At 33.8% G+C, this 144,179-nt stretch overlaps 2 protein-coding genes, 2 long non-coding RNA genes and 1 pseudogene across 13 annotated transcripts; 2 read left to right on the top strand and 3 right to left on the bottom strand.

Annotated features, from left to right (window-relative positions):
* Nucleotides 1-10,750: 10,750 nt before the first annotated feature.
* Nucleotides 10,751-13,641, top strand: LOC128233760 (uncharacterized). Its single transcript, XR_008260771.1, has 4 exons — nt 10,751-10,962; nt 11,405-11,611; nt 12,399-12,532; nt 12,885-13,641. It is a non-coding gene; the product is annotated as an uncharacterized LOC128233760 (long non-coding RNA).
* Nucleotides 13,642-14,966: 1,325 nt separating this feature from the next.
* LOC128233763 (uncharacterized) lies at nt 14,967-17,136 on the bottom strand. Its single transcript, XR_008260774.1, has 3 exons — nt 17,016-17,136; nt 15,892-16,001; nt 14,967-15,013 (listed from the first exon to the last, which is right to left on the bottom strand). It is a non-coding gene; the product is annotated as an uncharacterized LOC128233763 (long non-coding RNA).
* A 12,393-nt stretch (nt 17,137-29,529) lies between these two features.
* LOC128233757 (uncharacterized) lies at nt 29,530-35,243 on the bottom strand (annotated as a pseudogene).
* Nucleotides 35,244-42,519: 7,276 nt separating this feature from the next.
* Nucleotides 42,520-142,351, bottom strand: LOC128233755 (uncharacterized). 8 transcript variants are annotated; one of them, XM_052947592.1, is made up of 15 exons: nt 141,737-142,348; nt 94,488-94,533; nt 82,550-82,873; nt 81,695-81,810; nt 79,716-79,956; nt 78,551-78,640; nt 74,972-75,060; nt 68,514-68,576; nt 67,259-67,328; nt 62,675-62,760; nt 48,220-48,298; nt 47,824-47,891; nt 46,649-46,744; nt 44,680-44,752; nt 42,520-43,028 (listed from the first exon to the last, which is right to left on the bottom strand). In XM_052947592.1, exons 1-15 carry the CDS (start codon nt 141,770-141,772, stop codon nt 42,916-42,918), a joined length of 1,590 nt encoding a protein of 529 aa, XP_052803552.1. In that variant the 5' UTR covers nt 141,773-142,348; the 3' UTR covers nt 42,520-42,915. The 8 variants fall into 8 exon arrangements, with proteins under 8 accessions (XP_052803552.1, XP_052803553.1, XP_052803554.1 ...); XM_052947593.1 differs by having other exon boundaries at nt 47,824-47,885; XM_052947594.1 differs by having other exon boundaries at nt 47,824-47,879.
* On the top strand, nt 96,862-131,633 carry LOC128233749 (uncharacterized). 3 transcript variants are annotated; one of them, XM_052947574.1, is made up of 29 exons: nt 96,862-97,181; nt 97,327-97,466; nt 102,287-102,592; nt 109,263-109,604; nt 110,748-111,032; nt 111,166-111,465; nt 111,901-112,191; nt 112,284-112,580; nt 114,614-114,898; nt 117,205-117,480; nt 117,930-118,241; nt 119,483-119,653; nt 120,331-120,364; nt 120,505-120,724; nt 120,885-120,972; nt 121,142-121,218; nt 122,416-122,452; nt 122,601-122,698; nt 122,965-123,081; nt 123,333-123,487; nt 123,744-123,879; nt 124,005-124,136; nt 124,356-124,482; nt 126,600-126,661; nt 127,128-127,256; nt 127,462-127,587; nt 127,678-127,811; nt 127,958-128,093; nt 129,074-131,633. In XM_052947574.1, exons 2-29 carry the CDS (start codon nt 97,418-97,420, stop codon nt 129,188-129,190), a joined length of 4,839 nt encoding a protein of 1,612 aa, XP_052803534.1. In that variant the 5' UTR covers nt 96,862-97,181; nt 97,327-97,417; the 3' UTR covers nt 129,191-131,633. The 3 variants fall into 3 exon arrangements, with proteins under 3 accessions (XP_052803534.1, XP_052803535.1, XP_052803536.1); XM_052947575.1 differs by having other exon boundaries at nt 96,862-97,466; XM_052947576.1 differs by lacking the exons at nt 96,862-97,181; nt 97,327-97,466 and adding an exon at nt 101,649-101,753.
* Nucleotides 142,352-144,179: the final 1,828 nt, after the last annotated feature.

Here is a 144,179-nt window from a genome sequence, read left to right as displayed (position 1 = left end):
TCTACATGATTACTGTAAAGAGTTCTGTATTTGATCGAAAATTATATTTCACTACTCCACGATGGAGTATAAAGCAAATGTGACGTAACAGCCACAGAACTCTCTAAGTGTTCACTTAAACTGTTGGAAGTCTTTAAGTTATTAAACAACAACCGTTCGAATGTCAGTTCTTTATTGATCCACGTTCTTTCTAAGTATAATAATAAGTTCTAAATACAGCATGACATTTAAGGTAATCCCGCATCCTAACTGCCGTCCATTAAGGACCCAAGGTCGCTTTCCTTGCCTTGCCTAAACCCTCTGTCTCTAACTATATTTCCAACATGCTTTCATATATACTCCTAGCTCTTGGCAGGCGTGCCTATCAACCACCCATTTAATTTCTGGTTACAAACAAAGAACGTCTTTTTACAGTCATGAACTGTCAAGCTAATTGGACTAATAGCCAGCGGCTATCACGATCTGTCGACAGCTAGGTCTAGGCAATTTACATACAAATCTATCTTTGATAATTATGATGAAATATTTGTTTTTCGTTCCAAATAAACTTTGAAGTCTACTTTTGATTTTTTGTTATTACTTTAAAGTGTTTTATACGTAACTCCGTTACGTGACACAAAGTTGTTTTGTCATTTAAACTTTTATTGCTACTGATTTGTTAATTAAATATATATTATATATAATATTGAAAAAAATATTAACTAAAATCCCGAGATCGGTGGGTAGGTGGTGTGCAATTAAATCCATTCCCCAAACTGCAAGTGGTTGATCAAGGCCCTGACCAACTAACAGTACAGAACATATACGTGAACTATGTGTGCACTAGGGTATACGATGCAGTTTAAAACGCTCAGTCTCGAGCGATGCTCAATAATTAACTTTAGATTGATCAAGGTCGTAAGGAAGCACTTGCAAAACAGCTTCGTCCTTCCACATGTCGCTTATTTCCAAATATGGTAGTATGTAAATAAAGCCATTGTTTCGACCCTCGTGACTGTCAGATATAGTGTATTGAGTAATTATCGGGTTAACGAGGAATGTACAGTGATGAACATTGTAAATGTACATACATGCTAACTTGCTGGTATTGTCATTTTTATATATGATTGAACATTGTTGAATATGATCAAAAGTCATCAAATCCTTATATCTGGTATATCATTTAAAGTAATCTTGGGCGGAAAAGTGTGTATGGCTCGAACCCACAATCGCCGGATCACTAGCACGGCGCTCTAACTGACTGAGCTAACAAGGTGGCAGTTTTTTCAACGCAAACTTTACTCCTACACCGTTAATCATTTAGGCTAATGACAGAGGCACTCCTTGCGTTTACCGCTGCCACATTTAAAGTAAATTTGGAAGGAAAAGAGCGCCTAGAGGTGAGATCGAGCCCACGACTGCCAGATCACTAGTATAACACTCTAGCCAGCTAACTATCAAATAGTCTGATCCTGTTCGGAGTGTAACTGCTACCCAGGCAACAGTTGACAACTGTCATACCCGCCATGAGAAAAACGGAGAGCCAATCAGTCTATGAACAAAGATCACTTTTTGGATATAATTGTTATATCAATCAGTCATGTAAAATGTGTATATGAATGGACCAGAGAAGCACATGTTAGACAAATTCAATCATTTCAATTGTGCCATGTATTTTGATGTTAAAAATTAAGCTGATTTAACAAATGGAAAGTCCTTTTTTTGCTTAGAAAATAAAACAAAATAAACTTGATATGTCTTTAGACAGTATTGAAGGCTACTAGGTAAACTTCACTTGATATAATGCATACAATTCATAAGGAAATAATGGCTGCTTATCATTTGACCGAAATGACTATTTCTGCTTTGTATCAATACCTCACATTCGTGAAAAGTGTCTGAGTCTTAAAAAATTGAATATACTCTAAAAGTATCTATTGCTTTTAGCCTTAAATTGGTCTTAAGCATGTTTGTCTCTGTTTTTGCATAAATGTAACTTTATAACGCACAAGACCACAGTTACCTCCCACTCATTGACCAAGATCAAACTATTACTTCAGTAAAAGAGCAATTGTCCTGTTTCAATACCTTTTTAAAGTTGACGGAGAAAAAAGGAACATAGACTGTTAATTCAAGAGACTTTACATACTGACAGTGTATTGCAAAGGTTACCATTTACAAGTGTTAATATTGGAACAGATCATAGCTGAGGGAAATCTGTTAATTGGCTGATTTCTTGTGATTAAACTTTGTCTTGGATTTTTCTTCAGCTGTCAGTTCATTGTGGTTAAATTGGGACTGTATTAAATTTGAAACCGGACTAGTGTTTGTATGAAACGTATAATAAAACTTGCCCTTTGTTTTAAATTTTAACCTGTCTTACAATTCGTGTCTAAATTACACTTCTATCAACGCACGCTTATTCTGATTCTGTATCACACAAAAACTGCATAAGTCGAGTGTTTTTATTAAATTATATTAAAAGTGACCTTAATATATTTTTTCATTATTCGTATATATCAAGACATAGAAGATATGCTTGCCAATATTAAGTTGAGATAAAAAAAGAAGGTAAAACAACAAATGAATTGGAATAAAACCTACAATAAGACCACTGCAGACGAATGCCAACATTCGTCAATGTTTTGTATTAAAGTAGAATGTATGTGCGTATTGTCAGTTACTCGATATAAACTAAAGCCTATTACATTTATGTTTCTTTGTCTCCAATTGTTGATTGCTATGATATCGTTTGGAAACATGTAAACACTTTTTGACAAATTTTGTATCAAATGGGATATTGCGTGTTCTTAAACCAGTTCAAATCACCATGAACTTTTGCTTCGTTGAACAGTCCAATTGAAACTAAACATCTGTTCAAATTGTTGTTTTTGTAGTTGTATGATTCGCATTGATGGTCTGTTAGGCCTTAGCATCGAGCCTTTTAATGTTTTGTTTTCTTTAAATGTCTTGCTATTTGATTTGTATTAGTAGTTTTAAATGTGTTATAAACAGTATAAATCATAATGTTTAATATTTTAAACCAACAATGGACTATAAACAAGCGTTCACGCAGACGGTATAATATTCAAATCGTTTAAGGATATCTGATAATTTGGATTCATCCGTTGGAAGGAAATCATAATTGGTTGAAAATATATTTAACAATAACTTTTGCTGAAATACCAGTGTACGAATTTGCGCATTCGCAACTCTTTCTGCGGTTGCAGTGCCAACTGTAGGTCTAACCTTGCAAATTGGGTAGTGCAAGTGTGTATTAGTTCCCAAATAAAACTAATCTGCATATTTCTCACAAATTTATTTTCAAATCAAATTTCATTAGTCGGTCAATTGATATGTGCAATACATAATCATCTTCGATTAGTTGGATACACTATGGTGATCTACCCAGCAAACACATTTCAGCCGATTGTTTTAATTTACAAGTTTTGAAATAACCGATCGATTAAAAAATACATATACCATTAGCTTGCCTCAGTTTACCACAGCCATTACACAACATTAATAAAACTAGCACCCATGTTGCGTTGTGAGACAGATACATACATCAACACTGCTTTGGCAAGATGACATTATGTTGAATAAAACACAGTTACATTGAAACATGGTTTATTTGTTATGTATTCTTTTTAGTAAATTTCATGGGTGTTTTATATTCCGGAGGCTTGCTGTATACTCAAACCATTTCCAAACAAAGCCTTAATGTTCTAATTGCGTTGTTATTTTACCTTTTAACGACACTTCCACCTAATTTATTTTAACGTATCCAAGCCTCTGAAATTAAGTTAATGTCTCAAAATAGAACGAAGTAGATATAAAATATCGTATTTTTGAAATGAACTCAATTACTATCCGAGATGTTCAGTAATATGAATCAAGACCTTTTAGCATGTTTAAATATATTCACGTTCTATGCTAGCAAATCATATATATTTTTTAACCATGTTCTGTTAGCTAACATGATGGCATATTAATTTCTAATACATACATTTTCTGATATTCTGTTTTAGTAAAACTTACTATTTTAATAGAAGACCGCTTAACTTCACTTTCCTCTGAAAGATCTCAGTTATCTAAATGCAGTATAGATTGATTCTGTATTTATTGAAACTAAATCTATTTTCATAAAGCGACGTTTGTCGACCAATATGCCCACTCAGCGCAACTTTGCATTATTAATTGATCAAACAGTTTTAAGAACGTGAATACACACCTTTCGCCCGTAATTAGAATGTTGTATGTAATCTTAACCTTTAATCTCCTGACCTAAAAAGCAATCTTCTTGTTAAAGGAAAGGAAACCCTACTTTTAAAATGCCATCGTTATTGGTCAATAGGATTTCTATTAATTGTGTATACAAAGTTTGGATATGTTGACTGTGATTTTGACTTTTGACCGACTAAATTAAACAACGATATGTGTCATAAAGTTATCAACCTTGTAAATTATTTGTCAGTCAGCCACTCTTTCTGTACTTTTAGAGGAAATAACATTGGCTTATATTACTTCTTACTGTATAAATTGTTCAAGGAGTGTGTTCGTTCTTAAAGGTGTTTCCGATACTTCTTTATTTACTTATTAAAGAAATTGCGTTGGGTTCCTTTTCTAAGTCTATTGGATAGTTTTCGCAAGTCTTCAAAATCATCCTTTTTCACAAAAAGTGTTCGTTTGGCATATTGTCCCTTTTCTTTATAATATTCCATTCCATTTTTGCAGGTACGTAGGAAGTTTGACAGATTTCTTCACTTAATAAGATTTTTTTAGAACTTCCCAAGACTACGGTTGCTGCCCTGTTGATTACAATCATGTTTTATTATTTATTTTCACAAATTACACATATTATTCATTTTGATGCATGTAAAGAAGACCAACAGTTGAAAGAAAAGTGTACTGATATTCAAGTTTATTTAAAACAAATAAATTAACTGAATTGCAAAACGCATCAAGTTTTTTTGCATGTATTGAATCTTTTAATATTGTTTTGTTTTGTATATTACACCTGATATTTTCGATCTTATTGTTGACTTATCTGAAATAAATGTGAAACTAACAAAAATAACTTTGTGTTGTACAATATTTTAGAGGATTTTAAGGGCGTTTGTTTGTTCAGTCATCTTTATTTGTTTATTCTTATTTCAACACCTGTCAACTTATATTCTATTTACATTTTTTAAAAGAAATATTGTATTTGTACATTGGAATGTTTACCTTTATTTTTTTTACACTTAAACTATTTCAAATAACTTCGCTATAAATAAGAACACTTCAGTGAGGCTTTTGTTTGATAGATACACAGTCTTGTATACTTTAATTGGTGTTATTTAAAATAGTTTAAGTACCGGGTTTAGTAAGTGCAGCACTAGAGTAGACTTAGTTCACGTTACATTATACTTGACTGGGTTTTGTTTTACTTTGACACTTATAAACTTCATAGTTTTAAGGTGTCACCATTGCTTAGCATTACTTTGCACATTTGTTAAATCTCTGATTATGATAATGTTCTGACATGATTATGAAGTTAATAGTGATTAGTGACTTGTGATTGTGTAATGATATTGAACATTTTATACATATACGAGTGATATTGAATAGTGACTTGGACTCTTGACACTCTTCTTCAAAATCAATACATACACATGTTTAACAAACATCAATTTTGACTGTTAAAACTACAACTACTTAAAAAATAATGCATTAACGGAAAATACGAGTTACTGATAAAAAGTTTTCAACCCCGTATTTAACAGTAGAAAAAGGCAAAACTATTAAATGATTGGTGAAAAGATTAACTGTGATCTGCTTTAGTCTCATAAGGTGGAAATATCGTGTTTTATGCACATTTCTTTCAAATTAAACTCAGTATCCTTCATTAGAACCATTGTTTTCAACATTTATTCATCCTGTTTGGACAATTAGTTTAATCGTATTTTTTTTGGTAAATAAAACACCCACGTGGTATACATATTTTCGACAAACAATATTATTGTGCAATTGGGTTGGGCCACAAGTTATGACAACATAACTCATAAAGAGAGAGAGAGAGAGAGAGAGAGAGAGAGAGAAAGAGAGAGAGAGAGAGAGAGAGAGAGAGAGAGAGAGAGAGAGGGAGAAAGATAGGAAGAGAAATGGTATCTGAAACGAATCCGTTGTCGCCAAGTCCACTTGTGCAAATCCTTCAAGTGTAGACAGGCATCCTATTGAACTTCAGTTGTCTTAAATCTTTTAGATACAACCATATATGTATTAAGTTCGTCACTTAAGTTACTGTAGCCGTGTAGTAATTAATAGGCATTCAGAGGGTGATATTGCCTAGTCTGAAGGAATGACTGACGCCTTTGTGTAGTAAAACGACTACATTTAGGAAGAAAGTGTTCAGCATCTTCGATTTCAATACCACAAACACAGTTAGGAGACGTTGCAATATGATTATTGTAAGGATCGGAATTTAAGTTGCTGCAATTATTACGCATTCGAGCATGATGGACTGAAGCGGATCTTTCGCCTTAGATATAAAATGTAGGGACTTTGGGAACAGTATACATAGATTTCATTTTACATTTAAACGCGGGTAATGATACTGCATTTTTAATGGAATTGTCAAGATCGTTCCACATCCTCAATGCGGATAGAAGTACAGACTGTGTATAAATTTGAGTTCTTTTAAGTAATGTTTGAAAGTTTTCAGAGTTTCATAAATAGTATGTGTTGTTACTAAAAGCTTGCACACTTGCAGGAAATATTTGTTTGAGATAAGGTGGTAACATGTTGTGTTTGTATTTATATACTAATGCCAGCTTTTGAATTGCTCTTCTATCCGTAAGGGACACCCTGCCAATTTCTTTTAGTAGATTGTTTATTGATACGGATCGTGTAAGACCGGTAACTACGCGAGCAGCCTCATATTGAAATTTGTCTAGTGTATCTTTTTCATCCCATAGAAGTGATCCGTATTCTAGATACGGACGAAGTATATGTGGTTAAGTGTTTTTTTCTGTTTAGTTTGAATTTCATCATTTTCATTGTTCCAGGAATTGTTGACGCTGTTGTGATGATATAAGTGATATGTTGGTGCTAAGACCCATCGTTACTGAGTGTTAAGCCGAGATGCTTGTGGTGATCAACAAACTGAACAACGGTGTTATCGAAAAGAAGTTTTGGACTATTTCTTTGACAATATTTCAGAAACATAGCTTCTGTTTTAGCGGGATTAAAGTTAACCAACTATTGTTTAGACCAAACTAAGATTGAATTTAGATCGTGGTTTATTGTGTCTTCTATCATATTTATGTCACGGGGGGCAACAGTTAAAGAACTGTCGTCTGCGAAAAGACGAGTTATGCTTAGTAGAGAATCTGCTTGGGTATTTACATAGATAAGAAAGAGTAGAGGCCCTAACACGGATCCTTGAGGGACACCACCTCCTAATACTCTTGATTCTGAAAAGGATGATGTTTCGACGACCTTTTGTATTCGGCCTTTTAAGTAATCAGTTTACTAATCCAATAAATTTCCATTTATACTGTATTGCTTTAGTTTGAAAATGAGATCTTTTTGCCACACTCTGTCAAAGGCCTTGGATATGTCGCAAAATACAATACATGTGGATTCTTTGTCATCAAACGCTTTACAAATTTGGTTATAAATGTCAACTAGCTGATGTTGTGTTGAATGACCTGGTAAAAAGCCAAATTGCTTTTAAAATATAATGGCATTACCATTAAGATGGTTATAAATATTTCTAAACATAATTCTTTCCATGACTTTACCAAACAGCTTATTAAGGAGATTGGTCTATAGTTAGAAGGTTCGTCCGGTGCACCGTTTTTAAAAAAGTGGCATTACATTAGCAGTTTTCCAATACTCGGGATATTTTCTTTCTATCAAAGACTTGTTAAATAATAAACACAGGGGAAGGCATAGCGTTTTTGAAGTAGCTTTCATCATTTTTGGACTAATTCCGTCTGGGCCTATAGCTTTGTTAACATTAGGCATTCTGTTCTGTAATTACGATAATCATGATAGTGATTTATAAGTCAACAAGGGGAGAGTAACATTTGAATCGTCAACGTTAGATATTGACACAAAGAAATCATTAAGCGAATTTGCCTTTTCTTCATTAGTAGTAGCAACATTACCATTCGTTGTTTTCAAAGGAGGAATGACATCAGTTTGTTGCGAGTTATTTTTAACTAAATGTTTTACAGTTTTCCAATACTGCTTAGGATCTCTTGTGCTTAAGTCATTTAAAGATGTTTCAAGGCTACAGTAAAACGTTTGGTTAGCATATTTTTCATATTATTAACTTTGTTCCTTAAGTGCTAATACGTAAGCCAATCAGATTGTATACCCGAATGTATTTCCTTTTGTTTATGTCTATCACGTTGGCGACTTGTACGCCGAATATATGTGTTGTACCATGGTTTATCGTTTCGAATGGTATACATTTTGTACAAAGTTTGATAAGTTTATGTGAAAAAATTAAACACGAGTTTTCAATATTCTCGTTGTTAATAAATGACCAATCCGTTGTTCTGATTATTTCATTCAATTTATCGACATCCGATCTATTATACCTCCATATTTTCCGCTTGTAAGGCAATGAGTTTGGAACTGTGATTTTAGTAAATATGTAAGAGCCACAATGGTCACTTACGTCTGAATTTGTTTGATAGACACCTGAACCAAGAAGTGATATATTGTTTGTAATGCCGATTGGATCGATTAATGTTTGAATACGTGCGTTGATTCTGGTCGGTTCTTAAATGCAGTTTGTCATGTTATTTAACGATAAAACATCTCGAAATTTGTGATTGTTTATGATTAATTAATCTTCATTAATGTCTCCAACTATGATCATTTTATCTTTATATTCTAATGCCTTTTCTAAACAGACATGTCCCAGAAATCTATTGTATAATGAGGTGGCCTATAGATAGTGCAAAGTAAATAGAAAGTGCGGTGCAACATAAACTAGGAAGCCAATTGAATGGTTGGTAAAGTCTTTTCTTAACATATAGGTATGACCTTCTATTTTTAAAAAGTCGTCTGAGATATTATTATCTAACTTTATCTCTGTAAAGCATAAAACATCGTGATCTAAGAAATTGTCCTTAATATATTCTAATTTCTAATGCCTCTAATATTTTGGTGTAAAATGGAAAGACACCAATCTTTCTCTTTTTGTGGACCAGGATTAGTCACCCGAACGAACAAGTAGTATACGACATGTTAATAAATACATCAGATCGAGTGGTGTGAATAAATCCGTTAGTAATACTGATCTATTGTGAGGGTGTGAATTCAATGAACTGTGATATTGATCAATGATCAGTATTATTGCGAGTTTCAAAAGTACATTTCTTCCATGGGCCAATTCGAACTTGACCATGTAGGACATTTTATGTAACAGTATCAAAGAAAATGCAAGGTCAATGCATTGTGGAATTGGATTAAATGAAATAGTAAATTTGAAAGACTTCTGCTGCCTACAGCTTTTATACAACCCCACTGCTGCCCGCCACGCCATTAGCTCATTATCTATTAGGCAACACAATAATCATCAGAAGTGTGACGAACTGTAATGGGGTACACATGTAAAGTGGACCAAGCGACAATCAGATTAAAAACATAAAAAGAAAGAAGTAAGATATGACAATGAAAAAGGAGTGTACACATAAGTTATACATTTCAATAAGAGCTATCAAGAATATAAAAAAAAAATGAAACACAAGGCAAGAAACTACATGATTAACACGATAAACAGACAAAAAGGTTGTGGGTTTAAACTGTGTAATACAATAATTCAGTGGCATAAAACAAATATGAAAAAGTATTATGTTTATACATATTATAGAAATTTGGTTATACAATAGAGAAATTTGATCTTATGGCAAAAGCGCGCGTGCTGTATGCCGAGTGAAAATACTGTCGGGTGGAGTTGAGGCTTAACATATCGATTAGATTAACGCTTAACAATAATTGTTTTCTTCAAAAGTATTTGCATGTAAATGCATCAAACCAAATTACTGCAAAGTAAAGCGTGTGACGCCCAGAATAACTTCAAATTCAGTAATTTAAAAATATCGACACAAGAAGGTTGGCAAAACAGTGCCCGTTAATACCTATTGTAATCGCACCCCGACAGTATTATAGCTAGATGATATTACGAGCTTTACGTGGAAGTTAAATATAATTTGACAGATTCGACTCGTTATAAGGTATACATATATTTAAGAAAAAAACATGTATTAAAAAGCACAAAACTGTTTTAACTGTTAAAGAAGTTGGATATATTGCAGTGGATATTATAAGGAATTACTTGGTGACCGAAAAAAATGTTATTTATTTCATTTTGTAAAAAAAAAAACTAAAACGAATGTGAAAAAGTGATGAGAGTAATTTAGATCTGCATATCCATTTAGAAATTCAAATGATTTTCAGATCGGATTATATATCGCAAGGTTAATAAAAATGCACACAGGCGCTGGATTATCTCATGTTCAGGTAAGAGTTTAACTTAAATGTACGGTTTATATTAGGTTTACAAGAAAATGTGAGTCCAAACATATAGTTGCAGAAAAAAATGCCCGAAATATAAACATCTGGGCCCCGTTTTACTAACAGTTCGTAAGTTGTGCGTAAGTTTTTACGTACATTTTCAACTTACGTAAATAATACGAATTGCGTACGTGCGTTTTACTAAAATTTCGTAAGTGTAAATATTTGCATAGGAATAAATAATGCGTAACTCTCCGATTGGAGGTAGAAATCTCTCTTGGCGCGCACCTGTCAAAAAGATAAACAATGGCGACGCCGCAAAAGTTTAAAAGGAAAGAGAATTGGTCCAGAGCAGAGCATGAAATGCTGAGGTATTCATTCCTTGATGAAAGCCATGCCATTGAAAGCAAGTCCAACCATTACTCATGTCGATGAAGAAAAATCGTGGAAGAGGAATGAAAAGAGGTGGGGTATTTTTTTTAAATATTGTTTTGGAACTTTGACTATGACGGATGACGACAATCAGCTACTATGTTACAGTTTTATACTGATTTTTTTATATAAGTATAGTTGTTTTATTCAAATATTGTAACGATTTGTTTCACAAAGGTATCCATATATGTTAATTTGTAAGTTACACATGTATTTGTATAGCTAAAGTCACTTCAGCGAACACGTTATATATTACATTTTTGGACGTGTGTTGTAAACATCAAACAAATAAATATCAACATTAAAGTTATGGAAGCCAGAACTAGTATTTTAAGTGTCAGCCGTCGGGCACACACTCTTTCTTTCACAATTTATTGTTAGTATGTTTTGATCATAGCACCCGCCCGTCCCTGATATCCTCTAGTCTAAGAAGCTTTAGTAATAAAATTTAAAGAAAAAAATATTTGACTTTCAGACTGAATGCCCAGGGTGTCTGCATTAGAACTCTTGATGAGTTTAATAAGAAATTAACCAACATCAAGATGGACGTGAAGAGGAGGCGTCAGATGGCAGCGCTGACAGGTGGTGTGACTCCGTATCTGTTCTGATACATAGAAGGGCCACTTCTGGCCTATATATCTACGGGGTGACTCCTCCAAAGTTCAATGAGCAGGAGGAGAAGGTAAATTATTACTTATTTGCAACTTATCTTTCATCTTTAATTATTTCAGGAATCTTACAATTATAGTTAAAATCACGTTAAAGTTATTGTTTTGTTAATACATATTTAAAGCTGCGCTCTCACAGATTGAGCGTTTTGACAACTTTTCTATTTTATTGTCTTGAAACGAGCCAATTTTTGCGAAAATCCTTATAAACCAGTTATATAAGACAGCTGACAAAATATTAGATCTCAGATTTTAATAAATAAGTTCCAAAATTGATGTTTTATGCATTTTTCATTAACTGTTACTAACGGTCTAAGCCATAAAATATTAATTTTCGGAAAAATGAAAATCTACGATCTGATTTTTTTGTCAGCAATCTTCTATCATTGGTTTACATATATCTATGCAAAACATTGCCCTTTCCAAGACAAAAAATAAAAAAAAGTTGCAAAAATGGTAAATCTGTGATAGTGCAGCTTTAAAATTCCATTACAAGATGCTTTTTTGGAAATTTGGTAAAATTGTTTTACAGATGATTCAGCTGATTGGTGATTAAGCCATAGTTTTTTTTTCTGGGGTTGACACCTTTACTTAAAATAGTAAGATTTCTTACCTGCCTCAAATGAATATCATGGATGTATCGGTCAATATTTTTTTAATAAAGGTGTTATTAAATTTGAATAAAAATGAGCATATAATGATGTTATTCTAAAAGAATTGGTGATTCTCAGGTCATTTATATGTATATTTTTTATTTTAAATAACACTTATGTATTTATATGTGAATATATTTTACTGCAGAAACAAGTCCATCATCTTTGGTGCTGCACCATACTGCCAAAACAGCTACATGTTCATCGTTTGCAGTTATGTCAATTTACCTCCAACATAGTGTTTCCTGCAATGTCCCAGGGGGCTGCCATGATTCCAAAAAGGTAGAACACAAAATATGACTAAGTAAACATACAAACTTGAGACAGACTGTGTTATGGCAGTGTCTTCATGCCAAAAGAGTCATGCAATGGATACAAAAGGTTAAACAGTTACTATCAAAACCCCAAAACTGTGAAAAATATATATTAAAATGAATCTTTAAGCCACACCAAAGTGGTCACTGGAGCAAGTACTCAGATTTTTGTACATGCTATTAAGATATTTATGCATAAAATTATAGGTCAGACAGTACCTTTCTGTCTAAATATTTTTACATTTGAAATTCTTTTTTTAAAGACTAAGTAAGACTTTGAAAAAAGTACTTATATAAATGGGTGTATTTTTATATTTCAGTACAACACCAACTGCAGCAAAAGTGACAAGAGTTTCCAAGATTCCATCTACAAGCAACTTGAAAAGACTTCTTAAATGCCAGAGTGAGCTCTATGAGCAAATATTACATCAACAAAAACTGACAATTGACTGTCTCCTTTATTACAATTTATTTCATGAATGATAACTTAAATAAAATGTGACTCAGCAACTGTTTTAAATCAACAAACATTCTAACATAAACCTTTGAAGTCTTATAGTAGAATCATATACCTGGAAGTCTTTGATTATTTTATCTACTTAAAAAACTCACAATCCACTTAAATATTGCTGACACTTGAAGCTTTGCATATTTTATTCACTATTGCATTTAATAAATCTTTATTTACCTGTCAACCTATTCATATTCAAGTAATCTAATATTTAAATACATATGGAAAAGCACTTTCATTTAAAGTGACATCTATCAAACATTGTAATCACAAAAAAGGGGCTCATAATCATACATTTTATGATATGGTATTTTTTTACCAATAGCTGAATGTGTAAATTGGTTATTGTTTAGAGAGATAATATGTCAATTTATTTGTTTTGTAAATGTGTTTTTAAATTGTTATTTATACTGTCAACACTATTTTAACATATTTATGATTGTCAGCCTTCATGTACTGTTTTGTTCATTGTTATAATCATCTTCTCCATAAGTAATGTCAGTGATTATCAAAATGATACCGCATCAAATTCATGTATAATCATTTTTAAAGGGACTTGTTCATGTTTTATATGGTTAGACATTTATTTTTTTATTTCCTATGAAATGTGAACAAAATGCTTGTAGCAATGATAAAACACTACAAAAGTTTAAATAAGCTCAGAAAATATGGCATAAAATGCTTTATTTTGCCAAAGTCAGGCTATTTAAAATTAAATCATTTTAGGCTTAGATTTACTATTAAAATGTTGTTCATATGATTATAGCAGTTGCTTTTTGGTCTTTCTTCATAAAAGTTGGTAAAATAATTCAATTTCAACAATTTGAAAATAAATAATCTATTAACAGTCCCTTTCTGATAATGATTGCTACTATTGTGTTGTTGTTTTTCAAGTTAAACTTGAAGTAAAATGTCAATTTTAAATTCACACAAATAAAGTTTTCACTTATTTCACAGATAGATATGTTTTACCTTTGTCTTTTCACTTTGTTGAAATAATAATAATGATACATCTATGGAATTCAAATATTAGCACAAACACTTCATGTTATTGAGATATTGAGATGCACACTTTCTATTTTGTATTGAATAATTAATAAAATCCCTAGAATGACATTTTATTCCTCTTGATTGCTTTTACTTCAATACATACTGCAAAAATGGTGCCACCAACAATGCAAAAAAAACTAAGTGCAATAACTACCCTTGACAGTATTATGAGTTTTTGTTGTTTACCATTATACAGAGGAACATGACCTGCCTACAAACTATGAGATCTTGGATTCAATCCAAAACTACTTTTGTGAATTTCCACATCAACACTCAGTAATGTTGATTTGGGAAACAAGACAGTTTATAAAACAAACATATACCCTATGTCCATAAGTATTTTACTGTATATAAACATATCAAATTAATACATTCACAAGTGGGCAAGAAATCAGAACAAAAATCACATTACATAAATACTGTAAGAGAAACATCATTCAACAGATTACAAAATCAAAGTATTTTTTAAGTTAACAATGTTTAAAAAATAACCTCAAATGTCTATTCATTACAATTTAAATGGTTGAAATTGTTCAAAATAACTATAAAAGAAAAAATAACAGTTTTTAATAACCAAAAGTTCATTAAAAATGGAATGGTAAGCATTTTGACACTTGTGAAGACAAAAATAACAATAAATGTTTAAATAACAATAAATGTTTTGGATGACTAACTAACACATCCAGGGTATTTATATTGAAATCTGGCAATGAGGGCTGCTCTTGCCCTCTGGTCATTGGGGTCAACTAGCCACAAGTGTGGTGGTGCATTTCCTGGTGCAACTTGAATCTGTCCATCAAACTGCACCCCTCCATCAATGTACAATAATGTTGTGCAGCAAACTTCTCTGGGGTGATCTGCAAAAATCCTCCTGTTTTATGAAGGCATCTGATTAAAAATAAATGATTTTGTTTAAATATAGAAAAAATGTTCATTGGAAAATAACATATAACAGATGAAGTGCCTTATGGCTTTCTATAATATGCTTCCAGGTGAGAAGACTTTTATCAAAGAAATATATTTTTATAGGATATTTTACTATTTGGATGTTTATAACACAATTCCACTACATTACATAAGAATTAAAACTATTGGTACAAAATTTCAAGTGAGCAGTAAAATTATAATATTCAACAGACTTGCTAACTAGCTTTCCATTATGATTAATTTACATTGAACAGGAATGGTTTATAAAAAAACCTGTTGAACATAGAAATAGCCTGCTTGACTATTCCACAAGTTTTAATGTAATTCATTGAAAGACTGTATGTCAACTTTTAACTGAAAAAGGTGATTTAATTCATTTCATGAATAAGAATGTTCCTAATTGTCTAAATTGGCTTTGCTTTTATAGGTATAAAATCTATTTAGTAAGCCTGTCATAAAGTTGAATACATTACTGAAAAAAGACACTGGAATGTGCACATTAACATTGTCATTGTTGCTCACAAAACAGTATCCACAACTTCAAAGTGGAACCCATCCAGGCTATTTATATTAACTTAAATTATTATTTTCTATGAAATATTTATGATTAACAATTACACTGCCCATGCTTAGAGCCTATTTTTTCTTGATGAGAAAGAACATAATTAGTAGGAAAATGTATATGAATTTTCAAGATCCAATATCACATATTGGAGTTAATTATATATATTTCAAATGTATGTTAAAAAAAAGTTTGATACATCTTTAAAATTTCATTTTCATGCAACACCAAATAAATTATTGAAATCATTAAATGATCAGCATGAAGTTTTACTTACTTGCCAAACAGATAGTATCATACACATACAGAGCTTCTGGAGACGCCATAAACAAGTCCACCCTCACTTTAGAATTCCCCTTTCGCCAACAACTGCGGTGTTATGAGGAGCTTCCGGTACAACAAAGAACAAAACAATTTAATATAATATAACACTTCTTTTTGAAACATACATATATAAAATGAAGGTAATATGTGGGTACCGGTAACATGTATATATCAAAATTTTGAACTAGACATACAGCACTGAAAAAACAACAAGTTTTATGCTTATCGATAGCTTACCCGATAACCACATTAAATTTTAGCCAAATGACATCATACTGAGAACTAAACTAAATGACATCGTTGCGTTTCCTTCCCGGCATTAAATGTGTGTATTAATGTATCATTGTATGCATTTTTAAAATAAAACGGTAGATTTTGAAATGAAAGGAGAATATGAGGTTGATTACAGAAGAGTTTGGAAGTAATCAAGGCAACAATGATTGTGTTGCAACAAAGTTTTTGGAAGAAAAGCGCAACAATAAGCGAAAACCCTACCTGAGTGACTCTATTTGTATCAATTACCGGTAAAATGATGTTTACCTAGATGTGCCATTGCGGCAAGAGCCAAGACTACAATATTTCCAGTACACAGCACATTTCAGTTTGTAGATTATAAGTTGCAAATAAATGAATGTCATGCAATATCACATATTGGGATTAAATGACACCCAAAAGAAATAAAGCACAAACACTATTACAAACAACTTTTTTTAAATCTCAGACACTCGTTTCCTTCATCCGGATAGAGAGAATATTCGGATAAAATGTTAAATTTCACATTACAGTACGTTGATAAAAACAATCCACAGTCTTTCAAAACACGTTTAAACCATGATTTAATAGCTACGATGTGCTCCTCCGATGCCTTTGTTTTCAAATCAGTTGGAAAAGCAAGTTATGTGAAAGTTTGTAAAACAACAGTTTCAAGCGTTGACACATCCAAGGTGAAGGTCAGATCTGAGAAAGGGAGGCTATCATGAAAGAACTTAATGCTATAGAAACGAGCTATAGAAATGAGCTATTGAAACGCTTACTGTACCATCAGATTTTATCTCATCAAATATAAACATTTTTTACCTTTGTCATCACTGGAGTGGCATGAATTCGCATGGTTTTTGGTTTAATGTCGTCTTCAATGAGGTCGTGCAAATCATTTATTGGCTGCCTGGATAATCTGTACTTTAGTTTTACCTCACTATCGTTCAAATTATTAACAAATCTACTCTATCGCGAAAATTACGGGGTTGTCGACGTCGGGGATCTCATCCGTCGGCCATATTTACGCTTTTCATATCAAACTTACGGATGCTTTTTTTTAACGTAGTTTTACGCAAAAACTTACGTGCATACGTACGTACGAACTATTTAGTAAAACGCAGTTACGCTAAAAAATTGTGCGTACGCAAAAACTTACGGAAATATTGGAGTTACGCTTACGTAAGTCCGTTAGTAAAACGGGGCCCAGACAGCTATCTTGATCATGGTGTTGGTATTAGTTTGCAGAGACTATTCCATCTCTCACGGACTGGATTGCCTCCATTTCACGAATATGTACTTTAAGCTGGTCGTTGCGGATGGACATGAGACCCCAAACTTTACCACCAATAACCCAAGTGTTAATGAGTTTGTTCTCCCATTTAAGTTGGCGGGCCTTGTATGATAGATGCTCGCGGAGTTTTGTAAGTGATTCCTGGATGAATATTCAGGCACTATTAAAGCTCCATTTTGGACTATTAAAACAATAGTATTAATTGTGGTTAATCTTATTTGGGAGTAAGAGTGCATCTTTAAACAGTGATGGACATTTTATAGTAATTTAGAGATTGAAATGTGATTTAGTGAATTTTATTTTTTATCTTTTTTAGTGAAATTGACACTTTTTTACTTTAGAGTAATTTTGTATTGAGGTCAAGATAAGTGTTGAAGTTGAAGATGATGATAAGAAATTACTGCAATTGTTTAAAGAGTTAAATGTGCCTCCTATCTAGAACAAAGAAGACGGCATTAGTTTCATGAAGCAATATGGGGAAACAGAGATGCATGACGAACACGATGTTGTTGAAGATAAGGTCCCAGTCATAATCAAATGCCAAATCCATGCTTCTAGAATTTAAATATTTCATGGTGACTCAGACAAAGGGTAAGTTTCGTACGATACCTGGGCGTATGAGGTGCAGTACCTTGGAAAATAATATTTGTATGGAAAAGAAATCCATTTACAGGTCATTCGGAAGCCTTGTAGTGGGGAAGCAGCTGATATTTGGAGAAGAATAGGTCCAGATACAACATTAAATTATATACTAGAGAAATTTGATAGTGCTTACGAAGATGTAGAGACCCCAGAGACAATCAAGAGTAAATGCATTCACATGTAAACAATTTTCAGAGGAAAAGGTCACCCGGTATTGCAACAGTCTGGAAAATATATTTGTGCTAAAGCTGTTTCACACAACCGGGATGATGTCATTCGTAAAGTATTTTATAAAGGTTTGAGTTGCCAGTTAAAACATCTTTCTGCTTTCAAATATGAAACCGTGACTGATTATGACCGGAATATGAAGGAAGTAAGGAAAGTAAAAGCAGAACGGTTAGAAAAAACTCAATCAGAAACACGAGTGAAGAAGACAAAGTTAAAGGTGGCAAGCAAGAGGGATGAAAAGAAAACTGAAAACTCTTATAATTCAACTGATGTAGCAGCTATTTTGCAAAACGTAAATGCCAGTCTTGATAACCATGAAAGGATTGTTAAAAATATAGAACAGACGGCGCGCATGCAACAAGAAATAATACAGCAAGATAACAAACACAGCTGCACAACAGACATGGTAGCCGAACCACCTCGATCACAGCCAGCATATGACCACATCAGCCACAACAAGGGTATGGTGAACCCCCTAAGCCACAGATGTATTTACAAGGTGCTTCATTCCAGCAACAGTCATACACTGGAAATGAACAACAGTATGGTATCCAAAACACCCTGTTTTCACCTAGAGGTTTTAGATAGAGGGAACTCAGGGGACCATTAGGTAGAAGTTTCACAGCACGCGGTAGAAGACCATTCAGAGGTCACGGTCGAGAACACATGAGCTATAAGCCTACAAGTCATATCGCAATAAACACATTTAGACCAAATGCGCAATGTTACAATTGCTTTCAACAAGGACAATTTATAGTAAACTGTCCTTTAAACAAGTAAGTGCTACTGTTAAGTGTCAAAATATGAGCACCTCTGCAAACGTTGACCCAAAACTTGTAGGGGAGACAAATGAAGCTACTTGTACACTAGAAGGCATTAAAGTTAGGGCACTCTGTGACACTGGATCATGTGTTTCAACCTGTGCTGAACATGTTTTATAAAGATAATTTTCCTTCAATTGAGCTTTTGTCATTGCATAAGTTAATTGAAATTGAATGTGCAGATGGACGTTGCCATACTTTGGTTTTATTAATGTATATATATCGACACCTGGAATCCCAAAGTCTGAAATTCAGTAATACTTTTTATTAGTTGTTTCCACTTCAAAATTTAATAAAAAAAAAACGCTAGTGCTATTAGGCACAAACGTGTTGCAAGAATTAATGAAAGTTTGCCAAGAACACTTTGGTCCGCAATTTCCATAAAAAGCAGGACTACATTCACCATGGTTTCTCGCGTTTAGATGCATGTCAGTTCGAGAAAGGGAGCTTAAACGAAATCACAAACAGGATATCAACCTTGCGAAATACTTTCCTTGTTCTACGAACAATATATCAAATTATCAGACAACCAGTGCACTTGTTACTGAAACCGAAGATAGTGCTGTGCCAAGTTACATTGAAATTACACCTGTAGTTCAGGTAACAGGTAATACTATCAAGATTGCGCGTAGAGATGTAATCGCAGAACTTCAGCCAGTTGTTGTTGATACTGGTGAACCTACAAATGAGACGAATGAGGAAAACAATTTCAGTGTGTTTAAACTCATTCACATTGGAAATAATCTTCAGAACAGGAAACAAAATTAAAAGAACTTTTAAACAACATGAAAATGTATTTTCCAAACATGAAAATGACTTTGGCAATTATAATAAAACTACACACAGGATTGATTTGATTGACTCCACACAATTTAACCAAACACATAGAAGAATTCCACCAGCAATGATCGAAGAAGTCAGAAAAAATCCTGAACAATTATTAAGTGGAGGTATCATCAGGAAATCAAAATTACCTTGGACATCAAACGCTGTACTTGATTTGAAAAAGACTTGAAAACTTTGCATGTGCGTCGACTATAGAATGCTGAACAACAAGACTATAAAAGACGCTTATGCTCTACCATAGGTGGATGAAATATTCGACTGTTTGCCTGATTCAAAGTATTTTTCAAATATTGATATGAAAAGTTGCTATCATCAAAGTCCAGTTGAAGAACTATATAAAGAAAGAACAGCATTTACCGTTGGCCCTTAAGGATTTCTTAATTCAATTGTATGCCGCTTGGTTTAACCAATTCACATGCGAGCTATCAGCTAATAATAGTATTATCTAAGAAGAACACTTGGGAAATTTAAACATAATTTTGACCCGATTAACAGAATGTGGATTAAAGTTATCGGCAGAAAAGTGTTTCTCCATGCAAAAAAATGTAAATTTCTTAGGACACGTTGTGGGAGAAGATGGTATTGAAACAGATCCAGTGAAAAAAGAAAAGATAAAGAACTATCCACCACCTTCAAATGCAGATGAACTAAGAAATATTTTGGCCTTAGAAAGGTCCGAATATGAAGTATGAATGGAAATGGAGAAGATACATCAAGAGCTATTTGAACAGTTAAAGAGTATCTTGACCAGTCCACCATTTTTGGCTTATCCTAATTTCACAATATCATTTGAGGTACTTACTGATGCCAGTGCCCAAGTACTTGGTGCTATTTTATATCAAGAGCAGGACGGAAAGAAGAGAGTGATTGCGCTTACGCCAGTAGGAGTCGAACAAAGAATGAAGGATTACAGCGCATTTCGTCTAGAATTTCTATCATTAAAGTGGGCTATAACTGAACTTTTTGATTACTTGAATGGAAACATATTTATTGTATATACAGATAATAACCCACTCACCTACATTTTGAAAACAGCTAAACTTGAATCTATCGGCCAGCGTTGGGTTACTGCTCTCAGTGATTATGATTTTGATATAGTTTATCGACATCAGTATAACACAGCAACTGTGGAAAAAGTGGATAATGATTCCGTTAAAGCAATATGCCATTCTTTGAATGTATCACATTTGATAAATGTGCTGCCAGCTGCTTCAGTAAACATAAATAAATGTCCGATGACATTATCTCCATGTACAGATGTCAAAATCCCGGTTTCCTTATGATCTCAGATCGACAAATCGATTGCTGATACTCACCAAGAAACTTTCAGCGGTTCAATATCGATCCACCCTTCGCAAACCCCGACAACACTATGTATGACTCTTTGTTATTTCGATGTGGAGCGGCAGAAGATATCGCGGAAATCTTCCGTTGTCAGCAAATGCTGAGGGACTTTCCATCAGATATGTTTATAAATCAACTGCTAATAGAGTACTTTTGACCGAGAAAATGACGTGGAAAGACTAGACTAGAAATGACGATCAAGTTAATGTAAAGCTGGCGTGGGACATCAAACAAAAATTATCAAAAGGGCAGACTTTGTCGAGTGATTGACATGGAATCGAATGTAAAAAAATGACATACTAACATATTGCTGTCGAAATCAAGGATCAATTCAATACGTTCAAGAGTCTTTGATTAGTTTGTCATTTTAATGTGAGCATTTAGAATCATGTGTGAAACATAGCGGCTTGATATCAAAGACGTGCCCTCTTGACCCAGAGACTGATCCTACCATCATCCCCGCACTTGTCCATCTCATGTGGAAGGATACTGTCTCTGTCTCGGAAAGGGCCGCCTTATATCACTCGCCCGCCCCACCTCACCCAACAATGTTTCCCCATCTCGCCCTAGAAAAGACACCAAACAGCAACATAATCGCATCCCAACCATAATACCCGCGATAAGCCTGTTTCAAAATGGCAAAAGCATTGGAATTCTCGCCTGTACGAGATACCCCTTCGGTTTGCTACACAAAATATGAACCTCTATTATGCTCATGTAGAGCACCGCTTTCAAAATATATCTTATCTAGATCCACTTGACAAAACTCATGACAATTTTAGTCAATAATTTAACGCTTTTACGTCGGAGGATTAAGGCCCAATTTTACCGAAAACAAAATTGGTTTCGTAAGGTTACAATATTCCGAAATAAAAAAGGCGAACACCACTATGGTTCGAGTTAACGTCGAGGACGACGGAAATGCCAATGTATTGATAGGGAATCTATATTTTTGGTCCCGCGGCATATCCTGCCGTCCATAGATGTCTAATGGTAGCTTTAGAAACCGTAAAGCAGACCATACTTTAATTTAAAAGACAAATCATCAAAAACGGACATGCATCCAATCAGACAGTTCAGGTTTGATCCTGGGCATAGTAATTATGGTGGTCAACCGGTTACGATAATGTCGAGGACTACATGTATAATTCGTTTACCGTTCTCGACTCCGAAGTTGACTAGGTCAACACGCTCATGAATAATCATGCTTGGTCATTTATAGAGCGTTGAATTTAGCCACATAGAATGCCAATGGAATCATGTCAAGCGCAAGATATTTAAGCTACTTTCTGGAAACGAATATCATTCAGGTGCGTGGCCTTTCAAAACACTGGCTATACAGAGCCAATTTGTCATTTCTCGTTTCTATAAATAACAAGTTTATGAGCTATGCATTTTCCGATCCCGACCTAGATATTTCGTCCCGAAGGAAGGTGGGAAAAGGCGGTCTTGCTTTTCTCTGGAAAAAAGACATAAACCACATAATATCGCATTCGGAAAGGACTATTGGTATACTAATTATGTCAGCCCCAGATGCATATATTTTTGGCATACAGGTCTATGTACCATGTAAAAACCATTCCATATCTGTGTATAATGACAATTTTGAAGAGTTAGAAAATATTTCATGTAAATATTATTATAAGGGAACACTGATTATTTTAGGAGACTTTAACACTGAACTCCGTTCAGAAAGATGTATAAACACAATATTGGGATCAAAGGGAGCTAAACTGTTAGGTATAGCAAACCGACATAATCTTTAAATGTAGCAATGCATCTTTTAATACTAACAGAGAAACGCTTATTGACCATACTTTTGTATAAAAAATGGCACTTGATTGCTTTACATATTGTGAAATTTGAGAGGATCATGCAACAAATGTTTCTACCAATAGGCCAATAATTTGTAATCTTAGCATTCCAAGTAATTAGTGCTCTCTTCCTACTTAACTAGGGGATGTTATCAACTGGCACAACGTCAAACCAAACAATATAGATAATTAAAGTAAGTTTCTAGAAAATATCGAGGTCCTGCGTCTTGCACTAGAACTACCCGTCATTTCCACATCAGATATTGACAATCTTTATTTGGGTATATTTTTTATACCTAGAGTAAAATTTAAACCGCACATAAAACCATGTTGGGATGTAAGTCTTAAAACACTTTACAAAAAGATATAAGTTGGACAGCCCTGCGACGTCACTTCCTGAAGCTACAAACATTACAAACAGTTATAAAGCAATATTTCGTCGAGCTCATTGTCATGAATATATATGCAAAAAGCTACAGAAACATGCTCAGTAGCAAATGGTTTAAATATAAACCCGGTTTAGTGGCAATGGGTAAATGCCAAAGACATAAAACACAAAATCACAAACAAGAAACATAGAACAGCACAAAACTCTACAAACATATATATAAATAATTGGTATGTTTATCAAGAATTGTTAGGTACCGCCGTGGAGCGGTCAGTAAAATGTAAATTGACTGGGGGTTTAAACCAGTTTATGTGCACAAACCTCACTCTTATCCCAACAATGCTTAATAAAGATAAAACGCAAAAGGTAAATCTTATCAAAGTATGCATTAACTTGAGGAATCTTATCAATAAAACAAATACTAATAATAAACGAAAAGGTAAACCCCAAGTACTTCAATGATTAAAGATCCCAACTCTATCTGCAGACGGAGGGAAACAATTCAGAGCACCTAATGCATGAAGTTTATTTATAGAAAAGGAAGAAAACTGGTTTGATAGTGCCGCTAATCTTTATCACAATAAATTCTGGGAAAAAAAACAAGCACAAAACAAAAAAGAACTTTACACCCGGCTCTGAACTTTATATTGATGGCAATAAAGTCTCAGACCCCGAACGTATTAACCATGGCAGGAAACATATTTCTCAAAGTTATACCCAGTGAACGAAGACATTTCTTTTGACACCGAATAAAAAACGTATGTTGAAAGGGAACTAAATGACTTAACAAATAATACACGTCAAAAGTACATACAGTTTCCAAGAATATCTATCGCTGTTGTAACCATATCGATAGATATTCTTGGAAACTGTATGTACTTTTGGCGCCCTTCTTCATCTCTGTTGTATTGTGCGAGAATTGTATCATAAGATTTAACAATTTTGTTATGCGTTTAATCAAATGATTTCCGCCGTGGATGTAGTTTTCATAAAACAAATTGTCCACAAGCTTTTCTTTTTTGGGCTAAATTGTACTACGACGTGTTGGCCTCATTTATGTTACGTGAATGTATTTGCTATGCCGAATAAAATAACTCAAAACTATTTCTTGACGCCAAACAGGCCTTTGATCATACTTGGCTATCTTTGCTTCTTCTGAAGTTACAGAACCGGGGTTGATGTGTCTCTATTTCAAATCTTTGAAAATAGTTTTTCAGTTATGTCAAAACCAACGGATTTTCGTCTGAATTCTTCCCGATATTACAAGTCACTCGCCAAGGCCAATGCTGTAGTCCGCAAATTATATCCTCTTTGTTAATTATTTACTACATAATATTGACGCCTGCATCAGCAGCTTTAAGATACATAACACGGACTACACATGCCCTACATCAGCTGACGACATGGTCATTATTTCTAATATAAAAAGGGGTGTCGACGATCTTTTAGATGTCTGTTTTCACCATGCCGGAAAAGAAAGATATTACTATAACCAATCAAAATGTGAAGTTTTAGTATTTAATGCTCAGGGATTTATACTGGATATATGTAGTATCTAGGTAAATACGATCTCACATCATACATCAGAATTTTCTATTTCTCTCGTGTTTTCAAACAAATTCGTTTGAAAAGAATTTGCAATTCAGCCATTGATGAACATTTTACAAAATCGTGGAAAAGTAGAGTACACGATGACGAAAGCCTCATACTTTTTCCCTTTCTCACTCCAATTATGAATTTTGTTTGATATGGCGTTTTCTCAAAACCTAAGTTTATAAAAAAAATAATGTTACTAAATGTTCGGTTTAGTGTGCAAATTATTTGTAAGGAAATACAATATTACATGCTATCATTGTGATGAAGTAACAAATTAAATTGTTCTGCATAAGGCGTTCTTTTGTCCATATTTATAAAATGAACGATGCCGGCTATGGTCCAAACTTATAAACCTCTTAGGTGAAGAACAATTTAGACGCTTGATTTTATTAAATCTGAACCATCAACTTGTTGAGATGTTACGAGTATTAACCGATCTCGACATCATTGATGAATGTCGAATCCATTGCTTTATTGTTGTGTCAAATTTTGCAAGAAATATAATTTAACAATAAATGCCATTGTACCCACAACACAATGGTGAACAGACTTTAATTCAAACAAACGATAAGCGTCAGTTCCTGTCAAATGACAGAGCCAATGTATTGTTTGCGTATATTGTAAATAACCTTATGCTTTATATGTGTCCATAACCTGTGTGTTTGTGTTTTTATGTGTTTTTCTATGTTTATATTGTAATGAATATATTTGTGAATGTGTATAAGCTACACTTCTCTTCACATTTGGAGGATAAACAGAATAAACTAAACTAAACTAAACTACTTCCGTTTCCCGTTTTACTTACTTCAAACAGCAGTTTGCTTGGGTGATATATTTGAATCCAATGTATCTATTTAAATAATTTGGAACATATAAGGTTTGTTGCTTTCAAATGAAAGATGGATGATTCAGTGAATCGTATACATTTGCTTTGTTGGATGTCATTCGTTTTTTTTAGTTATTTCATTTTGTTCTGATAGGTCGGTTTACTCAATTTTTGTCTTTCGATTTCTATTTACTAATTTTTGGCTGTCAAATGTGTACTATGTTGCTTGGACATTTTTATAATCATGCCTGGTTATTTACACAGAACACACCGCTGTTGACTACCCCTAACAAGGAAGACGAGGGTGAAGGAACGTATGTTGAATACAGCTCATGCAATGAAAGTATTTATTGGAAATTCATTTTTTTTATAAAGAACAGAATATTTATTATATAAAATTGTAAATGGAACCACATGTTTCAAGGATTTTATTATTTTACCTAAAATGATGTGTTATTTTGTATATATGTATTTGTACCATACCGGCAAGGTTATATAAATAAATATAAAGTAACGATTAACTTCAACCATAACTTATTGATTTTAAATCTCTTTCTTTTATATTTTCCAATCTTTATACTTATTACTTGTTTAAGAACTTGTTGATTCATGACGAACATGAAAATCGCAGTAAATGCTTTTGTAGTTCAGTATTGTTGCACTACAAATGAACCTCAGGTCCTTCACTTTACATATAAAAAACACTGTTCTAATAAATTGGAATACTATATTTTAATGACGTCCATCAAGAAGCCTTTAAAGAAATCAAGTGGACCATACCCCATTTCAAAAGACGTTGACTGTGGGAATGCGGTATACCACAGGAGCACAGATTAAGTGATAGCAATACTATTATCTCGTCAAAGGTATGTGGTGAGACCAAATTCAGCAAGTCTTAAGTTGGAAGTTCTCTACCATCAACATACATTATTTGGAAGACTTAGGATAATAGGACAGTCCACATTCTCAAATAACTTAAGTCCCGGTAACAGTTGAGTGGGCTTGAATTGCAAAGGCTCCTCGGGCAAGCTGTTCACCTCCAAACGCTGTCACTGTGATGTGGTGTCAAGAATTACTAGTTCTGCGCGTTACGTAGTATAGCGCAGAATTGTTGTCCTTACTTTTTTGCGCGCAAATACTAGTGCGCGGTTTAATCGGATGTAAAAGTCAGGTATCTGAACGGTCAACATTTCAGGCAATCAGGTTCGAATCAAGTGTTGTTGTTTTACAATAACTTTATTATTTGATATGATTTTGTAAGAGAAGCGTTCAGATATAATGCTATGTTGTCTTTAAGTATGACACAAGTATATTCGCATAGTGTATATGGTATGTTAGGTATATTATATGGCGAGTCTAAAGATATAGTGGGAACGGTTTTCCAGAGTATTTTTCACTCTATTGTTGGGGCGAAGTTTATCTCTGATTTTTAATCTGACCCATGATATTTTTATATAGTTTGTAGTTTAACAGACTGCTACAACTGAAAGCAAATATTTCGTAGAAAACGATTCGAGTAGATGTTGTTATATCGATGTTGTTTGTTCTATACTAGTGAACTGCTTATGCTTTTCAAGCATTTAATTGCATGTCCTGCCCCGGCATAGGTGATTGCTATTTGTAATAGAAGTGTTCAGATGACGATTTACTGTCCCTCTTATCCCCCTGTGAACATAATTGACCCTAATAAAAAAAATTGACAGTTGTTGTGAGCGATGCAAACTGTCAACAAAGGGCCATAATTTGCAAATAGCACTGGTGTCAATTAGCGAAGTTTTGACAGCGGTACATCCCCTACACAATTGTATTGTTTACCAATTAGAGAGTTTTCACGCGAATAAGTACCGACCGTTACGAGCAATGATTCCTGAATGGGCGTATATTTTGCAATAATTATCACAATAGACTAGTTCACGGTAAGTGCCTGGTGAAGCCGAGATCTCGATCGCGCGGACGCTTATTGCACTAAATAACGTTCGCGAGAGGTCATTATGTGGAGGATAGTCTCGCTGAGTAAACATACACACTGAAAGCCGTAGAACTGACAGCAAATCAAAAAGCCGATTGACGCAATGGAGTGTTTATTTACGAAGGGTTGGTTTAACAAACGTGAACATGAGTGGGCGAAAAGTTTGACGGATGTGCCCGACCTAGACAGTGAGAAATTAAAACATTATTTAATCGAAAGCAGGGACAAATTTTTTGACAAGGACAGTATCCGTGCCTACAAGTCGTTGAAAACTTACAAATATTTTGAGGAGGGATTCTTCCAAAAGTTGCTTCTTGCCAAGTTTTAGACGGTGAAAAGGAACTATATTTGATTAGTTAACGTGTGCTGGCTTCGTACCAGGGGAAGTCGTATCAGACGTATGTTGCGCTGGGCAGACTGACCACCATTCCAGTTGAGGGAGCCTGTGAATGTGTTGCTGGGTAATACCAAATTTCGTTTGTGTGTTAAATGTCAATTATATGTATATTGTTTACAAATTATTATTTTTTTCATGAATGAAAGAAATTATAAACTTAGCTATTATATATCAGGATGAACCTTGTCTAAAATAATGGAGTTTCAAAACATGATAATTCTTATCCCTTACCACATTGTTAAGAAAAAGTAAAAAAACAATATAACCACGTTTCAATTATTCAGACTATATGAACCACACATTTCACCAGGCACATCACCAGTTTTTTTTTCCTGTTTATAAATTTGTCATAGCTTGGTAATTCTAGATTATTTATTTGAAATCAGAATGAATATTATTGATTGAAAATCATTCTGTTTCAGATTGGGTGAAGCATGCAGCCATATTGCCGCGGTGCAATTTGCAGTTGAGGATTTTGTTGCGAATGGCCTAAACAAGGTGTTTTGCACAGATAAGATCTGCAAATGGAACGCTCCATCCAGGCAAAATGTTGAGACGACCAGTATTTTAAACATCAGAATTGTAAAGTAGGTGTAAATACATGTTGATAAGGGAGACATGTCCTGAGGCTGTTACCGTAACTTGAATAATAGAATATATGGCCTAAAACAGGACATCCCTCGCTCATCTGACCAAGACAAAAATGCATTACTTTAGCAGCCATCTCTAATGCAAGATAGCATTAGTGATTTTTCATACATTTTATATAATGATGATATAATGATATCAATTTAATGATTGAATGTGATTTATTTAGAAGCAGCCTTTTGCACTTATTTCCAAAAACTTATAAGATTTATTTTAAACTAAGAAAAATTGACTAGAAATGTTTTCAGTTCTTAGTTGTTCTCCTGAAATAAACACAGCGCTCTCCCATGTAACTATTAAATTTGTGAACCTGTACTTATGTCTTTGTATATCTTCTTTTTAGTAATTAAATGCACTGGTTGTCACTTAACCATTCATTTGGCTAATAGAGTTATTAAAGTTTTTCAATGAATACTTAGAAAAAGGGATTACACTGATCGTAGGCGGAATGAGATTGGTGTCAATATATTATCATGTTGCAATAAAGTTGAAATAAAGTAATAGAATAACATTTACAAACATTTATTAGCATAGTTCAGTATACAGTAACAATGAAATATCAAGTCAATAATCTTTTAACAATCAACATGTCAATACATTTGGGTAAACACAACATGTCAAAATATTTGTTTAACTTTACCATGGCAATACCTTTGGTTAAACTCAACATGTCAACACATTTTGTTAATCTCAACATGTCAATACCTTTGGTTTAACTCAACATGTCAATACATTTGGTTAACATTAACATGTCAATACATTCCGTTAAACTCAACATGTCAATACATTTTTTTAATGTCAACATGACAATAATTTGGTTAAACTCAAAATGTCAATACATCTGTTTAAAGTCAACATGGTAATACATTGGATAAGTTAACATGACAATACATAGGTAACAATCACCATATCAATACTTTCTTAAAAATAACGCTCAAAACATGTCAAAACATGTAGCATTCACCATGTCAATACCTTGGTAATAATCACCATATCAATACACTAGTAAATGTCAACATGCCAAAACATTGGTTACAGTCAATGTCAATACATTGAGTCAACACGTCATTACATTAGTTAAAGTGAATATGTATATACATTTGTAACAATCACAACATAATGGTGAAAGAGCTCTTTACAACAGGTTTGTTTGTTTACAGCATTCCCCTTACAAAGTAAAACGTTTACTTCTCAATCGTAATGGCGTTCAATTACCAACATTCAAATTTTGATAATGGGGGATTGAAAATTAGTTAGATAACTGCAAGTTTTGAAGACATCTTCAGCTACCATATGGAGACTTGCTGGGATTGTTCCATTCAATATATTGAAAGTCTTATAGTGTTGAATGGCACGCTCCACATGTATTCTAACCTCGGCTATCCTTCTGTTTTTTTTTTCAACTTGTTGAGGTGTCAGTTGATGATTTCCATTTTTAAACGGTGGAATATTCAGGTCTGCTCCATGTTTACTTAGCTCAGAACTGATTTCAAATCCTCTGTCTGCCATAATGCAGTCACCTCACTGAATATGGTGAAGTAAGCCACAGTGCTTAACAATGAATTTGTCAGATGCACTTCCACCAGACAGGGGAGACATATGCCACTGTTCCATCTGGTGTAATACCAACAAGAATTTTGTGGGTATTTCGATATTTATAATTCAACCAGGTCTGTCTTTGAGCTTTCAGTGCAGTTTGCTTTTGCACATATATCTCGGTGCAGTCTACAATAAGTCTTGTATTCGGGAATTTACTGAAGGACTCAGGCAATTTTTGTTTGACTTGATCCGCACTTGGGTATGGAAAAAGTGCCTCAAGTTCCAGACGAAGAAACCGCACCCAGGTATTGAACACTGGAGACATGTAACCAACTGAAACACTAAACCTCTCTGCTATATCCTTGATTGCTAAGTCCTAGTCTTAACCTCACTAATGTCGCAAATAACTGGTCTACTAAAGACATTTTTTGTTCACCCTTTCTTTTTCCTGTCTTTGTTTTTTCCCTTTCCAGTACACTAATCTTTGCGCTTTTGGTTTAACATACTCGAACAAGGCATGGAAAGTTTCATTATTTGGTAAACCAGTGTAGAACTGAACTTTCTTGGATGACAAAAGAATATTTTTTTGCACTGAACAACTTTTTTTTATCTTCATAACACTCATTTTGTAAGGTTCATACATTTTCTTTCAGTGTGTTTATCATCTTTTGTTGATTTTATTGATTGTCAAATTATGTCCAACTTCAGTTTCAAAAGAGTCAATTTGAACACACTTATGACTTGGTCTGCTTTCTTGCATTTGTGTGGAGTTGTCTTGAACTGGAATTGCAGTAAACAAACAACAACTGAGTTCGTCTTTGTTTGTTTGTATGGATACTGACTGCATCGGAGGATCTGAAGACACAATTGGAAAACCGGCTTTAGCCTAAAAGTGGTCCTCCTGATGAATTGGGAACTGCAAATACAGAAATGATGGGAGTAAAAAAGAAAATTCAAAGTCAGCACATTCACATCAACATTCACAGATTTGTGGATAATATGTAACATATAAAATTTACTAATGACTGCCACAAACAGAACACCGATGGTTAATACTTTTAAGCCATTAGCTACCTATCATATGTGCCTTGCAATATGAGTTATATGAATAATTAGAAAATATTGAAGTTTTTTCAGGAAAGAATCATAACTTAAATGATTAATGGCTGTCGACCTCAATGTTAGACACCAAATGTTTTTGACTGCAAATTCAATATCTAGAAGTTCTGTTTCAAGCTCTCAAATACTTTTTAGTTGTGGCGCTTAACTATACCTGAGATATTAACGGATGAAATATCAGGAAATTTTGGTTCAGACTACAACATGTTTTCTGTCTTGATCTGCACTTTATGCTGAACATCGTTTATGTCCACCTCGTTGATCACAAGCTTCCTTCGCGCGCTGTATCGAATAGGCTTTGCTTTTATACCAGTTTCCACAGCTTCACGGTATACTCGAGCCTTCGTGCTTGTTGCAGTCAACCTTCAATTATAAAATATACATATAGTTCAACTATTTGTTTAGTACATCATTATCTTAGAAATCAATGTTTTCAGGGTTCCACATTTTTCTGCAAGTAAAATTCCAGACTTTTTCAAGTTTTTTTGGCAAATTCCAGACTTTCTCTCAACCTTTTTCACAGTTATTACAACGAAACATTTCAGTGAACTATTGTTAACATTTTCACATGCTAAAAATAATCTTATTTGTCATTTTTAACATTTATTAAACAACTTGTTAAATAACATCAAATGTCATTTTCAAAGGGTTTTATTCTCAAAAACAAAACCTTTCACTTTCTGAACAACATGATTAACCTTTAGCACGTGAATACTGTTGGCCTCTGTGAACAGTGTAGACACGGAGCAGCTGGCATAATCAGGGTCTAGGCTATTTGTATTTGCTACTTGGAAACTTTAAGGCTTAACTACTATCTGTGCATAGAACAGTGTGGACCCTGATCAGCCAGCATGGTTTGTGCAGGTTGATCTCCGTATACAATACCAATTTTCGTAATTGGTGGATAAATGCATGCTTAAGGTAAATATAATCAAATATCACATTATAAAAAGTTTTACTCTCTGAACAAAAACTTACTTTCTGAATATTTTTTAAAGCTGCACTCTCATAGATATACTAGTTTAACAACTTGTTTCATTTTTTGTCTTAGATAGATAAACTTTTGACGTAAATATCAGCAAACCAACGATAAAAGATTGCCAACAAAAGATCTGATTTTCATATTTCTGTTCGAAAATTTATGTTTTATGGTTTATTAACGGTTAAAGAAATATGCATAAAACACCAATTGTTGATCTTAAATATAAATATCTGTGATCTATCTTTTTGCCAGCAGTCTTAAATAATTGGTTTTCATGGATTTTTGCCAAAATTGGCTCGTTCCAAGACAAAAGTAAAAATGTTGTCAAATTGTTCAATCTGTGAGAGGGAAGTTTTAAGCATTAATTGAACAACTTTAACTCATAACATCCAGTGTCATTTTAAAAGAGTTTAACTATCTTTAAAATATCTACTTGCATCAGTGAGCATGCAAAATAGCTATATTTGAACATCAATTTTCATCATTCCATGTTCTTCGCTTCAACCATGGGTGAAAGTGCAAAATAGGTGACTTTTTGCACAAGTTTAAAACTATTATGATGTCTACTGGCCAAAGAACTGTGGTCTTCTCAATGTCTATAAATACGAGCAAGGTCAGTCTAAAGGCATCATTCATAGATTCACACTTGAATAGCAAATATTTGTCAGGCTGTGTAGCACTTCGCATACTAGTGAGATCACTAGCATTCATGTATGTTATTGACAGCGTATCTCAAGTTTATTTTAACTAGGGCCAATTTCACGTATTAAAATATTTTTTTTCGATGAATGCAGAGATCGCTAATATCCACGATCATTAGCATACTGTAGATTAAAAAGATCGTTGTGTATAGTACCCACGATTTTTACTGACAGCGTATATACTGGTAAAGCGAGTCCCGACAAACTGCGGCAAATTTTTCGTTTAAAATAGCTTTTAAATGCAGACGGCAGTGCCGACACAGCTATAAACGCTTGCATGTGGTAACGGAATCTTCTTAGTCTCGATCATTCAGCCGCTCTGATCATAGTCAATTTAATACAGAACAGTGTCAGATGCAAGCGTCTAGATTATCGAGACTACTTACTTTTACTAGTTTCGTACCCAAGACGGTTCGAACTTTAGTACTTTTCCCGGCTTTTCTAGATTTTAACCTATAATCGCAAAATTCAAGGCATTTTCACGACCGGGAACAGACTTTTCTATATTCCCGACTTTTTCCCGTTTTCCCGGTAGCGTGGGAATCCTGTGTTTTATGTTCTACCCGAATGACTTTAGATTCCAGTTCTTACCGATTCCAGATATGTACTGTCTATTATAGGTAATAAGAAGGTGGCAGGAATAGAGGTTTAGCACACAAAAACTAAAAAATGGTATAGTGTATGAATATCTCTTTTATCATGAACATTAATGTGTGAAATTGGTTACCTAGGTTGGGATGGCTGACCAGGTGTTGTAATAGTGGCAGGAAGTTTCTGAGTAGGTATGTAGTCGACAATGTGTAGATTATCGCTTTTAACACCATTTACAAAATGTGCTCCCCATACTCTTGTATAAAGAGTCAATATGAACTTGTTTTTGCCATGACACTGGCGACCAGTAGCTTTGATCCACGATTTTCGCCGACCTTCAGGCTTTTTTGGAATTCTGTGGTAAGGCATCTTTGCGACAGATCTTCTATTGCTGCATCCTACTACACAACAAACGTCTCTTCCACCCATAATGAAAAAACAAACAAACAGAGTCTTCACATTCAGAACAAATTAATCAGTGTCATTTTTTTTGGCGTTGTTTACTACTCCCCAAATAAGGAAATCACATCAGGGAATCTTTTTAACCGATACTAGCGATAGGCGAGTTAAAAATAAACACTGCTACGATTGGTTTTATGTGGAAAATCCCAGAGCGTGACGTAAACCATGCGATCGTTTATTAACCACGATCTTTTTGTACATTAAGTTATCACGTTTTTTTTCTAAACAGGTATCGGCCAAATTAATAAGTTTCCGATAATCAATATTATCGAGCATGGAGTAGCCCGCACTTATCAGATTTTAACCCAGAATGCATTGCAATGGAAAAGTGACCCGCGCATGCGCATTGAATCAATGAACTGGTTTATTGATTGGTGGATATCTTAATTCAGGAACTATGCGTATAAATGAGGTAAACAAGAATATTTTTGTATAGAAAACTGTAAGTTTTAATATTTTTTCGTAGAGTAAACAACGAAACAAATTAATAAATAAGTTTCGTTCATTGTTATTCTGAATGTTGTTCATTATTGAGTGCAGTCTCATTTATTTAGACGCTCGAATAAGATCCGAGTTTTCCTTTCATTGAAATTGCAGTACATATTTATGTATAGAAATGAAATGAAGAGGACAAATTAAAAGCATGAAACATTTTTTTTTTTCTTTTTACAGATTTTTCTGTTAAGGTATATAATCACAGTCTTATTGAAATATGAAAATAGCCAATATTACGACCAACGCACAAAGTATATTTCGGGAAAACAAGTTCGTGTATACGTGTATCGTTATACACGTATACCCGAACTTGTTTTCCCCGAAAACAAATTCAAGTTATTCGAGTACTCGATCGGAATATTGTCCGAGTACTTAAGTACCAATTGAGCTACTCGTTGCCATCCCATATATTAAATATATATATATATATATATATATATATATATATATATATATATATATATATATATAAACATATATATATAATATATATATATATATATATATATATATATATATATATATATATATATATATATATATATATATATATAAACATATATATATAATATATATATAATATACCAAATTATCCATTTCAGATTACTTAGAGCCTTTAATTGAAACTTTTTTTTATTTTTACAACAAATGTGAAGGAAGTTATAATAACTTACACATAGTCACACTTGTCGGCACGATGTTGCTCATGAGTGTGGTCTTGTGTTGTGTGGGAAACCAGAGGACCCGGAGAAAGCACTCTTGTCCCGCTTGGGGACCACCAACAAAACTCACTTGCGCCCAGGCCGGTAATCAAATCCATGTCGCCAAGGTACCTTTATCCCTTTCAAACAGCATAAAGTTCATATGTACATAACTTCTTTTAGTTTTGCATAAACTTTATTGTATTACAGTAAATGTAAATTACACAGGCTACTCTGCATTTCCTTCATGTCTATGTAGGATAAAGCTTAGTTCATAATTTCAAGGTATGCAATGAGGATGTGACCATACGGCAACATTCGGTAGATAAAGAAATGCGATGGCTTCAGACTAATTGATGTCGTTGCCAACACCCACAAACATCCACATGAACTACTACAACAAGAACCAATATACAGGTAGTTATAAATTAAGTACAACCGCATCAAAATCATCCTAAACACAATTTCCCTCAACATATACAGAGTTACTCTATTTATCTGCTATATCCTTTAGTTCGTCCTTGCCAGGTCACACCTTTAGAAATAACCATCATTGCAGTTTCAATAACTATGCAATAATTCTAATTTTACTTGAAATATATGTAAGTTTAGATGAAATATTATTAAAATTGAACATTATTAAATTAACAAAACAAAAATCCATTTCAAGTAATAAATATGTACTCAGAAGGTTCAATGTTAAAATTTACTAAACGTGTGTGTGAACATTTGCAGAAAATCTGAGCTTCCCTAGGAAAAGAGACTGATAGAGCAATTAGTGTCTCCCTTTTTGAGGACGGCATGCTGAAGTTTCAGTTAGCTAAGGACACAAGGCTGACTGTTTCCATGGAACTAATTATGCTTCCTTATCCTACACTGACTAATGTTGATCAGCTGACTGCAGAAGGAAGTGTTCATTTTCATCTTAAATTAAACAGTTCTGACATCAGCAGCTTTGTCGATATAGCACTGAACAGCTTGGAATGAGACCAACTTTCTCATAACATATATTTAATGTGTGCTTTGACATTAAGTAGTAAACTATTTAGTTATAAACATTATTGAGCTAAGGCTGTTGACATTTTCATCTTTCAATTGTCTGAATATCCTTCATGTTTTTTTTAAAGACTGAAGTCTAAAAACAGTCGATTTCACGTATGCCTATTTTTTAGATAAATAATCAATTTGAATAACAGCTACTTACAACATATTAAGTACATTAATATACACAGTCTTAAACTTAAAGAAATAAATGGAAGTTTCCCCAACATAGAGCACTTGTTGATCTAAAAAAAACTTAACTTCAATAACATTATTCTTACGAACTGGATATATTATTATTATTATTATTATTATTATTATTATTATTATTATTATTATTATTATTATTATTATTATATTATTTGTGTTTTGAAATTTGTTAGTAAAATTTGCTGTAAATATTTTTGTTCAGTCACAGTTTCACTGCTTGTATGCATTGTTGCGATTATTGACATTTTGTAACATTATCATTCAAAGCATTTTCTCTTGCTACAATGTTATTGTTCTTTCACGTGTGTCATGTATATTTGATTGTTTGCACATAAATCATGCATCCTTGACTTTATGCTGATCTCATTTCATGTTAAGCTTCTCTTGTCCAATACAAATGTTACCCACAATATTGTGATGATGGGTTTATTTTCTAGTGCTTCATGTTTAATGATAAATGTGTGTTTAGTGATAAATGTCATCTGCATATTTTCATTCAGGAATATCTTTATCTAAATTTATATGCAAGCCACCGACTCATTCTTCGCCTCATTTGTAACAATATATATCAGGTTTTATGTGGCTGCTGTCAGAACAGGCAATAATATTCATGAATCACATAGTCAGTACTTTAGGCTTTTGTGCAATTATTTTTTTACATAAATTTTGTATTAGAGACTGCTCAATTGAAATGGTAAAATATTTTTTCAATCTTCAAAAAAAAATATTCTGTGATGTAGCTTTCCTATTGCATCCACCATGGCCCCAAGTTTTACATTCTTTAAACTCCCTTTTGACAATTCAATTAAAAACTACTAAGAATAATTGTTATTCTCTGTTTCGCTCAAATCGAGAAAAAGAAACAGACAAGGGCTGATTTCCAAATGGTACTCATCTGTGTACAGATAACTTGAGCACACCTCTACTGTCAACAGTCATTCAGGCATTAATTCTTTATTAATTACTTTATCGTTGAAATACATTTCAAGTTAGACTTCCATTCAACTGCAATTAATCTTGTAAACCCTGGTATAATTGTCAATCAAACAGCGACTCTTTACTAGCAATGAATTGGATCCAATTTCATAATTTCACATAGAGAAATAAAAAACAAAAACTGCACTCTTAATCACTCTTGATCAACTTAAGTCAGACACCAGTTAATAATGCAGTTCATGAACCCTTCATATATATATATATATATATATATATATATATATATCAGTTGAATTTTACTGGAAAATATTTACAACTTTTGCAAATATATTTATATGTATGCTCTACCGTCTTTCGAATTTTTATTGTTTTTTTCTATTAAAGACAAACATTAAAGTTGTTGTTTCAGTCTTTGCGTGTAAGTTGTCGATCCAGATTTTAAACATTGCCATTCAAGTCTAATAGTTGCTTCAAACAAACAGCCTAATCATGTTTTATTGTTCAAATCACTACCTTTCTAGCACATACATTTACACTAATAGTTTTTACATTACTTCTGCCAGCGTTAAGCAAAAACCGTCCATCACCACTTTCAGTGCATTGATTTTATATATATTATATATGTAGTGTGTTGTTTGGGGAGATTGTTGTTGTTGTTGCATGTTTCTGGATTGTGAATGTTGTTCTGTGTTCTATGTCGATGGCGTTGACGCCGTGCCATTGAACTTTCAACTACTGGACATGTTCTTTAGTATTTGATATAAAATATTAAACTCTTTCATTAACAGAAAAAAATAGCAACTTCTCGCAATCCTGTAGTTATCCTCTATTTGTTGTCAGGACGGTATATTTTTCCATTCATTTTGATATCATAAGATCTTTTGCCGTCATAGAACGTGGGTGGGCGAACCTTGTATGCGACACCTATCGTTAGACAGAGAAGAAATGTGCCAAAACGAAATGGGAGACAAGCGGATGACCGGAATGAAACTAGAATATTACGTATTTTTAAAAATGTGAGTCATGCGATCCATCATCGCCGACTTCAAGGCCGATATTATTATCGAATCCAATACTTTGTGCATGACTAAGCATGACTTATACTTACTTTGTGGAGCGTTTCTCGTATGTTGTCCGTCTGCTGTTGTAGGTAGTTTTGGCGGTCCGACAGATTTCTGTTCAATACCTCCTCTGGCAAGATGTTGGCTTATCTGTTGAGTTTGGTGTCATCGGTTTTGTTGGTTGATCCCCAGGTGACGGATGGATTGTGTCGGGTTTAGAATCTCAACTGTACAATAATAGTGTGACCCGTAGTTCCTTCCTTGCGTTAAGCACTGTTGATGGTCTTTGGATCTAGCTGTGTGGTTTTTCCAAACATTGGCATAACTTTCTATAAACGTTACTTTATCTTTCAGTCTAAGCGGTAATCTTCGTTCTCCTCAAGGTTTTTGACAAGTTGAAAAATCCTTTATTGTGTGTTATGTTAAACACGGATTAGAAGTGACAAATATCCAATTGAATATAGATTTGAACTTCGTTAATCTGTGAAAAGTTCTGAATGAGGCCCCTTGTACTCCTACATGAAACAAAAATATCTTAAAAGTCCAAATATTGAATCGCTACTTCAATTCTTAATAAAATATATCAACTTGTTGTTTTAATCCAAGCTGTTTGTTTTTAAAAATGATCAGCCAGAGTCATACCAAACAGAAAACACGAAATAACAGCAATAATAGTCACTCCATTTGGCACACTATCAGAAAAAGATATAATGTTTACAAAAAAAAAATGTATGAAACATGCGGGTGTTCAATGCAGATACACAAAACTAACCTCGGAAATGGGTTCTGATATTACGGTGAAGAGCAAAACTATTAAGGGCAAGACAAGTATGGACACTGTATGACTAAATACTAACAATAGCGAATGAAATCATAATAACAGTTAAACATAAGATTAAGCAGGGCAAGCCCAGGGTTCCACATGTTAGTGCTGTATTAGATCCTACATAAATTGTAAAGATGGATCATTGTGTTAAAATTGAACCGATATATTGATATTGTTATCAATAAACCACTATCAACCCAGAGGGACAACAGAACTACCCACCCAATGGTCAATTTCTCATAGACACCCAATATGTTAGATATAATTATTTCATGGTAGGAGTCGATCTATTAGTAGTATTCAGAGCTCTTTAAGTTGTTATCAAACATGATAAAGTGATGCTGATCTTGCACTGAAATCAACAAATACCCTTTATATAGTTTTCACTATTATCCCACACGTAATGATTTACAGTCTTCGTCATTTTAGGATTTATAATGCTATATCAGCCCAAGATTTGTTGAAATAAAAATTACGATTAAGTGTCCGTTCTTTGGTATTGTGATTAGAAAAGGAGGACCGTTTTCTGATGCTCAAACAAGATCAGCTGGTCAAGCTCTGAAAGCTATATTTTAAATAAATTAATACCTGTATACGTTTACTAGCATATCATTCAGGCATATCCTTAATTTATTTGACGAACGTGTTGCGCCTATTTAAAATTATGCTGGAGTCTGGAGATTAGCGAGGTAGCCACGGTTTATTTACAATTCATTAAACGTCTTCCCGGTGTCAAAAGGACGAAATAAAATTTCTTTTAATGGCGAGTTAGGTATGCTTATTTTGAAGACAATTAGATACATAAGTATAATTTAATACAGGGTGAAACCATTAGCATAGTTATGAAAGAAGGTATCATTAAATGGTTTATAATGTGCTGAAAAAATATGGAAAAGCGTCCTACAAACCTTGAACCTGAACCGTGTTCACTCACAAAATACCTACTCTGTAGTCTAGGGGTGTATGCTGCCTTGTTTTATCAAGAATTTGGAAATGTTATTATACGTTCGTGTTAAGTGAAACAAAGGTTCAAAGATATTTCCATTCAAGATTGGCAAAAAAGATAGATAGATAGACAATTCTTAGATGTCGGTGTAGAAACTGCGGCTATCTTCACATAGATTTAGCATTGAAACCGTGTCAATGAATAGACCGCAATCGGCGCCTCGGTGAAAGTAAACGTTTATCCTAGCATGTATAATTAAGTTTAGTTGAGCAATACAGAAAATGAAACTGGATGTGTTCATATTCAAGAATTTGAAATATTACATTATATCCAAAATAATGTTGTGTATATAATCACTATTATGTCATGAATGTGCATTGTAATAGTTTTGAAAATTGTTGTTATTGTTATGTTGTTATATGTTCTATGTCTTGTATGAAAATACATATGTGTGTATGAATATGTACACATGTTTTCACTGTCGCCATTTCGTATGATTTAAGGCCACAATCATGGGTCTAGTATCTTCTCTTAAATAATTGTTCTGTCCTGTTCTACGTTATATATAAAATGATTTCTATTACATTCATTTTTATAAACACCAGTACATATAGTGCATACATGTGTAGTATACGAAAGCAATTATTTTGTGAAAATATTTATGAAAATAGTGTGTTGATGCACGGAGGTTGGTTAAAATTTATCACTGATTCAACACTCTTTTCAATTGCTAGAGATGAAAACATACTTTCTGATGAATGGCCTATACAGTATACGGGTATGTAAGTTACATTTAATCAAAAATAGATACTGTGATATTTCTTTATTATTTTTTTACACTTTTTTGTCATAAAATGTTCAATTATTGTAGATTTATGCAACCAGATTTATTTTATATCTGTAAATATTATGTCAAAATATATACAAACATACAAATGATCCGACAAAAAAATCCCATTTAACACACTGCAGCTTTCTGTTTCCGTTTTACACATTAGACCGGGACTATGAAATGATGTTATTGTTTAGTTGTATATGACTGCAATTCTTAATAAAGTAAAAACATGTTAAGCAATAAATTTTTATTTAAAATTGTTTGTTAAATATGCATAACATCGCAAAACCGAACGCGATTCTCCGTTAACTGATCTGTCGGCTGTTATAAAGTGTGAACAATTATGTATTTGCATCGCTAGAAATGCATTCTATCAGACATGCCAAATAAACAATACAGATACCACACGTCCGAAGTAAGTTCCACAGACATTTTCTCCAAAATGCTCGGCTTCTCAACTATAATATCACTTTCATCCGCTACGACGTAAAAACAAACGTTGGCAGATTCGTGTAAACGATAGTAACAGTGATTGAGTGCCCTAAACATTATTCGTTCCATGAATAAAACTCAGATTTACCAGTTCAACCGATTATTTGTTTTAAAATGGCGGATGATTACCTTCGTTTCAGTCAATTCATAAATGACGTCACACAGAGTAGTAATATATATAATAAAAGGAAAGTTATGATAGACGGTTTATACATGGTGTTGTGTTCTCGTTGAAGTTCATGTGTATACATATACCTTGAAATTGCATCTGGAATAGTCGTTTTTAATGTTGCTGTTGGGTGGTAATTAGTAATTGTTGTTAACAACAGAAAATGGAGTACACCAACTATTTTCCGTGAGGTGTATTGTATGGAAATGATATGTGCTGTAATTTACAGTGATGCAAAAATTTACCATCGGATTAAATATGGGTAGGTTCGAACTTGGTGAAGGTCCAATTCGTAGCATTTATTTGGTACTGAAGACTATGAATTTGCTGTTAGTTCTTTATTGCCCAAAGTATTTTTTTTATTTATTTTTTTATTTTATCTTATTTTTGGGAAAGTGACGACAATATATTCACACTACTTTATTCATATAAAATACATCAAGCGGTAAATAGTGCACAAACGAGAGCAAGTCGACACTCAGTAATAAATTATTAAACATAAAATACAATAAGCATCACTCTTTTCAATGTATGACATAAATGAAGACACATTATCCCCGAATACATCAGGAAGAGCTTCTGGTATATAAAACAATCGGTATTTATGTACGTTGTTTACTTAAGCTTTAAACTATACTGAACAAGTCTGCATATTAGTCTTATAGAGCTCGTGTCTAAACAAATGGGATCACCAGGCATATTCTGTTTAAATAAAGCCTCAGACGAAATAAACTGCAAACACAAAGATTTGTCATTATATGGTTTGACCGATATGTGTAGACATGCTTTTAAAACATCTTGAGTTAGATCATGTTCTTCATGTAAGACTGGCAGAATCGATTGAACAAATGCAAATTGTAAAACGACGCACGCATTTCTTCTCCTCTGATGCACTTTTCTTGCAATTGACCACATGCTAGAAAAAACAAACAATTTTATACTTCATAAAAGAGAAAACAATTGATATCGTGACCTTTGCTTACAACTAAAGGACCGAATATCGCATCTGCGTTCTAAAGTATTCTTACTTGATGTGTATGGCATAGCGTAATACATATATTTAGCGTTTAGCTCATCTGTAGTTTAAATAGTGTGTATAGTAGTTTCTTGTTTTAAATTATCTTTTCTGAGAAATGCTCTTAGTTACATAACACTTGATGAATAGTTTGTTTCAATCTAATTAACAATGATACTAATCAATGGTGACAATTGTCCAATGGTATCAAGGTAAGCCTATCTCTGAAAATGACCAGTCACACGAGGGGAACAATAGCTTAATTAACAACACTGCTGTTTGTTAAAAAGGAACAGCTATACATAATTATACTTTAATGAGATCTTTTTCAGCCTTTACTCCGCCGCTTTCTCAGAAACATGTGAACATATCGGAAAATGGTATATTATGAAAAAATGCATTGATGAAACTGATCGTTCCTTTATTTTTTTCAGGAAACTGAAGACTAACTTTTCAAAACAACAAAGAATTTAAAACTGTAGATCATGACTGGACTTTTTATCTACTGACACCAGCAAGACATAAATATAGAACACAAAAGGGCCATTCAGTGTTTAAGGGCAACCTTCAACTGTACATTTGTGGTACTACGTTAACGGTTCTGAAGTGATTGAAGTTGTCTAATGAATGTTCACTTGCACTTTGACCTATTTACTACATCAAAAGCAATATTGACTACCAATGATCCAGGGTAACCGTGCTGTTATTGTGTTTTGTCAAACCGGTTAAAAAAAGATTTTGTGGATATTGAAATTTCATATGACTATTAACCAAGACCTTGGCCTTAAAACAAAAGGTTGTATTTTTTGCTCAAAGGTAACCTCGCACTCGCAATCAAATGTCCTTTATATAAACGTTGTAACGAAAGAAATAACACAATTTCTACAAGTGGGTAGACCTTGACCATGGACCTTCCAATTCTGAACCATTCAATAAGTTGTTAATTGCAACGAATCACTTTCGATTCATGTTCGGTGGTCGAACTGGTTTTAGTTATGATGCGGATAACATTTGCAAAAGACTACTGAACGTGTGCTTGAAATTCTACGCGCCAAACAAACACCTGTCATCACCTGGTTAATGGTCGTTCACGGCACAGTTACTTGGCAACGACTCAGCCTAGGAACATTAACATGAGTGGTCGGCCTTTAACCAGTGGTCGGCCTTTATTGTGTTGAGGTAAATATGTAACAGCAAGTAACGGACAACATGTTATATTTGACCCTACAGGGTAAGGGTAACTTGTTAGTTAAGTTGCATTGTCCTCGGCCAAACATTTGTTAAATGCTTTGCTGGACAATAACCTTTTCATAAGACCGTTGACCGTTAACTTTGCCTTTTACTTACCGACAACGAAACTCTAACACCCATTCAAAGACAAACCTACCACTGAATTTTAATGGTACTATGTCAACCTAACATTCGGTGTTGTGCGGACAAGACGTGGTTTATCAAACGACAAACACACTAATCACACAGTGACCTTTCGATTTAAACACCGTCTATCAACATTTACTTCGAATGTGACAGAACAAATCGGTATAAATAATACCTGTGATGGCATAGTGGACCTCTTCAAACTCCACAAATATTCGTATTAACATAAATTGTGCTGTGTCAGTTACCTGGAAAACAATAATAACAGTTAAAACTATGGACTTAATAGTGGCATAAACGAAAACGCAAGGCTTAATTGTTTTTTTCGTTTTGTAAATGCTTGTAAAGCTAATAAAATAATAAGTAAATAATATATATTAAGATAAAATGGTATGCTTTAAGTTTTGATTAACGATTGTGGTCTATTTTGTTAAATATTTACGAGTGAAAAAATGCATTACTGTCGTGACCACTTCTTATGAACGTATGCAGATTTTTAGCGATATGTGTTTATTCATCACAAAGGTTTTACACCATTTTTAACATAAACATTTTAATGTTTACAAAATATGTGAAGCTTATATATGGTGATTATATAATTTAAAAGATCCTTCACAATTATTCTTCATCGTGGCTCAGATTATGTGAGGATGGAGGCCTTTTTAAGTATATTTTGTCGTTTCAATGTATCACATTGATAAGATTTAAAAACAATGGTTTTTTATATATTGCTAATATTTAATTGCATTAAATAAGCGACTTCACGGCGTTTGACAACTTTTTCCAGCTTTAATTATTAGATATAAACCTGTCTTTTTACATTTAACCTATAAATACAGGGCCCTTTACAGTAAGCTTTGTGAAATTCGTCTGATGACCACCAATCCAATTCTAACCTTTTCAATAACTAATATTTGCGTTCCTATTGCGCTTCTTAAGATAACACCGTATCTTTCTTCTATTGCGTCTTTTATAAATAAAACAACAAAAACACAAGAGCTGTCACAGAGACAGCGCGCTCGACTATTCCGCCGCTTTTCAGTAAAAGGATTGAAAAGTTTTGGCGAAGCATGCTTGGATCTCTGTTAGATAAGATTCCAATGAAATACATGATGTGCTGAGATATTAACATAAATGTGGTTACATTCAAAATTGTCACCAGATTTTTAAGTCTAATAATAAAGGGCCATTATTTGCAAAATACAGTTATCTAACTTGGTTATTCAATTAGGTTGGGTGGTTGAATACCATTGTATAAAGTCTCAATGCAATACCTAAAGTAGTTGCTGAGATATTAACCTATGTGTGCTTGCATTCAAAACCTTAACCGGAATTTCTAAGTCAAATAATGAAGGCCTAGTTTTTGCATTAAATGCAAACTAGAGTTATCTTATTTGGTTTATCAAGTAGGTTTGATGGTTGAGCACCATTGTATTAAGTTTCAATGCAATACCTCAAGTAGATACTGAGATATTAACCTATGTGTGCTTGCACGCCAATTCTTAACCAGAATTTCTAAGTCAAATAATAAAGGCCTATTATTTGCATTTAATGCAAACAAGAGTTATCTATCTTGGTTGATTAAGTAGGTTGGATGGTTGAGTACTATTGTATAAAATCTCAATGTAATACCTTAAGTAGTTGCTGAGATATTAACCTATGTGTGAATGCACGCAAAATCTTAACTAAGGTGTGACGCCGACGCTTGGGTGAGTAGTATAGCTCTCCATATACTTCGAATAGTCGACCTAAACAAATATAAAGTTTAATAACACCAAAACAACGTTTGTGGTAGGTCAAATGACGTTTCGTTGCGAAAAGGTTATATAGCTTGAATGGCACCACAGGTTGTAAAAGAGCCTTTTCGCCCGACGTGAAAGTCTTGAAGCGTAATTTTGCATCGTTATAGCTGGATTATCTAATAGAAATGTGCACAACTTTAAACATTGAATATTTGAAAATTGTGGTTTACGACTGAGTTATAACGTTTAATCAGTGCAATTATCGTCGTGAAGCCCTTTAGACTTCACAAACCATGCATTACTTCAATAATAAAATACACTCATGACCCACAATATTAAACAAATCTTTTTTTTTATTTTAATTAAAAGAAAGTGTTTTTTTAAAGAGGTCATCATACGCACCTCCATGAGACATTTCTCGACCTTGCCGTACTTCCTACACGTATTCAACGTCTCCTCTTCCTGTTCGTCATCGAACTTTCTATTGGATACTCTGTACTAATCACATAACAGGGAAACTTAAGAAATGCAATATCGGACCACAAACATTCACGATAATATAATGTTATACATATATATCTGCTGTATGATCTATTGAAAAATAAAAAGCAAAATAGAAATACTTAAATAAAGTCAAAACTATTTAATGAGAGGTAAATGATGTAAGGCTTTCAACATTTAGCGTATGCTTTTTTACTATACTGGTTTAGTTTGTAAATCCAAACAGTTTATAAATACCGAACACCTGTTAAATCACGCGTTTGTTTACCTCGATCAATAAATAATTCGATGATATAGATTGATACAGACGCTTGCCTTAGCAACGAATGCAAATTTTCGTCAAGTTTAGGTGAGTATTTTTCTTATAAATCCCTGACAAACTCTTAAGCAGGTGAAATGAAAATATGAAGCACGCGGGGGAATAACGTCAGATTTTAAATCGCAATGTAATCAATATCATGGGTATTAAGGAATTTTCTTTGATTTTGAAAGCAAGGGGCACAACTCAAATTTTCTAAGATTAGATTCTGTTCGAGTTGATTCCCATTCCCATTGTGTGTTTGATTAGAAATGAAAACAAACTATGACGGAATCGCAGTCTATTTTTAGATAAAATATAAGCGATCGGGATTTACATACTCCATTTCACCGAGTGAATGGTGATTTACTGTGCTTGAAATTAACGTTTTGTGTTTATGAAATAAAATAGTTTGTAAATGTGTATTTAAGCAGAGGCTGAGGTTTGAACCAAACATTATTAATGCCAAGTTTGAAGTTACTAGAACCAAAACTCGCAAAGATATTGGTAAAAAAAACTGTCAAAACTGTTCGGATTTACAATATTAACCAGTAAGGTGAAATGTTCATACAACACAAATGCAGTAGAATTTCAATCAAAGGTTCAACATTGTACAAAACTGCCTTCAACCACTTTTGTTTTAACTTATATTTTATTTATGTTCATTACAATAAAAGCCAAGCAGTATCCACTACTTATTTATGATATTTTTAGAAATTAACGACACAAAAAAGAATACGTTAAAAAAGTATAATATTTATCACTGGTTTAAAATTACCTCAAGAAGTACAACTTTGGCTGGACTTTTTGATTCATCGGTATTAGTTGGCGTATCTGAAACTAGTTCTGTATAGTATATTAGCAATCGTCACTTTCCAATTATACAACCCTTGCATATCCATCCAAAGAAGTAAGTGGTCGAATGGATACTTTAGACAAGGTCATTTCACTTTCAGAGTGATCATGTCAATTTCATTATTAGCTATAAAAGTTACACTGCACTAGAAATTCGTGAAGCCAATATGCGCCATTGATCAAAAACGATAGCGCCGATAATTTTAATTGTAAATGTTAATCTGACGTTGACCATTAACTTTCCGTCTTCAAAATCAATCGGTGCCATCTACTGATCATGTCCAATATGCAAATCATGTTAAGAAATTTAAAAACCTACCTACAAGTTTGGTCTTCGTCTCAAACCTGGAAAAACTATTCTTCGATTTACTTTGCTTCAGATCCTTGTCGTCTGTCGGCTGACAGTAAAAAAAAAACATTTTTGAAGGTGGCTAGTTGAAAAAGTTCTTCGATTTATATGGAAAACGGCTCGAACATATTTTATGAATACATTTCATTTTTAATTTAGAAATATTGCTGATCTATAAGAAACAGTTCATTGTGTTGGGTTATTTTGAAATGTCTCTTTAAAATTCAAGGAGTTATTAGTTCATATCGCTCAAGAGTGTGTCTGCCGATTATTGTTTTTGCAATAGTCATATCACTTTGAATGTTGCATGATTTGCTGCCAATAGCAAACCACAGTATAACCGGGATATTTTAGTGAATATACATCAATTTAAAAACAAGAATTTATAGGTACTCAATCCCTCACTTGTTTGAACACTTATCAATTAAGAGATTTTAATAACATCAACCGGCAATACACACCATGTATGTGTGTCTGCGTGCGCGCGCGCGTGTGCGTGTGTGTGTGTGTGTGTGTGTGCCAAGGAATGTTGGTTTCTCCATAACAATGTTTTACAGGGTTACATTGCATGGCATCGCTTTTTTGCTTAATAAATATTATAACACACACACACACACGCGCGCGCACACGCACTCACACACGCACGCCCGCACGTACATACGCACGAACACACGCGTGCGCGCGCACGCACGTACGCACGTACACACGTACGCACGCACGCATGCACACACGCACGCCCGTACGCACACACACACACACGCACACGAGTAAAATTGTCGTTGATAAATTGAACTCTTTCTTTGTGTCATGGCTACATTTAGTTTGAAACGAGATCATTCACAGAAATGCAGTTGCTGCTTCAAGTTAGTGTCGATGCAACTGGTGCTGTCAGTATGTGTCTGATGCAGCTGCTATTGAAGTCAGTGTTGGAATGCAGTTACAGCCTCAAGTTTGTGTCGAACTCAGTTGGTGCTGAAACTATGTGTTGGATTGGTAGTGTACGATACTTAATTGTGTTGTTAATAATTTTATAATGTTTAATTTATAAGTAATTCTTTTAGGTAAAATTTCATGCCATGGCGTATGTGGAGCTTTATATTGTAGACAGCAGGAGAGCAAATACTTCTTGTAACAATGATAATTATATTCAATATTTAGACGTAAAAAGTTTTGTTTTTTTGTTTAAGAGAAAAGATGTATTAGATGTGTTTAGTGCTACAAGTGTGTATAGGATGCAGTTTGTGGTACAAGTATGCATTGGATGCAGTTAGTGCTACAAGTATGTATCGGATGTATTTGGTGCTTTCAGTGTGTAGTGGATGCTGTTGGTGCTACAAGTATGTTTTGGATGTAGTTGGTGCTACAAGTATGTTTAGGATGTAGTTGGTGCTACAAGTATGTTTAGGATGTAGTTGGTGCTACAAGTATGTTTTGGATGTAGTTGGTGCTACAATTATGTTTTGAATGTAGTTAGTGCTACAAGTATGTTTTAGATTCTGTTGGTGCTGCAGGTATGTATCGGTAGCAGTTTTTGAGCAATATGTATGTATTAGATACAGATGGTGCTATAGGAATTTATCGGATGTAATTGTTGCTACAAGTATGTATTAGAAGCGGTTGATGTTGTACGTATGTATTGGATGCAGTTGGTGCTATAGGTATGTATGGGATGTAGTTGGTGCTAAAAGTATGTATTGGATGCAGTTGGTGCTAAAAGTATGTATTGGATGAAGTTGGTGCTTAAAGTATGTATTGGATGCAGTTGGTGCTATAAGTATGTATGGGATGCAGTTGGTGCTATACGTATGTATTGCATGCAGTTGGTATAATACGTATGTATGGGATGCAGTTGGTGCTTTACGTATGTATTGCATGCAGTTGGTGTAATACGTATGTATGGGATGCAGTTGGTGCTTTACGTATGTATTGCATGCAGTTGGTGTAATACGTATGTATGTGATGCAGTTGGTGCTATACGTATGTATTGCATGCAGTTGGTGTAATACGTATGTATGTGATTCAGTTGTTGCTTTACGTATGTATTGCATGCAGTTGGTGTAATACGTATGTATGGGATGCAGTTGGTGCTATACGTATGTATTGCATGCAGTTGGTGTAATACGTATGTATGGGATGCAGTTGGTGCTTTACGTATGTATGTGATGCAGTTGGTGTAATACGTATGTATTGCATGCAGTTGGTGCTTTACGTATGTATGTGATGCAGTCGGTGCTTTACGTATGTATTGCATGCAGTTGGTCTTTTACGTATGTATTGCATGCAGTCGGTGCTTTACGTATGTATTGCATGCAGTTGGTGCTTTACGGATGTATTGCATGCAGTTGGTGCTTTACGTATGTATTGCATGCAGTTGGTGTAATACGTATGTATTGCATGCAGTTGGTGTAATACGTATGTATTGCATGCAGTTGGTGCTATACGTATGTATTGCATGCAGTTGGTGTAATACGTATGTATTGCATGCAGTTGGTGTAATACGTATGTAGGGGATGTAGTTGGTGCTATACGTATGTATTGCATGCAGTTGGTGTAATACGTATGTATGTGATGCAGTTGGTGCTATACGTATGTATTGCATGCAGTTGGTGCTTTACGCATGTATGTGATGCAGTTGGTGCTTTACGTATGTATTGCATGCAGTTGGTGCTTAACGTATGTATTGCATGCAGTTGGTGCTTTACGTATGTATTGCATGCAGTTGGTGTAATACGTATGTATGGGATGCAGTTGGTGCTTTACGTATGTATTGCATGCAGTTGTTGCTTTACGTATGTATTGCATGCAGTTGGTGTAATACGTATGTATGGGATGCAGTTGGTGCTATACGTATGTATTGCATGCAGTTGGTGCTTTACGTATGTATGTGATGCAGTTAGTGTAATACGTATGTATTGCATGCAGTTGGTGTAATACGTATGTATTGCATGCAGTTGGTGTAATACGTATGTATTGCATGCAGTTGGTGCTATACGTATGTATTGCATGCAGTTGGTGTAATACGTATGTATGTGATGCAGTTGGTGTAATACGTATGTATTGCATGCAGTTGGTGCTATACGTATGTATTGCATTCAGTTGGTGCTTTACGTATGTATGGGATGCAGTTGGTGCTTTACGTATGTATTGCATGCAGTTGTTGCTTTACGTATGTATTGCATGCAGTTGGTGTAATACGTATGTATGGGATGCAGTTGGTGCTATACGTATGTATTGCATGCAGTTGGTGCTTTACGTATGTATGTGATGCAGTTAGTGTAATACGTATGTATTGCATGCAGTTGGTGTAATACGTATGTATTGCATGCAGTTGGTGTAATACGTATGTATTGCATGCAGTTGGTGCTATACGTATGTATGTGATGCAGTTGGTGTAATACGTATGTATTGCATGCAGTTGGTGTAATACGTATGTATTGCATGCAGTTGGTGTAATACGTATGTATGTGATGCAGTTGGTGTAATACGTATGTATTGCATGCAGTTGGTGCTATACGTATGTATTGCATTCAGTTGGTGCTTTACGTATGTATGTGATGCAGTTGGTGCTTTACGTATGTATTGCATGCAGTTGTTGCTTTACGTATGTATTGCATGCAGTTGGTGCTTTACGTAAGTATGTGATGCAGTTGGTGCTATACGTATGTATTGCATGCAGTTGGTGCTTAACGTATGTATGTGATGCAGTAGGTGCTTAACGTATGTATGTGATGCAGTTGGTGCTAAAAGTATGTTTTGGATGCAGTTGGTGATATACGTATGTATTGGATGCAGTTGGTGTTTTACGTATGTATGTGATGTAGTTGCTGCTATAAGTATGTATGTGATGCAGTTGGTGTTTTACGTATGTATCTGATGCATTTCCTGCTGTACGTATGTATGTGATGCAGTTGGTGCTATACGTATGTATTGGATGCAGTTGGTGCTGTACGTATGTATGTGATGTAGTTGGTGCTTTACGTATGTATGTGATGCAGTTGGTGCTATACGTATGTATGTGATGCAGGTGGTGCTATACGTATGTATTGGATGCAGTTGGTGCTGTACGTATGTATCTGATGGATTTCGTGCTATACGTATGTATGTGATGCAGGTGGTGCTGTACGTATGTATGTGATGCAGTTGGTGCTATACGTATGTATGTGATGCAGGTGGTGCTATACGTATGTATTGGATGCAGTTGATGCTGTACGTATGTATGTGGTGGTTGCAGTGTGTAAGTGTGTATTGGTTGCAGTTGGTGATGCAAGCTAGTGTTGGATGCAGTTGATCCGGTAAGCATTTGTTGGTGCACTAGATGCTGTTATTATGTAGGTTATGCAGTTAGTACTTTAAGGATATGTTGGATGCAGTTGACGCATGACATATTGAGACGCAAACGCCATTGTGATGGTTATTTCCTAATCTAATTTCCAAGTTTGATATTGTTGAACGTTCTTTACTGTATTTATTTGCCTGCGTGATGATCATTTAAATATGTGATGTTTTCACATTCTTACTTATAAAGAAATTATAAGATGCTTCTATTATTTGATATTAGATCTTAAGGTTTTAGTTGGAATGACATTACATCTTCAAAACATCTCCTCATTTATTTTGTCGCTAGAATATTTATATACCTTGTTACGTTTAGAAATTATAAAAGACTTAGTACGAATTTTATACTTTTGACCGGTCGTAAATCTGTTGAAATCAGGCCCCTTGTTTTAAAATGAAAAGGTTATAAGTCATTGAGTATGGAACGCGTGGATGTTTCGATAGTAAAGCAAATTACTTGTTGATCAAAGTTTTTTTAATACCTTAGATAAACGCATACTCAATTGAAGAGGCCATTTATATATAATTTACTTGCTTAAATTATGAGGGTTTTTTCATCGTTATCTGTTTTTTGAAGGGAAATAGTATTTATAAAAATGGTATTAATTATAGAAATGGTGAAAACGGGGATCATTAAACTGATGATAAAATCAATTTGACATAACAGTAAATAGCATTAAATACACATTTTGAAATATTCCTTATGGTCCAGCGGGTAGTACTAGACACAATTGATACAATCAATAGGATTACAAGATTGTTTCAGGGGATTTACATCCGAAATTATAAAAATAACATAAAATTACTTAAGCACAAATGCTTCGGGGAACTTTTCATTAGGATAGTTGAAAAACAGTTGGGTGTTTGAAGGATTTTAAAAGAAATTATATGAATCGCATTTTAAATTATATGTGCCTTAATCGAAGGCTAATATTTAAAGTTTCATACTTTTGTGAAGGCTATGAAAAGAACCACCACTTGCCCAGTTGCCTTGCTATAGAGATATTTGACTTTCACTTTGCTCAAGTTTATAATTAAAATGATTAAATTTCTCGGCAAGGTTTTGATCATATTTACCCGTGGAATAATCGAAGAACAATTTCCAATTATTGTGTTCGTAATGTATTGAAGCTACGTTTTCTGATAGGCTTGTGCAAAAGCGCGGGTGTTTGAGATCCGTTTTCATATGAATTAAATTTATATTAAAACATATAGTTAAAATAAAAATAAAAACAGTTTTATCACATTCTTCTGATAGGAATAATCTTCCGGCGCTAAATGATATGTCATCAAGTATCGTTGTAATGATGTGCTGAGTAAGCAATATGTATGGATTGAAGCGATGCAATGATAACAAGTTGAATCTGTTTAATAAAAAATTGATATTGAATGCAGTTGGTGCTACAAGTAGGTGTGGGTGCAGTTGGTGCTGCAAGTAAGTCATCGGAGCAGTTGGTGCTGCAAGTTACTCTTTCATGCAGTTGGTGCTGCAAAGTACTGTTAAATACAGACGGTGCTGCATGTCACTGTTATATGCAGTCGGTGCTGCAAGTTACTTTTATACATAGTTGGTGCTGCAAGTTACCGTTACATCAGAAGGTGTTGCAATTATGTGTTATATGCAGTTGGTGCTGCAAGTAACTGTTATATGAAATACGTACTTCAAGTATGTCATATATGCAGTTGGAGCTGCAAGCTACTGTAATAAGCACTTGGTGCTTCAATTATGTGTTATTTGCAGTTAGTGCTGCAAGCTACTGTAATATGTACTTGGTGCTTCAAGTATGTGTTATATGCAGTTGGTGCTGCAAGCTACTGTATAATGCACATGGTGCTTCAAGTATGTGTTATATGCAGTTGGTTGTGCAAGTATGTATTATATGCAGTTGGAGCTGCAAGCAACTGTAGTATGCAGCTGGTGCTGCAAGTTGCTGTTATATGCAGTTGGTGGTCAAGTATGTGTTATAGGCAGTTGGTGCTGCAAATAATTGGTAAATGCAGTTGATTATGCAAGTCACTGCTACGGTCAGTCGGTGCTGGAAGTCAGTTTAATATGCAGTTGGTGCTGGAAGTCACTGTTATATGTAGTCAGTGGTACAAGTTACTGTTATATGCAGTCAGTTGTGTAAGTTACTATTATATGCAGTCAGTGATGCAAGTTACTGTTATATGTTGTCCGTGCTGCAAGTTACTGTTATATAAAATCAGTGATGCAAGTTACTGTTATATGTAGTCAGTGCTGCAAGTTACTGTTATGTAAAGTCAGTGGTGCAAGTTACTGTTATATGTAGTCAGTGGTAAAGGTTGCTGTTATATTTAGTCAGTGGTGCAAGTTGCTGTTATATGTAGTCAGTGGTGCAAGTTACTGTTATATGTAGACAGTGGTGCAAGTTACTGTTATATGTAGTCAGTGGTGCAAGTTACTGTTACATAAAGTCAGTGGTGCAAGTAAATGTTATAAGCAGTCAGTGGTGTAAGTTATTTTTATATGCAGTCAGTGGTGCAAGTTGCTGTTATATTTAGTCAGTGGTGCAAGTTACTGTTATATGTAGTCAGTGCTGCAAGTTACTGTTATATAAAGTCAGTCGTGCAAGTAAATGTTATAAGCAATCAGTGGTGTAAGTTATTTTTATATGCAGTCAGTGGTGTTAGTTACTGTTATATTCAGTGAGTGGTGTAAGTTACTGTTATATGTAGTCAGTGCTGCAAGTTACTGTTATATTTAGTCAGTGGTGCAAGTTACTGTTATATGTAGTCAGTGCTGCAACGTTACTGTTATATAAAGTCAGTGGTGCAAGTAAATGTTATAAGCAGTCAGTGGTGTAAGTTACTGTTATATGCAGTCAGTGGTGTAAGTTACTGTTATATGCAGCCAGTGGTGCAAGTAACTGTTATATTTCGTCAGTGGTGTAAGTTACTGTTATATGCAGCCAGTGGTGCAAGTAACTGTTATATTTCGTCAGTGCTGCAAGTAAATGTTATAAGCAGTCAGTTGTGTAAGTTATTGTTATATACAGTCAGTGGTGTAAGTTATTGTTATGTGCAGTCAATGGTGCAAGTTATCTTTATATGTAGTCAGTGCTGCAAATAGCTGTTATATGTAGTCAGTGTTGCATGTTTTTGTTATATGTAGTCAGTGCTGCAAATAGCTGTTATATGTAGTCAGTGTTGCATGTTAGTGTTATATGTAGTCAGTGCTACAAGTTACTGTTATATGTAGTCAGTGGTGCATGTTATTGCTATATGTAGTCAGTGGTGCATGTTATTGTTATATGTAGTCAGTGCTGCATGTTATTGCTATATGTAGTCAGGGGTGCATGTTATTGTTATATGTAGTCAGTGGTGCATGTTATTGTTATATTTAGTCAGTGCTGCATGTTATTGTTATATGTAGTCAGTGCTGCATGTTATTGTTATATACAGTCAGTGGTGCATGTAATTGTTATATGTAGTCAGTGGTGCATGTTATTGTTATATTAAGTCAGTGCTGCATGTTATTGTTATATGCAGTCAGTGGTGCAAGTTATCTTTATATGTAATCAGTGCTGCAAATAGCTGTTATATGTAGTCAGTGCTGCATGTTATTGCTATATGTAGTCAGTGCTGCAAATAGCTGCTATATGTAGTCAGTGTTGCATGTTTTTGCTATATGTAGTCGGTGCTGCAAGTTACTGTTATATGTAGTCAGTGCTGCATGTTATTGTTATATGTAGTCGGTGCTGCAAATAGCTATTATATGTAGTCAGTGCTGCATGTTATTGTTATATGTAGTCGGTGCTGCAAATAGCTGTTATATGTAGTCAGTGCTGCAAATAGCTGTTATATGTAGTCAGTGCTGCATGTTATTGTTATATGTAGTCGGTGCTGCAAGTTACTGTTATATGTAGTCAGTGCTGCAAGTTACTGTTATATGAAGTCAGTGCTGCATGTTACTGTTATATGTAGTCAGTGCTGCATGTTATGTTATATGAAGACAGTGCTGCATGTCATTGTTATATGAAGTCAGTGCTGCAAGTTACTGTTATATGTATCTGTGCTGCATGTTAATGTTATATGTAGTCAGTGGTGCATGTTACTGTAATATGAAGTCAGTGCTGCATGTTATTGTTATATGTTTTCAGTGCTGCATGTTATGTTATATGTTGTCAGTGCTGCAAGTTACAGTTATATGTAGTCAGTGATGCAAGTTACTGTTATATGTAGTCAGTGCTACAAGTTACTGTTATATGTAGTCAGTGCTGCAAGTTACTGTTATAGGTAGTCAGTGCTGTAAGTTAGTGTTATATGAAGTCAGTGCTGCAACTAACTGTTATATGTAGTTAGTGCTGCAAGTTACTGTTATATGTAGTCAGTGCTGCATGTTACTGTTATATGTAGTCAGTGCTGCATGTTATGTTATATGTAGTCAGTGCTGCATGTCATTGCTATATGAAGTCAGTGCTGCAAGTTACTGTTATATGTATCTGTGCTGCATGTTAATGTTATATGTAGTCAGTGGTGCATGTTACTGTAATATGAAGTCAGTGCTGCATGTTATTGTTATATGTTTTCAGTGCTGCATGTTATGTTATATGTTGTCAGTGCTGCAAGTTACTGTTATATGTAGTCAGTGATGCAAGTTACTGTTATATGTAGTCAGTGCTACAAGTTACTGTTATATGTAGTCAGTGCTGCAAGTTACTGTTATATGTAGTCAGTGCTGTAAGTTAGTGTTATATGAAGTCAGTGTTGCAACTAACTGTTATATGTAGTTAGTGCTGCAAGTTACTGTTATATGTAGTCAGTGCTGCATGTTACTGTTATATGTAGTCAGTGCTGCAATTTACTGTTATATGTAGTCAGTGATGCAAGTCACTGTTATATGCAGTCAGTTGTGTAAGTTACTATTATATGCAGTCAGTGATGCAAGTTACTGTTATATGTTGTCCGTGCTGCAAGTTACTGTTATATAAAATCAGTGATGCAAGTTACTGTTATATGTAGTCAGTGCTGCAAGTTACTGTTATGTAAAGTCAGTGGTGCAAGTTACTGTTATATGTAGTCAGTGGTAAAGGTTGCTGTTATATTTAGTCAGTGGTGCAAGTTGCTGTTATATGTAGTCAGTGGTGCAAGTTACTGTTATATGTAGACAGTGGTGCAAGTTACTGTTATATGTAGTCAGTGGTGCAAGTTACTGTTACATAAAGTCAGTGGTGCAAGTAAATGTTATAAGCAGTCAGTGGTGTAAGTTATTTTTATATGCAGTCAGTGGTGCAAGTTGCTGTTATATTTAGTCAGTGGTGCAAGTTACTGTTATATGTAGTCAGTGCTGCAAGTTACTGTTATATAAAGTCAGTCGTGCAAGTAAATGTTATAAGCAATCAGTGGTGTAAGTTATTTTTATATGCAGTCAGTGGTGTTAGTTACTGTTATATTCAGTGAGTGGTGTAAGTTACTGTTATATGTAGTCAGTGCTGCAAGTTACTGTTATATTTAGTCAGTGGTGCAAGTTACTGTTATATGTAGTCAGTGCTGCAACGTTACTGTTATATAAAGTCAGTGGTGCAAGTAAATGTTATAAGCAGTCAGTGGTGTAAGTTACTGTTATATGCAGTCAGTGGTGTAAGTTACTGTTATATGCAGGCAGTGGTGCAAGTAACTGTTATATTTCGTCAGTGGTGTAAGTTACTGTTATATGCAGCCAGTGGTGCAAGTAACTGTTATATTTCGTCAGTGCTGCAAGTAAATGTTATAAGCAGTCAGTTGTGTAAGTTATTGTTATATACAGTCAGTGGTGTAAGTTATTGTTATATGCAGTCAATGGTGCAAGTTATCTTTATATGTAGTCAGTGCTGCAAATAGCTGTTATATGTAGTCAGTGTTGCATGTTTTTGTTATATGTAGTCAGTGCTGCAAATAGCTGTTATATGTAGTCAGTGTTGCATGTTAGTGTTATATGTAGTCAGTGCTACAAGTTACTGTTATATGTAGTCAGTGGTGCATGTTATTGCTATATGTAGTCAGTGGTGCATGTTATTGTTATATGTAGTCAGTGCTGCATGTTATTGCTATATGTAGTCAGGGGTGCATGTTATTGTTATATGTAGTCAGTGGTGCATGTTATTGTTATATTTAGTCAGTGCTGCATGTTATTGTTATATGTAGTCAGTGCTGCATGTTATTGTTATATACAGTCAGTGGTGCATGTTATTGTTATATGTAGTCAGTGGTGCATGTAATTGTTATATGTAGTCAGTGGTGCATGTTATTGTTATATTAAGTCAGTGCTGCATGTTATTGTTATATGCAGTCAGTGGTGCAAGTTATCTTTATATGTAGTCAGTGCTGCAAATAGCTGTTATATGTAGTCAGTGTTGCATGTTAGTGTTATATGTAGTCAGTGCTACAAGTTACTGTTATATGTAGTCAGTGGTGCATGTTATTGCTATATGTAGTCAGTGGTGCATGTTTTTGTTATATGTAGTCAGTGTTGCATGTTATTGTTATATGTAGTCGGTGCTGCAAGTTACTGTTATATGTAGTCAGTGCTGCAAGTTACTGTTATATGAAGTCAGTGCTGCATGTTACTGTTATATGTAGTCAGTGCTGCATGTTATGTTATATGAAGTCAGTGCTGCATGTCATTGTTATATGAAGTCAGTGCTGCAAGTTACTGTTATATGTATCTGTGCTGAATGTTAATGTTATATGTAGTCAGTGGTGCATGTTACTGTAATATGAAGTCAGTGCTGCATGTTATTGTTATATGTTTTCAGTGCTGCATGTTATGTTATATGTTGTCAGTGCTGCAAGTTACTGTTATATGTAGTCAGTGATGCAAGTTACTGTTATTTGTAGTCAGTGCTACAAGTTACTGTTATATGTAGTCAGTGCTGCAAGTTACTGTTATAGGTAGTCAGTGCTGTAAGTTAGTGTTATATGAAGTCAGTGCTGCAACTAACTGTTATATGTAGTTAGTGCTGCAAGTAACTGTTATATGTAGTCAGTGCTGCATGTTACTGTTATATGTAGTCAGTGCTGCATGTTATGTTATATGTAGTCAGTGCTGCATGTCATTGTTATATGAAGTCAGTGCTGCAAGTTACTGTTATATGTATCTGTGCTGCATGTTAATGTTATATGTAGTCAGTGGTGCATGTTACTGTAATATGAAGTCAGTGCTGCATGTTATTGTTATATGTTTTCAGTGCTGCATGTTATGTTATATGTTGTCAGTGCTGCAAGTTACTGTTATATGTAGTCAGTGATGCAAGTTACTGTTATATGTAGTCAGTGCTACAAGTTACTGTTATATGTAGTCAGTGCTGCAAGTTACTGTTATATGTAGTCAGTGCTGTAAGTTAGTGTTATATGAAGTCAGTGTTGCAACTAACTGTTATATGTAGTTAGTGCTGCAAGTTACTGTTATATGTAGTCAGTGCTGCATGTTACTGTTATATGTAGTCAGTGCTGCAATTTACTGTTATATGTAGTCAGTGATGCAAGTCACTGTTATATGTAGTCAGTGCTGCATGTTACTGTTATATGTAGTCAGCGCCGCAAGTTACTGTTATATGTAGTCAGTGCTGCAAGTTACTGTTATATGTAGTCAGTGCTGCAAGTTTCTGTTATATGTAGTCAGTGCTGCAAGTTACTGTTATATGTAGTCAGTGCTGCAAGTTATTGTCATATGAAGTCAGTGCTGCATGTTATTGTTATATGTATTCAGTGGTGCATGTTACTGTTATATGTAGTCAGTGCTGCAAGTTAATGTTATATGTAGTCAGTGCTGCATGCTACTGTTATATGAAGTCAGTGCTGCAAGTTACTGCTATATGAAGTGCTGCATGTTATTGTTATATGTAGTCAGTGGTGCATGTTATTGTTATATGTAGTCAGTGGTGCAAGTAAATGTTGTATGAAGTTGTTGTTACAAGTCACTGTTATAAGCAGTTGGTGCTGCATATCACTGCTACATACAGTTGGTGTTGCAAATATTTGTTATTTGCAGTTGGTGCTGCAAGTTTAAGTTGGATGCAATTGGTTCTGCAAGTTTGTTTTTGCTACTAGTACGTGTTGGATGCCGTTGGTTCAGCAAGTTAGTGTTTGGTGCAGTTGGTGCTAAAATAATGTGTTGGATGCAGTCGGTAATGCATGTAATTGTCGGATGCATTGAGTGTGGAAAGTATGTTTTGGATGCAGTTGGTGCTGATGGTATGTGTTAGATGCAGTTGCCGCTTCAACCAATTGTTTGATGCAGATGCGTTTGGCACTGCATGTTAGTGTAAGATGCAGTTGGTGCTGGAAGTAAGTGTTTGATGCAGTTGGTGCTTAATATGGTGATAGTTGTACTTGTTTAGTGTATTGGTAAAATGCAAATAAGAAGTTTAGGATGTTTTTGGGGGTTTTTTTAAATCTGTAGTAAGAGGCAAAACATATTGTTTTTTTCAGTTTGAGTGTCTCTAGTCGTTTGTAGGAATGCAAACATTTCAGCCCCCGAATGTTGTTCGATTTATATCGATAACTATCGCTTTTGTTTTATTACAGTTCATATGTTTATGTTAAATCAGTTTTAAAGATATTTTTATCGTTGTATTTCTCTCTTTATTTACGCGATATTTGCTGCCAATAACAAGCCATGTTCCTAATACGTGTTGTTGTTTTCGTAATGTGATTTAGCCTGTGATGTCGGATACCTATGTTAAAATATAGAAATCGTGAGTCTAGTGTGTTGTGTCCGTTATTATTGTTGAGATTCACAGTAATGGAGAAATCTAGCTTATGTTTCTTGGGATAAATTGACTATTTTGATTAAGAAAACAATGTTTTACTCAGGATTCTAGTGTTTACCGTTTCAAAATAAACGATTCGTCGTCTGCCCGAGTTATTTTCGTTTTGTTGTAGGGATATTGGTGGGAACACACGGGTTATTCGTGCAGGGGCATTTACGATAGTAGTCGGCGTGATTTCGTCACTCGATGCTGTGTTATTGGCTGCGTGAACACGTTAGCAAAAACTGTTTGGTTCCACCCCTAACCCGTTTTTATTTAATAATACTACAATTGTCAACGATGATATTCAGTAGACTGTATGAAGTTTTTGTTATGCCATTATTTAGTTTCGTTTCAGATGATGTGTACGACCCGGTTTGTTTGTAGCGCTGCATTTATGATTTATCTGTAGTTTGAAAACCGTACTTTGGGGGAACAGCTTACTTATGTTTTCACATTTGACAAAGCGGCACCCATGTGATGCGACTACCATCTGACACAGTTCGACTAGAATTGTTTTTTCCAATTGGTCTGTATATTTGCTGCCATCAATAAGCCATACATCTAATGCGTGTGGTTGTTTTTGTAATATGAATAAGCCTGTGATGTCGGATAAATTTGTTGAAATATAGAAATCTTGCGTTCAGTGTCCGGTATTATTGTTGAAATTCACAATTGTGAAGAAGTCAAAGTTATGCTGTCTGGGACATATTGACTATTTTGATTACGAAATAATTGCTTAACTACTCACCATACTAAAGAGTAAGGATTTTTTAGTCTTTATCTTATTTTGAGTGTCACTGACCAGGCCTCGACGCCTAAAACAAATAAATCCTTAACGCACTATTAAGCAGCAGTAGAAAGTAACTGGACGGTCCTTACGTTACCAATTAACGGTAACCAAAAACGTACATGCGAACCATTTCTCACATATATCATATTAAGAAGCATATGATTCAATGTTGTTAAAACCTATTTTGCCGAAACATCAAGCGTAATGAGCAATGACTACAGTGTAATTCATGTAACAATAAGAAGTGTTTTAGCTAGACTTGTTAAGATAAAATAAGATTAATGTGTTTGTTAGCATTTTAGCATTTAGCGTTTGACGTATAAACGTTTAAAAATTATACAGTGAATTTAGAATACAATATAGCTCTAGTTAATTTCCCTTCAAAGGTTCAACAGTGGTTGTCTCCTTACACCTCTTCTGTTTTGGAATCATTTACAAAAGCGTCTGACAACAACAGTCAAGCAGTTTCTACATATATCATTTATATTCTTGATTAAAAATGTGACGACAATTAAAATGCAAACATTCACATAATATAAATAATTACCTTAAAAAAAAGTATAACTCGAATTGGTGATTCGTCGGTAACCACTCGTGCATCTGAATTGTCTTCGTCAACTTTGGAGGAATCCGCTGAATCGAAAATGCCTATAGAGTTATATAGGTAAAATATGGTTAAACAGCTCTCACGACTTAGCCTTCAACAGATCAGCTTACTTCCTTTATATGTTAGGATAATTCTTACTATGGAAGCGTCCAGGTGCCAAAGTGAAAAATATTTTCCAGTAAGCTATCTCCTAATTAGAAGATACTAACTCATAATTATGACTCACTAAGTCCTAATTATAAGATACTATCTCATAATTAGGAGATACTATCTCCTAATCACGACTTACTAAGTCATAATTAGGAGATACTAACTCATAATTATGACATTCTAAGTCATAGTTACGAGATATTATCTCATAATTAGCAGATACTAACTCATAATTATGACTTACTAACTGCTAATTAGGAGATACTAACTCTATTCTTGCCTATTACTGAGTATATGCCCTTTATTTGTTTTTTTTGTTGTCATTTTCCAGACATTAACTTGCAAACTACTAGATGGAATTTATTAAAACCTAATATTATGGTAAAGCACAATGAGAGGAAGTGCAGTGAACAAGAACCATAATTCTATTTCAGCTAATTACAGTGTTACTGCCCTTTGTTACTTTTTTCTTGTCCGAAGCATAACTTGAAAACTATTGGATGAAATTTAATAAAACTTCATACTGTAATGGATCATAATGAGAGGGAGTGCGGTGTATAGGAACCGCAATTCTATTTTAGCTAAATACAGAGTTACTGCCTTTTGTTACTTTCTCTTGTCCGGAGCATAACTTGAAAACTATTGGAAGGAATTCAATAAAACTTCTTACAGTGATAGATCATAATGATAGGAAATGCATTGTACAGGAACCGCAATTCTATTTCATCCAATTACAAAGTTATTGCCCTTTGTTACTTATTTCTTGTCCAGAGCATAACTTGAAAACTACCGGATGGAATGTAATAAATCTTTATACAATGGTACAGCACAATGAGAAGGAGTTCAGTGTACATGAATCATTACACTATTTTAGCAAATTGCCTTTTTCTGTGCTTTTTTGTCAAATTTTTGTCCGCACAGTAACTTGAAAACTACTAGATGGAATTTAATAAACTTTCATAAAATGATAAATCATAATGAGAGGCAGCGTTCGGGGGTATAACTCATCTTCAGTGATAGCTCTAGTTTTAATTAATTGGTTTAAGTAATGTTGAGACAATGTGTTGCACTCACGACAATTTTGTCTTATTTGTGTTCATCAACCATTGCAAAGATAGATATTCAATAGACACATTCCTTTATCTGAGTTACAATTGAACTAGCTGAATTTTGTTTAGGAATATTTAAACTATGATGTGTTTAGTTACATTAGCCAGTGTGCATGCCAAAAATATACTGTTAAGTATTAATCTGTATTACACACTTAATGGTCAATTTTCTTTGTATCTTGTGCTTGTTTTTATTTACCATCAGTTTTGTTTATATTGCCTTTTATTGTTATATTGTATTGCTCACCTGTTTTAGCTCACATGCATACCATGTGCTGCATGTATTGTAATCACCTAGGCTTTAAATAAGGTTCTAACTTGGTTTTGTTGGTTCTAGAACTTGGTTTTGTTGGTTCTAGAACTACAGCAATGGGTCCAATCATCAGTAACAATCATTGTTTATGGAATAGAGGCCACATTTTTAGCTCGACTATTCGAAGAATAAGGAGAGCTATCCTACTCACCCGAGTGTGTAAAAGGCGAAGTGTACAACTTTATACCAATAAGCTAAGTCATCATTATGAGTTAGTACCTCCTAATTATGAGATAGTAAGCCATAATTAGGAGATAGTATCTCCTAATTATGAGATAGTAAGTCATAATTAGGAGATAGTATCTCATAATTAGGAGAGTGTATCTCATAATTAGGACTTAGTAAGTCATAATTAGTAGAAAGTAATTCGTAATTATGAGAAAGTATCTCCTAATTATGAGATAGTATCTCGTAATTAGGACTTAGTAAGTCATAATTATGAGTTAGTATCTCCAAATTAGGACTTAGTAAATCGTAATTAGGAGATAGCATCTCCTAATTATGAGATAGTATCTCGTAATTAGGACTTAGTAAGTCATAGTTATGAGTTAGTATCTCCTAATTAGGACTTAATAAGTCGTAATTAGGAGATAGTATCTCCTAATTATGAGATAGTTTCTCCTAATTAGGACTTAGTAAGTCATAATTATGAGTTAGTATCTCCTAATTATGACTTAGTAAGTCGTAATTAGGAAAAATTATCTCCTAATTATGAGATAGTATCTCATAATTAGGACTTAGTAAGTCTTAATTATTAGTTAGTATCTCCTAATTAGGAGATATTATACTGGAAAAAAGTTTTCACTTTGGCACCTGGACGCTTCCATACTTCCATACTTAGCTTCCAGCGGATTACGATGCAGAATTTTTTTTCTCTTTCAAATGGACTTTTCGAAATAATGAATTTTTAAATATATTTTGGTCCTTTTTGAACATTTATATAAATTTGTAGAAAATCGATGTCCAGAAATTTTGCATTCAACTGTACGATAATGGTTTTATGGCCCACCCAGCAGCGTATTCACAGCAGGATAGAAATAATCCATCGGCAAGGTTATGACATGTGCAACGAAGTTTGTCATTTATAGCAACAGAATTATTCCATAACTATTTCGGATGTTTTTTCTTTTATCATTATCACATAATTGAAAAAATACATGATACTCGAGTATTTATTTACATTAATAGTTAAGAAATGTCATATATTTGTTTTGTGTAAAAAAAAAAAAGAAAGTAATATTTTTAGCAAAAATTATTCCCATTTTTAATCGCAATCACTATTACAGACAGTTAAAACGTAACACTTTTCTTATAAAATATTAATGTTTCAAGTTTCATTGGGAATTTTGGAAATATGGGCTTATAAATTGCTATGAAACATAATAAATAAGGGAATTAAAAAAGATAATTTACATATCTACATCGAGATCATGTTCATTAGTATTGCTTAAGTTCTAATTCTTAATGGTAAACCTTTGGCCTACCATTTTGCACTCAACAAAATATGTTTATAAATTTAGCGTAAATATAATTATTTTGATTAGGCAAGAAATGTGTAACATGGATTTTTTGTCAGCATAGTAACTTAGCACTTAGTAACGAGTGCACATAACGTGTCAAATCAACGTGTTGTTATTGAATAAAAGGGTATGCCTGTCTTATTGTCAATACAACATTAATTACATTTTAACTTGTATCGTTATAGACCGGTACTAAGTCAAGTCAAAGTCAAACCAACGTTTATTCTCTCATACCATAATATATGGCAAATAAGGTATATACAATGAACATCAATGACATGGCGGCAGATACATGTTTTAATTTAGAATATAATACCCAACAGGGGTATCGGAGAGTCATAAATTTGAACATACACAAACATAAATGATAGTAACTGCAGTTAGTATTTCATTTTAGCTGTTCCTTTCCGAAATATCACACCCAATTTTGTGTTACACTGCTATTCACAAAAATAACCAAACTGTTAAGATAAAGGTCTGGAAATGGCCTCAATTGAATGATTTGATAAACGATCAATTATAGACTTTAACAAAAAGACACGGAATATAAGATGTTAAAGAAGTAAGTTTTTCAGAGATGATTTGATATTTTAGTACTTTATCAACTAACGTTTCCCTTATAGAACAGCTCTTCCTAATTATGGCTAAATCAAAAATCGTCCAAAACTGATTTTTTTATCGCAACTTATAATAAAAGGACGGGTCAACTTTAGACCCTCATAAATTCTGTATTTCGTATCTGCCTTAATCTAACACTGCGTCCAGTAGTTAAATAAGTGCTTAACTAGCGTATCTTAACGCTACTATTGCACTGGGAGGAGAAATACATAGAGACCTTCGTTAACCTGATAAGCTCCAAAGTTGGCAATGATTTATAGTATAGCAGCAAACATCACCTTCTAACTGTACAGTCCTGGCATATAAATCCAAAGTAGTAAGTGAGTGAATTGTTACATTTTACAAGGTCACTTTCAGAATTAACATGTCAATTTCATTATTGGCTATATTATATACATGAATACGTGAATCCGATATGCGTTATTGCTCGAAAACGATAGTCCCAATCATTGTACATGTAAATGTTAACCTGACGTTAACCTAAGACTTACTGTCTCCAAAATCCATTGGTGGCATTTACTGACCATGTCCAATATCATGAATTTCATGTAGTGGAATTTAAAAGTTATTTATCGTAAATGAAAATGTAACACCGACAACGCTGAAAACTACGACGTCGGACAAAGTAATGAATATTTGTCTGTCGTGCCTCGCAAGTGATACTAAATACCAGATACTCAAATTTTAATACGGTGTTTGTACAGTCATAGAAAAGAAATATTCAAAGAAACATGTATAAAAAGCATACATGTATGTACATTGTAAACTACATAATATATACCTTTATGGAGATTATTCTCGTGTAAAAATTTACCTTCGTGGATGCTCACGGCTAACTCCGATGTACCTTGCCCATCAGTCAGAACGGTTGCGTTATTCGACCCCTGTGAAATGTAAAGACGGAAGGTACAAGTATCTTTTAAATCTTTGGGTACTACAGAAAATGATATATGATTTATTAAGAATGTAAATTAAATAAATTTTAATTATTTAATTCAGTTTTATGTCAGAAGTATCGCTGATCGAAAGGTTAATGATAAATAAATGTTGAGTTGTTCCGTAATGCCTTTGGAGTTATACGTTTATATTGTTCAAGCATTTGTCTGTTCATTTCGTTTTAATTATTATGAAATTATTTTGATGTGAATGTCGCATGTTTTCCAAAACAATTCGGATGTATAAATCCTTAAAGTCAAAGACCGCTCAAAACAATTTTGGGCCGTGGGATTTTATTTTACAGGAAAACTATCATCATTAAGTTATATATGTAAAACAAATGTGTCAAATGCATTAAGGCTTGATAAATTATAACTATTACATCAGAATACAAGACACACAAATATTGGTCGATGTAACATTATTTGTTATTTGTTCAACCCTGACTAATAGGAAAAGGGGAGTTTCACATAAATATGGTACTACGTTGTAGCACATGTTATAGAGTTAAAGACGTCTTGAGTTTAACTAAACAGTACTATTTATCCTTAAATAAACCTTTATCATTCACCATGGCACAGCATTGGCAACAGGTCTCTTCTCTTCTTATTTATACACCATCACCTCACAGCCAAACTAATTTGAATACTTTAAGTTTTTAAAAATGAAAATAAAGAGAGAGGGTGAGGGAGAGAGTATAATTTTGGCGGGAAGACTAGAAGGAAGTAGTGCGTGCTCCATGTGCTTTCTGTGGAATGCACTTTATAAAGTGATGTACTGGATCCTGTTAATATTACATGATCATCATCCGAAAAAGACAATTTATGGTGTGATATATACATGTGTCGTTATATACATGTGTGGTCTTATTTATTTCATGTACGTTTAAACTGTCTCTCTATGTCACCAGCATGAATCCCAAATGGTTTTCTTTTTTGAGTTATCCTTGGTGGTGGTGGGCAGAGCATGGAATATCCGTATTGGTATTTTGAGCGAACGATACATTTGTTCATGATTTGAATAACTATATGCATAATCCAAAAAATCATATCTTTGAAAAGGTATATTCAGAATATGTTAGTGCACAACACGAAAAAAGTATAAACGGTAGGTAAGTAGTGAAAAACACGTACGGGGTTGGTCTTGTTCTTACGGCAGTGATCAGGGAAGTACGCTCCTACGTATGTTATGCAACTCTGTAAAGAGATTAATTTATTGCTAACTGAGTCATATTGATGGAATGATACGAGATACAAAACAGAACTGTTCAGATATTTAAAGAAAAATGAAATAAAGACTATAAATGTTTTATTAATGCCTTCATTATATCTTAACCGACCACAAATTATTTGTAACATTTAACGAAAACAAACCCTGGAATCCAGTTTATTGGTATCTTAACGTTACGAGCTAGTTTCGAAAAGTTTAGAACTAACGTCAATAGATATGAAAAAGGTCCCTTTTCATTGTTAACCATGCTTATACCGATTCAAATGCACATTCAATTTTAATTTCGATATTTTGACATCTTGACAATATATTAATAGCATCCCGTGATAAATGTCAGTCAACCAACAACAATGACAATTACGGTCTTCAAAGACGTTTGTTGTGCTAATATTAACATTTGCTGAAGGTCTTTAGATTTAAGTATCTCATTTTAAGCAGTCCTGATGATTTGCCACAGTTTATTTTGGCATACTGATCACAAAAAGTTTCTTATACAAAATAAACATGACGAGTACTTTTCAGCGTTTTTACACTAATTTAAAACAACATTGATGCTATTCTCTGCCCACTAACCTGCCTTCTTGGTTAGTAAGTCAAAGGACCAGTTTGAAGTTTCGTTGGGATTTTCACAAACATTTCTATTTTATAAAGTATCGGTCGGATCTCTGGAATTTTCAAATATTATATAAGACTCTATCATATTTGTATGCACATTTGTTTCTAATAATTTAATCCTAAGTGGCACTGAGGCTTTTAAAAAACTTCGTTTGTCATCAATCCGTTCATGCAATCATTATTCATTGTTTTTGGTATATTTCCTTTGTCCGTATAATGCTGGTTTGTTGCAGTTTTAATTTACATATTTAATACAAACTTTGTTTAATGACTTCACACATGAGCATAAGACATCACATTTCGGATATATATATATATCAAAAACTGCGGGGCCGTTCTAAAATGGGTTGTTCATCACATATGAAAAGTATGTGTAAAACGCAATTAGGTGAAATGAATGATACTGTATACATCAGAAATAATTTTATATACACAGATATTGGTCTATTTTACATTATTTCTTTAACCCTGGCTAAAAGGAAAATAAGAGACAATAAAATATGGTAATTTAGTAATTGACGACATGGGGATAACACAACTGTACAATATATATTTCACCGTGACACAGCATTATAAAAGAAAATATCAAATAATCAAATGCATTTAGATGACATTACTTGTATTGTGCGATATAAAGCGAGATTTATCTTCATTGTCCAAATGCCTTGTACATTTTATCTACCATTTTAAGTTATAATAAAAACCCAAACTTGTATAAAGAAAACTATTATGTTAATCAAGGTTTATAATTTGTATTGATGATCATATAGTAGTAGTAGTAGTAGAGTAGTAGTAGTAGCAGTAGTGGTAGTGGTAGTGGTAGTGGTAGTAGTAGTAGTAGTAGTTGTAGTGGAAGTAGTAGTAGGAGTGGAAGTAGTGAACATAGTAGTATAAGTGGTATTAGTAGTATTAGTAGTAGTATTAGTAGTAGTATTAGTAGTAGTATTAGTAGTAGTAGTAGTAGTAGTAGTAGTAGTAGTAGTAGTAGTAGTAGTAGTAGTAGTAGTAGTAGGTAGTAGTAGTAGTAGTAATAGTAGTAGTAGTAGTAGTAGTAGTAGTAGTAGTAGTAGTAGTAGTAGTAGTAGTAGTAGTAGTAGTAGTAGTAGTAGTAGTAGTAGTAGTAGTAGTAGTAGTAGTAGTAGTAGTAGTAGTAGTAGTAGTAGTAGTAGTAGGTAGTAGTAGTAGTAGGTAGTAGTAGTAGTAGTAGTAGTTCTCGCCTTCGCCATCAACCTTTGGTAAGTACAGCGACCTTAATAACAAGCTTGGAACAGTCAGCTAATGTCAATGGACTTTGGCTTCCACATGTGCAGGTACACAACAATTGGTCGCCAAGGCTCCGAATCAGCAATCGTCGTAGTGGTAGTTGTAGTGGTAGTATTAGTGTTAGAAGTAGTAGTCGTCGTCGTCGTAGTATTAGTAGTAGTAGTAGTGGTAGTGGTAGTGGTAGTGGTGGTGGTGGTGGTAGTGGTGATAGTATTAGTAGTAGTAGTAGTAGTAGTACCACCACCACCATCACCACGACCACTGCCACATCTACTTCTATATATAATAAATTAGTATGATTTTTTAACAGGGATGTAACTCGTATGAGCTTTTTTAGAAATATCATTGGGGTTATGCCATGAAGACGTTTGTTTTGTGATGTCATACCACATGTTTTCAGCTTGAAACAAAATAACAGCATTCTTTGGACAACAGAAAATCGCTACTCATCGAATGATTATGCCCAATTCCCGGCTCAAAAATAGGACCAATGCAAGGGGCAGAAGTGTAAGGCCCTGTAACCGGCGACAAGATGTGGTTACAATGTCATCGGCAGTGGATCGTATACGGAATTCGCGGGGACGTAACATTCAGCAAAAGTCTGCGAATCAGGGCCCGGGTTCTCGCCTTCGCCATCAACCTTTGGTAAGTACAGCGTAATTAACAACAAGCTTGGAACAGCCTGCTAATGTCAATGGTTTTTCGCTTCCACATGTGCAGGTACACAACAATTGGTCGCCAAGGCTCCGAATCAGCAAGCGTCATGTATCAGTGTTTCAACGCCAATGTAGTGGACTAGGGCTTCCACGAGTTCTGCCGGAAGCGGGAAAACCTACGTTCGCCAAGATGCCAGAAATGTCGGACAACCATCCCATCCCGGGCAACCAGAAAATGGTTCCACCAAGCGTTTGGACTTTCGCGCCGCTAACAGGGTGAACCTTACCAGGGACGATTTTTCCAACGACTCATGCAGTTCCGGTCGCCCTGCCATCGGACCTTCCTGTGAGTGGTTGTTCTCCCTTGCAGACGGCGGTTTCGAGTGTGGCCAACCCTGTTTCTATGATAACCCAAGGCATGGCACTATTCCAACGAGTTCATTAGGTGAAAGATCCTTTGTTAAATTGATACATTTGTTTCGGATCAAATTAAGGCAAAAAGATTGGGAAAAGCAAACATGAAGATTAAACTTTTCTTTAAAAACATAATGTTCAAAATGGCTTTGACAATAATGAACAATTGACGTTAACTAATCACCAGTTAATGTAAAAACCACAGTCTAAAGTCAAGAAAATCGAAAATATCGATGCATAGTCTGACGCATTCATAAATTATGCTTTGATTGACATTCAAATGTAACCAATATTTACGTTCATTTATGGATAACTTGTTGTCTGTTTGAAACCGCCATCGCACCTTGAAGCCAAAAAATGTAAGTCCATTTTATGACTTTACCTACAAGGGGGTGGTGTTAAAACTTTTTTGTAAGTACGCTTATACGTGCATGGTTTGCAAAGCGATTTACCCAGTTGTTAGTTGTACAAGGTCTTGTCCTCAGAGCGTTGCCCAAGAGTCAGGGAACGTAATTCTCATTAAATTTCGCCCCCAGTTTTTTTAAGCGGGTCACATTTCCCTGCAACCGCTACGCTACGTGACCGTCCCTGTTTTTTACAAAAAGGTAAACCGCCGAATAATCATTAAATAATGATTAATCTCGGTGAACTGTATTTTATTGGTAGGTGCATGCCAATGTGCTGTGATATTAATCTTACTTTCGAAACGTTCTCCACATTTCTTGAATGGGCTATGAAAATGAGGACAGGATATAAAAAATTGGATCTTTATTTAGATGATTTTATTTTTATGTCAATATTTAAGGATCAATGCAAATTACTTCTGGGTGAGTTCTCTTGTTTGTGTCAGAAATTAACTATCCCTGTCGCTAACGAAAAAGCGTTGATCTGGTAGCATGTATCACTTATCATATCTTGCTTATGAGCTTGATTTTGCAGCAGGTTGAATTAAAAGTCAAAAGTATCTTTGCGCCAGTTGCAGTCCTTGACTTTTGTACAAAGGCGATGACATCAGCATGTGCATTTGCATCATTTGTTCGCCGCATGTATTCTGCAATGTCTCAAGCGACGCGTACACACCATTAAGTTAGGGTTACAAAAGGCATTCAAAAATACATTAAGATATGGAGGTTTTTCTCACTCAATTAAGCGTGGTTTCTATTATGCTAGAAAATAAATATTTGACTAACAGCGAACTCCAGCTTTTCACTGACAGTTCTGGTAACTCCCAATTCGGCTGCGGTTGGTACTTTAAGGGAGCTTGGACTTTTCTGCAGTTGCCAGAGATCTGGGTGAATCGCGAGATTCGGTCAGACATAACGCATTTGGAAATGGTACCAATTGCATTAGCAGGCTAATTGTAGAAAGACAGGTTTTTCTCATTGAAAACATGACGGATGCAGTGGGAAACCTTTCGTCAGTTGAGCCTGGATGCGGATACCCAGCCGACACCAATTCCGCAGGCATTTTTTGACATATTTAAAGATGAAGTAAATTACCTGTTAAATCAGCCTGTCTCCGAAAACACCAAGCAAGTTTCAAGTCAGGCCTTTAATGCATTTAAAAACTTTAAACGAATACAGTTTACCTGACTGCTGGCCTCCTTCATTGTTGTGTTTAGTTCAATTTGTCACACATTTGACTAAATTAAGAACATGTGCATTTTCACAATAATGCCTATTTGTCTGGGATTATATTTTTCCAAACCTCAACAATTGACAAGATTTCACTCGAGCATTCATAATCCAGAATATATTATGTAGTTTACGGCGAATCACTTTCCAAATGCAAGTGCACACTCCTCATTTAGTGTTCAAAAACAGACTAGAATGACAACTCTGTTTCATTGATATTTAGTTATTTATACATTCAGATAGTACTATATGCCCTGTACTTGTTTTAAAATTGTATTTATCGGTCCGTCCTAACATTGATGGTCCGTTGTTTTGTCATTTTAATAGAGAGCCGTTGAAGAACAATGTTATGAAATGCCTTAAATTTTGTGGATTAGAGCTAACATTATAAGCCATTCTTTTAGAATCGGTGCAACAACATAAGCAAATATGCTGAACATACCCGATGAGGACAAAAAACTGATGGGCCGATAGGCGATTGCTAAATAGAGAAAGCATCAACAGGCGACACCTAGGCCTGTCATGGTGTAAGGTCTTTTCGGCCGGTGTGCCCGGTCTTGGATACAGCCAGGTACTGAACATTGCAAATTCTTTGTGGCAGTGTACTCCTACTCCAAACTACCTGATTATCATTTCGGGGGGAATGATTTGGGCACCGAGAACTGTGGGCTACATCGTAAAAGTATGTAATTATCGCATTGATGCAATTCTTTTCCTATATTAAAAACGTTTATTCAAGCATTCTTCCAAGGTTGAACTGGCGGTATTCATTCAACGACAAAAATGGAAAAATCCAGAGATCGTGTAAATAGGGCACTGATTCATTACGAAATAAAGCATGGGCATAAGGCCATCAACGACAAATTGACTGGTCTGTTTTTACCCGATGGGTTTCAACCCTTCTATCGGCTCTAGAACCATTTCAAAAACGCCCGATACCAATGTACCCGACAGAATAAAATTGCTTTTGGTCCTGGCAGTTGTGAAAAGTCGGTCAACAATGGCGGCATGCTAATTAACACTAGTAAAAATGTTTGTCAGAAATGTTTATTGTCGGCATGAGCGCAATCGGCGTTCATTTGCGGAAAAGTTGTCTTAAGTAATAATCATTATACCCAATTTGATTAATCGTCTATGCACTAAAGACCTTATCCATACTGTTTTGAAACACCAACATATATAAGTATATTTCTTTGTCGTTTGTACAGTTATTAATACGTACGGCCTTGTGCTTGTTGGATTACATGTCAATATTGGTTATTCGATTTATTCGATTTATTCATTATATCATTATTGTTTGAATATAGAATTAGTGAGTGTATGTAGAAACAATGATTGCAATATTGATTGACATATGATTTATTTATAATGATTGATAGAAGTTGATGCTTGATCATTATTGAACATTGAAAACTGTTGTCGATTGCCAGGCTATATTCTTCCAAATATTAAACTGTTGTACTGATACAAGTATTGTTGAATTTATTTCCGAGATAATAATAATAATAATAATAATAGCATGAAAGGAGAAGTATGGCATTTTTGGTCCCTCTGAAGGAGGACAGATTCTTACCGACACTTTATGACTGCGACGTTGAACTTAATCATGCATCTAGTTATTACTTCGGAGAAGACATTGTTTTATTATCAAAGCGTTTTTAATAAAGTGCTCATCACACAATACACTGATACTTAGTAGGAGGCATTTATAGTATTTTGGACAGTGGAAATTATATTTTAGGACTGAATATAAACATATGAACAAATAAAAACATTTACCATACGGTATGACGCAATTCTATCCTTGTCCTTGCCCTTGTTTACACACCAGCCCTTGCATACACAACAGCAGATGCAGCATGACGCCACTTAAAGTAAATTAATATGTAAAATATCTAACAAAAATATAATCGTACCGATTTAAATCTCTCACCCATATTTCACAAGTTATTTTGCAAATGAGTTGTTTCTGCTCATACACGTTTTAACCAAAATAGGATATTTAGACTTAGATCTAGAAGAAATTAATTGAACAGCTACACAGCAGTTCACTAGAGCTTTAAACTAGTGTATGAGTTTCTAACACTCGTCTCAACACTTAATATAAAACAGAATAATTAAGCATGTAATTCAACCGTACCAACAAGTTGTTCGCACGAATTATTAAATACAAAATATGTTAAACCACCTCATTCACATCGTGTCGCTTTCATAACTATTTACATATAAACATAGCCACGAAGTTCACTTAAAATGAAGCAATTTTACAACGTTGGCCTATGAAAAAAGCAATTGCAATTGACGAGTTTTAGTGTATTTTAGGATTTGAAAAGAAGTTATATGACAAAAGAAGAGAAATGCATAAGAATTAATCAAATGGTTATATTGACCATAAATATCTTTTTTAAAAACCTTAAGAAATGAAAAAGTGATTTTAAACATCTGATATAAAAGCAGGAGGTATATTTTTAACGCTTATAATCAGTCAACTACTTGACATGTGTTTTCTGTCTTGTTTTATTTCCTTTGAGTACTTATGTGGAAAACTACAGAAACAAGCTCAGTAGCAAGAAGTTTAAACATAAACCCTGTTTAATGGCACTGGGTTAACACCAGTGCTGTTTTGTACAACTCGCAAGATGTAGCAATACATAGTTTATACCCATAAAATGAGTTTGCTTTTATGATTGTTGATAAACAGCCCATTGATGAAAACAGTATATAAACAACAAGTATTAACGTCAAACTCACGATTGTTTTGTTTCTATTTATTTATTTCCATCCCAATATATTGTTATTTCTACCAAACCTGACGACAGATGTATATGCATCACTATTCGATAGTATATAAATTGAGAGCTTTATTCGAAGAAGACAAAAGAAGAAGACATGAAATAGACAGATAGCTTCGACCGTATCATTTCATAGAACTATATTTGATATCGTTACAAGAAACAATTACGTAAAGAACCTAGTTATACGAATGTGCAATACATGGAAAAATAAGATTTTAAGTATTAATTCATTAAATTGTTAAAATTGGAACAAACCAAAGTAAACGATGCTCATTTTCAATGAAAATTTATGTTAAAATATGTCAAAATATATCTGTTCTGGGTATATTATGATGTCTACCCGTTTCAATCTATAAATCGTAAGAGAAATCCCGAAAGATTGTTATTGCTGTTCTAAATGTATATGCTTGTATTTCATTAAGGTATTGGTTTGCTTACTGTTTCTAATCTGTTGGATTAAATGATATCTGTATTTTAAGGTTGTTTAAATATATAAATAATTCTTTGCTTTATTTAATAATTTGATGGGGATTATTTATAAATCTTGAGCGTACCATATATTAGTCATTCCAATTTAATACAATATAGTTTTGACATGGGAAGCCCAATTTATTCCGTAGTTGGTGTTATGATAATCGATATAGTATCGATATCATTCCTCAACATTGTAAAAAATATGCTAGGAAAGAGAGTTATGATCAGATTTATATATTCTTACTGACCATTTGATATTCTTTATTTTATGTTTTACTATTTTTGGATGTCTGCTCTACACTCCATTTAATGCAAATATATCATTACTTTTCAGACATTAAAAAAATCCTCAATTTACAATGTGTTAATCCAAGGTCTGAAAATTTAAAACATCTTGCTGTGGTCTCCCTGTATCACACAGATGTTTGACGTGAAAGTGAATACAGGTTGGTTTCATATCGTGCTTATATTTTCAGTTATAAGTTTTAAGAGTAGGTGTGATCGAAATATATTTCAAAATTGATGAAGCAATTCGATGTTTGAAGCGATAATTAAATGAATAATATATAAATATGTTTGTCTGTATGTATTTATGTATGTATATATGTATGTATGTATGTATGCATGCATTTCTTTAGACCTTGCGGTCAAGGATAACCCGTGAGAGTGAAAACACTTATATCCAACGGGGTCCTTTGTTTTTTGCTGATGGGACAGCACGCTGATGAGATAATGGTGAGATACAAGAAAGTCCGGGTGCTATACGGTGCTTGGTGTAAAGCACTGATACACGGGGTACAACTTCCCTCGGTTTAACCAGTACTGAGTACACCACTTTTCATAGCACTTCCCTTTAAATGCCGAGCGCAATGCAAGGGATCTACTTGTACCAAATGTTAATGTCTTTGGTATGACGCGGCTAGGGATCGAACCCACGACCTCCCGCTCCGTCGGTTGATACATAACCACTAGGCCACTGAGACGGTTAAAACTTGCAGTTCTAGGTCAGTTATGAGCTTGTCACTACTTCTGCCCCAGTTTCTTAGTGAACTTTATAATTATATTCTTGAAAAGGTGTTAATTAGTGTACTTCCTCGTCTCTTCTACGTTTCCGCTTTTTAAGACAGAACGAAAATTCTCAAAAGTATATTGGATACCCCCATACCCTCCGTTATAAAAAGAGGATCGTATTGTTTCGAAAGAATCGATGCTATGTAAATCTTTTTTTATTTATAAATTTATGCGATCATATTATCAAGACCGCCACTTTGTAATTACTATGAGAGAAGCCTAGCTCTTTTAAGTCTGTTTATGTCTATTTTCTTTACCGAAGTATTTATCTTAATTAGTTCTTATGAAATTAAGATTACATAGTTATAAGTAGTACTGTAAAAGGTTTTGAAAATTTCATAAAAAATTTAACCTCTAAATTTTCCCCAGTTCGGGAACATTTTTTTCATACTGATTCTTTTATTCTTTCCAGAACTCGTTTGGCTTTGAGTGACTAAGAGTTGTTAAAACTTATGTTTCCTTATTGTCATATTTGTTTTATCTATGAGTTTAATCTAATGGTAAAAATTATTCGCTAGGATATAATCATAAAGAAGATAAGCGAAAGTTTTATTTCGTCCACATGTATTTTTAGCCTTCTTGGAAATGAAGTTTATTATGGAAAAATTATCAGACTTAGGTTGAAAATCCATACATAAGCCGACAAGAGAGGTGGTTGCGAGACCAGGGAATATATGAGCAAATAAGCTTTTGAAATTACCCTTACAGTAATGCGTCGTTATCATTCGCTTAATGCGTCAAATACAAGAAAGAAGTTTGCGTACTGCTATCAAATAGGTACTCGTAAATTCATTTTTTTTTTCTGTTGATATTTTTTTTTAAATACTGGTGTAACATTACATCGTTGAACATATGTATGTATAAAGAAGAACGAAACTTTAAATGTTGAACTTGAATTCCTATCGTCTTGACGAAGACTTAAAACATACATCGTAGTACGGCTGATTGTTATCAGAACGATTGAGCTCCTCATGTTTTGATAACACATTTCATAAATAGCTTGAGTTTAAAAACACACCTGAACAGATGGCAGCACCTACTGCTATCCCCACTTTACACCAAATATTGCACCCTGATTTCGGCGAGCTTGCAGTTCTAGGTCTGTTATCTGAAAATATAATGATAATATGTTTAAATTGAAAATACCTCCTTAACAGCTTTAAATGGAAAATTTAACTACTTTAACAACAACAACAACTACTACTACTACTACTTCTACTACTACTACTACTACTACTACTACTACTACTACTACTACTACTACTACTACTACTACTACTACTACTACTACTACTACTACTACTACTTCTACTTCTACTTCTTCTACAACTACTTCTACTACTACTACTACTACTACTACTACTTCTACAAGATGATGATAATGATGATGATGATGGTGGTGGTGGTGGTGGTGGTGGTGACGATGATGATGATGCCGCTGTTGCTGCTGATGCTGATGATGATGATGATGATGATGATGATGATGATGATGATGATGAGTGTTGGAATAGTTTCAATGAATAAATGTATAACAAACTGATGTGACTCCAATAATTGCACTTATACACATCATTTTAAAATTGTTTTGATTAAAGTATATCTTTACACAGTTTCTGCATTTCATAGCATAAAATCTTTTTTGTTGGTGGCCATTCTTCATGTAAAATAGGTTAATAAATTTCTTTTAACGTTCCTACTTTGACTAGAATACATATATATTTGCATATGCTGTAACAAGCAATGAAACAAGTTTATAATCAAAATTCTAACCGCATCCAAGATGTACTCCATCATTGCCTTAATCATTTGGTCAGCCCATTATCAGAATATACCAATGTATCATTCCTCATTTAAGAAATGGATTCACAAATTTAAGTTTTGATTAACCAGTGACGTTGAACGTATGCAAAATTAATTTTACATTGTCTTCTCGATTAAAAGATAAGCATGGATAAAGTTATTCGATTAGACATGCTTCGTGCTTAAATGAAAAGGTGTTTTCTTGTTACAAAAGAGTGTCGTTTTTTGGCTGATATGTAAACATTTAAGCTTATCTTATTAGCCATTTTCCTATGAATGGTAAACGTAATAGGCATGAAATGTTAAACTGATGTACAATGTAACCAAAACATATTCACCATTCATGTTCATATAGAAAGGGGATCGATTTGCAATAACACTACCTTTAACACGAAATGTATTTGAAGACTGCCAAAGTAGTGGATTGTTCATATAATCTGGATGAAAGACTTTTGTCTCTATGAATGCATCAATATAACTCTCATTCTTTTCAGTGATATTAAGTCCAAAAGTAAAACGGTAAGCAGATGTTGTATCACAAGCAGGGGAACAAGTTGATTGGCTGCTAAAATTTGTTATTAGATTATCCATTGCAGACTCATCGAGCAGCGTTGCGGTTGTATTCTGAAAAACACGTTCATTTTGATTAACTGTTTAGACCGTAGAGACCTTAACAAACATTATAAAAGTTGCCCTGATATATTATTGGGAAAACAAACACTATATGTAATACTATGATAAAGCTCATTTTAATTTTCTATATACTATACTGTTTCCAAATTGTTTGTTAATTTGAAAACTTATTAGAGATATATAAATCATAGATATGTTTTTTTAAAACAGTAAAACTCGCCCTATTAACGACTATTTAACGCCTTTAAAACACTTAACGTGCACAAACCTAACTCTTATCACAACAATCCTGAATGAAAAAAAAAACAGGTAAAAGGTAAATCTTTGCATTAACTTGAGGAAACGTAATAATAAAACAAATAATAATAAACTAATAGGTAAATCCCAAGTACTTCAATGAAAAGAGATCCCAACTCGATCTGCAGACGGCAATTCAAAGTACCTCAGGCAAAAACTATTCAAAGATACGATGGAAGTCTTGTATGAGACTATTAGCATCACACAGAGTTTGCCTTAGAAAAAAGGTTTAATACTGTGTGATCATATAGTTTCATAATAAAAACATCATTGTACTAAAACCCTTAGTTTTCACAACCACATTTTCAGCTGATTATTGCCTACCGTAGATCTGCCGTACCCATTCTGAACCCAATATGTGTGAAATGGATTGAATTTCAATAAATTGCGTTAAATAGAATTTGTTTTACTTATTTATGAAACGATATTGGAAACGGATATGGTCAGATAGCGAATTATCGCTTAACATTATAAAGTAAATTGCAAATTTTCAATCTTGTTAATATTTGTTTTGCGCCAGCAGGTTCCAAAAAACTTTAATCAACTTGTTTAAAAGTAATAAATTATGATATGTTTAATGTATCGTTGCCATAAATGTTTTTTTATAAGCTTAAAAGTGTTTTGAAGCAATTGATATTTTTCCGCGTAATTGTGACGTAATTTAATAAACTGTTTCCGGTTACGGTCTGGTTATATTTTACAGAATGGATGAGAAAAGAATTACTGTAAGGCTTTCTTAAACGGAATGAAGTATAGTTTTACAATAATTGAACGTTTGAAATCATTCGGTCTCCTTACATTTCAACCAGCCCAACTTCATTTATACCCCGATAATGACATCAGTCCCGCATTTCATTTCTGAAATGGCTCTATTATGTGCGTTGCCTTATGACCGCATGAGTTTCTTTTTAGGTGTTTGTTTGGCCTTGAACATTGTGCCATAAAAATCAGGGCCATGGTTTAAATTCAGGCTAGTTGGAATATCCTCCGTATAGCTGACCTCTTTCAAACAGCATTTCATAAATATACAACTTAAAAACTGCAAGACATAATGATAAATTAGTATTTTAAACTCTAACGATTTTATCAATTTTGTTCCATTATGCTAATAAAACATTTATAATATAAGTTTCATTTAAACGGGGAAAATGTCATTAGTAATGTCCAACGCCAAAGTAGCAAGGTCGACTTGTGTTATTATATAAAATGTCGTATGCATCAATTAACTTGACATGTTGGTGTGTACGGGCATGAATGAAGTATTTGGTCTTCTGCCTTTAATACGCAAGGACAAATGTTAAAATAAGCAAAGACAAAAACACTTAAATTGTTCATGTATAGATGATGGACGACAGATGGTCAGAAATACTTACCTTTGATGAACCGATGCAACGACTCAACATGTTGCTAAAAACATAGACAGTATACTTACATCGTTAATGTACCAATATATCTGCATTTCTGATAGAGAGACATGAAACGTGCATTCCGTAGTAAGAAAAATAGCGTTTTCCTCCTCCCTAACGCTATATAAAGTATTATTAAAGCCTGGAGAAAAAAATGAAAGAAAATGCATTGATACAATACGATTTGCAATTGCATGTACATATAATCACCATATCAACATAGGTTAGCACAAGCATTAACTAAGAACTGCACATCTACGATAATAACAGTAATGGTAAACAGGTAACTTTTACATATGTATAATAACTTGATAAATTCATTCAGAGACTAAATTACAGAAACCAGCAACAAGTGTCATTAACGAAAGGTGTGGATACATCGGTTGTTTGTGTTCTTTCTTTTCCATCTAAAATAATTCATTACACAGATTAATTTCACATGGACAAAAAAAAATCATAAATAGATGTTAGTTCATATATTAAAATATCAGCTCAAAGTAAAACCAAAGTGGTTTCGTTGACGCGGTACCAACGCGGTACCCGACTATTTTGCATTAGTATTTTGTTCTGTTTACGTCTGTGTTTTTTTTTAAGACACCTTGTTTTGTTTATCTTATAATGTATGATCTTACATTGGAAAATCCAGATACTTGTTTCTCATAATTCATGACAAATCGGTTACCGATACATTTTACTTCTCAAATCGGTATCTGAATATTTATGTTATGCGTTTGTGTTTTGAAAGTTTACATGTTTATATGATCGGTTTGCTTTAAAAGGGTCTTCAAGTTAAGGCTTCGGGGTTTGTAAGTGGGTACCATGCGTATGTAACAGTCCTCTAATAATTACGAAATGTTTTGATATTACAAACTAATGCTTACCTTTAATTGAAACATTCACTGAAACCATTTCATTGTTAATTAAGTCCTTGAATGTATAAGCGCCACAAAGATCAGTGTTGATAGTGTCATTCGATCTCAATGTATAGTTGCTGCTACTAGTAGATTCAATTTGCAAAGCTGTAAAGCTTTTATCTCGAATATTGCATCCAAACCCTTGAATACAATTTGCAACTACAGTTGATTGATGCAGAATGTCGACGTCAGAGAGAATGTCATTAGTACACGTGATTTCGAGTGGTTCATCGAACTCAATGAGGATATCGCCTTCACCAACTATAGCTAATTTCGCAGTACACGAACAGACTGAAATAAAATATAAAAATTAATTGCAACCCATTATCAACATTCTTTGTTTTTCCTTTATTGGAACAATTTCCGATTGCCCGTTCATTGGTTAAATATATATATATATATATATATATATATATATATATATATATATATATATATATATATATATATATATATATATATATATATATATATATATATATATATATATATATATATATATATATATATATATATATATAGGTTATGAATATCAAATCGGAGGACATTTAATACATTTACCATTGAAACATTCAATAAGTATCAAAATCTTTTGTGTCATTTAATAAAATGTACTGTCGTTTATATTATTTAACAAAAAATAGCTATTTAAATCGATTGATAACGGAAATTTTAATGGTAGCAAAATAAGGCAAAAAAATACCAACAACAATTACTCACTTTTAAAGGAAAACTATATTACCATAGAAGTCTTTAATGAGTATGATTGCTACTGAAATTATAGGAGTTCTCACGATGTCAACTTACAAAAGCGAAATAGTAGAGACAATCGAATAACCATTAAAGACAAACAACAACAGAAGAAACAAACAAACAAAATAACAACACATTTTATACTACAAACGTTTAAGCTTTTCGAAAAAAAATTGTTATCATGATTTTCATTATTTTTGTGCGTCTCTAATCTCGCCTTAAGAATGTATATTATGTTTATATTTTTACTATGTCTTTTGCTTATCATATGATATATTACTTATATATTGCAAATCCAATGTAGGCTAGCAGTATATTGATATCATTATATTCTTTATTGTATACTTTGCATCATAGAACAATATATCTAAGTGATTTAAGTGAATGGTCAAAATTACAAATTTTGAATATACCAGTAATTGCAGTGAATAAAAAGCGGTCGAAATCTTCCATTTCATTACACACGGAACACATTGGATTATATCTTATTTTCCAGGTGTATAGGTTTAAATTAGTAGCTGTTTTTCTATGAATCAATTTAAACTTAAGCTCCGTCAAAATTGACTTTCAAAATAAAAAAGTGGGCAGAATGATGTGTCAGGCATGTTTTCCTCATTTTTGCTAAAATAAATTATATCGGCATTTTCGGTAAGTGCAAAAAGACGCTATCTAACACCGTACCCCTTTTACCTTTTGATACGTTTGGCGTCACACAACAGCCGTTTGTTATTATAAATTTATAACAATTGCTGTAAAGATGCCTTACTACAGTTATATAACGTTCAACGACTGGCCTTGAAGTGACAATAACTTCCTTAAATGCCCGGCACTTTCTATATATATTTTCTAACATTTTATAGCCTGATATTCAGCCTTTCGTGTTATGTAATAAAATATATGTGTTTTCGGGCTAATTAAGCAACCAATTTAAAAACATGCGTTTAGAAACGTTTGTTTTAACGTTGCTGACGTCAACGTTGTTTTGATGTACGTTATTCTAATGCTGGCGTTAAATTGTGATTGTTGGAAAATTGAATGCAAATAGAACGGTACGTCGTCCAATAACCAAGTAAGAAATGTTAAAAAATAGCATTATGCAAATGCAACGGAAATATGATTTTCTATAACAAAATGTGTTTTTGATATATTTGCATTAATGATTAATATATGTATCGGTTGCATAAACGATTGAGATTATGCATAGTCACGTGCATGCGCATTGGTAAAGGTTAGCTTTATTATAATTTGCGATGATCATCTATACATACACATGTAACATAAATTTTAAAGATATGTCATATACCTGAAATGATAACCTTTTAACATTCCTGGATGATAACCAGTACTATAATCAAACGGTCAACGAGTGGAGATCAAACCCGGGACCTTCTGATCAAGAGTCCCATACGTGCAATCTGTGTTTGCAAGTGCGCGTTCTGTCGAAACCGTGCACTTGCTCAATAAAACCGTGAACAGCGTCATATAAAATACAAATGCAGAAAACCAATGCAACGAAGCAGAAGACATGAATATTTGCAATAAAAATGGAAAGTTTACTAAAGAAAACATCAAGAAACGGATGCAGAACCTTGTACAGATTCGTAGGAAAGGCGAGTGTAATTTGGAAGGAAGACGAGTCGTTGAGTTAAAGATATTAATAGACGGATTGAAAACATATCATCAGAAACTAAATACGGTCTTAGGAGTATTCTTTATATAGAATGCATGTCATGTCTGGCTGACAGTGCCGACTGGAAAACGACACAAGGCTAGTGATCACAAAACCGGAACTCGATGCTTTGATGTAAATGCAAAGTAAGCTGCAGGTGAATATTCTTTCTAAAATTACAAAAGTCAAGCTAAGTAATAGTTTGCTGCAATTTTAAGTATGCATCAATATTACTATAATCTCAATGAATGTTACCCCTCAAAAACCCTAATTGACGTCAAATAGCTTGTATACATTTTTTGGAAATGGAAATTCTTTCAGCCATGATCAACGCTGGCGTTGGGGAACTACAAATGAATAATATTCTTGCCTACATGAACCTTCCACTTGTTAATAAGAAGACACTCAAGAACAGGGAGCGAGAAATCGGCGAGAGCATTGAGGCAGTTGCCGCCCAGTCATGTTCACGTGCAGTGGAAGAAGAAATTAGATATTCTGAGTAACTAGACATACAACACAAATGAAATATTATAAAGTTAGGGTATAAAATCAACTGTGCTTAAATCAAGTAATTAAACATTCCAATGACGGATATAATTAAACTAGTAGAATGACTATAGTTATACAAGGAAATACTTGTGACTCTTTGTTGATATATTTCTCCTGTATACATACAATCTGAAACAACGGAGTCTCCACTATGACAAATTAATGTCTACGCTTTATCCTCCGCCGGAAGTATCTTTTTTATTGTACTTAAATGTTATAAATAGTGAAATTGTAGGGAAACAGATGAACAGTAGGTAGAGGCTTCGGCGGATGGCGGCTGGCAGTAACGAGAACTGGTCACAGTAACAACAGCTTGTCCGGTAAATAGGGTTCCAGTTGCTATTCACCTTGTGAGCTTGCTACAAGCGCAGTATGCTCTTCAAAATGAGTTTAGAATGACACCTTGAACTTGCAGATCCACGGGGGGAGGAGGGCGCACCCACCCCCCATCCCCTCCAAGTTTACTTTTTTCTCAATATAGAAGAAAAAAATAGTACGCCGAAAATGCAGCATTATATGTTATTAATTTTCTAGGGGAGTACTCCCCCCACACACCTACGAAAACTTTAACCCAAATAAATTTCGGTTCTGATGGAGAGACACAAGTTGAAAATTTACGCTTCGAATCCTGGATCCGCCCCTGCCATGTAATGCACATGCTATAAATACAATTTCAGTCTAAATGATTCTTAAATACATTTTGATGAATCAAATTATTGAATTCATGCACGTCTTTAATGCATATATTCTAGTTTTATGATGTTTGTTAATGTCAGACGAAAAGTTCCAGCAACGAAGCACAAATGCGGGAAGAACTGGACGGACTCTTCAAAAGCAATGGAGCCATTCCTGTCATTGAAATGCTTTCAGGATTTGAAAAGAAAAGGCCTCGAGGTAAATGCATTAACAATAGACGACGACAGGTCAACGTACGCTAGAGGGAGACGATGCTTTTTCTCGTCCCTTTAAAAACCATGTTGTGAAAAAAATGACCAAAGTAAAATCAAACAACAACAGAATAGGCAATGAAACGAAACCCTTTCATTTGTAAAGATGTGCTTTTCTTACGCTGTATCCGCAAACCAAGGTGATCCGGTTTAAAGAGAAACCTTACCGCCATAGTTCCTCACAGCAACGGGGAACATGGCGGCTGTGACCAGAAGTGGTGCCGTGCTAGGGACGCAAATTACCGTCATTCTAGCTTGCCGGGCGCCAAAAACCTTATGGATCAGGCCTTAAGAGAGGACATTGAAAAGGTGATAGATCCAGATGATCAATTTGCAAAAAAAGGAAATTGTCGAAAACTGACATTAACTTGGTATAAATGTTTACAATGCATTGAAACTAACTTATTGACCACATAGTTCACGATATATTTAAGTTTAGCAGTTATTTCGTATTTTTTCATTAAAAAAGATTACTGGGTGTGTCTACTTAGTAGAATTCATTCCTTATGCGTTATTGGCTTGTCGATGTTATCACGTGTTATTAACGAGTTAGGTGTATAGTTTAATTATGTCACCCGACTATAGTTATCCATCGTAGCTCAGTGGATACGACGCTGGACTGCATTTTTGGCGACACGGGTTCAAACTCGGTCACCGACACTTTTTTTTACATTTTGGTACTTTTTTTACAATTATGATATCCAAGCGTAACACGTTCTATTAAATAATTGTCTTGAGATTTGTTACAGAAAAAAAAACTTCTTTGGTGCCAATTTGGTGTACAGTCCCTTTAAGAAAAATACGTTGCCTTATAGAATTTAAGGTTTTTGCACTAACCTTCATCGAAATGGTATTTTATTTCGCATGAATGATTAAAGGAATCTTAGCACTTTATGCTGACTAATTTTCAGTACATTTAGAAAATATTTCATTTTTGACGTCGAAATTTTGTTGAGCAACGTATCCCACCACCTTAAATTGTTTGATTCTATTATCAAATACATTTGTTAGTGCTATTCATAAACTTGTTCGGATATACAATTATAGTACAGTCTGTTCTAACGTTTGATCTTATTGACTGATGCGTGTTAAATGTTTGTTTCCAAACTGAATAGCTTTTTCTAATCAGTGGATTTTAAATATTCAAATAGATTTTGACTTTAATTTACTTAATATAAATGCTTTATTGATATTTCCATTGATGAATATATCGTCAACATATATAAAATTAAATTCTATCCAGTTATTAAATACAAGGGATTTCACCTTCTCTTTAATATAGCGATCACCCCATACGATTGGCTTTCTCATTTCTGTAAAGGATATTGGCAGATTAAAACGAGAAGAAGGATTTTTAGTTCAATAAAATCGTCCAAAACACGTTAAGTTTTGCCGTATTAATTTAGATATAATTGCGGTATTCTTTTCCTTTGCTATTTCTGGAATGTTTTGTGTTTTAACCAATTTAATTTGGAAAGTTTTGTAGAATGTAAAGATCAACCATTTCTAGTCCTATATCTAATTTCGATAAGTGTTTTTTTCTCACTTTTTTTTGGACCAGAGAAATAAAAAAAAAATGTGTTTAATGTATAGTACCTTCTTTTGTATATTGCTGACCTCCAATTATTTTCATGCAAGAAACAAATTTGTTTTGCGGAAAAATGCCTACAAAACAAAAATGGCTAAACTATGAAACACTGGCTGATGTAATTGTCTGCACCCACATAACAGGACAACAGAGAGTTCGAGGTATGTGGAGAATAAACGTCGAAAGTATCGACGACAAAGTTTCATAAATTTGCTTAATACCAACCCCAATCGCTTAGACGGTGAGCAGACAGTTAGAATAAGAGTAAAAGATATATCACTTTCCGTTGACGATAGTATTATTATAAGATCTCTGGTGCAGAGAATAAAGCTGATAGCATTATCATTCGAGAGAAACTTCGTGTCAAGTGTAAACTTACGAATTGTGAGAATGGTGATAGGCTGTGCATTGTCTCAACAACCCTACCGAAGTTTATGGCTTTTGGACATTTTACGGGCCGTGTATTTCACCCCAGGCAAAAGACTGAGAACGAAGAACTTAAATATAGAAAATATCTTGAATCTTGGCACAAAATGATTGACTTTGAAAACGAATATCGATGGCTTGATTGTCAACAAATTGGTCACAAAAATGCGAATGCGAACTAGAATGTAAACCTTCGAGCACCCCTCAACCAGACAAAGAACCAGCAAACGAAACACAGTTAACCGTAAAGACCACTGGGAAGGAGGAAAAAGCAGAAAATGCGATTACAGGTCAAAAGCCGATCGACGCTTTTGTAGTTATCGGAGTGGATAGTCAAGAGATACCAAACAAAGGGAAAACGCCCATTGCATCGGAACGGTCACCGCCGACTCCTGTAGAAGTGTTGTATGATGAGTCAAAGAAATCTAGACTAAAGGATTGTGAAACTCGTTTATAACTTTCCAAAATACGATCACACTGTACTTAGTTTAATGGACTTAGATTTTTCTTTACGACGTTATATTTGTTAAATTTGCATTGTATTATGATTTATTTGATAGATATAACTTACACAAACATAACAAAGAGATGTTGTTTTTCAAAAGATTGAACAAATATACTCATGTGTAGTATATAATATGATTTATATTATTTAAATGTGTGAAATTATTATTGCACTAGAAAATGTGTGTGTGTGTGTGTGTGTGTGCGTGCGTGCGTGCGTGCGTGCGTGCGTGCGTGCGTGCGTGCGTGCGTGCGTGCGTGCGTGCGTGTGTGCGTATGCGTGTGCAAATTATTGCAAATTAAGTAATATTACATTATTTAAATATTGTAAAAACGTATTTTTCAAACCTTTTCTACTAATGTAATATAAACGAATATCAAAAGTGATGTTGAACGTATTTGATGGTGTCAGAAAATTATCATGTTGAATAAAGAAAAGCTTAGTAATGTCAAATGTAATGGTCAAATGCAATATTAGGTCAATTTGGAAGAACAAAAGGAACTGTAATTTTTTATAATGTAATCAAAAGTTTATGTGTTATGGTATATTTAGTATTTTAATATAGTTGTTATGCTTTCTAAACATGCATACTCTGCTTTTGCTAATTTTCGTCGCGTGCCGATGTAGCGTATATTTATATTCTTTTATTCCTTTATACCTTCTGTCTAACTCATTTCTATATTACATTTGCCATGTGTAGTCTAAAATGTAACATGAAGTATTTTGAAATAGGCCTTTAGGCCGATACAGATTGTCTTACCATTGACAAAAACCACATACGTGATTGAACGATCTTCAGTTCACATCAGTACGGAAATAGCAATATACGTTGAAAAGTTACCTACACTTCAGACAAAACCATTGCATGGTGATACTTTAAAACAAAAAACGCGTAGTCACATAATTAATGACGTCGAGACAAGACGATTGGTCCAAAGTCAGCGCAAGGGTCGTGACATAGGAGCACATGGTTTACCAACTGGTGAGAATGCATCAATCAACGATGAGACGGAAACCCCCCGGAGATGCCTTACTCTCTGATGCGTCAACCGACTAAGGATTCGGCCGAGGCATACCAAATGACTACTCATGTGGAACTTCGAGTATAAACATTGTAACGTAGAACATTGCTGGGCTGAACAAACACTGTGAAAATATTTCATTGAAGAACTTTTTAAGCTCATTTGACATTATCTGCATTTGTGAAACTTGGAGTAAAACTAAGGGAGAATTTGATAATTTCATAGATACACTTTTTCACTTTGATTGTATTAGAACAATGACTGATAATACTATACGAAACAGTATATATACGCATTATAACGAATTTGTTGTATTACATATAAACTTGTCTTTATTGTATGATTGTAAAGATGTAATTATGTACTTTACATATATTTCGCCTGAAGGATCCACATACTATAATCGAATGAGTGGGAAAAATGGTATTTTGCAACTGTTTGACCATTTTGAAGCCATTAAGCTTGATTATCGGGATAATTTATTGTTTTTGACCGGAGATTTTAATACATGTACGAGAAACGTTTTAGATTTTATCACAAACGATAATTTGACTTTATATTTGGTGAAGTAGAACACGAGGGAAGTATTGTTTAATTCCACTAAACAACAAAGATATTATTCGAGGAAACAATTTTGGTAAAACATTAGTGAACTTTGCTGTATTTGTGATGTGCATCTGTTCAATGGAAGATTCCCCGGTCATATAAGGGGCGAATATACTTGCTTTTTAAACGACGGAGTTAGTACCGTTGATTATATGATAGCTTTGTCGGATTTTTTTCCAATATATTTCCAAAAAAGAAGAGAATTGCTAAATGGTATAAGTAGTAGTAGTAGAACGAAAACAGAAACATACTGTTGGCGGAGTTCGTTTAAGAATATTTTTGCTAACAATGTCCGGCATTTAACTTCAATTACACAAACTTGAAATATTACAGTCTTTAAATAAGTAAATATATAAATTAGTCAACAGCAATATACTATAAAGCTTAGGAATGTATGAAATGTAAGCAAATTATAAGTCTGATCAACCTCCGTGGTGGGATAACGATTGTTACACCTTAATACAACACAAAAACTCTGCTTTACGCTCATTCGCCGTTTTAATAATATGTATGACTTAAGAATATACAATGATAAATGCAATGCGTTTAAGAACTGTTATTGTGTGAAACAGTACGACTATCAACGTAGAAACAGATTGAACCTTGTAAACAGTCCTAATCCCAACTCTTTTTGGAAACAACTGAAACTTGGAACGAAGAAACCAAAGACTGTGTGTAGTACCTCTCCAAATGAGTGGTTTGATTATTTCAAAAGCTTACTATATGACGATGACGCTGTGTTAGTTGATCCTAATACTGAAAATAACCATAATTTAATTGGTCATAGTGTTAGCCTTCTTAACGATCCGTTTACCAGAATTTGCTACTTCTAATCTTGTTAATAACAAAGCTGTGGATTAGATGGAATCCCTTTTTTTAGAGGTTTGTGAGTTTTATAAATACACTTGTTCTGATATAGGACCTTTTTTGTTACACTTATTTAATAGCATTCTTTCGACTGGCATTTTCCTGAGTTTTGGGGGCAAAGTATCATATGTCCTGTGTACAACTCTGGACCCAATACTGTACCGGGGAACTAACGGGGGATATCTATAACTAATACACTGTACAAACTTTTTTTAGGTGCCATTAATAAAAGGCTATATAATTGGGTTGAAGACAACCATAAAATTGATGAATGTCAAGCTGGGTTTCGTCGTAATTACTCAACAGTCGATTATCTGTTCTGTTTACAAGATATGGTGCAGAAATATCTATCAAAAGGGGAGGGCGCTTCTACTGTTTATACGTAGACTTTAGTAATGCTTTTGACAAAATAAACCACGTTAAACTGTTCCAATCACTCCAAAATATAGGTATACTTGGTATTTTCTAAGAGCTCTTAAAGCTATGTATTACGATTAAAATTCATGTGTTAAAACACCAGATGGTGCAACAAACTTGTTCCCATGTAATTTCGGTACCAGACAAGGAGATAAGTCAAGTTCGACAATTTTTGTCCTATTGATTAATGAGTTATCAACCCTTTTACGAGAACATTGTGGTTCTGGGATTTTCATTACAAATGACATGCCAGATATTATTTGCTTTATGTTGGCAGATGACGTAGCTAATTGTGAGGAAACGGTTTTTAAATTGCAACAACAATTAAACGTAAAAGATACCGGTATGGAGGTCAATCTTGATAAGACTGAAATAATTGTTTTGAGAAATGTTGGCCCTTTACGAAATAATGAGAAATGGTTCTTTCGTGGCGTAGATATAAAAACAACATCTGTTTATAAATACATGGGGTATATTGTTTAGGCGACAGTTGTCATGGACACCAGCACAAGACAAACTAGCAGCTCAAGCTCTAAAAGCTATTTTTGCTATTAAACGTTACCAGAAACCTTTTGGTTATTTTCAAACAAAAGAACTGTTTAAAATGTTTAACACAATGATTAAACCTATTCTATGTTATGAATCCCAGATTTGGGGCTATACATTTTGGCCTTAGATTGAATATGTTCAAAACGATTTCTGTAGAAAGCATATCGGTGTAAATAAAAGCACTAATACATGTATGATATTATGGTAAATATGGAAGATTGCCTTTATAAATTGTTTTAGATATTTTTGCATTCTAACATTCTAATAATAAATACCCTAAACAATGTTACTTAATGCTGAAGTCGTTGGATGAAGTTGGACGCTTGGCAACTTATATTAAGAATATGCTTTTTATGTATGGTTTCGGTTATATCTGGATATCTCAAGATGATGGCGATATAAATATATTTACCAATGTTTTTAAACGGAGAGTTATTGTTTGTTTCAACCAAAATTTGCACGAATCTATCAACATTTCCAGTCGGTGTTTTCATTTTAAAGAATACAAAACTTTGCCAAATGTGGAACGTTATTCATCTTTAGACACACCTTACAAACACAAATTAGTTTTTAGCAAATTTAGATGTTCAAATCATAAATTGTTGAAACTGGTAGACATAATAATACCCAAAGAGAACAACGCGTTTGTCGGTTTCCTCTAGATTATATTAACATTTTTGTTTAAGACTGTGAATACCATGCTTTCTTTATATGTTGTAAATATAATAATATACGAAGGCAATATTTATTCTAATTCTAGTATTCTAATGGTAATGAATTAGAAGAGTTTTATAGGTTATTAAACACAAATCAATCTGAACATTTACGAAAACTAACTTATTATGTATACCATCTCCTTCTGAACATTAATGGTTAAGGGGAAGTTATCATGAATTTTATTTACACTTTGCTTGTATCGATTAATTACCCTAACACAACTCATGCCTTTCTTGTATGTTATGTATTTTGGGCCAGTGGCCTTAAATTACCCAATAAACTGTTCACTTGACTTAACTTGAATAGACTTTAAACAATCAGGTTCGAAGATATCTTGTTTAAAATTCTATGTGCATCCTGGTATAGGACAAAACAGTCTAACATAAGACTATAATCAAAGAACTGAGAGTCCATACACCGCGCACATATAATAGAAACGAAGGGATATGGTCAAATACAAAATTGAAGATTCATAAATAAAATGTATGCGTAAAATTTTCACTGTTACAGCCTGCAGGTATACATGAGCTTAACATATGCATAGATTAAGGCAGCAGCTCTTTGCAAAAGTCTATTCAAATATCCCATTTATGACGTACAGAATGTCAATATATGGAAAGTTCTGATACCACTTGCCGTGGAAACAGTAGTCAGAAAACGTTTTGTTTATATCGATCTTTTAAGATAAATTTTTAATTATGAACAAAGAGTAATCGGGTGTTTATCATTATATACATGTTTATGCACAATAGACAAACCATTTTGAATGTAAACCAAGGGAAGATAGTCATGAACATCCATGCTGTATGGTAGTGTCAGATTTAACATTTGCCTGTTTGAACAAATATCAATTTCAATACTGACTTATATTCAGCTCCAATCACAATACATATGACAGATGCCTAAAGACCTTTTGATTATACATTTATGGTTCTTCAAATGGGTACAACAACTAAAAACACATATTACCATCAAAATGCGTACAGACGGATGGAATTAATGACGGGTGGATAATTATAGAGTATTCCCAAAACTTTAACAGGGCTCTAAAATATATTAGTTATTTTTTTTTTAAAAAAACAGTTATATGTGTTCGCTAGTTAGAGCAACTCTCCAGTTTTAGCGTGTTATGTTTTTATCTTAGGTTTTAAACTTGGTTGCCTAGTTTGATTTTGAACTAATAAATATTTTGTTGATATACACATAACATTTAAAGGTCAAATAAATAAAAACCGATTTCTTGTCGATAGAAAAGGGTTTCTTTCCAAAATGAAAAAAATGAATACTGACCTGTTGCTAAAATGAAAACAAAGTGGTTCATCTTTGGCTGCATGTTCTGAAAATAAATAAGAATTTTTAGATTTTGAAACTAACAACTGTCAAAGCAAAACTCATACTAAAAGTACCTTATTGTTTATTAATTGCGGCTCTTTTAAGTTGTTGTTGTTGTTTGTGTAAATTACGGTCGTTTGTTCGTTAACAAAAATGATTATTTAAATCTTAAAAACTAAAATACGATGAGTTCATTTTTTAATTAATTTTTTGCCAATAAATAAATAATAAAACAGATTATCCCGCTAGGTCAAACAATCACGAAATTTTTGCTGAGTAAAAGTGTCGTTATTGAAAGTATTTGAAAGTAATTCATAAATTTGTTCCAATTCAAGCTTGGTATAATGTTTGTTAAAATGCATTTATCAAATTATACGTGGTCAGGCCCGAAACATGTCGAGCGATTAATTTAATGTGATAATTAAGTCAAATGTAAACAATTCTGCCTTTCTATTGGGTAATATTTTATTTTGTACACTAATAGCAGGTAAACTGACAATTTTCTTTTAGCAAAATTATTGTTCATTGAGGAATAAAGAATGACATAACAGAATGAGCCCTCTTGGACGTTTTCTGTTGCTCCAATGTCTGTAGTCAAAATTGATGATAAAAATATATTCCTTACCCATTACTTATAAACGTAAACATTCCATTTTTCACAAATGTACATGAAATGTCTGAAACACATGTATAAGATGTAATAAGATGGGTAAATATTAGATTTGAATACTTATACTAAGGGTTGTGTGCATACTTGTATCGAAAATCATTTCCCTTTTCCCTATATATATATATGTTAATAAAAATTAAATCTCATTCGTGTTATTGCGCCGAAATTAAAAAATATAATCAGAATTTCGTTATTTGTATGTTTAAATTTGTATAAATAAATGTCAATAACCATGAACTTTTATACTGAACTTACAGGGTATATTTAGTGATAAGAGATGTATATGTCTACAGGTGCTCATGTTCTAAATTAATTTAACATAATAAAAGCACGATCACTAGATGATACCACACAGTAAGTCCCAATATTGACCAGGTCCACAGATAAACGGTCAACTGTTTTATATTCTTTTAACCGGTGTGATAAAAATAACATTTTTGTTTTTGCAATATGGGTCATCAAATAAGAGTTTCAACAGTGATTATGGAGATAAATTAGAGAGCTAATACTGACAAATACCGTTAAATATTTGTTTGTCTCATATAACAATTAACATGCAGTTAATAAAAAAGTTACTGAAAGAGTTGTACTTACTGTACACAGGTTTTTGGTATATTTACGTCCATATGCAGCTCATCTCAAATGTCACTTGTAATCAGAATAACAAACCATCGGCAAGGAAGTAATATAGCGTGGTATTGATTTCATGTTTAAGGTGGTACAGTCTGTGTCTTTATACCAGACGCTTCAACAATATCAATACGGCCGAGTTGTGGGGTGTTAAAAAAGTGTACATGTTCAGTGCAAATGTTGTAACGTGCAATTCCTGAGCAAAATGACAATTTTAAAATTGTTTAAATTTTTGTTTCGTTTAATTATATATCTGATGTACAAAATTTCTTCTCTCTAAGCGGTGTATGAGTATTTTCATTTTTAACATGGAAAATGCAGGAATTTGTTGTACCCCTAATCTACGATTTCGTTAAAAGACACAGTTTTCAGGACTAACATACAGCCAACGAGACAACCACTGAAGCATGAATGACATTTTAGCAACTCATATTTTCTTTTCCAAACTCAACTATCTTTAGAAATAAATGGTAATTTACCATCTCGAAATTGTTAGTGTAAACAGGAGGTAACTGGGTTTAACGCATTCTCAGTCCATATGTATCTTTAATACAAACACAACCTTAAATTTATCAAGCCGGAGAAACAGCACATACTTATTCAGGAAAAATCAATTATACACGGGCAATCATCTGACAAAGCTCACCTTTATGCTCATACATGTTCTACACATAGCCTTATCATACTTATTATACGGCTAAATGTGTGTTCTAAATGTCAAATAGGCACTAACAGAATAGTGTTTAGTGTAACATCTACCATAATTACCTAAACTAGGATTCAAGATACAATTAATAAACAAATAGGAAGTAAATTACTGCTACCAGACAAACTAGTAAAAGTTGCATGATTGTTATTAATTAACTTCATTATCAATAAAATATAAATACCAATGCAACCACAAGTCGGTACCTTATGATATAAAAGTCTGATGTTTTTGTCAATACTCATGATGTTTACCCAGGCTCAATAAATATGTCCTCAACTTCAAATTCAGATAAACGTTTATGTCTTTTCTAGTCATGTATTATATTCATAAAGAAAGTCGTCGCAAAGTGTCATGCAAAATTTAATCGAACTGACTAATTCTTTGTGCAGGTTCACCCACGAAATCAAGAAGTGTTTAAATAGGGATAAAATAATATCTGATATTTCGATGTCCTGATTCATTACTGGACTTGGGCATTAACATTATTCCGTAATGTCTGCGGTGGGAGAGCGGATCGTTAAGACACAGTATGAGCCGAAGTCACAAAGTTGTTTCCAAATATTCGGAGCTACTTCTATTACAAGTTCGTAGTTAATTTTTACCAAGTTATATTCAGAGGCTGCTTCCTAAACATTAATCAAAGGTCAGTTCATACGTAACAAACGAAAATAACGTTTTGTGCTAATTACATGCAATCTTTATTAATTTTACGTTGAACGTTTGCAGTATATTGCATTACTAAACAATTCATTTGAATAAACAATTGCTGCATGCCTTTTATACTGCAGTAACACCTTAAACATCATACCGAGCTGGAAGAAAACTGACGGTGTATTCTCATAACAATTCTTACTTTTATGAAGGAATGATAGACGAAACATGGATACACTTATAGTTATTTTTGGACTAACGTTTTGTTCATTATACGGTAGGTTTTTATCTTATGAACCTCACTTAAGGGTAAGGCTTTATTTTAGAAATATTTCCACTTGTGAGAACGGGGCATTACTCATTCCTTTAACAATATGAATTGTGTTTACTCAGGAAATCACTGAAAAACATGTATTGAAACATGTTTGGAACCCCCTGAGCCTCGACAAAATGACCACGATTATATAATGATGACATAAAAGTGCAAATTCCAAAATGTTCATTTTTCAACTATCTAGTATATGAAAGTGTTTCACAGCTTGTAAGAGATATGTATGCATGTGTAATTGTTATTGCGATGGTTTTTTGCACGCGAAAGGAGATAAAAACATGAACTGCTGATTGAAATATCGATTGACGTTGTGTGATTGTTCAAATCACTTGTCAACTGCAATTATACATTGGAAACCACATGATACCTTGTATTATTTTGCTGAAACGGTTGGATAAGGTTAAAATTGGTTTTAATAGGAAAAAATCAAAAATAAAATCAGAGTTATTAAATGTATTATTCGTTTGACCACACAGTTTAATGTGTTTGTGCCTTATTCATATGTTGGCATATAATGAAATTTGTCAAAAATGGACGGACCAGTTTAAAACAATTTCTCTAAAGTAATTATTAACCAGGATTTTTCAATCCGAGGCAACTGATTTTGAAATGACAAGCATAATATTAATATGGCAATAGTCAAAATGTATTTCAAATTTAGCTTCTACATTTCATTTACACCAAGCATTTAATTCCTTGATAAAGCGTTTAATGTTCTCGACTGTCGTTTAGAGTACAAATGTTTATTGCATCAAACAAACACTGCGTATGGTCGAACATTTATATCGAACATTGATAATTTAACATGATCACGAATTTCATTGAAACTTGGCTATTTGTTAATGAAACGTCATCAGCTGAGAGTCGTTTTATCCGCCTAAAAACTGCTGGACCATTCTTTAAATAACGCTATGCACTTATTCACTGTATTGAAGACAGTGAAAACTATCTTAGTGATAGTCGTTCCGTTTCAAAACATACTTTTGCTTTAAGTTAGTCGGTTGCCAGTTGCATGCAGAACAACACCGGTAGTCGGTATGAGCATAGACATTTAAGTCATGAATAAAACACTGGTCTTCCTCATTTTACTGTAGTTTATAGCAAGTACGAATGTTCTTCATTTCCAACGCATGCTTTTGCGAGGTACCAACCCTCCTAATTCAACATTTATTTTTATGCCAAGTGCCAGTCCTCCTCATTCCAAATGCCAGTTTATGCCAGGTAACATTTCTCATCATATCCAATGTATGTTTATTTCTAGTTCCAGTCTTTCTCCTTCAAATTGTTCGATTATACACTGTATCGGTCCTTATCATTCCCAACGTATGTTCAGGCCAGTCACCAGTCTTCCTTATTCCACGGTTACGTTTATGCCAGGAACCAGTTCTCCTGATTCCAATGAACGTTTATGCAAGGTACCTGACCTCCTTATTTTTAGTATACGTTTATGCCAGGTACCAGTCTCCCTCATTCCCAATAAACGTGTATGCCAGGAACCAGTCCTCTTCGTTTATAATATCTGACCTCCAGAACCAAATGTACATTTTTGTCGGGTACCAATCATCCTCATTCCCAATATACGATTTGCCAGGTACCAGTCCTCCTCATTCCCAAAATATTTGTGTGCCTGGTTCAGTCCAACCTCATCTCTAATATACCTTTATGTCAGCTTCAAGTCCTAGTCATTTCCAAAATACATTCATACCAGGTACTTGACCCCCTCATTTTCTATAACGTTCATGCCAGGTACCAGTCTTCATCATTCCCAATATACGCTTTATGCAAAGTACCAGTTCTCACAATCCCAAAAATATGTGTGTGCCAGGTAGCGACCAACCTCATCTCCAATATATGCTAAGCCAGCTACAAGTGCTCATCATTTTCAAAATAAATTCATACTAGGTACCTGCCCTCCTTATTTCCTATAACGTTCATGCCAAGTACCAGTTTTTATCATTCCCAATATACGTTTACGTCAGGCACTTGTCAACCTTAGTCCCTATTGTACGTTAACACTAACTACCTGGTACCTGTCCCTATGAACGTTAATGTCAGGTACACGATTTCCTCCTTCCAAATGTACGTTTATGCCAATTGGCGGTCTTTCTCTTTCCCCAGGTATGTTTATGTCAAGTTCCAGTCCTCTCTTCGTTTTTAATATAGGTCTTTGCCTTGTTCCAGTCCTCACTTCATTTCCAATGTACGTCTATGCCTTGTTCCAGTCCTCATCATTCCAAATGCAGGTGTATTCTATGTGTTATTTCTTACTGTACGTTTATGCCAGGTACCGGTCGCCCACCATCCTTATGTGCTTTATGCCAGGTACCAGTCCTCTTCATTCCCTAAGTACGTTTATGCCAGATATTAGTCATCCACATTCCCGATATACATTTATGCTAGGTACCAGTCCTCCTCATTTTCAATGGACGTTTTTTGTTACATACCAGTCTTCCTCGTGCCGAAGGAACGTTTATGCCAGGTACCGGTCCTTTCAATACCCAAATCATCTTTATGACATGTATTGATTCTCCTCATTCCCAATATACATTAATTTCCGGTTCTAAACCTCACGTCATTTTCAATGAATATTTATGCCCGGTACCAGTCCTCCTCATTCCCAAAGTAAGTTTATGCCTGGTACTGGTCTTTCTCATTCTTGCTGTAGGTAAGGCAGAGTACAGGTCTTCCTTATTTTCAATTAAGTTAGGCAGAGTTTTCATCCCCCACCTTCCCAATGCATGTTCATGCAAGATTCCGGTCTTCATCCTGCCGCGTACGTTAATGCCAGGTACCAATCATTCAACTTCTGATTGTTCGTTCATGCCAAGTTAAATTTTTCGTTATTATCCATGTATGTTTATGCCAGGTACATGTCCTACCACTTTCCAATGTACATGTATGCCATGTACCAGTCCTTTTCACCGCGATGTACATTTATGTCTGGTACAGGTCATTTTCATCCCAAATGTACGTTTTTGCCTGTTTGCAGCAAAGCGCGTCCAACACGTATAGTTTTGTCTGGTTGCAGTCCTTATCATCCCATGTAAACGTTTACCCGGTTCTAGTCCTTTTCATGTTCAATATACGATTATCACAGATACCTGACCTTCTCAGTTTAAGATTATGTCGCAGGCCAGGCCTCCTTATTCCCAATGTTCGTTCATACCAGGTACCTGTCAATCCTGTTCTTAATGCCCATTAAGGTCATATACCAGTCCATTCATTTTTACTGCACATTTATACCAACTACCAGTCTTCTTACGTACGCTAATGCCAGGTTCCAGTCTTTTTTATTTCCAACGTCCCTCTTCCCCTAAAGTAGTCCTTGTTGTTACACCCTCACACAGCCTGTTTCTCGAAACATAGCATATCACTGCCTTCTCACTGTGTTATCCTATTCTCAAAAGGTATATTAATTTGATGTGTCATATCCTTAGTACGTATGAGTGTTTGCTAGTCCATTAGCTTCATGTACTCGAAGAAAGGGATTTCGGCAATTAGAAAATAAGTACAAGATAACTCTTATTCCCAAAAAAGTACCACAATTTATACAATTGCTTTTATTTACCGAAAAAGATGAAAAAATACCCCAAAACAATGGTTCTTACTTATAATACCTTATTTCATTTGAATAAAAGGTGCAAAAACACGGTTTTTATATCTTATTAGATGATAGTTGATCGCTGTAATTCTTGGGGACCCTCCAGTCATTTAATATTTGTGTGTTCTTATGATCTTATTTTCAGTAATAAATTATTAAGTAAGTAGTTGAAGGTTTATCACACAAAATTTATGTTTGTTATAGATGTGTATGTATTGATTTTAAATCCGAGTAACACTTCAAATTTACATCGTTTTTGTTCATTCTGACCTGAAGTGTTGTCAAAATACCATGTATTTTCGCATAGAAAAAGACCTCTACTTCTAAATGTATGTCAGGTGCAAATATTTGACATTATACCATAACATTGACATACAAAATACATACGCTCGAAATGGTAAAAACATATATGTAAAGAAAATGATTCTCGTATATAAGAGCGTTGACGATTACAATATGAACATACAAAAAAGCTATTTCAACGCGTCAAACAACTTTTATTTAATGCTCATTATACTACCTAAGTTATGGATTATTTACTGATACTTTGTTTTACGAATGTATGAGATAATAAAGTGAACAACGTCAAATAATTCGGATAAATACGCGTTTTATTCATCGGATTCGCAATGGTACGGACACTCTTAAGCTTCTTTTTAAATGCATCCTAAAAAGTCTCATGTAAGTGATTATTAAACGTGTTTTAGGGGTGAATAATTGTAGCGGGAGCTATCATTATTTTGCTATAAGTTATGTTTTTCGTGTATATAAGTCTCTTACCTGTCTGACTGGGTACTTTATAAGAGATTTTGTCAACGATTTCGGAAATTTGATGTTGCTTATTGTAATGTAGTTTGGGGAATTTCTGGAACTAATTTATATTAATTTATATAGCATGGAATTTTTCTCTAGTAAAAATCTTAGTATTTAATTAAAATGTCATACTAATCATTTTTAAACAATATCATACGACTGATGGGTGAGCCATATTTTATTGTCCAAGCTATGTGAAAAACATATGTACTATTATTTTGCATGATGTGGTCTTTGTTTTAATAAAATATAAAACTAATAAGCGACCAACACTGATCCAAACTTCCAGTTTGTGCGTGATTTAGACAAATAAGTTAACAACGAACTTTACTTTTTAGTTTTATTTTTTCAGGTATGAAATTGGAGGTTGATAAGAACACATTGCAAGAGTATTCAGCGTTGACTATCAATTGCACAATAGACAAAGCACCGCCATATCTACTTCTGATTCAAAGTCAAGCAAAATTCACGAATGACGGGAAGAATAACTGTAATGTTACATTCTATCCTAACTCTATACTATCCCATTGTGATTGTGTCAGTGACATATTACTTTCGTGCGTCAGCAAACGATTGAATCGAACGAATCACGGAGATGTTCTCGAATACGGGGTTTTCAAAACAGAAATAAAAGCTATCATAATAATCAACATAACAGGTATGTGTTTAGTTTTCAAATGGAACATCTGATTTTAAAATTGTTAATTTTGCATGAGATAATAAAGTCATATAGCCAGAGGTTATATATTCTACAAAATAAGTTAATAATCACATAAATAAATTAACATATTTTGTATGGTATACAAAATGTTTTGTTACATTTAAGTATATTTGACACAAAAATGTCCTTTATGTTCTTTGTAACACTTTCAAACAATTTAAACAAAAATAAAACAATATTGCGCCTATCAACCAACTAAATGCTAAGATGCACATCCAAAGGAAATAGTGCAGGTGGGGGTAATAGTAAATTTGTATCCTATAGTAAAACCATCTCAAAACATAAGAATAGTTTCATATACCAGATTGTTACCCTCGAGTAGCAATTTGCCAATTTCACTCATACCACAATAAACCTGTTTGAATGTTCAATAGAGTATATACATAAATATATATATATATATACATATATATATATATATATATATATATTTATATTTATATATATATATATATATATATATATATATATATATATATATATATATATATATATATATATATATATATATATATATATATATATATGTACATGCATATATTTACAGCGCAGAACTACACAGGACCTTTTTAGTATAACATGGAAATGAAATAATAAACGTAATAAGTTTTCATGAATAAAATCATAAGAGCTCGAATATATATATATATATATATATTATAAAAAACACATAAGAGACCGTAATTGCAATATTCTGCATGCTGGTAACAGGTAGTTTATGTTTAAACATTTGGCTACTGTGTTTGTTTCTGTAGTTGTTCACATAAGTAATGTTAATTTAGTTTTTTAGCCATTACAACCGTCAATTCGGCCTGTGTCTGTCCTGTTCCAGCCTTAAGGGTCTCGTCGCTTTGCAAACATGTTTGTTTGCTGAGGTCCATTACGTCTGGCAACTTTGACCAATGTAAATAACAGTTATTGGTCTTGTAAGATACATATTATTTTGCTTGCGCTTTACTGACCTTTGCACTGTGGCGGCGTTCGATAAATAACAACTTATAGTCAAAAAGCGTGTAGTGGCGCCGGGAGCTGCTTTTCGATTTAACGTTTTCTATAGGTAAAAACGTACATGAATTGTAAATTTAAATACAGCAGCATAGTATAACATGTCTAACATCATGATTAGTTAAACGATGTATGTACACCTATGTTTATACACCAAACGTTTAAAACGACCAGTCTGATTTGTTAACTAGGATCATGACAGGTGATGTTCAGACGGAGTAATGAGACAGGTGGCATAACCATAACACTTTCCGATTTTGACTCCATTTCCACGCTTGATAAAACAACCTATGAGCCATCCCATCATGTTTTTTGCAGGTAGTGTTTGTTTTTCATGATTATATGGTTTAAGGTTTATCGAAAATAAATAATTAATACAAAATGTGCTGATATTTAGTGGAACCTGAGCAATTCCCTTGTTGCACACACTACCCTACCACATAATAGCCTCAGTTCCAGTGATAAGAGCTAATTGCGTCCTATCTTCAGCGACCTAAAGCGTTTAGGTTGAAGTCTAAGCTGTGATTTGAAATGCATTCTGCATATAGAACCAAACCCTTTACAAATATGACAAATCATCTCGCATTGTTCATAGAAGCCTTTTCTGCATTCCGGAAATGGTATTTTCTCATAATTAAACTGTTTCCCCTCTCAAGGTATATAAATTAGAACTAATACAACTAATTACAAAACACGCCTTTTGATACTCTCAGGTTCTGGAATGATTTAATACTATATGAATTTTAACTTTCTCATTTATGTTTCACGAGAACATAAAGAAAAGATGTCTTATTTAAACATTATGAAGATACACTCACAACTTGCTTAACATTTCTCTGGTTTACTTAAGGAGAAAGTTTCAGCTTTAAGTTTTCTTGCTCAATTTTCATCTCATTTTCTAAACGGTCATATTTAATCTTTATTGAGTTTAATAAAAAATATCTGTTTTTTTTTACTGTGACAACGAATTGACAAATACTGACCCAACCGCAAACATAATGTCAATATTTCTACTGCCACTTGTCAGAATGTCTTTGATTTATAACCTTTTTCAAGTTGGCTTTAATATAGTTTCCATTTCGGAAGTGATGCGTATGTAAGTTGACGTTTATAAGCAACGTCTTGACTGTACGGAGCCTGATATGTTTGTAAATACATTGGATTGAATTCGTCGCCAGGCCACTTATTACTCAATTAAAAACAATGAATACAAGCAACACCACATCTCTATCCTACAATGTTAACAATGGGGAAATTTTGATGATTCACTGATGTTCAATTGTATGGCAACTAGATCTTGCTTCTGATATAAAACCCATGATTGCTGGTTTTGCTTCCTTCCTGTGCCAAATTACCGCCTCTTGGGATCTTTACACTTTGTCTAAGGAAGATATACAGAGGTTAGTTAATGCTGATGTGACCATCTTCAAAACCAAGATTTACTTTTTCGGTAATTAAAATTAGATTGTGAAAGCAAACCCATACGTTGGATGGATGTACTCCAACAGCACTGATTAGCCTAGTGCAAACTTTTAACTCTATAGCAATCTCTCTTAGTCAAAACTCTGATACACTCACAACTTGCTTAACATTTCTCTGGTTTACTTAAGGAGAAAGTTTCAGCTTTAAGTTTTCTTGCTCAATTTTCATCTCATTTTCTAAACGGTCATATTTAATCTTTATTGAGTTTAATAACAAATATCTGTTGTTTTTTTTACTGTGACAACGAATTGACAAATACTGACCCAACCGCAAACATAATGTCAATATTTCTACTGCCACTTGTCAGAATGTCTTTGATTTATAACCTTTTTCAAGTTGGCTTTAATATAGTTTCCATTTCGGAAGTGATGCGTATGTAAGTTGACGTTTATAAGCAACGTCTTGACTGTACGGAGCCTGATATGTTTGTAAATACATTGGATTGAATTCGTCGCCAGGCCACTTATTACTCAATTAAAAACAATGAATACAAGCAACACCACATCTCTATCCTACAATGTTAACAATGGGGAAATTTTGATGATTCACTGATGTTCAATTGTATGGCAACTAGATCTTGCTTCTGATATAAAACCCATGATTGCTGGTTTTGCTTCCTTCCTGTGCCAAATTACCGCCTCTTGGGATCTTTACACTTTGTCTAAGGAAGATATACAGAGGTTAGTTAATGCTGATGTGACCATCTTCAAAACCAAGATTTACTTTTTCGGTAATTAAAATTAGATTGTGAAAGCAAACCCATACGTTGGATGGATGTACTCCAACAGCACTGATTAGCCTAGTGCAAACTTTTAACTCTATAGCAATCTATCTTAGTCAAAACCCTCTAATGACTGTTATATGCTAATGGCACTAGTAATTTATGTAATAATGGCTCATTGTTTCCTTGTTCATTTATAACTTCTCCATATGTTGACTACATTTAATGCTACTGTTGCGTGGTAGCCATTCCTTGATTGTCTAATTATTCGTTGTTTTTCATAATTCAACACTGCATTATTCTTTTGCTTTTATCTAAATATTATGTATGCCCTAAATGCTCATGAATTAACTTTATTAATAAAACAAAAATTGTACCTATAAATGCAAAAAGGTAATCCAAAAACCGTTATTGTAAATAAAAATACAATATCACTCAGCAATCAAAAATTACTCATTGTCTCAAAATATTAAAAAGTACAACAAAACTTTACCATCAACCGTTCACAATATACACCTTTTATATTGAGCATTGACGGTTTGTCAATAGTCTTCATAGATTCAGGTAATGCATGTGCTGTAAAGCAACATCGATTGTAAAGTTTCTACACATGTTGTCATTGAATTGATATTTTTTTAAGTTTAAATATTTCGTTTATATGAAATTGTGCTTTTTCTGGAATAATACTGTTTTAGCCGTTTTATATAATTATTTTACAGTACAGTATTACCGAGGACTTTCAAGTATAAAATAGACATATCATAACAGAAGTACTCGTTTTTCAATAATGAAATGATCAATAACTTGCACAGATGAAGTTAAGAAACACATTACAGGTTATGCGATATATTCCGTGCAAGTGGTATTAAAATCAAGTTGATATTAAAGAAACATAAATTTCTCGAGTATAACAACACCTAAAACATTTAATGTTATACATTTACTATAGCACTTACGAACGTTACTTATAAACCATTCATAATACTGAAGGGTATATAAAATTCTTTAAAAATGATTATACCTTTAGATTGATTTTTTCATTATATTTCATTCGATTTTGCAACATGTTGTAAGTTTATTAGGAAACTGTTAAACACTACCATTATGTACATATCTAGCATCATATCAATATTAAAAGAACATTTCACGAAATTCATAATAATTTAGCATTAATATTTCTCGGAGAACAAAAAATATTCTAGCATTGGTCGAGATGGTAGAGATAGTTGTGTTCTTTTCTATCGATATATGTCAATGCTATATTATACAATCTCTTGACAGGATCAATTGCAAAAGCTATAGCTCAGGATGTTCTATGGTTGAACACCATCAGATGCTGTTTTGTTTCTAAATGTTCATCTTGCCATTGGTACTAGTTCTCGTAACACACTGAAATATCATGCAATAATTTTTGATTATATGCCATTCATGAATAGATTATACACAGGTGTAAACTATTAGCTTGGTTATAAACGGATTCTTTACGGATACGCATGCACTGCCACCTTAAACATAAAGTTGGTTTTTACTTCTTGACTTGGAAAATGCATTAACACTCTGACGGCATTATACAAATCATGTTTATTTCTCATCAAAGATCATTAATGTTTAACTATTAGTTTCTATCCAAATAACATAATCTTAGTGTAATAAGAGTAAGCTGGTACAAAACAAAAAAAACAATACAAACGAGATTATTTAAAACGAGTTCATCTGAGACTTTAATGAATGAGACAGTGAATGAGCAAAGTCGGTATTAATTTAAATCGTACATGTTTTTCAGGTTGAACAGGCAAGCAGACTGTTAGCTCATCACTTTGTAAACCTATTGTTATAGCATAACATTAAAAATGCATCGAAAGATAATACGCACGGCTTTAAATATGCTAAGTAATGCCGGCCTTTTAATTGAAACAAACAAACAGCAGGAAAGCTTTGTCAGATGCTTCGAAGCCCTTGTTCAATGTCATCAAATAGTATATTTTCATTTTTAACCACTTTTTAACAATGGAAGTCATCTTGAAATACATTATAGATAGTAAGTGGTTACTAATTATGCCAACTTTTTAATCGAATATTTTTATACCACCCGTGTATGTAACTTCTTTGTTTTTCATGTGTTTTTTTTTTCAATAGAAAGGTAAAAAAAACGGAAAAGGAACATACAGATGACTAAATAGAAAACAAACAATTATAGGCTTTTTCCTTTTCCTTGTTTTCATTTAAAACGATAGACTTCAAAAAAGGGAATTTTTTATCTATACCGTTGATCGTTTTTTCGTTTTGACGAAAAGACGGTATATACACGGATCACCTACCTCTGTCAATTTATATCTACTTATCGTCAAGGCCATGACATATAAAAGTATATTGACTAGTGTACTATTTATAAACAAATACCACCAAAATTCTAGATAAACCAATCGAAAAATCCGAATTAATATTTTCCTTTTTTCTTAATAATGAAATGGATACCGGATATTGTGTTACCCTGACTATAAATACAACATAATTGAAATGGTGTCAGTTGAAATGGCGTAATACTGTGTTAATTAACTAGTATAAGACAGGAAATTTGTCAAAAAGATCTCTATTGATTTTTTGTTGCTGTTTTAAATATAGCGCCTGTTTTTTCATACATTCTTATTACAGTTAATCCTTCAGTTGTGTTCAGATTTTGTAAACCCTGAATTTGCATTGTTGAAATAACTATTGCTTAAACACATAGTATAGGAAGTATTTAAAACAACATTATTCATGAGTTACCCTTTTTTATGTAGCCACTGTCCACTAAAGCTTTTTCGTAATATAACATTAAAACAATTTACTAGAATGAATGTTAACCTGTAAGTAAAATAATACTGTCACTTTCAAGGTGTTGTTTAACATTCAATTTCAGTCTGATTTCATAGTAGTTTTACCATTGAGAGAACTGTCTTGTTAATAGATAGCCAAATACACAGATGTGCAGATGTCACTGCATTCTGTTTCATGTTCTTCTCGTTTGTGACAACAGTTGTGTCTGTGAGTTTTCATTCCAACACTAGCGTCCTTTTTATATGAGCTCTGACCAAATTACTAATAGCACGTGATCGTTACCGCAACATCCCGAACAGGATCGAGACTATTCGGAAATTCTCGTGATACTGCCATGTTGTGTAATATTGACTAACACAAATATTGTTTGGTTGAAATATCAGGTGAAAAAATGCCATTGCAATAGAATTATGTACTGATATTATGCACACCGCTACCATATTGATGTCTTAAGATTATTTAAATCTTTATACCTTTGAGTATGTAAGTGTTGTACACTATGTTATTTGTATATTTTGTATTAGAAAATATTCAGATTATCTATAAGTATTGAATGCAAATTAAACAATATTACTTTTTCAGTACCTGTCGAGTATGCAAAACTACAGGAAGATACTCCTGACAGATTGACCGTAGATGAAGGCAACACGGCGTTTCTAGTCTGCCAAGCTTTGTATGGTATTCCTGCAGCCAACATCACATGGTTTGTGGATAACAAAATCCTTTCTCAGACCGATAATAGCTTGTCTACTTCATATAATATAAGTGAACGAATTAAGGAAGAACCTGACCGCACGTTAACGGTTATAAGCAGTTTGACTCTAAAAGTTAACAGATCCCACAACAAATTGTCGAGCTATTGCACGGCCAGCAATGTGAACTACGAAAACAAAACCAGTAGGATGATTCAACTCAATGTAAGATGTAAGTGGCATGCTTTTATATTTCTATTAATGAACCTTTCCAGTCAATGTCGCCCACAGTCTTGTTATTTATTTTCTGGTCATTCGGTTTCATTTGATTTGTTCTTATGAAAATAATACAATTTTAGCCTATGATTGACGCCGCTGACTATTTTGGATATTTACAGTTTTGATTAGACAAAACATGTTGTTTCTAAAGGTTTAGTTGAAGATGAAGTAAGTGCTTTCTTCGGAATGTATTTATTGCATATGAAATGTGTGATTATATGTTTCATAGCCGAGATGATTGTGTGAGTTTAACTGAGAAAATAATTCCGGATGACTTGTTATATTCGTCCAAATGTATTTTAAAAATTGAACACGCAGAAAACGATTCAAACAAATAGAAATGCGTGAGAAATGTGGCGATCGAATTTGATGAGTTATTTTCAAATCATATCCAGGTTCTCGATGGCTGTAACATACGCGTGCTCAATGTAATTCCTGAACAAGTGCTAATTGTGCTTTATTATCACCACAAGCTGTTGCCGGATTGCTATTGTAGTATGGTTTGTAAAACTATGAGATGATCGAGTTCGAAATAAAGATTGACTAGGTGTGAAATACAAAATCGGGACCGTACTTTTTACGTCGAAATAGCATTTTTTCTATATTGCGATTTCGGATTATTGATTAAAAATTTAATTTAACAAAGAAAAAATAAAATCAGGACCGAACAATAATTTCGAAATAGCGATAATTTCGGATAAACGTTGTTCGGAATAGCGATAAATAAATGTATAGGCAAGTAACTTTCATGTTGAAAGTTGAATCGTTGTTAGCTCATGTAGCAATGCGGGTCAATTTTAGTTGAGTAATTTTACTCAATTCTATACACAATTAAAAAGAATAAGGCGTGTCTACTTTCGCTTATGTTTGTTATATGCAGTGATATGACTTCAAATGGAACAAAACATTTTTTAATAGATTACCTATACATAACCATGACTAGTTACATAGAAAAGCAAACGGTCATCTGGGATTCAATCCTAATAATGTTTTCCATATGTGTTCCTGTTCAAATACATATTTCTAAGTATTGGACATATGTCATTACTTTTAAGGTTCATACGAGTCAGTAATAAATAAATTGTATGCCGTTTAGTTAAACCGACGACAGGGATTTTGATAAGCGGTGATGGAAACTTTTATATGATCCAAAACTCACCAACAAAACAGAGACTTGAATGCTTTGTGAAAGGCGGTAATCCATACGCAATGTTGCATTGGTCTTGCTATGACGGAAACCAGACAACGTTCAACGACTCTATGGGTGCAAATAGTACGATTATGTGGGAAGCAGATTTTCACAACGATTCAATTTGCAACTGTTCCGCATCGCACGTTCTTGGATGGTCAAGAGTTAAAGAAGTGTATGTCCATGCACTATGTAAGTGCAGCCATTAGTTTTAAATATGCGTGTCATTGTTAGGCGATTGTTTGTATTTTCGGAACAATTTAAGTCTTGTTTTCTTTTATTTGAAATAATGCTTCGCTGACGAATTTAGACATTTTATATTAAGATCCACCATATGAACCAACATGCGAAATTGGAATGGCAACTGTGAGATCCGGATCGGTGAATATTTCTCTGGCATCCAAATTTACAATGACATGTAAAAGCGATTCTATGCCGGAACCAGGTACACTTATATGGACATTACCGAGCGGCTATTTCCTGAATGGATCGACACTACATTTACCTTTTGTACACATCGATGACAGTGGGATATATAACTTATATATCGAAAACACCATGTCGCCAAGCATTGGAGCAACAGTAAACGGAAAAAAAAACGCTACGTTTAATCTCAATGTACATTGTAAGTTTTGTTTGTAATAAGTATTCCATTATCTTATCAATAATTAATTTGCTTGTCTTTAACGATTTTATATATATAAACAGAAATATGTAATACAGTTATAGGAATAACAAACACAAGCCCCATAGCCAATTATTAAACCAGTATTCTGTTAAAGTCACATGGATCAATACCATGGATATATAAATATAAAACTGGAAGTGTAGAACGCCACAAGCGATTAATTTCAAACAAACCTTATATGTAAACATTGCGATAACATAAACAATAAATAAAACATGCCCTGGTATCAAAATAGTATTAGCTTTGTAAAGAATTTAAACATTTACTTGTATTGTATTGAATTTATGTTGGATAATGCAATTGTAATATGTCAATGCTTGGTTAATCTAAAAAGAAAAGGTATTGCCGCAATCAGTTTTTCTTTACTTGTAGATCATCCAAAGAATATATTGTTTCGTTTTGATAACGAGTCCGGCAATGTAATAAACACCCGTCATATAAACGTTATCAAGGGCGAGATCGTTACTCTTGTCTGCGTAGCGGACGGCCACCCACCTCCAATGTATACATGGACGGACAACAACGCTGGACAGTTTTATACTCAAGCGTTTACCAACGATTTAGAACTCGTCTGCAATGCATCTAATACGCTTTTTCCGACTGGATACGTAGCGATTGAACAACAAATAATAACCAGCGCTAAACTTCAAGTGGATGTTTTATGTTTGTATTATTCTTATCTTCTTATCATTTTGTGATCAACATATTTATTAAAAGACGGGGTTATTGTATTTAAGTAAATGTTTCCATTTCAGATCCAACTACGCCTCCTGTTTTCCAAACTGAAACATGTAAAAGCAATAGTTTTGAAGAAGGATGGTCCATTAAAGTTCTTCGCGGTAAAAAAATTAACATTAACTGTTCTTCGAGCGGAAATCCACCACCGTCTTATTCCTGGTCAAACGGTTTACAGTCAAGTCAACTTTACATACACAATGTCTCAGAACGTCATGCTGTTGATTATTTCTGCACTGCAAATAATATCATGGACGCTTCCTATGGCAGGAGTATTTCATCGTCAAATACGTCAAGATTTCACCTCGATGTTTTATGTAAGAATTGCTTTACATTTTACACTTATGTTAAAATTTTGTTTGCATTTTGTTTATAAAGGTTTTCTTTGTCGAGACGTTATGACCAATAAGGGAAAATTGGATCCTAAGATTAAAGATTGCATAATGCCGCATCTTTGCATCTAGGAACCTGGGTACGAGTTCGTGCCTTGTACTACTGTTATAAATATATCTTAAGCCCTCCTAGATTGTTTACAGAAAAAAGGCTCTTTACTATATACATACACCCAAACAGGACGCTGTCCCATATTAAAGTTGAAAAATATCATATTGCTTGGTCATTTCGGTTAATTGTGATTTCAGATGAATTGATTACAATTCACAACATTAACAAAAGAAATACAGTATTCTAGTATTTGCAAACATTTAATAAGTGAGCGATAACATACCATTAACACGCTGAAAAAGTCCTTGGTTTTTCGCAGTCTAAGTCCTTAGTGTATATACCAGACAATTTTTTTTTCCAAAATCAATGTATGAATTACATGCACGCAAGAGGAGTATTCCCTTCTTGCTTTCTTCGACCAGGCAAGCAGTCAAACATTTAAGACCATATCAAATCGTTGTGTTAAGACTTATGCTTTAGCGCTTGAAAATGGGAGATAATTTCAGAAAAATTACAGATCCTTGAAAATCGAGTCAAATTGAAGATATATTGTATTTGAAATTAGTAATGCGAAATTCTGATAAACTTGACGTATCGAACTAAAATCAATCTAGATTATGAAAGAGATAATAGGAACATAAATTTAACCTTAAAATACGTAGTATTTAACGAATCACAATTATTTACCACATTTCAACATAGCTGCTCAAAAATACTGAGAAAAGTTCTTTTGGTTTGATGTCATGGTTTTGCATTTACCATTAAGGAATATATCCCATAGGAGACTAATGTTTTAACATATATGTGTCAAGGTCACCTAAATTGTGCAATGATTCATCAGGATCAATTGGACTGGAAAACCAGCATGATGTACAATAACTTGATTAAATTGCGATTATTGTTAAATCAACCAACGAATTTGGCAGGAAGCACTTAACATGGATTTGTGTTGTTACTTAAGACCAGGCAGAACAAAAACAATTCCACTGCATCCGATCGATGATTACTATTTAAAAATTTACGACATACATAATACGATATTGTTTTGGTGTTAAGTCTATTGTCATTAAAGGCAAGCATGTCTCGTCAATCATTTATTCTAGCTTTCCTTCATGTATGATCATTTTCTTGTCTATAAATAACTACATTTCTTTATGCACATCCGTTGTCCAGTAATAATTGAGGGGGTCGTTCAGTACCTCAGCAATAACGAAATGAGTGCCCCTTCCGGGAGGGACTTTAAACGGGGCTCTCGTATGACAGTGTTATACACCTGTCCACGTAAAAGAACAAGAGTGGCTAAAATCAGGATTACATCCGGCTACAACCTAACACTTCTGATATTCTCAATGGATCTAATGACGATTGTTTAATTTCCCCGCGGCGTCGTTAAGTAAACGTTCGTCTCGCTCTCGGTTTTACAGGAATATGCTTCAGAATATTTTATTGAAACTTTTTAAGGAAATTTAAACGTATAACATGATTGCTAATTATATATTTTAAATTATTTTACACATTTTATTACTAGTCGTGTTTTCACTGCAATTCTGACCGATTACTTTCACTTCGATCAGCTGGTTACAGGTACAATATAAAATAAAGTTTCTAGATTACATATATGGCTATTTTAAAAGTTTTGAAAACGTAAATACATTAATTATTTTACACATATAATTACTAACCGGTTACTTTCACTTCGATCAGCTGGTTACAGTTACAGGATAAACATAGTTTGTAGATTACACCACTGTTCTTAAGATCAGGCAATAACCCGTACCGTAACATAGCGTAGCTCTCACTGATCCCAGTTTGATACAATGCAAAACCGAAAAAAGGGAACGTTTATGTAGCTACACTTGCGGCCATTCGAGACCACTGACTGTTTCATCATTTTTTTACATTTTAGATCCACCAAAGATAACAAACTTTACGTCAAACGTTGAGGTACTTGAAGGTGTTAACGTCAGTTTAATATGTAACGCAACACCGGGGAACCCAAATATCACATCATATTATTGGACAACGACAAACCAGACTAAACAAAGGATATATGATCGATACCTCTTCATACAGAATATATCCCGAACGGAAGAAGACGTTTACACTTGTTTGGTTCAAAATAGTATGGACCCGACTGGATGTCAAGGCGTAAATGGAAGCGATACGGCAAGCATCCATGTGGATGTCCAATGTATATATTTTAGTTACATTATAAGTATACTAACCAATATTAACCAATATCATTAGAGCCTTCATAGCCAAGGGGTAATCCGATATAGGCAAAGCTTTGTCACTTTTGTAGGTCTATAGATCACGGTGGTTAACCATTCATTATTTGATTAAAATCAATTGTTCCTACGATTTGGTTATTGTTTGCTGTACTCTCACAGATTGAACGTTTTGACATCTTTTTTTTTATTTTTTGTCTTGGAACTAGCAAATGTTTGCGAAAATTCATAGAAACCAGTGCTATAAGACTGCTGACAAAAATAGATCGCAGATTTATATAAGTACGTTCAAATATTGATGTTTTAGGATTTTTTTAAACTGTTACTAACGGTTTAAGCCATAAGATATTATTTTTCGAACGGAAAAATGAAAAACTACGATCTGATGTTTTGTCAGCAATCTTATATCATTGGTTTGAAGATATTTACGCAAAATGTTGCTCTTTCCAAGACAAAAAATAAAAAAAGATGTAAAAATGGTATATCTGTGAGAGTGCAGCTTTAAATGAAACAAAATCCTATCGTTTTTATGTTTTTATTTTGCTTAGTTTCAATTTAATTTATTGATGATCCATTATAAGAGCATAGTGTCAGAAAAATAATTGTTTTTACATATTCTTTTCCCTTGTCCTGGTTTTTGTCTGCAGTCAATATTTGACATAGAGCTATTTTTGGTAACCTTTTACGAAGTTTTTTTCGAATAAAATCTGATCGACAAGAAAACATTGGATGATGTCTATGCTGGCAAAACCATGATTGATGGTACTGACATTTTATTTGGACACATAAGGATGTAATAATGGCATACACATTCATCACAAGTGGCATATTGTACAATGTTCCTTTTGCTTTGAAAGCTGATGATAAAATTATTCCCAGCGATATCTGTATATACAAATGAAACATTATTTAAAACTGATCGAGTGCACATTATTTGCGTTAAAGTTACCAATACGCTGACTAAATGAAACAGATATCTAAAAACAACTTTGGGTATATACTTAATCGCAACTTTTTTAATAATTTTTCGTAAACTGAAACACTGATCATCTTTCTTATTCATTATGCAGTGTAAAGTTTAAAAGGTAGTGTTCACCAGCATTGTCCTCTATGTCGCGACAATGGAATTGCGTTTTTTCTCTCCCAGATGCACATGATATACGCGACAACTATTTCAGACAAAGCATATTAGATGTCTTTTACACAAAAGTGGCAAAAACGTTCTGTAATAAACATTGTATGTGCCTTTCATCCATGTCTACACTGTTTGATAAAGTATTGCCACAAAACAAATCAATGATAGTTTCTGAATCATTACAGCGTTTATGAATATGCAATTCGCTAATGTGTTGTTTCAAGTTGTTCTTTGTATTTCACTTTTTCCCGCGTTATTCACAAAAATGCATTTTCATTTGAAAAAATTGTAATTGCTGGCTAAGATGTTTAGTTCTATGAAGTGTGTAATAAAACCTTGTGCCTCTAAAGAGTTCGAAATGTTCGAATACTTGGCTTGTCCTTGAGGTTTACACTGTATCATTAAGAACCCAAAAGAAAGAATTACGGACTTGAGTAAAAAAAGTCTCGTCTAAAACGGTGATATATAGAGGTTCAATCGTGACAAAGCCCTATCTACAACGTTATTCTTCGTTACTTCGAGACGGCCCCGTTTGAGTGACCTTTATTTATAATAGTAGAAATTTTAGATAGAAATGTAAGCAAACACCTAAACATTGACTCCTCATTAAAACGTATAACTTAAGTTAATTTGGCTTGCCTGATATAAACCGATAGAGTTTTCATGCAATAGTATCGTTCTGTATTCGTGAATCTACTTCAACAGAATTCTTACGCGACCTTTATGTTGCAATCTGTACTGCATATTTCGACGAAACGTGAACAATGCTTAAAATCATCTTCATTTCACCACAAGTATTTCATAGGGGAAAGAAAAGGCAATCTTTTTTCTTCTAAATTTGTTTATATTGCCACTGAAAAGCGCAGAAGGGTCTTTATTTTATTTAATTAATACCGATAATGATTTGAATAGCTATATTTATAATCATTCTTGAACTTATGTTCTTCTCATACAACATAAATGTCAATAATGTTGATATTGCCGCCGTGAATGTTTATATATGCGTTTGGCTACGAATATGTTAATGTTTGTGCCTAAAAAAAGTTTTCTTTTGTTCTGTTCATATGTACTTTGTAATATTGTCTAAAAAGATATTTTGCATTTTAAACTTACAAGCTTTGTTCTGTATTTTAGACGAGGCGTCAATTAAATCATTTGCAGTTCTGAACACTACAGTCTATCACAGCGATAGCCTAAGCTTAGCTTGTGATGTGGATAGTGACCCACCTGCTAATATAACAATAGTATCACCTACTGGATCCACCCTGGCATATATCGAAGGAAATAGTCTGTTACATTACAACAAGAGCAGCTCTTGCTTAACGGACATTGGTCTGTTCACGTGTGTGTCTGCAAACAAGCACAATCGTATGACACCAGACAGAAGAAATGTAACAGTGGATGTCAAGTGTAAGTGATAGTATGCAGATGTCTTTCCCTATTAAAAAGTAAGGTTTGTGTTTAAACATGTATACAACACGAAGACACATCTGTTTCAACACAACTTTTGAAAGCAATTACTGCACCGAACCGTGGACAAGTGCGATAACAACAACGAAAAATCGCCGTTTTAAAGCGATTTAAAGTCATTCTTTGTATTTAAGAATACTGTTCGTAATGTATTTTGTGTAGGAACAAGCTAAACAATGTCATGCAGAAATCGTTTTCACTTACATACATACATACGTGTCTGCGGATTTCCTAAATGTCTCTTGATTCAAATAAAATTGTGCAAAGCAATAGATATTCCCTCAAAGGTTTTATGTCCTGGTTACGAGGTGATGTGTGTAGCCTTTATATAATATTGTATGGAAATATTGATGTACACAATGATTTAAACTTCTTTTAATGATATTTAGGCTCGCCTAGGTACCCGACTGACTACAACCATAGTGCAACTATCGATACTAGACCTGGTGAAAAGGCAGTTCTTAATTTCAGTGTATTTTCAAACCCTCCGCCAACCCAGTTTACATGGACAAACATTTCAAACAGTATGCAAATTCCAGTAAGCTCAACAGCAGCTGACAGAGTTTCAATCAACTCAATAGATAACATGTCATCTTCGCTAATTATAACAAACGTAGAACCCTGGGACTTCGGCAATTACTCTGTAAGGGTTGAGAACGAAGTTGGCAGCCTAATCGAAACGTTTCACATTATTGCAGAAAGTAAGTGACATTATTGGCGACCTCTGAAAGGACCTACACTTTTTATAGTACATTGAAGGTCGAGTAACTAATAAATTTCGTCTTTAATTCGTTTAATTAATCATTCATCTTTTTGGAAATTATAAATGATGGAATGGTATGAAACACGACACGAACATTGTGAAGAAAGGCAATGTTTGCTGTTCCTTAGCACGCTTAAAGATAACACTACTAAATTTATAATACGAAAAGCGTAGCAAACAACATTTGAGTCTTTGGTGTTACAGATAGTGTTGACGACACGGCATTTATGCCTCTTTGAAAATTGTTTTAAAGTTTTAACCTTTGCATATAGTTTATACGAAAGGCGATGAAAGACACAATTGAAATAACAAGCAAGACTGCATTCGAACATAAACAAATCAATGTATTTTAGAGTGTATCATTCCGTTAAAAGATGATCTTACTCTTATTGTGTGTTTCAAGTTGCCTTGAATCACTTTAATTATTATTTCACCATTTGCACATAAAATATAATAGATCTGTTAGAAAAACATGCAAGTGTAATACAAATGTCTTTGATATATCATAACAGATGAATACGTGAACAGTAATATCATGCTTATGAAACGCATTATATAATATACACATAAGTCTTACTAGCGTATGTGCAATGACTTGAATACTGCAAAAACTAAAATAATACGTATCGCAAAACATCCTGATACGGATCGAGCGTATCGCAATATATATCTTGATACGATTTTTGGTAGCGTTACAACCCCTATTTACATATTGACTGAACGAAAGCCGTCACATGGTGTTTAAATGAAACCGATAAAAGAGTATCTGAAGATATATTTTTATATTTTGTTTGTCATTTTTCATTGACATACGAATTAGTTTTCTTTGAAGCAATGGTCTTTCTTGTTGAGTTTTTGCATTTCTTATTGGAATTGATAAATGATATCGTCATGAACTAAATATATTTTCAATCTGAAAATACCACTACTCTAATATTTACTTTTTTGTGTAAACAACATTCATTTCGTCTAATGTTTAAAAGAATTCGTATGAACATATTTTTGGTAACATTTAAGCAAATAAGAACTCATTTATTACTCAAATATAAAATAATGATTAATCATATAACATAATTAAACTGAGGAAATAGATTTGTTAGATATCACCTCAACTCTACACGTAGAAAAAATGAACAAAAGAAATCAAAATTATCATGTCCATTATTATGTATTTTATAGACAAATCAATTCCAAATGGCCCATCCACTACAAGCATAACACGGAATGGTCTGCAAAAAACACACAATATTGGCGTTGTCGTAGGTGGTTCTGTTGGTGCAGTGTCTGGTGTTGTTCTCACTTTAGTTGTTGTTATTATTGTATTTTATACCAGGAGGAAAAAACATAAAGGCAAGTAAAATTTTAACCGCTTTTTCCTATGACCATGCTTAAGTATATTTTCTGGAATTCGAATTTTGACGTTATTCCAGTCGAACCTATCCATGAAAGTAACCACGGCTCCAAGGCCTGGGAGTCAACCGGGGATAGGGGGGACGGGCTGTGTTTTTACCTTTCATATGGCCCCGTAGTGCCGAGGGAATGGGATGGTTTTGTTTTCGCGCCGAAAATAATGGGAAATGGGCCGTGGCTGTGTGCCGGGAAATATCCGTTTAAATAATCATCTATGTAAAAGGCTTTATCATCTGTTATCTTAAATAATCATCAATATGAAGTAAACACAAAACCTATGCTTTGAACATTATAATAGGAATAACCTAGGATGTACCCGGGGTGCCGGTGCATTTGGCGGGGATTTTATCAGCAATTTGTCACCGCAGGGCGGGGATTTTATCTCGGATTGGCTAGACCGAAAGTCAAAGTCCCCGCTATTCCCCAGACCTTAGAGGCGTGGTTACAACTGACTAGTGCATACTGTATTGAAATAATAAATTAATTGTATTGAAATTTTCATCGATTGTTTTACAAATGACCTAAAATTATGTGTATAATTATTGCTATATGTATACAACATTTCAGTTAATGTTTTCTAGGAAGTGATATAAACTGATAAATTTAATTTTATCTAGGAACACCACAACATGACAATAACAAATTGCAACTGTAAGTTTCGTTCAATTTTTACATGAAGTTCTACATTACAATACTTGCGATAGAAAACACATAATATTTAACGTGCTTAGTTAATTTTGGCTTCAAAATGTAAATATATGTTTTCTGCAAAAGCATAATATATTATGCAGCTTACAAGATACCCGTCATAAAAGTGAAAAGACGGAAATGGAAAGTTTCACCCATGTTTTACCAATCAATGATGAAAGTTCCAAGTATGAAGAAGAAAAGAACATATATGGAAACGTACAGACAAAGGATGCATCTGGAAAGTCTTTAGCAATAAAAACACTACGGGAAACAGTACGAACGCTGAAACTAGACCCTGTTCCTTTGTTTAAAGAATTTTACGTAAGTTTACCTGTCAATAAAGTAACGATTCATTGGTAACTGAAATGCATGATCAGTCAAAAGTTGCATTGTGTTATCTAAGATGATTTTCATTGTTATCTTATTCAAGCATGTACATTTACTTATATATTAATGTACTAATTACACTCTTGTATTTCAGACATTGCAAATGGGTCTACAATACAACACGAAAGACGCACTGAAGCCAAACAATGTCGCAAAAAATAGATACAGAAGTGTATACCCCTGTAAGTAGCAAGTCCACGTCTTAAATGTTTGAGTCAGTAAGTGTTGCAAACACATGTTCATGTTCTTTAGTTAATCGGATTCGTATTAGTTATATGTTTTTTCCATGCGTGTGGTGTAACCATTGTAGCATGCGCATGGTTGCGATAGCTTATATGTCAATAATTTCAGACGATGCAAGTAGAGTTGTCCTTCCCTGGTTAAGTGGGGACCCAGACTCCGATTTCATTAACGCAAGTTACATTGATGTAAGTTTATGCATTTTTGCAGTCAGGAATTCTTAGTATTTGCTCAATTTAATAATAGAGAATTTGTTATAATCAATAATTAGTTGCAAGATTTACTCTGCAAACGGGCATAACATTATCATATGATTTCGTCAAAAGTCATTGTTACAGTTATATTTAAAGTACAATTTAAGATAATTAGATATACACGTCGTATTAACTTTCGTTTATACACATGGAAATCCTACATAGCGGTTCAGGATATGTATAGTGATAGCATAGTTTTTAACTCGACCATTTAAAAAATAAAACATATATCTACTTCCCAACCTGGCGTCGCTTTCGGCGCCTGCGTCGGGTTCCCAACTTGGTAAGGTTTTGGTTAATTACTCAGCAATTACTCGACGTATTTTTTGAGATTTTGCATAACATTACTCAACCATCAAACCTACTTAACCACCAAGTTAGATAGATGAAAATTGTTTGATTTAGTCTCAGATTGCAATACATTTCATCGAGTAAGAACCAAAGGCTATATTTCACGAGTGTCGTAACCATGAGTGATGTATAGCATTGAGACATTATACAACATTATTCATGGTCAATCGTACTATAAAACTAATAAGATAACTAAAATTTACATATAATGCAAAATGTTCCCCTTTATATTCTGATTTAGAAATTCTGGCTGAGATTTTTCATGCTACCATATTTAAGTTAACCCTTAGGCTGCTGATGGCGATTTTAAAGGCTTTGCAAACAGCTTGGAACCAGACCAGACGCCGAGTAACTCGGCGTCTGGTCAGGTTCCAAGTTGTTTGCCACTCAGTCAATATATCCCCAAAGTTTTAAGTAAATGGAAAGAAATTTAGAATAAACCAGATGACATTTTTGAGCAGTCGACAATTTACCCAGCATGCAAAGGGATAATATCCAAATTTTATCATGTATTGCATTGAAACTTTATATAAGGGTTTTCAACCATCCATCGTACTTCATTTATCAAGTAAAATAACACTTTCTTGCTTAAAATGCAAATTATGGCCGTGTATTACTCAGCTAAATAACTGATCAAGGGTTTGCATTTAATCTAATATTTCAGTGATCCATGCATGTTTCACTAAAACTTTGCAAACCTTAAACCTTTTAGTGGCGGAAAAGTCGAGCGCATTGTCTTTGTGATAGCTATTGTAAATATACTGATTTCATTTTCCACAGGGATACTGTAAACCCAGAAAATATATAGCTGCCCAAGGTAAACAGCCACATCGGTTTATAAAGTATTTACTTATTCTGCTGGATAGCATTATTATATTAAAGGTACATGTAATTCAAATAAGTAAAACAATCCTAAGAATAAGGTGTTTATAACGTATGAGTAAAAAAATTGCTCAACCTTGCAGGACCACTCGAAAATACAATCAGCGATACTTGGAGAATGATTCATTCGGAAGACGTTAAAATCATTGTCATGGTTACAAATCTTCTTGAAACAGGAAAGGTATTTTGAAAAGAGATAGAACATTTGACCTTATTGCATTTAAAAACACAACGCCATCAACATCCTTTTTTCGAAATCAAATAAACATATTTGAGATCTTTCTATGATCAATAATTGAAAAAAAATGTTTTGCTTGGGCTTATTAAAGAAGTTGGACATTTAGGCTTAAACATATCACATCGTGCAAAACTCTCTTAATGCTAAACAGATGTTATTTTCATAAATATGAACACATTATGCACTGAGTGCCAATTGTTTGATTGCAGAGAAAATGTTTCAAATATTGGCCAGATGACCGTGCTACTTACGGAAAGTGTTATGTCAAGCTTGATCAAGTTGAAGAGTTTGCTGACTTTGTTGTCAGGAATCTTACATATAGCATGGTGAGGAGAAAGTTTTCATTACTTTCCATTGCAATATAGTTCTCGAATATACAAAGGAAAGCCAATAATAAGACGCCTGAATTCAGTAAAAGAGACACTGATATGCAATAAAATCAACACAATACAACATATGTGACCAAAGTACAGTGTTGTGTTCAGATATGTCCTTAATAATAATATTGCCTTTGGTATTTAAGTACATGATACGGTAGAACGGTTTTCTTTGACATCTTGAACACAATATTATCTAGGAAGGATCACAATTCGAACGACAACTGATTCAGTTTCATTACACGTCATGGCCTGACAAAAATGTACCATCAACTGCTTTGTCTTTAGTGCAATTTTGGAGGAAAGTTAGACAAAGCGTCTTCGTGGACAAAACACCCTGGATGGTGCATTGCAGGTTACTTTACATGTTTCTATTACTAAATCCAACATATATTTCTTGTAAGCTGAAAAGCAAAACATCGCTGCACTCTGCAATCGGTTTTATAATATTATCTAATAATTCATGGTTTTTTTTTTATTTTAATGAAGGCATGCACTACTAATTGAACTTACTGAAAATAATAAAAAAATGTTTATCAGGCAAAGGTTGTTTGGAAATTCATTCAACTATCAGCCAATGAAAAATCTGAAAGCCGTTTCTTTTACTTTAGCGCTGGTGTAGGAAGGACCGGGACTTTCATTGCTTTAGACTACCTATTTGATCAAGGAAAGGTTGATGGAAAACTGAATATTCCAGAAACTGTGAATGTTCTTAGGGAGCAGCGAATTAGCATGGTGCAAACAAAAGTATGAAACGACGATTTACTTCTGTTCTAAATTAAATGCTCGCAATATTGGTTAGGCATGTGAAACTATATGTTGAACCGATAGGTGTAGTACGCCTTATTCAAAACTGTGTACGTATTTTCTAGGAGCAGTATCTGTATCTGCATGAAGCTATCACAGAACTGCTAGACCCTGTTGGACAGATTTTCACTCCTGGAAACAGTTTGAGGTTACGGTCAACTGCAACAGAAGAAAGAAAATTGAAGAAAGAATTCAAAGTATGTTTGTCTTGCTCATTTTGGTTAATGCCTTTATTTACAGTTTTGTTGATTATTAGGCAACCCTACCAGTAACAGCTTTGTTAACTATAAGAAATCGATCTCGAAATATTGTATTCCTGCTTTGTTTGATGACAACGATAGTTGAATTGTACGCAACATATCCGTCGCTACATGAGAAGGAATGTGTCAACACCTGTCCAATACTTTCTAATTTAGGCAATAACAACTTCGATCGTAAACGTAAAGTCAGACTTTGAAGAAAACGACTACGATTCAAGAAGGATGCCGGACGGCCTATTACCGGAAAACATTTGCAAATCAATAGACAAAACCGTCATTCCAGGTTTGTGAAAATACGTAACATGTTAAGACATAGATCCAAATTAAGATTTCATTATTAATTATATCAACGTTGTCAAGTCATTGATACTTTTTAGATAAGTGTGATATAAAGTATTCATAAACCAGTTAATAACACAGTGAAATTATGATTTGCTGACTGTTGAAAAGCAGTAAACCCTAAATTTATATAATGTACTTAAATGTTTATATTATAAAAATTTGTATTTTTGTGTTGTGGCGTAGTGTGTCAGTCGTCGACGATTTTTAAGTTTTGAATAACCCGCTTTAGCTGATCGCTCGTAAACCGGTTAAAACAAACAATGAGTACAAGTACCGGCTAACACGAAATTGAACCAAATTTCTGTCTAAATCTCTAATGATCATGGTCAAATAATAACCAAATAAGAAAGCGAACGCTACAAAAAACAAATCAAAATATATCCAGTAAATTCATACTAAGTATTTAACTTAAGGTAGAGCACCCGTAATGAACCTCCACTTTAAACTATTCAATTTTAATGCTTTAGCCGATGTATAAAAACATGACTACACATTTGTTTAGGGTATCAAGATAAAGGCTCGAAACCATCCAGAAGCACAAATGTTTTTCTTCTTTTTTTCTTCTTTTATTCTTCTTTGTTTTCATTAGCTAACAATTTTAACAGAAGTTTTGTTGTTGTTGTTTTTATAAAAACCGTAATTTAATATTTTTATTCACATAAATATTAGCTTTTTTGAATAATTTATTACTCTCAGGCCCGGCTGAAATAGGTGGTTGGGAATTTCAAACTCTATCATTTTAATAAGACGGTAAAACATTAAGATTTTCTGGCAAAATGCTCCCAAACGCTTTTAAAAAAAGGTTTATTACTCATAAAGAACAAGTCATTAACATTTCTAAACCTTGTTGATTTGGCTTCTAAAACGTCCCATATTTACGCGGTCAAAACAGTATGTTGAAATGTTCATCCCATATGGCTATTTCAGTACAGTTTGATTTTATTTGTTGATGATGAGATCGATAATTTACCATTTGTGTATGAACATGTATTACTTGTTAGTCTGATATCAAATTATTGCCAAAATATTGAAACTAATTAAATAAAGGATTTTTGTCTCTGTGGTGATGTTTTTTTTATAAAAGAAATCTGAAATTGGGGGTGGGGTAGTTAAATTAAAGTTAAGATAAACTTGTTATTTGACAGTAAGAATCTTTAGAGTTTTGTTTTTGAATCCAGGAAATTATACAAATTTAGAATTTATCAAGCTGATTATAGTTTGAAATGATGCCCATTAGGGTCGTACTACCTTACCATGCCAAGGTACTTACTCCAGCATTTATTAATAACGATATATTTTGGTTTTTGACTTCGGGGTATAATTGCGTTTTGAATCAATGTGTAAAAAACATTTGTAGCTACATGAGATAAATATATGTATAAAAATCCACATTCAGATTACAAAATATTTGCTTTACAATTTTGCAGATAACCAGGCACCACCATCGAATGTAGATGATTGTTAAATTGTTGCGTCAATTGTACCATCATTTCCTCTCTCAATAAGCAGTCATCCTATTTTGACTACTTAAACATAGACCACTAGTTTATGAGTTTTGTAATACAACTTGTCAATTCCCTTATAAAGTTAGTTTCGGCATTCATATTTCACATACATGCTTTTAAAAGATAACCGTGTTTTTTGAACACCTGCTATGTTTGATTCCCAACCCTTTGGTAGGTTGTTATTAATAAAGATAGATTGTCGAAGAGAGATATTTCGAGAAACATATAGCGAAAAATAGTATGAAGTGTGAAGTTAGCTGTATCGTTTGATGTTACTGTTAATATGACCAAAGGAAAAACAAATATACAATAAGACTCCAAGAAGCACATTGACATTAATCACCGACCTAGTTCAATGAAACCAGAATGTCTAACTCAGTGTAAAATCCAAATGGGTATGGAACTAAGAAAAAAGTAAATCTATAATAATACACGCATATGCAAGATCAGTTAAAACAGGTCAGGGTTGCTTTAATGTATAAATATCTTGCAATTCGTTTATGATTAGTTAAATTGTATACACTTTGAACGCTTTGTGTATACTTCTTTTCAGATGACCTCTTCCGGCCATTGATTTCCACTGGAAATGATTTCATTAACGCTGTTTTTATTCCGGTTTGTAAATATTGTTATGCTTGTAAGTTTAATAACTTTAATAACGCAAATATAAATTATGTAATAAAGAGAAAAAAGGCAGGTGTACTATGAAAAGACTAATATTTTGAATTAAGAAAGGATGCAGTATTTCTATCATTGGTTCTTTGTCGCTACTTATTTATTTAAACTGACTTAGACGACAGTTCTATTATAACATGTTTTAGTTTGAATCTGCAACAAGTCGTTTAAAGAAATTATCGACATACGGCAAAAGGTCTGGATTGGGTCATATCAAACAAACATTTGTACTTATGACATCCGCACCGTAATGTCATTTCACTTAAATCTTTCACTTTTTTACGTTTGAAAATAAAAAGTTTTTAAACATATTACAAACATAAACTGTTTTGTTGAAGGAAAATCTATGTGTGAAAAGGAAAACAAATTAAGAGCAATTGTTACTTTGTATGCATCCATACTTCAGACATACAGAGATGCCGAAAAGTATATTGTGACGCAATATCCGTTACAAAATACTGTTCTTGACTTTGTTCGGCTTTTGTGGGACCACAGCATTGAGGATGTTGTTTTACTCGACGTCGGAGATGAAAAGGCAAGTAAACAATATAAAAGTTATATAGATATAAGGAAAGACACAAATGTATCTAATATATTACTATATTTTATATGAGACAGTTCCATAAGAGAAAGTTCCCTGTATAATGTACTCCAGTATCCATACATAATATGTATGTATGTATATATATATATATATATATATATATATATATATATATAAACCACTATTTATCTTTCAGCTGCATTGCTATTGGCCCCAAAACAAAGGTCCCCTTTGTATTGGACCTTTCCTCATCAGTCTTTTATCCGTGGATGAGGAAAAGAACTGCACTATTCGAAGAATAGATATATCGTTAGCCGAAAGGGTATTTATATCTTTAATTAAATAATAACCAATTATTTAGCCCAGAATGTTTCGTTAATTTATATACATTTTGACACTTTGTATTGTACAGCGTCAAAACAAAGAAACGGTGGTACATCAGTTCACAGCGTGGCCTGGATATTTGAATCTCTGTGAACCGAAGCCATTGACCGAATTTCTTCAGACGATCAGCAGGATTGCAGGACCTGTCGTTGTACAATGCCAGTAGGTGATTTCCCTCATAATCTTTGTCATGACCTAGGTTTCAGTATGGAATGCCTCTTGCGCCAAAAACATATACTGAACGAATGTGTCTATGTGCATGCCAGTGGTGTCAATGAAATACGTTTTTAATGCCTATTTACTTTTAGTGATGGGTACTCACGAAGTGGGGTTTTTGCGGCACTTTTGAGCATTGTTGACCGAATAAAGACCGACAAGGAAGTTGCAATAGCAGACACGGTCAGGGTGGTCAAACACCGGCGTCAGGCAGCTATTACTGATGTGGTAAGCTGGTATTTGTGTCAAATGCGTTGATGATGATGATGATGATGATGATGATGATGAGGATGATGATAATAATGATGATGATGATGATGAAAATGCTGCTGCTGCTGCTGCTGCTGCTGATGATGATGATGATGATGATGATGATGATGGTAGTGATGATGATGATGATGATGATGATGATGATGATGATGATGATGATCATCATCATCATCATGATGGAAGAGGTGTTGATGATGATGATGATGATGATGATGTTTGTTGTGGTGGTGGTGGTGATGATAATGATTTGATGATGATGATGATGATGATGGTGTTGGTGGTTTTAGTGGTGTAGATAATGATGATGATGATGATGATGATGATGATGATGATGATGTTTGTTGTGGTTGTGGTGGTGATGATGATGATGATGATGATGATGATGATGATGATGATGATGATGATGATGGTGATGATGATGATGATGATGTTTGAAGTGGTTGTGGTGATGATGATGATGATGATGTTGATGATGATGATGTTGATGATGATCATGATGATGCTGTTGATAATGATGATGATGATGATGATGGTGTTGGTAGTGGTGTTGAAAGTGGTGTTGATAGTGGTGATGATGATGATGATGATGATGATGAGGAGGAGGAGGAGGAGGAGGAGGAGGAGGAGGAGGAGGAGGAGGAGGAGGAGGAGGATGATGATGATGATGTTTGAAGTGGTTGTGGTGGTGATGATGATGGTGATGCTGTTGATGATGATCATGATGATGCTGTTGATAATGATGATGATGATGATGATGGTGTTGGTAGTGGTGTTGAAAGTGGTGTTGATAGTGGTGGTGATGATGATGATGATGATGATGAGGATGAGGATGAGGATGATGATATGATGATAATGATGATGATGATGATGATGATGATGATGATGATGATGATTTAATACATTTGAAAATAATCATGTTATCTCAATGTCATTTATAGGAGCAGTACCAGTTTTGCCATGAAGTGATATTTGAATACCTTAAGGGCAGAGAGACTCAAACAGAAGAAAAAGAAAATCAGGAGTATATTAACATGACATTTCCCAAGTTCCTATAAATCAGACTATAACTAATTTAATAGGCATTGCAATACATACAAGCTATTCGTTGGACAAAGTGCATACATCTATAGAGCTTAAAGATAACCTGAATATTGAAGCTTTTTGCAATTTATTAATTGTCTAGGTCGATAGTCATGCAATCGTTGAGTGAGACCATATGTGATATCGGCAACGTAAATAGACACAAGGACACGAAATACGTGCTGTTTATCAGATATTAATGCACGATGTCATAATCGATTTCGCCGTTCAAGGTCACTTTGACTTCCTTGTTAGGAAATTTTGTTTACATGTAACGCAATAAATATTGCGTGATTAAATAATGTATTTATTGTTGTATGACATTTATTATGATGTGCTTTGGTCCGCATTTAAATTAATGACCCTTTTGCAAAAATATCTAACGTATCTTGGAAGAGCAAAAATAGACAATCAACCAGGAAGAACCGACCTAAATTTGAATGTTTACCTTGACATTTAAGTGTACATGTGCCTCTTGCATTGCTTTGTAAACCTGATTCGATGTATTTGTTTAGTGTAGTCATACGGAAGATTTGTTGTATGCACTAAAAGAGGAAGACATCGGTTTGAACAGTTGTTTCAACTTTAAATGATGTTTTGTGTTTTGGTTCGCTGCCAGCCGACATGCATTGCTGTATTTTAGCGTAGTTATAAAGATAAATTATTGCGAAGGTCTTGAGATTGCTTCTGTTTGACTATGTCAGGAATATTGTCTCATTTGCTTCATATATATGGCTCATTGAAATATATTCCATTTAATATATCAAATATCCGGTCATCTTATGCCGGAATAAGGATAATATCGCACGTCGGACATACATGTTAATGTCTTATTGTACTAACGAAGGCCGAAACAATCCTTCCCCAATGAGATATCTAACATAAGTAAATATGATATTTATTATACACATGTATATGTATTTGTCTCCGTCTTGCTAGCATGATTTGTGTTTATACAGTTAGAAGTGTTTTATTAATTTTTGTGTTGCCAGCAATGTGAATACCTGTTTTGATAACGTCATTCACTATCATTCCTTGTATATATATATATATATATATATATATATATTTGTAACCAAACTGACTGAATGTGATTGACTATGTCTTCGTATGACTCGTAAGTTGTGAATCATACCGAAATAAAAGTAGCCAGCTAAAAGTATTTTCAATTTAATAATAATAATAATAATAATAATAATAATAATAATAATAATAATAATAATAATAATAATAATTATAATAATAATAATCATAATTATGATAATAATAATAATAAAAGATAACGAACAACTATCTGATGGGTTTCACAAATATCTTACATCATACAAGGACATTATATTTATCTTTGTTCACTGTACAATGCAAGAAACACCTTATACCTTTTGTTCAAACCTATATTTGGTAATGATTTAAAGTATGAAGTACCTATGCGTTGGGACTGTAATTTATTACGTCTTTTGTAGGAAACAAAGACATGGAATTCCAACTGAATCAATCTGATTTTATCTTCCTGCTTTGTCAATGTTTTTTATTGTTTGAGCATAATGATTTTTGTTATGCTCTGATGCATTTGAATAGGATTTTAGTTTCATATCTTTTGTTAGCTCGGTGCAATTCTAATATTTCCTGCAAAACTGTATTAACTATTTTTTATATCAACTATTTGATATAGTTCTCCAATTATAAATTGATTTGTAATATAGTTTTGAGTGATGTAATCTGAATAAACAAAACTTCCTCATTGAAATGTTTTCGTTCCTGTGCAAAACAATATTCTATGATAATTAAGGGGCGGAAAAATAAATAATATCACTGTCTGTGTGCACGTTTCAGTTGTCTTCATTTTAGGACTTTAAGACTGCTTATACATTTAAAATGTTGTTATCTATTTCTCAAGTGCACAGTTTCAAACTTGAGTACGATGACATGCTGACATTGCAACAATTCTGTTCCATGTGTTTACCTTAACCAGCCATATACTACCTACAATAAACAATGAGCGTAGGTTTGATATAAAGTAAGGAAGTTTATAAACATAAAAACATAATTTATTGTTGCACCAGTTTAGAATTTAATTAATACATAACTTAAACACACGGGTGGAGATTTGTCATCGTCGATTTTTTAAAGTCGATTTTATTGTTCATCCTAATAACAAGGTATTAGTTTACAAGTTTTTTGATATTATCTTCCTGCTTAGTTTTTGGGTGTTTTCCAAATTTGCTATGCTTTGTCAACATTTGAATAAAATCTGCTTGTCATATCTTTTGTAAGCTTTGTGGAATTTAAGTGATTCGAGCAATACTGTATTAACTGTTCTATTATATCTGCTATTTGCTACAGATTTCCTCCTATATATCGATTTGCAATTTAGTAGTGCGTGTTGTAATTTGAATAAACAAATCTTCCTTGTTGAAATTGCGTCGTTCGTTTGAGAAACCTATATATTTCATGATAATGAAGGGGCGATACCAATGATCATATCACTGTGGGTGTGCCCTGTTTATATGTCTTCCCTTTGGTGAGGAAAAATGACATTGCTAAAATGCCATTGATATTGTTATATTATCTGACAAGTTTAAGTTATAAATAAAACTAAATGCTGATGTGGCAACAATTTGGTTTCATATGTTAAACTGTACTTTAATCACCCGTATACATCTGCATAACACACACATCGATCGTATTGTTGGTAAAAAAGTAAGGCAGATTAGCTTAGAAAACGATATTTATAACAACAATCAAACAGGTACATTGTTGTAACCTTTGAAAGCCTATTGATAAACTGACATTAAAGAGACGTTCGCATGTTCCTCTCCTGACATGACTCATTTTGATTGTTTCAAACCATGATGAGATTTTTATATAAACCTTGATTTTTTTATTTGTATTCATTGGTTTTCAATTACATTTTCTAAATACAATATAGGTTTATGCAAAGAGAAACAAACTGAGCAAAGGCCTGTGTTTATATAAGAACAGCAATCGGTCGTTCATTCTTCTTCAATGCATGTTTTTCATTACCTCATCTACGCGCAATGAGTTACACCGCATAATGTATTGTTATACAAAGGGAGAATAATACTGAATCTTGGTTTTCGTCTATATTTAGTAACAAAACAATATGCCCTAAGGAGTTGCTTTTCCTTGTAAGTATACAGTACAGAACCAAATCATTTTATACTGCACCTAGAATAAACAAGTAAGTAGATAATAACAAGTAAGTTGTAATGCACCTGGCATTGCTTTGACGTTGGTTGCTCGAAGTAAATTGTGTTTAAATCAAATTGCAATTGAAATACCCTTTTAAACTAAACGCTTTGGACGAATCAATTGATAATTGAAGCAAGCATAGGTTGTACACATTAAACGCCGATACAATTCAATGTAGTTTATTATTAGGAGGTATGTTCAAATGCTAAACTTTATTCCACAGTAACTTAATCGTGGAAAACTTCTCTAAAAATCGATATAGAAATTTAAAAAAAGACGTGTTGTAATAAGCGTTCAGTTGACTACTAGTTTTCTAGCCACAATCTTCCACGTCATGATGGACATTACAATCCTCTGTTCAAAAAGGGTCACGATACACTACACGGGAAACCAAAACATAAACATTCTGGCAACTGTCGATCATTTTAAGATCTATTACAGCTAAGGGTACTAAACTTTTCAAAAACAAATATATCGATTTTGAAGCAAACTTAATTTCATTCAGTTTACGGTCACAGGTTCATCATTTTTCTATTTAAGCTACATGGGTAAGGGTTAAGCTGTTCAGCAGTTTTACAGGAAGAAAATAATTTCAGTGTTTCACTTTGAAATCAACGAAACATTGCAACAGTCTGATGGTAAATGTAAAACCCATGGTTCGATTTCCAACACAACATTTTACCTAGCAAGCGAGATCAGCAAGCTCGTTGTGGTACATATTTCTTTTGAATGCTGTCATTAACGTTTGTACTTTCATTTTTAGGCATGACGAGTTTCAAGTCAATACTGACATGTTGATGTTCCATTTATATTTTTGGTATTGGTTTTTAAATCATTTTTACAAATACCATACATTTTGATGCCCTAAGAAGCAAACTATTTGTTACACCGCGTAATTTATTATTTGACAAAGGGAGAATAAAACGAAAATTATATGTCTATAATTAGAAACCAACCAATATGCCCTTATGAGTTGTGCAACCTCGCAAGTATTCTGTTCATAATAAACCACATATCATACCACGAAGAATAAAGCTTAGAAAAGTTTAGGCTATGTCGTGCATCTTGCATGGTTTCTCAAAGCAAAAAATGTTTACCTAGATTGGCAATCAAAAACTACCTGTAAAGTGAACGTTGTAAACAAAAATTGCAAACTTTAATACAAGTGGTATAATTAAATGTAAATGCGTTATGTTACGTTGTCTGCTGCGGCTAATGACAATATGTTACATGTGGTTCTGTGCTAGAACTACGATAAAACATTAAATAAAATATAAAAAATTTTAGATAAAAATAAGTGTTAATATTATATAACGTTTTCGATACTAGCCCGTATAAAAGGTTTTTTTTATTCAACAGAGTTCGGCATCTGTGCATATTCAACATGTGTCTTCGCATAAACTGTCTACTTACATTCAAATCAAATACAAGTTTACCCCGACAAATTTCAAGCAATTTCGACGGCTCAAAGTCTGTTTAAGAAATAAAGCAATTTCATTTATTAAATAACATTATTGTTTGTAAATAGCAAGTTAATCTTTAAGGGGTTGAGATACCGATTACAGCCACTGTTCTGTAGTTAGGCATTTTTGCAGCAAGACTAACGCATAAAAAAGATTTAGCACGTAGCTTTAAAAATTGTTTTATATGATTACATCTCAACTTACGAAAATCTTCTTCTAAAATTCAAATTGTCAACATTACATCTGAGCAGGGTAAGTCACATCGCTATTAGTTTAAACTTATTTAATTTCACAACGATTGTGAAATAAGCTATTGCAACTTATATAAATCACTATCGTTGGCACGATGTTGCGCGAGAGTGTGGTCTTGTGTTGTTGGGGTACCCGGCTTGTTGACCACAAACCAAACTCACATGCGCCCAGACCGGGAATCAAACCCGGGTCGCCTAGTTGAGAAGCGAGTGCACTACTCACTGAGCTAACCGTACAACAACATCGCTATTTAAACGTACAAATGTCTGTACGGTATATCACCAGAAAATGTCCAAAACCATGTAGCTTTTCAAACATGTTATCTTAATCTTAGATATGAAAACAGTGTAGATGTTCCATTAGTAAAACCAACTCAATATTGGATGAACTATTTCCGCTTTAAGGCCAGTCAGGTATAGAACAGTCTCCCAAAGGAAATTAGGTGCTCTCAAAACTACCTAGAATTTGAAAAGCTGGTCCGCATCTAAAAAGGTCCCTCTTGTAAATGCTCAATTTGCAAAACATAGTGAATAACTTACAAACAAGAAGAAATTGAGAATGATGAAGTGTTTCACTGAGTTTTGTTTTCAGTGGCATGGCCTACACCCACTGGACAAGATGTGGCATTAAAATACCAGAAATATTTCAGCGGGCATTTTGAATATGAATATTAGTGATTAATTATATAACAAAGGCTAATATCTTTAAATGATTATTTCAAATTTATATTTCATTAAAATCTTTCAAACACATATAACTATTTGTATGTTTTTTTCGGCAAGTATTTGTTAAAGTGTTACGATTTTGCATTTTCAATTCATATTTTTACACATGGTATGTGCTGATATTGTCAGGACGGTGGCTGGTCAGAGATTTAGATTGTTACCTGTATGTAGGGATTGGGCCAATATTTGGAGCAGCCATGCCTTTTTACGCTATTGTTTCTGATAATAACAGCAAAATCTAGAAGTATTTAAATAACAAGATATCTCAAGTACTTTTAACAGTACTTTTTATAAATATTTTCTAGCATGCTGAGTTAATTATAACCTGTTTGCCAACTACACATCACGGTATCATGCTGTAATTTTGCTGCTTTAAATGTTTACGATTATTAAAATTTATACTCTTGAAGGAACTAACCATTTTACATAAATCAACCAGAGGAACCGTGCTGATTGATTTTACCACTTTATACAGTCCTCTTATCCATTCTACTTTTGTAATATAATGCATAAATATATTAAGACACACAATAATGGTTCCAGTGTTATAACTATTTAAAAGCACATACTTTAATTTATTTTCAGGACATATAAGCTCTTTGTTATGTTTTGATATGTAATGTATGTTTGTAACTCATTGAGCTGGTATTTCTTGTAAGCATAAACCCAGTTTTGAATAAAGATTCTTGTATATTCTATCTTTTTGTATCTTTGTTGATGAGGAAAGCATGTTGAATAAAAGGCTGCCGTAATGACAATTATGCAAATTGCGAACGTATTTGGCAGCCATTTTCTCTGTTATAGGTGGCAGATAAGTTGAAAAGATGTATAATATGTTGTTGTTGAAGTTGTAATAATGTAATGTCAGTTGACAGAGTAAAACAAATAAATATGTTACGTTCAAAAGAAAACTGATCTACTAGGAAATAAGGCTGTCTGGATAAATACGAATTTTCTGAAAAATGCTTAACTGTTTTGTTATTTTCACAACATCTATGCAGGAAATGATTTGTTGTGAATGTGAGGAGTTTGGTATAATTATTGCGACAAGCTCAAGACAATCGTTAGCGAGATTGTCGTGCGTTTATCTTTTTTATAAGTACGCTATCAACGTTTTACGAACTTCGCATTACACTTTCAATTAATTCTTGCGTTATTCCTGCGTAATTCGCGAGTTTCTCCTACATCTTCAGATCTGTGACATGACCACAAAATATTCTGCCTTTACAGTTTGTTCCTGTCGTGAAAGCATCTAACATTTTATTTGACCATTCCCACAACATTGTTCATGTTCTACGAAATTGAACCACGACAGACAATTGTATATTTTGAACAATAAAATTATCATGGAGTTCATAGCGACCGTGAAAATATGGATTTCAGTGAAGTCGGAGCTACATCTGTTTACGATATATATCTTAATTTTTACATACGACCATCAATAAATTAGCATTACATACATTTTAACACATGCATTATTATGACAAGGAAAATAAACGTACAGTTGTGTTGTCCGTCTCAGCAAGTGATCGATTACCTGTTTGACACGTGTTATTTCCACCGACCTTTCCTCAGCGCAAAATGAACACAGTTTATTTTGTAATTAAGGTTTTTGCTCATTATCCTACTGAATACACGATATCAACACTATTTATATCCAACGAACCTTACAGGATAATATTCACAAATGGCTGAAAACTTATCCTAACGAAATAACTTAAAAAGATCTAGCACATATTAAACATATATAGAAAACATTAAATTTACTCTCCTCCAAGATAAGAGAAGATAACAAATATATAACATATATAACAAATAAGAATGTTCAGAGACAAACTACAAAACTTATCATGATTTCACTGCTAAATATATTATTGTTTGGAGAGAAAAACGGTATCTTGATATCTGGCTATATTTAGACGCAAAACAATAGGACTTCAGAATTGATTTTCCTTGTAACTTGTCAATAGCTTTTAAAATATGAGAAGCTCTGTATCCTTGTGCATCTGGCATGGCTTTGTAGTATTATACACCAAATGATTACTGAATAAGTTAAAATACTGCGTTTTTATTATACTCATACCCGCCTATGCTTATATGATGATGATCGGCCTGAGAAAACGAACCTTATAGCACTTTCGAGAAATTGGCGGAAATGGACGAGAACGCCCGACCAAATACAGAAGTATTATATAAGTAAACCGAAATAACTGGTTTAAGAAGTTATTTTAGCAAACACTGTATTAAATTCAATTCACCGATGTATCAGAAGTTTGAAAGATGGACGATTTAGAAGTAAGTATAATTCCATTCTTGAAATATGCTTAAAATTGAGTATTTTCTCCATTTGTTTCAATCGTCGGCAGGTTAACACAGATGTCGCTTACTTCAAGTAATATTGCATAAAGGTAAGCTTATGTTTCATATGATTCTTTATTTAAGGAATGAATTGCGGGGTTGATTTCATTATCGGTGTATGAACGCAATTAGGCTGGTTTTAGTGTGTGGACTCCACGCGTACTTTGACCAGCCCAATTGCGTTCATATCCCCGATAATGACATCAACCCCGCAATTCATTACTTATATTTACACCAATAGTTCATTATTTAATTCAAAAATTGTTAAATGCTATGAATTGCGATCCAAACATATCCGAAGATGTTGCGTTCATTGATTGATTAACGCAATTGCCGAAAGGCAGTTTGTTTAAGGAATGGGAGTTCAGGTGTAAATATTTATGTATTATTACTGTAAAATCATGATGAATGTCAAGGTTGACGAAAACAATATATTTTAAGAGCCATTCTAAAAAAATGTAATTTCGTTATTTATTTTTTTAAAATTGCACTCTCAAGAAGGAAGTGTGCGGCACGTGAAATAGCACGGAAAATACATGTTGATGCCAGGACAGACGACGATAAGTTTGCTGCTGTCATAGATATCGAGATTCACAAAAATGCGACAAGAATAGAGCACAAAATTGTTTTTGCTGATGATGTTTTTTATGATCAGTTTATAAATCGATATAAAAATGCTATTCCTATCTACTCTTATGCATTTTCAATGAAAACAGTCGCAGCACTTAGATGATATTTGTTTAACATTTGTTACTGTCTGCGCTGAATATTGATTCTCTCATATTATGTGCATGAAGGTGTATTCAAATCAGATGTACAAAGACTGCGTCACTGCTTCTATGGAAGAGATGAGGGACAAAGGAAGTCCTAAGGGGCCAGTCTAGCCAAACTCTACTTCTTTCCAACACGCACATTACACATTCGACTTTGCTTAGAACTTATGCCTTTCACACAACAGTCGTCAGATTGGGCCTATGTACTTTGTAACTTCTAGGTAATACATTACACTGCGAAATACCTTCATTAGCAGCAAAACTTTGAAGCATTACGACGTTTGCGTCCAAATAAGTGTGTATGCTTTCATACGGTTTTGCGGCAAATTCTTACTTCATATAAGTCGATTTCCTTAAACAGATTCTGACTATTTAAACATATAGTGATGTTTATACAGAAAAATTTATTTATTCTGGTTTCGGGGCGACGCCCTCCCAATTTAGTGCAACTTCCTTATTGCCGAAGCCCAGAACATAGTGAAGGATGGAGGTGGCATGCATGGGACATATATTGTAATATCGTGTGTGGATTGCATTCTTACAGAGTTTGGGCACGGGGATAAAGTCACAACTCTTTATGTGAATAACTATGGCGGAAATTTATTCAGATCTTAGATGTAATAAGAACGCGTGATTTAGTTGTTAGTGAAAGATAATGGGAAAAATGCACACACATCGAGCGACGCCCATTAAATGTGATAATTGAAACCATAATAGGAATCATCGTTGAAACCATTTACGCAATTATACAATAAGGAGGAACAAATAAAATAAATATTAATCGTGGATATTTGCAGATTTTGATTTCACTCGGCTTGCGCCTCGTGAAATCTGAATCTGCAAAAATCCACTCGAGTCGAGTACAACCTCCCGGATCTAAACGCACTACTAATAATCCAATTAAATTTGCATCCTGTAAAATAAGGTGAGGTCAAAACATGTGTTTTGGAAACAAATGTACTTTATCAACGACGGTCTTATTATACACCAATTAAATTTGAACTCATATGTATAACCTTATTGAAAAAATACATGGTTTCTCGTTCTTTGCCTTTCTTTAGTCTCACAATATGAATGATCTCTCCTTGTAAATAGCCAGCCACTTTTAAAATGTGAAAATCCCTGTTGACTGGTGAGACTTACCTGACTCTGTCGAAAGCTAGACGTTTTTCAAAGCTATTACTGGTTGGGTGAATACATACGGTCTACCCCTGTATGCATTAATTTAAAAGCAACGTTAAAACAGAATCCGAATGAAAGCATACGGTATAATACATCATGTTGATACTGACCTTAAAATTACCTTTTTTCACTAAACGTTCTACGGCGGTAAAATTATCATTTTCTTATTATTTATATTGTTGCTTCTAAACCTACTGTTATAATAACATAAATAATTAACACTTAGTCATAGCGTATGATTTTAAGTTCTGGGTTAGGTTTGTTAATGACGGCGAGAAAATAGGTTTGGCGCCTCTCTTCTCACTAACCTCACTTTTTAGGACCTCCTTAATCTGTACTTTATAAAGTCCACCCTCTCGAAACCATTTCTCACTTTACATTTCATGATTTACAAAATACTGTGTGTAGTAATTAAATAACCATCTTGTGGAGATACGACCTTAATGATATATGTTATATCATTAACTAATTCTGTTCTTCTTTCTTTTTCACGTTTTATTCTAAAAATATTCACGTTGATCACATGTTTGTTTAACTCATACTATCATGTAACGAGAAGCATGTATATGATTAAGTTACTTTAATAAATATTTTGAATCTTTAATCTTGAATCTTAATATACTTGCTAATAACAAATGTTTGATACATGCTTTGATACATGTTCTTGCAAATGTGCGGCTGTACTCTAGTACAACGGTTTTAACTCAACCTCCAGTACACACTTATATTCAAAGACCATCATCTATCAATAATCATGTCAGAACTAACCTATTTATAACATTTAAATCTATGTGCATTTCATTACCTGTTCACATAATTAAGGAGAAATAGAACAAGCCATACATTTATACCGTAATCAGAAATCGCTGCATTTTTCAGCGATCTTTCGTGATTGACTCTTTTGTAGAAATCGTAGAAATATTAAATGTGCATAAAACAAAACAGTTGGAAATTATACTGTTTATATGTTGTTGTTTTTGAGTGGGAGGGGGCTGGAGTCGGTGAGGCACATACTGTATCCAAAACATGAAGCATGGAAGACAAATTCCTTGGGTCGGGGACGTTTCAGACAATAGCTGTCATTTATTGGAAATACAAAGTTATGTTTGAGGGGAAAGGAGTGCGGTTGACTATCCAGTCACAATTCTGGGTCAACCTGGACTTTACGATTAACTGTTCTTAAAGAGTCCCGATACACTAAATGCAGATGTCGATTGGGTTTAAAGAATTTTAGTTACCGAACAATTACCAAAACCAAATATATAAATTTGAGGCAAACGTTTCTCAAAAAGACTTGTTCAAATTTTAAGCTAGATGCCTTATTGTTAAGCTATGCATCAATTTTAAATGACAAAAAATAAGTTCAGGGTTTCATTTAGAAATTCCCATGGTATCCAAACACGAAGTGTTTCACAAATAAGTAATAAAAGAGTATTGTGGAAGTTTGAGGATAACTTCTCAGCGTTAACTGCATGCGGAAACAAATAGCATCTAGTTCCATTTTTAACACAACTTCTTTTTATTATTTGTAGTTTACTTCAAAGGCGAGATCAACTTCCTTTGAATGTTGTCATTAACGTTTGCACTCTCATCTTTAGACATTACTTATTTCAAATATTATATTATCATAGTATTATTATATAATTATTATTATAAAACTGACGTTTCGATATCAAAGTTTGTATTTCTGTATTTGACTTTCAAATCATCTTTACAAAATAGCATACAGTTTGATGTCATCAGAAACACACTGAGTATGGTTGCATGCTAAATATCAACAACACTATTTTTTATTATTCTTCAAAGCAAGACGTCAACTAAGTAAAAAGCGGCTCGGCGTGTTATGTATTATTATACGAACGGACAATAATACTGAATCTTGGTGCCTGTTTATATTTTGAAACCAAATAGAATTCACTTAAGAGTTATGTTTTCTTGAAAAAGTCAGAACAGGACGAAACCAATTCATACTGCACCTAGATTAACGTGGATCTGGCATGACTTCGTCGTTGTGTTCTCGAAGCACAGTTATATTTACCCTAATTGGCAATTCAAATGTATTCGTATATAAAACTTCGTAAGCAAATACTGCAATATCTTATATAAATGGTTTAACATTGAATGCCGATGCGTCATGAAACGATATCAGCTGCGGCTAATGATAAAAAAAAATCATGTTGCAATGTATTAAGACTATGATAAACCGTTAACAATATTTTCTCTTTTTAAAAAGAAATGCGTTCTTATATTATTCAATATTTCTATACAAGCCCATAAAAATAGTATACATCGATACCACTTCCTTTCCTTTAAAACGAGCTCAGCATCTGTTTAAGTTTTACACGTGTGACTTCATTTGCTGACGGAGAAATCATATTGAATAAAAGGTTGACGTAAAGACAATTATGTAAATTGCTTAAGTATTTGCAAGCGATTTCTTTTGTTATATTTAGCGACTAAGTTGAAAAAATCACCTGATATGTTGATGTTGTTTTTTATATTACAACATTAACGGAAAAAAACGATAAATATGTAACGTTAAAAATAACACTGACCTGCTTTGAAATGAAGCTGCCTGGAGAAATATGCATCGTCCGAAAACTGCTTAACAGTCTTGTCAATTACACAACATCCTTACAAAAATTGATATATTGTGGATGCGAATAGTTTAGTATAATTCATTCGTGAAATTGTATTTCGATCATCGTTCATTATTTGTACAACATCAACTGATTTACAAATTTCAATTAACATTTCAATGAAATCCTGCTTTATTTCATCGTTATTTGCGAGTTACTCCATGTATACAGAGTTGTAACTGAACCACAATATTTTCTGCCTTCTGTATTCATTACTGTCGTGAAAACATTTATCATTTCATTTGGCCACTTCCACATCATTGTTCATATGAGCACTTTTTATATCCAACAATATTTTCAGAAAAAATATCCAAATAGCTGAAGTGTTATCGTCACGAAACAAATTAGAAATTATCTAGCTCTGTTGAAACATTTATATAAATTTTAAATCAATTCTCCTTCAAGATCAGAGAAATATGTCAATATATACCAAATAAGAATGTTCCTGAACAAATTTGTGCAATGCCTTTCACTAAGAAATATATTATTGCACGAAGGGGAAACGCTAGCTTGTTATCTGGCTATATTGAGACGCAAACAAGATGACTTAAGGACTCTAATTTCCTTGTTAGTAGTCAACAGCTTTTGAAATGTGAGAAGCTCTGTATCCTTGTGCATCTGACCTGGCTTTGTCGAAAGCTAGTATTATTTTCCGCATGGTGACTGGATAAGTGACAAAAACGAAGTCCTTATTCTTCTCATCCACGCAATGCTTTTAAAGAATGGCGTGCAAACAAAATCAAAATGACACTGCAAAAGTTGCTAAAATATTTGATGCTAGTAGGAGAAGGCAGGCGGCAAACCGACTCTCTAACGAAGTTGAAAACAGACGTGTTGACAAACTCTTAATGTTATATTTAAAAAAATATTGTATTCCCCGCCGTGAAACGGTCAGAATACATACAGTGAAAATCACTTTGGTTAAGCAGGTTATAGATTAGATTACACAGCCTCAAAGAAGCATAATTATACGGATTATTTTAGCTTATACGATTAGCTTTCCAATACCCTGAAGTCCTTCCAAGCCGTCCGATCAAATTTGATTATCAAACGTGTGTCAATATGTATGGCAATATCTTTAACAAACCACATTTTTCACACCAGTGTGCGAAATAAGGACCATATTCGTCATTGCCTTGAACCTGACCCATGTGACTGTGTTGTATGGAAACTGAGATCCTGTTTATCACACTTGGAATAGGTCGTCCGTCATAACTTTGTATAATATCTAGCGTAAAGTTTAAAAAATCATTTTTGTTAAATGTTATACAAATAATAATAAATTATTAAATATTACATGTATTCGTAAAAAATAAATAAACTATGAGCGTTGACATCTTGATATCTGTATTGACCTGAAATATGGTCAGTTCTAGAGAGAAAAGTGAAAATATCTTACTCATTAATGATAGCATTAAAAGGAAATTCAGTCAAACAGAGGACGTCGGGATTGCTTTTGAATTAAAGAAATTTAACAAACTACAGTGTGTCTGTCTGATTACCTGTATGTCTGTCTGTGGAAAAAAATGGTTTACCTTGTGCCATTAAACAGGGTTTATGTTTAAACTTTTTGCTACTGCTCGCCAGGATGTCAATTAAAGACACCATTTATGGTTCCAGAAGGCTTTGTACAAAAAACACGTATTTGTGGATTGGATTTTTGAAACATTTTGTCTCATACTTGATGCAAACTTATTTCTGAAAGAAGAAAATTAAAATTAACTGTATAACTGTTTACGCGTTTCCTATCTAACATTTACTTTAAGAAATGTAGACGTGTAGACAAAACCCCGGTATGATCTTGTTTTATGGCAAACATATCAAAAGCAAAAAGGTAAATGGACACACATGGATAAGCGATACATGAACATAATTGTAGTTTGAATCATTTATGTTAACTAATATGATGATACCGACGGGGAGCGGTCATTGACGGACGTTAAATGTTCCTCGTTTAAAGAATTATACGTCTGTTTTTCTCTATAATCTAAAATCTGTAACAGAGGCTTTTCCATAAACAGAGTTTGTAGATCTGTAATTTTCAAGCTCAGTATAGTTACTGGACAGGCTAGAACATACTGGTTTCTAACAATACTTTATAATAAATTACAACTACAAATCAGAGTGTACGTTTGAAAAAAAAAACATATGTGCTAATGACCCGTGGAATCCAACAATCATTGGATTGAAGATAAATGGATGTTAACAACAATGTATGCATCAAGGTTAACTGAGGGGTGGGACGAGGGGTGCGGTATTAAGGGGGCTTAATTCTATAACCTTCGATACAAACGCTATTGTCGTTAAAATGTCGCATGAGTAGGGCTTAAACAATTTTGCTATGACTGCTATAAAATGT

Source organism: Mya arenaria, chromosome 5 (assembly GCF_026914265.1).
Source record: "Mya arenaria isolate MELC-2E11 chromosome 5, ASM2691426v1".
Taxonomy (NCBI): Eukaryota; Metazoa; Mollusca; class Bivalvia; order Myida; family Myidae; genus Mya; species Mya arenaria.
This window is presented reverse-complemented; position numbering and strand designations above follow the sequence as displayed.

Excerpts from the sequence above, each read along its gene's own strand:
- LOC128233749 (XM_052947574.1), top strand. The coding sequence starts at position 97,418 with ATGGATACACTTATAGTTATTTTTGGACTAACGTTTTGTTCATTATAC. Across the intron at positions 118,242-119,482 it reads GTTTCACATTATTGCAGAAA|ACAAATCAATTCCAAATGGC; the intron begins GTAAGTGACATT and ends TGTATTTTATAG. Across the intron at positions 127,588-127,677 it reads ATATATCGTTAGCCGAAAGG|CGTCAAAACAAAGAAACGGT; the intron begins GTATTTATATCT and ends TGTATTGTACAG.
- LOC128233755 (XM_052947592.1), bottom strand. The coding sequence starts at position 141,772 with ATGCATATTTCTCCAGGCAGCTTCATTTCAAAGCAG. Across the intron at positions 75,061-78,550 it reads AGGTGCTGCCATCTGTTCAG|TGGCGTCATGCTGCATCTGC; the intron begins GTGTGTTTTTAA and ends ATTTACTTTAAG. Across the intron at positions 43,029-44,679 it reads GGTCCACTATGCCATCACAG|CATGTGGTCAATTGCAAGAA; the intron begins GTATTATTTATA and ends TGTTTTTTCTAG.